The 144179-nt window shown below is 40.2% G+C and overlaps 1 protein-coding gene across 1 annotated transcript; it reads right to left on the reverse strand.

The window, feature by feature from the left end:
- Nucleotides 1-6157: 6157 nt before the first annotated feature.
- On the reverse strand, nt 6158-120345 carry Rasa2 (RAS p21 protein activator 2). The gene is made up of 24 exons (XM_036193338.1): nt 120130-120345; nt 95815-95932; nt 90109-90212; nt 83454-83548; nt 72240-72316; nt 61399-61482; nt 58955-59027; nt 55790-55866; nt 54605-54706; nt 49329-49485; nt 48889-49037; nt 47956-48070; nt 47310-47384; nt 44840-44963; nt 42368-42474; nt 36722-36805; nt 27716-27793; nt 24604-24677; nt 23791-23897; nt 12561-12643; nt 11314-11522; nt 9999-10102; nt 9501-9687; nt 6158-7659 (listed from the first exon to the last, which is right to left on the reverse strand). Exons 1-24 carry the CDS (start codon nt 120257-120259, stop codon nt 7629-7631), a joined length of 2544 nt encoding a protein of 847 aa, XP_036049231.1. The 5' UTR covers nt 120260-120345; the 3' UTR covers nt 6158-7628.
- Between the last annotated feature and the right edge of the window lie 23834 nt (nt 120346-144179).

The raw sequence follows: 144179 nt of genomic DNA on the forward strand, positions 1-144179 counted from the left end.
AAGGCTGACGAGGCTGGCTTCCCTCCTCAGTGGGTATCAAAGTAGAGGCCGGTTGCCCACGGTCTGCAACCCATGGCCACCTTTCCAGACCAGCTTAGCATGGCACATGCAGCCCCTGAACCCCTAGAGGGCACATTACAGAGGCTTGACCCAGGGTGCCTGGGTTGGCTTGAAGGGCTGCTCCTCTAGGAAGTACTCAGGTACTGCTGGGGCCTCACTTTGAGAACAACCAGCCTAATGTATCTTTCCAAAGCTTGCAAAATTTTAAGGCATGGCTGGGAAACTGGCTTGCAAAGGTCAGAGAAGGAACTTGTTTGCAGTTTAATAAGGCCACTCTAGGACAAGTGTGGTGGTGCATGCTTTTGATCCCAGTACTCAGGAGGCAGAGGCAGAGGCAGAGGCAGGATATCTGTTAATTTGAGACCAGCCTAGTTTACATGATGAGTTCTAGGCCAGCCAAGCCTATTTAGTGAGACCCTGTCTCAATAAATCAATAGACAACAAACACACACACACATAAACAAACAAACAAACAAACAAACAACCAACCCACCTTGGCTAGTTCCTAGGTGTTGGGCACAATGCCATACTCAGAAGATCCTCTGCCTGGTCCCACACTTCTTAGGTGAGACCCAGATGTGGGAGGTGTTTATGGAGATTCTGTGGCTGGCTGAACTTGTTAAACTTTGAGTGTTTAAGCCTGGTGCCTAAGACTGAGCTAGAGAGAGGAGGTGGCCTAGGAGGGTGTCCACAGCCTGGTGGATCCCCGGAGCTTGGGGGAAGGCTCTGTTAGTGAATGAAGTGTAACAAGAACATTCTGGCTGAGGGTCTGGGGACAAGTGCACATATTCAGCACGCACATTAAGGAGGGAGCTGAAGGGGCTGGAGGGATGGCTCAGAGGTTAAGAGCACTGGCTGTTCTTCCAGAGGTCCTGAGTTCAATTCCCAGCAACCACATGGTGGCTCACAACCATCTATAATGAGATCTGGTGTTCTCTTCTGGTGTGCAGGCACACCTGCAGGCAAAACACTGAATACATAATGAATAAATCTTTAAAAAAAAAGATATTCCTTAAAGAAAGAAACATACTGTTATAGCCATGAGTTTATGTTTGAGCCCTTCAGTCCTTTGGTCTCCATGGGTGTCCTGTGCCAGGCTCCAGTCTGGTTCAGTTACTATGGCAGTTGTAGAATGTGAAATGGAGCAATGTATCTGCAGCACTGCTTCTCTTGGCTATTTGGGAACTTCTGTTTACATTTGGGACCCCCCCCCCCCCAATCCTGGGAAGACTCTCACTGGAATTTTAATAGGGATTGTACTGAGTATGTAAATTACCTTAGTAATATGTTCATTTCTATAACAGAACTCTGATCCATGACTATTGAAGGGCTTCTTAAATTTTACCATTTTCTTATACTCCCTTCTTAATGCTCTGGCCGAGGTTTCAAGCATCATTTTGAAGCAAGAGTAATGAGAACGGACATGCTTATCTCACTCAGTTTTTCCCCATTTAGTACATGGTTAGCTATCAATTTGTTGCATACAGCCTTTATGTTCCTTCTTTACTTGGTTTAAAAACTTATCAACATGTGTAACTTTGTTAAAGGCTCTTCTGCACTGGCTGTTTCGTCTGTGCTATATTACACTGGCTGATCTGCACATGTTGAACCATCCTTAAGTTTTGAAATGAGACCAATTCAATTATGGTGTAATCACACACACACACACACACACACACACACACACACACACACACACACGACTAAATGTAGCTCTAGTTGGCCTTGAACTAAGGAGTTGAAGATGACCCTGAGCCTAAGTGTGGGACTATAGCCATGTGCCACAAGCCTGGCTATTTGCAGATGTTTTGTGTGCGTTTTCACATTGGTTTGTCAGCTACTTTCATCTCTAACTATGAAATTATAATGTTGACTATATGCCATTTCAATCCCCACCTTTCTTCTCTCAGTTCCATTTCCACTGGCAGCCTCTGGTCTGCCTCTCTTCGGCGGTGGACGCCATAATGCATTTGAGAATCCATCTTGAACTAGGGCTCCCTGACTTTGCAGGGAGTGTGGTTCAGAATAGAGTTGAGAAGAGTATTGGATTTGGAAGGCAATGTTGTTTCTGCTCCAAAGAACTCCTCCTTGTGTAAAATTTACACATCTAAGACTGAACTCCACCTCAAAAAATCAGAAAAAAGCAAAAAGATGCAAATAGTATGAAACAACAACATTCTTAAACAGAAGGCACAAAATATACTTAATAGAAGTTTAAACAAGTTCCACCTTCTCAATGTCAGTATGACATACTGGCTTCACAATGCAGTGCCAGATGCTGTCCCCAAAAATGTCACATGGCACAATGACACACTAAAGCATAAGCTTTTAGTTAATGTTAGGCTCAAAGCTGTCTGTGGTCCCCCGTGGGGGCCCCCCCCCATCATGTAGACTAGGGAAGGTGACAATATCCTAAATAGGACTTTAGCTGAGTAAATGAGGATTGTTATTAGGTAAACAGAGACCTAAAGGTGGGTCTCTATTAACCAGGAACCTCCTTAATCTCACCTCCAAAGGTCAACTACCTGGGGAAAGGGCATCTAGTTCCCTGTCAACATGAACAGCTTGTATCAGCTCAAAGACCTCAACCCTGTTATCATATAAAAATCTCTCTCCAGTCACTTTGCTCTTCTTTCTGCTCATCCCCCACCTCCCACATAGCCTTGGCAGTTTGATTCTCAATAACCCTTTCTTTCCACCCATGGAGTGGTCAAGTTCAGTGATTTCACTGCACCCTCACTTACATTTGGTGCTGAAACCCTGGACCTAACAGCTACTAAGGACCAAACTTCAAGTGAAGATGCAGATGGAGAATTAGGATCAAAGGATACTGGACAGTTTCTTTAAGAATATCCTATCATCCATTCATTGTGTTAAGACCTTGCAGGGGAGTGTAGCACTTGGCACTTACTTGGAGTAGAAAGGGACTCTACTTAGCTTTATGCTTTTTGTTGTTGTTGTTGTTGTTCTGGAGTCATGTACATTGGAAAGAGAAATCCAAAGTATGGCTCTCCTCCTTTAAAGAACAGCGTTTTTAACCAGAAAGAACAGCTAGAGGTGCATACTTTTAATGCCAGCACTGGGAGGGCAGGAGTGGACCAGGAGTTCAAGGCCAACATGGCTACATATGAATTAAGAAAACTGAAATCAACCAACCAACCAACCCCTGCCCTGAGAATAAACCATTAGAAAGAATACTGGGGCCAGGCCAAGATGGCACACGCCTTTAATCCCTTGGGAGGCAGAGGCAGGCAGATCACTGGGATAGAGGCCTACCTGATCTATAGAGTGAGTTCCAGGGCAGCCAGAGCTGTTACACAGAGAAACCCTGTCTTGAAAAAACTAAGTAACAAAAACCCTGGTTTTATTACAAGTTTTAGTCCACACATGGCTAACATGAGAGACTAAGACACCTCTCCCCCACCCCCCAGTCCTCTTTGTTAACCCTAAACTCCCATGGAGTCACAGGGGCTGTTGTGCTCATTTAGGGGGATTAAGGGATTCTGAGGCTCAAGGAAAAGATGTTAAGATCTGCTTCTCCTTTGGGGTGTAAGTCATTTCCAGCCTAGTCTTTGGTGCTGCAATATGTATTCTTGAGGTAACTTGTCAACACAGCACAACATGGCCAAATGCTGACATCCACACGGATGAGGTGCTGAGGATACACAGACCCACAGGGGTCAGTGTAGGATCTGAACCGTCAGAGACTTTACTGCTGTCTCTTTATTTTAAGAGCAGAAAGGCCTTCTTTAAGAAGTCGAACAGGCTCAGTCTTGAGTTGCTTGCCTAGACAGAGTGGAGTATATTCTCCCCTGCCCCTTCAGAGTGATGGGAGCTGCCCTGATGATGAACCCCGCAGGTCACAGAAGGCTGGTAAACAGACAGTGACAAGTGAGAATGTGGCCTGTTCAAGCCGCTGTTGCTGGAGTCTTCCGTTAGTACATCGCCCACAGACAAGCAAGGAGCAGGTATTTTAAGTATAAGTAAGGTCTCACAAAGAACAGACAGGCTTCTTGTACTTTATTTGAGTTATTTTCAAACAACAGTTACAAAAGGTTTTAATTTTTATAATACTCTTCATAAGAAAATAAAATTTAAATAAAAATACATTCTCAACAATACAACATGGTTACACAAATTCACTATATTATGTTTTGATAACTTACATTTTCAAACTAGACACTGTAAAAACCAATATTTACTAACAACATTAATTTCTGGGTTAAAAATGGAAGCAGATAATATCAATCAAGATCAGTAATTTCACTCTAGAATGAGTTTTGGTTTTTGTCACATATGTGAGGACTAGAAAGCTCTGCTGAGTCTGTCTTTATAGGTTATTCAACAGTACTTAAAGCAAATTAGAAGTGTTCACTTAAAAGAAATCTGTTTGTAAAACATGGCTTGAATGAGCTTTTCCAGTAAGACTGAAATCAGGACTTGGAAACACAAACAACAGCCACAACCGTCAGTCCTGTGATGTTCTCTGTTGGTAAAGTAAGAGCCCAGTTTTGACCCTTCACTATTACCCGTGAATTAAAAACATGTTTCTTTGGTAAACAAAATAGTTTGTGTTGATAAGTTATATTCCTGGGAGTAAAAACCTTTGCTATTGCCCACTGTCTTATCAGATGATTATTTAAAACAAAGCTAAAAAAAAATAAACAACATATCCCACACTCTGAGTGTTAGATGGACACAGAAGCTCAGAGCTAGTGAGCATCTCTGGTAAGTCTCTCCCTATCATCTTCTTCTGTCCTTTCTGGGGTCTCCAGGTTTTAGGGAGAGGCGAGCTGCCATATATATATATATTTTTTCCAAATGCTCTTTGTAAAAGGCAGAGAAAGAAGATCATGGAGTTAAGACTCAAAGTACTCAAGAGCACAGCCAAGGAGAAGGCCCCTATAAAGGCCTTGATTGTCGTAATGTCCTGTGGACATGATTTCTGACTGGAAAAGACTTAAGCTAAGGAAAATTAGTTGTATATTTCTCTTTTTACACTGTGCTAAGCTGTCCAATTAATTCCAGTCAATTTGGCTGTTTAAAGGGTCATGTCAATAACAGAACTAGAAGACTGAGCTCTCAAACAGAGTTATATATATACATAGCTTTAGCCTTTTTGATACTATGACCTTTAAAAATATTTATAATTGGAGTTTGATATTAGAAATGTTAGGGGTGTGGCATGTGCCTTTACTTCCAGGACATAGGAGGTGGAGGCAGAGGCAGGTGGATCTCTGTGAGTTCTAGGCCAGCCAGGGATACATAGTGAGACTTTGTCTCAAAACAACAAGAAATTATTAGGAAATAGTTCCTTTTGGGGGGAGAAAAATCAATAAAGAGTCTTGAACTCTTTTATCCAGACCACTCATGTCCTTTTAAGGTACATTTTGGAGAATCTAAGTGAGAATTTTAATATGAAGTTCTTGAGAAATGTATTAAATGGCTAATTTTTTTTAACATCTACAACACAGTGTAGTTAATGGAATCTCTAAGTTTGTCAGACTCTTCTAAATTTTATCATGGGCTAGGAGTCACAATCAAGCACAATTCAGGCCTGTGCTAACTCTTAAAAATCTGTTGTAGATTATTATTTTAAGATGTGTTACATTTGTTTATGCTGTGGAACATCTGTTTAATGAGATGCAAGGATGTGTTGCATTCTTTTATGCTGCATTTGTTTAACTCTGTAAAGCTGTGTTATTTTGCCTGTCTAAAACACCTGATTGGTCTAATAAAGAGCTGAATAGCCAATAGGTAGGCAGGAGAAAGGATAGGAGGGGCTGGCAGGCAGAGAGACTAAATAGGAGAAAAGAGGGATCAGGAAGCAAGAGAGATCAAGGAGCGAGAAAAGAAGCCACCCAGCCAGCCACTGAGTAAGAGTGAAATAAGATTACAGAAGAAAGAAAAGGAAAAAGCCCAGAGGCAAAAGGTAGACAGGATAATATAAGAAAAGCTAGCTAGAAATAAGCCAAGCTAAGGCCGGGCATTCATAAGTAATAAGTATCCATGTGATTAATGTGGGAGCTGGGTGGCAGGCCCCCCAAAAGAGCAAAGAGTAAAAATAACAACAAAAGTCATTTAGAAAAATACATTTTTCAGTCATGATTTTTTTATGGGACAACTGTGTTAAAAAATCTTTAAAATTACCTAATAACAATGTAAAAACAATTACCTAGCAACAACATAATTGGCAAATATATTCTGAAATACAGCTTAAGCTCAACGAAATAGAAAATCACAGCTAGTTAAACTTACACCAATAAGTCACAGTTTTCAACAGGAACATGTGTAAATACCCCAAGGTTCAAAGTACCACACTTAGAAAATGTTCTGAATTTAAAAAGACAAGTAAGTACCATGGTTTAATACTGATGAAGCCAAGTGCACCACTGCTCTCCAGGGTGGCACCTGCTTCAATTGCCTATTTACAGTCAGGGTTTTCAGGACCTACGGAGAGCAAGGAAAAACAGGATTTCAGCAGGTGCTGACCCCAATTCCGTTCGGCTAGCAGGCGATAAGGAAACAGCAATAAAATACAAACATTTTCAGGAAAGCACTGTTCTAGGCTTAAACACTGATCATTCAACTGATCATAAAAGATAGATACCATGGAGTATCTAAACTACAATCTGGAATGTGCCAGATTATTAAAGTGCGCCAAGTGACTGTTCTCGAGTTAGAGCAGGACCTAACACTATATGGAGGGCATCCTTACACACCCTTACTATGACATGAGACAGCAGGCAAGGTCAAGTGATTTTCTCACCACCTTCACTATTCTCTTCTGGTTTGGAAGAGATGCCTTCAGGAGTAATTTTAAACTGGTTCTCAAATTAAGAAAATGAGTACCTGATATTTAAAACAATAAAAAACATTTTAGTGGTCTCATTTTACTCATCTGCCATCACTCATTCCAAATGTAAACATGGTGCACACAGGAGCACATATTCCCTGATATCTATCTGCGTACTCTTATACCTGTGACAAGGCAAAACATCCACCAACTTTCAAGGGAGGCATGAGGTCTTCGTCTCTGTCTCTATAATCTGTAATGGCTAACACAACATAGGAAAAAAAGGTTCTTCTTTTTCTTTTTGGAGATGGAGGGTCCAGATGAACTCAATGAAGAGTTCTGAACTGACAATGGACTGGGATTTCCTAGTAAAACACAACGTTGGCAGTATAGAGCAGGCACTAATGGTAGTGAAAATGAGTCCACACAACAGGGTGCTACAAGCAGAGATGCCTTCTTACTCTGAAGTGCTCCCTTTATTACAAAGCTTCTTAGGAACCTTCCTTAGAAAGATTCTATCAATAAGAAGTTGCAATGATATGGATTTGGATGCATGAATTTGAAGGAAGCCCTGGGTTTCAAATTCTCTAGTAATAAACTCATGGATATCAGAATTCCCAAACAGTTAATTTTAACCATTAAATATTAACTACAACATGAAAGCAGGTATCATCAAAGCCAATGTCTGCTCTTACAGACTATGAACACAATTGGGTGAATTAAAAAACTCCGTGAAAAAGAGTATTTTCCAGTTCTCCATTAGCTGGTCGAACTATGATATTTTCCCAACAATTGGATTTTCCCTATAAAACAGTAAAAGACAAACTTTTTAAAAGAAATACACAAATCGAAGATGTGACATATACAGAACCCACCAAGCACTTCTAATTTCCCTTGCACTTTCACACACCAAGTCTTGCTTTATTAATGCAACAAGTATTACTTATCATTTACTATATTTCAGGCACTACTCTAGAAGCTGAGGGTACAGTACTTAACAGAACAGATACATAATTCATGGAACTCACCTGATGGTGTAGAAAAGAAAAAAGGCAAATATTTAGTTTAAGAGGGTTTGGTTGTTTGTTTTTGTCACACACACACACACACACACACACACACACACACACACACACACACCCACCCCCACCCCCCGCGCTATATGCTAGTCGACCACACTAGCACCAAGCTATTTCTTAGCCCAAGTCCCCCCTCCACCAATTAAAGAGAGAAAAAAGATGTGTGAAGTACACTGCCAGGGGCAGTAGGGTGGGCAGTAAGCAAGAGTACCGCCAGGAGCCGAGCTGGTGCTTTTTAATAGAGAAAAATAAAGCTGATCAGGGTATAGTATGCATAGAGGATGAGGTAATACACATATATGTATATATATGGGTGTTTTTCAAGACAGGGCTTCTCTGTGCAACAGCCTAGATATCCTGGAACTCGATTTGTAGACAGGGCTGGCCTTGAACTTGCAGAGATCTGTTTGCCTCTGCCTCCCTAGTGTTGGGATGAAAGGCATGTGCCACCATGCCTGGCAGTGAGGTACTATTTAAGGGTGGTCAAGCCTTGGCTAGGAACTTCAAAGGGCTCCAGGAAAATTAGATTAACCCTTGCTGGAAGAGATTCAATTATACTAATGAAGAAAATACAGAATTAGGATGTTACAATAAAACCTTTGTAATGTACTAAGCTTTCTGTTCAGGAAGAATGTACTTATACCAATAAAACCGCTTTTTCTTATTCAGAAATACAAAAATACTGTCATAATTTTCAGAGATTATTTAAAACACTGCAACAAGGATTCAAAGTCCTCCTACTAACGGTTCATCTTCCTTGGACTTCAAGTTTTCCACGTACAAAGTGGGAAGGAAACCATCCTAGGCTGACATGAGCTCAAGGACAGAGGCACACTCACTATGGGAAACACTGGTTTGCTGCTCTGAAGCAAACCTTCCTACCCATGGTGTTAGCAGCAGAGCCCTGGGGATGTGGGGACCTGGGAGACAGGGACGGCTGGCGGTTACTCCAGACAAGCGGCTTTTCTCTCCGTAGGGAAGGAATAGTCTTTTCTTTTTCTGCCTGTGGACATTATCTCTGAACGACTGTGGCTCATCTGATACCATAAGAGAAAAGCTTCAAGATTTAGACTACCTCAGTGCTATACAGCCCCATGACAATGCTCAGCTCCTGCATCAACTGTCTGTGTAGCCTGGTCTTCACTGGTGAGACTGAGAACTTCCCTCAGGAGTTTGTTATTTGCTGCTAAGAGTAATCAACTGACAGGTGCCCAGTGCTACAGAGTGTGGCATCCTGAGAGGAGCCAGCTCCCAGTGCACGTCAGCTGGCGCTGCCCATACCCATCTCATCTTCCGCATCTCAGATGAACGCTGGGAATCAACTATCAAGTGCTTCTACGCCCGCCGCAGCTTGTTTTGCTACTCATTATAAACATAAGGTGTTGTGAGAGACAGAGACAATACAAACAAAACGGAGAAAAGCTACTAATGGTTCAAGGAGTGAATTACAACCGACCATGACAGTCAACGCAGTGACAGTGTACAGCACCGGCATCCTGCAATGACAGCTAGTGACAGGCAGAGGAGCGATGGGGCACGCACAGGAGGAGGCAGCGGGTACTCACTTGCTTCCGTATTTCGCACTACTTGACCTTTTCTTTCTGTATCTCTCGTGAGGCTCATCTAGCTTCTCTATTATGCTTTTTATTTGCTGAATTGTCTTAAAGGTCGCAACAGAATCCTCAATTGTGAAGTTACAATAATCAGGCTCTTCCTGTGGCCCCTGATAGACTGCTATAGTTCCACAAGCCTCTGTAAAGAGCAGTGAAATATCATCAGAAAACTAAATTCTACAAACGTAATCTGTTGTATAATTAAAAATTTGTGAAGTTTTTAAGGGAGAGATTTTCTTTGACTATACAATAACAATTTTATTAAAGAGAACATCACATTTACATGACAATGGTAATTTTATTTCATGAATAACCAAGATGGTGCATGACCTTCATTATTAGTAACTTAGTAAATCCATAAATATTTTCAATAAAAAAAAGAGATCAAAGAAATAACTCAGAAATTAGTGATGAAGATCATGGTTTTATAAAAGTAGAGTGTGTGTTTACCTTCCATTTTCTGCAGCTTAAGTAAACTGAGGGTAAAAAGGGAATAAATTCTTTCTGTTTCTCTGTCTTCATCGATATCTATCTGGATGTCTGCAGGGATACCTCTATGATAAAAAGAAAATTAAAGACATTGGAAAAGTTTTCTTAGTTAACATGAGAAAGAGTTTTGATGAACTGAGACTAAACTAGATTTAGAATTTTGGAAAAAGGATCTCAGAAATTAGTTTCTGAGATAATTAAACAGGATCACAAGATTTGGTTGTTACGAATTCAAGTCTTGAAGACGATTTTGAAGTAGAATACTTTTTAAAAGTATTTTTAAATGTGTATGTGTGCATCTGTGCATGTGTGTGGGTATTTGCAGAGGCTGGAAGAGGGCATCAGATTTCCTGGAGCTAGAGTTACATAGGTTCTGGAACTGAACTGGGGTCCCTCTACAAGAGAAGCAAACATTCTTAACCACTCCCCAGTCCCAATAAAATCATTTTTATAATCTATGGTTCTTCACAAAAACAATGCATTAATAATAAAATCTACAGGGCAACAATGGGTACTCCATAATATCTAAAACAGAATGTTTAGTGGACTTCTTAGATACAATTTTAGATTTTATTTTTATTATTTTTTCTCAGAGCTGAGGACTGAACCCAGGGCCTTGCACTTGCTATGCAAGTGGCTCTACCACTGAGCTAAATCCCCAACCCCTATTTTTATTATTTTTAATTATATGTTTGGGTGTGTGCATGTGAGTACACTCTTCACTGCTGAGCCATCTCTCTAGCCCCTCTTTGCATCTTGCTCAGGCTTGAGATGCTTATTTTTCTTCTTTCAATGGTGTTGATGATACAGTGGAACATTGCTCATAGTTGGCAAATGTTCTACCATCAACCTTTAATCTGGCCCTCTAGACCTGTGCTACCATCTAAACTCCCACCCCCTGACCATATAACCATTATTAATTTCAGAGTATTTTCATCAGCCACAAAAGAAACTTTGTACTCATTATCAGTCTCCATTCTCCCATCCATCCAGTCCCTGGCCACCACTAATTTTCATTATGTGTCTATGAATTTACTTATTCTATATATTTTATTTTTTGTGGTACTAGGATCCAACCAAAGTTCTTGTGTGTATCATGTAAAACTCTACTACTAGGCAGCAACCCCAGCCCTTCTAGACACCTTTTACAGAAATATTTTCAAACAACACATGGCCTTTTTGTATAGTCACTTTTACTTAGCTTGTTTTCATACCCATACCCACTGTATGGACAGACATTCTCAGTCACCATTTCTTTCATTGGAAAGGAACTTACGCAGTACATGGCTTGCAGCCTGGTGTAGTTTCACTTGTCTCCTGGCAGCAGAGCCAGTTTCCATTGAGATATGCTGAAGGATGAAAAGAACTGAGTCTGTTGTGGTTGCATCTGCTCACCCTGCACAGCACATCTATCCACTCGTTAGCTTCCACACAGTTATTTGCTTGGACGTAGAGTGTTTTCTCTGTATGTATCACTTGGAACATCTTTATTGGTAATAAAGACAGAAAGTTAAAAAAAGTCTTAAAATCAACACACAGTACACAGAGTAAGTTCTTAGAGAGAGACCTGGCTGCCTGGCTAAGTGATGGCTGCTAATGTATCTTGAGAGTTGTTACTCTCTAAGCAAGTCAGTGCCGGTGCTGGTTTGAGGGAAAATGGCCCCCAAAGGGAATGGCACTATTAAAAAGTGTGGTGCACGCCTATAATCCTAGCACTCGGGAGGCAGAGGCAGGTGGATCTCTGTGAGTTCAAGGCCAGCCTGGTCTACAGAGCAAGTTCTAGGTCAGGCTCCAAAGCTACACAGGAGAAACCCTGTCTTGAAAAAATAAAAACAGGTTGGGGATTTAGCTCAGTGGTAGAGCACTGCCTAGCAAGCACAAGGCCCTGGGTTCGATCCTCAGCTCAAAAAAAAAAAAAAGAGAGAAAAAAGAAAAACAAACAAACAAACAAAGAGGTGTGGCCTTGTTGGAGGAAGTGTTTCACTGTGGGGGTAGGCGTTCTATGCTCAAGCTACACCCAGTGAGAGAGACTACTTCCTGTTGCCTGCAAGATGTAGGACACTCAGCTACTTTTCCAGCACATGTGCTTGCATTCTGCCATGTCCCACACCATGATGATAATGGACTCAATCTCTGAACTGCAAGCCACCCAATTAAGTGCTTTCCTTTATAAGAATTGCCGTGGTCGTGGTGTCTTTTCACAGCAATAGACATCCTAACTGACAGTCTTAGTTGATGGTACTAAGCAGGAGAACAATATAAATTGTGGGTGTCACACATATCCAAAGGCCACTGTCTGAGTAAGAACGAAGACAGGTAATTTTAAATGTAGGAGTGGAGTGTAAGGAAAGACAAAACAGTGGAGACAGTGAGGATCAGGGATGCCATCCTGGTGACTGGAGGGTCCTGCCTGAGTGGCAATAGTAGATGTAAGTTGGGACATTACTTAGAGATCTGAATGGCAAATATTAAAATAACTTACACACAACAATTTAAAATGCTTTCAATATTTATATAACTTACATTTTTCTTGTTGAAAGAACTTTCTTCCAGTTTTTCCACAGCAAGAATGTTTTTCACTGGAATAGTGTAAATTGCATCTTTGCCTAAATAAGAAAAGATGACAAAATTAAAAGAATTACTTACAAAGGTAAGATGTTAATTCTGTAAGGTTAATTCTGCTTGTTGGTAGAAGCATATGCATCTACAGTAGACTTCTGGATGGTCTGTATATAAAATATGGAACAGGAGTTTTGACTGCATTCTATAAAATGCCCTCTTTCCCCATATAGATGAAAATATTTTCAAAGAAAAGCATGTGGATAAATTTGATCTCTATGTAGAAAACTGTTTTATATGCTGTTGCAGATTGGTAACACTAACTATATGCAGGCTGAAAGAACTAATGTGCTAGTGATAAAGATATACCGAGAGGCCCATGCATGGGAATTGACCTAATCAATGATTACAACTACTAGATTCTTTTGTTTTGTCATCTTAACATTTAATTACAGGATTATTCCTCAAAACAAAAACATTTAGTATGTGTGCACATGTAGGGAAACAAATCCGAGACATGATGCAGAATAGGCAGGTGCCCTAGTACTGACCTACATCTCTACCCCTAAAACATGCTTAGTTTTATTATTTTATGTGTATGAGTGTTTTTCCTGCATGTAAGTGTACCACATATGTGCCCAGTACCCTCAAAGGTCAGAAAAAGGCTTTGGATCCCCTGGGACTGGGGTTACAGATGGTTGCAAGCCACCATGTGGGTGCTGGAAATTAAACTTAGGTCCTCTATAAAAACAAGTGCTCTTAACCACTGTGGTAGTTTGAATGAAATTGCCCCTATAAGTTCACAGGGAATGACACTATTAGGAGGTATGGCCTTGTTGGAGGAGGTGTGTCACTGTGGAGGTGGGCTTTGAGGTCTTATATATATGCTCAAACCATGCTCAGTGACTCAGTTTACTTCCTGTTGGCTGTGGGATCAAGATGTAGCTCTTTCTCCACCCTCAGCTCCTTCTTCAGTACGATGTCTGACTGCATGCCGTCATACTCCCAGCAGCCACAATAATGAACTAAACCTCTGAAACCATAAGTCACCCAACTAAATGTTTTCCTTTATAAGAGTCGTCTTGGTCATGGTGTCTTTTCACAGCAATAGAAACCCCAACTAAGACAACCACTAAGGTCTGAATTTTCTTTTTGTTATTTATTATATTTGTGTTTTAATTTTACACATCAGCCATGGGTTCCCCTGTCCTCCCTCCTCCCATCCCCACCCCCACCTTCCCCCCAGCCCCTCCCCTAAGGTCTGAATTTTTGAATTTTGTTTTATTTACTTATTTTGTTTTTTGAGACAAAGTCTCTCTATGTAGCCCTGGCTGTCCTGGAACTCAATATGTAGACCAGGCTGGCCACAGGTTTCTATCTCAGGCCTCATACTCATAGGGATCTACCTGCCTCTGATTCCCAAGTACTGGGATTAAAGGCATGTGTCACCATGCCCAGCCTTGTTTAAATTTTTTAAAATTACATTTTATTTTAGAGTTGTGTATGTGTAGGTGCACGTACGTCAACTACAGAACATGTGTAGAAGTCACAGGACAAATGGCAGAAGTTATTTCTCTCTTACCATGTGGTTCCCAGACACTGAACACAGCTTGTCGATCTTGGTAGCATGTACCTCTACCCACTGACCCACCTTGCCAGCCCTGAAACATGTTTTTAAACATATTGTTCAGCTGGCTAGCTAGTACTATAAAGTTTACTTTAAGAGATGCTGGAGATAAACATGAAAATGTTATCCAGAAGAGTGTATTCTTAACTGTTGAAGGGCTTTGAAATGTAGGCGAAGGAATTTGAGTTTGTTAAAGAGCCTCCTGCTAACATGGTATAAGGCGATGCATGGCATTGCAGGTTACCCATACCTCATCCAGTTGTAGAAGCTACTGACCAATACACTATTGCCTTCTGGTCATTTTGTGATGGTGTTTTCACAGCATCAAAGTTTTGCTTTTAAGGATGTGTGGGTTGAAATATAGAAAGCTAAAAACATTCTATTTTATATTGTTCAAAGGATTAATGCTGTGGCTTTTTTTTTTTTTTTTTTTTTTTTTGGCAAAGAGCAGTATTTGGTTAATTGTGTTCTTGTTGTTGCTGTGAATAAAGATGTTAACACAAAATAGTTGTTCAGTCAAGTCTCCTGGCACAAAACCTAAAATTTAAGGTAATTTAAACAGATGTGAGACATATTTTTAAAAGATATATACTTAATGTCTACTATATGCCAGGCACTGCCCTAATAAGTTAAGGCAGAGCAATAAATAGAAAACAGGTCCTTAGTAGAATCTGTACTGAGTTCTGAAAAGACTGGTAGAGAAATATTAACTAAAGATGAATGCTATGATAAAAAACAAATTGAAGTGATGTAATCAAATGTAACTGGAAAGTTACTTGAAATCGGGCAGTTAAGGAGAACTTCCCTGTGGAAATAACATTTACATTAAAAAATACCAATCATACACGGGGACAAAAGAAAAGATTATCAGCAGTCTTCTGGAAGCAGACAAAAGTTGTGAGGATACAAGGTAGGGCAGAAGAGAGTTAAGTGATGAAAGTCACAGGTAGGAGTAGGTAGGGAGAGCTTCAGGTCAGTGCCAGTGGACACAGGGCTGAACTGGAGAGGCATATCAGGATGATAAACAGATGAGTGACATCTGGAAGAGCTGGGCCAAACACTCACAGGCTAGTGAAGCAAGGCTGCAGAACAGTGCAATGCCATAACCCTGCCCCCTCTCATGATCACTGTGGGTATGTTACTGAACCCTGAGGTGGGTGAATGGATTGTAAAACACAAAGATGAGCAAACTGCCAAGGCAATTACCAAACAGATAAGGGAAATGAGCATTCTAAAGGAGAAACATGCATACAGGATAACATCTGAGGAAATCAGAAGTGCAAAGAATTGAGAGGCAGAGGAGACATATGTCTTTGGGTACCAATTAGAAGGTCTAGCCAGAGAGTTTAAAATATTCCTCCTTTAGATTTGTTAAAAATATAAAACATGTCCATACTCTTAACATTGCTTTGTTTATTCATTTTGGGACAAATTCTAATACTGCAAGTGTAGAGAAAGCATACTACTCTTAGGAACATCTATCTGTTCTTATACTGTGAGGGCTAATTTCAGCTAATCATGATAACAGGAGTAAAGTACAATGTGAGTTAGAAACAGATCTTCCCAAGAAGTTTCCAAAAATACAACACAAAAAGACACAGAAACAAAGCACAAGTTAGGCTCATAGGACTTAGTGTCGACATGTGACCAGAAGCCTCCTAAGAAAGCCATAAAATAGCAAAACTTAAAGACTAAAGAAATGATACAAGAGTTTTCAGAGAAGAATCAAAAGTCTGAGAATCAGATTGACATAAAAATTTTCACCAGCAATAATGGAAGCTAGTTAACAATGGGGTATTATACCTCTTCCTTCCTTCCTTTTCTTTTTTAAAAGCTTACCACACCCATTATGCCCAGGTGGTTTCCCATCCAAGTACTAACCAGGCTGGGGCCTTGCTTAGATTCCAAGATAAGATGAGAACAGAACATTCAAGGTGGTACAGCCACAGGCCAGAGTTTTATATCCTTAAAGTTCTGAGGAAAAATGAGGCTCGTGCAATCGCAAGGATAAAAATGTTTTGGTACATGTAAGGACTCAGACAAACAAACCCACTTATTTAAAAAATTCCTTGGGGAACTGTTCCTGTAATTGTAATGAATCTAAAAAAAAGGTCTTATAAAAATTATGTTGGGTAAAGAAATCTGGAAAATTGATACACCACTTAAAATCATCAAAACAATGTAAAAAACCAAAGCACTCTACTAAATGGATAGAACACATTCATCAGGTCCAAGTTTTTGGCTATTGTAAGTAATACTCACCTAAACACTCACTTTGGGCATGTGCTCTCATTTCTTTTGGGGTAGATAACCAAGAACCCAACTGCTATGGAACATTGGTTGATCTTTTTGTTTTTTCTTGCCCTCTCATTCAGTTAACTTTTTTTTTTTTTTTTTTTTTTTGAGGGGGTGGGGGTTCTAGAAAGGGTTTCTCTATGTAGCTTTGGAGCCTGTTTTGGAACTCTCTGTAGATTAGGCTGGCTTTCAACTCACAGAGATCTGCCTGCCTCTGCCTTCGGAGTGCTGGGATTAAAGGTGTGGGACACTACCACCCAGCCGGAGTTAACTTTTTTTGTGTTTTTTTTTTTTCTTTTCTCCTGGAGCTGAGGACCAAATCCAGGGCCTTGTGCTTGCTAGGCAAGCGCTCTCTCTATCACTGAGCTAAATCCCCAACCCCAAACATGTTTTTTGTTTGTTTGTTTGTTTTGTTTTTCGAGACAGGGTTTCTCTGTGTAGCTTTGTGCCTTTCCTGGATTTCGCTCTGTAGACCAGGCTGGCCTCGAACTCACAGAGATCTGCCTAGCTCTGTGCCACTACTGCCTGGCCGCAATTAATTTTTTAAGAACTTGTCAAACTGCTTTCCAAAGTGACTGTACTACTATTACATCCCCACTAGAAATGTGTGGAGGCTTCTATTCCCCCACAGTCTTACAAATACTTGGTCTTGTCTTACTTATTTAATTTTTGCAAGGATTTACCAACAGCCTTGAACATGATAGGCAAATGTTCTACCACTGAGCTACATCCCTAGTCCTATTATAAACATTCTTGGTGGTGTGAAGTAGTACCTCACTGTAGCTTTAATATTTTTTTCATGTGTTTATTAGCCACCTATATGTTTTGTGTTTATTTTTCTTTAATTAAAAAAATTCTGGTCATAAATTTTTATCAGATACATGTTTTGAAAGTATTTTCTTTTTAAAATTTTTCCAGTTTTATTTAGTGTGTCGGTATATTTTGCTTGAATGTATGTGTATGTATCTGCTGCCCACAAAGCTCAGAAGAGGGTGTTCAGTCCCTTGCAACTTGAGTTATGGAGGGTTATGAGCCATCAAGTGGGTGCTGGGAATTGAAACTGGGTCCTCTGAAAAAGCAGCAAGTGCTCTTAACCATCAAGTCATCTCTCTAGCCTCTGAAAGTACTTTCTAGTCTCCTGTTTTTATCTTTTCATTATCTCCACCCACCCACCCCTTTTTTTGAGACAGAGTTTCTCTGTGTAACCTTGGCTGTCCTGGAACTTGCTCTGTACACCAGGCTGGCCTCAAACTCACAGAGATCCATCAGATTCTGGCTCCCAAGTGCTGAGATTAAAAGCATGTGCCACCACTGCCTGGTATCCTCTCTTTTTCTTATTCTCCTGTGTATGTAGTGTTTTATGTGTGTATATAGTGTATTTCTGTGTAGGTAAATGTATAGGCTTGTACAGGTGAACACTTGAGGTGGACCTGAGGAAATATGGTGTATTTCCTCACCACTCTCCACTTTATTTACCCAGGCAGAGTTTCTCACCGGAGTCTGGAGCATACAGTTCCAGCTAGTCTATCTAGATGACTTGCCTCGTGGATCTCCTGTTTTGAATTGTGATGAAGTCAAATTTGTTAATATTTTTCTTTCAGGACTACAATTTTGATATATATGTGTAAGAAGTCTTGGCCTCACTCAGAGTCTTAAATACTTTCCTTGTTAGGTAGGGCTGGAGAGATTATGTCAGTGGTTAGGAACATAATATGGCAGCTCACATACTCACTCATGACTCTAGTTCCTGAGGACCTGGTGCCCTCTTCCAGCCTCCTTGGACATCACACACTAGACATATATGCATGCAAAATACTCCGCCATACACATGAAATATTAAAAAAAAAAAGACTTTCCTTGTTAGTAGAAATACTTAAAGCAATTTATTTTCATTAAGGACTGTTTTAGTCATATTTTACAAACTTTGTTGTTTGACATATTTTCATTATAATTTATATACCTTAAAAGTACTTCTGAATTTCTTTGATCTGTAGGTTACTTAGAAGCATATTAACTTCCAAATACTTTGTGTGTGTGTGTGTGTGTGTGTACATTTCTAGATATATTGTTTTAATTATGTTATCAGAGAACATTTTGTACAATGTTACCTTTCTGATATGTACTGAAACCTAATATTTGGTCTATTTAGTAAATGCTCCAATCAGATTGAAAAGATTGTATATTCTCTTTGTTTTGTGTAATGTGCGATACATGTGAATTATATCAAGGTGACTGAGTGTGGTGTTTCAAGTTTCTGTATTTTTACTGATTTTTGTTCTTGTCTATTTCTCTAATTAATTAGAGAAAAGTATTTAAATATTTAATTTATAATTGTGGATTTGTCTGTCTGAATTCTCTTTCCTGATACATGTTTAACAAGCTGTTAACAGGTGTGCACACACTTAGGACATTACCTTTCCCTGTGAAGGCCTTTTTATCATTCCAGATTATGTCTACATTTACTTGGGAATAGCTGTTCTGAAGTCTACTATGATTATTGCTCATCTTGACACCATTACCTTTTTCTTTACCCAATTACTTTCCAGTCATCTGGGCTTTTACATTTAAGATGCATATGTTATAGAAAGTATTTCTTAAGATCTTATTTGTTAGAACATCTAGTCTGGCAGTTTCCATTAAAATAGCCTCCTTATACTTACTGTAATTATTAATATGGTTGAGTATAACCACCATTTTGCTGTCTGTTCTGATTTCTGATGCTTTCCCCCTTGACATCTTTAGTTACTTTCTGAATGGGAAGAAGGGGACAGACTTAATACATCCATTTCTTTCTAAGCTTTGGTCATAATATGTAGTCTTGTTTTGAGACTGGGTCTCACTATGTAGCCCTGGCTGTCCTGGAACTATGTAGACCAAGCTGGCCTTGAACCCACAGAGATACGATTGCCTCTGTCTCCTGAGTGCTGGAGTTAAAGATGTATACCACCATACTTGGCATTATATAGTCTTAACTCATCACAGTCTACTTAAAATTATTCTTGTCTTTCTTCTTAAGATGGAAGATAACTTTCTCTATTCCCTTCTATTCTGACAATCTTGCCACATATTTCACATTTAGACATGCTATAAATCAGCAGTTACTTCTTGAAACTAATCATTCTACATTTATATACCTATCTACCACTTCCTGTGCTCTTCATTCTTCTTATATATCTCCATTTCCATTCGGTGTTCTTTCTCTTTACCTTGGAAGACTCTCCTTTAGAATCTCCTACTATGAGGACTGTTCACAATCAATCCCCATATTTTATTTATTGAAAGGATATTTTCATATTTGATGAAAAAATTTTACTAGGCTATTTCTAAGTTAATTTTTTTTTCTTTTCAGTACTTTAAAGATAACATTCCACTGACTTTTGGTTCTGATTGCTTTCTAGGAAAAGCTAATAGTCAAATGTACTGTTGCTCTTCTGTATTTATAGTAATGTATTCTTTGTTCCTGTTTACAAAGTTTTATCTTTGCCTACCATATGCCTATTTCTAAGCATGCAGACTAACTAGGACACACCCTACTGTATTTTTCTCTTGACTATGTTTGCTGTTTCAAGCTGTCAACATTTTACTGTATACTGAAAACAGATTTAATTACCATCCCTAAAACATTTGTATTGGTAACTGATCTCCTTGAGCTATAATTTGTTCATGCTATACATTGTTCTTTTACAAATTTTCAGTTTTTGCTCCCCATTAGCCTCTCTGAATTTTTCTTCTTACCTAAGCATCTACTCAGTTAAGGATTTCAGGGCAGTTCACACACAATCTGAAGGATCCCTTCTCTTGTTTCCTCAATTTCCAGGCTTTCTGGAAACCTTCAAACTTGATCCTTTGACACCTGAAGCCAAACAATATGTTTTTTGCATGAATTAAGCTATCTTTTTGTAGTGCTTTTCTAGGTGGTCATGACAGTAGAAATCTTAGCCAGAATGATTCTTTTCTTACAAGGGTCAAATTCTTCAGAGTTAGTTGTCTAACATTATGAGAGTGTTAGTTTATATCAAATTCTCCATTATTACAAGAATTCTATGTGTGTGTATTTAAAAGATAAGCTCTCGGGTTGGGGATTTAGCTCAGTGGTAGAGGGCCTGGGTTCAATCCTCAGCTCAAAAAAAAAAAAAAAAAAAAAAAAAAGATAAGCTCTCATACAACCCAGGTTGGCCTTGAACTCATCACATAGCCAAGTAATTACCTCAAATTTCTGATTCTCTTGCCTCTATTTCCCAAGTGCTGGGATTACAGATGTGGGCTGCTGCTGAAACCAGGGCTTTGTGCATGTCAGCTTGAGAAATCTACCAACTGAGCTACATCCTCAGTTCTCATGTGTCTATTTATAAAAAGGTAATACCATCCCTTCAGTTGCTTTTGCCCAAATCCTCAAAATGTTTCTATACTTGTCTTTTCGTCGCTCCTCATATGTAATTCCCAGGTTCTCTGAGTACTACCTCTGAAATAGACTCAGAATGTGACTGCTTTTACTATCCCGACTGCTATCAACTGGTCCAAGCCAGGATCTTCTGTGCCTTGGATTATTGTGATTACAAAAAAGTTGGCTTACTGTCTATCAGTGCTAACTGTACGCTGAATAAGAACTGGGGTTTAGTGTGTCTTCTTCACTACTGTTCTGTCCTGCACCTCTGGCATATATAAGGCACCCAGTAAAATACATTTAGCTGAAAATATTTGCGTAATTGGGTTAATGATTTATTTGGTTCTTCAGCTATTAAGAAACACACACACACCCTGGAGAGCCTCATATTGGAAAACATGAGCAGGCAAAAGTCCAGTCAACCTAAATGTACTGAGAGTGTATGCTTAAGGAAGCTGTATAAACGGCATGTACCTACAGATACTAGGTCTCAAGAACATACAATATCTCAGAAAATCCCACAGAAGTATTTCAAAGATGGGTTTACTCAAAATCTCACTAGTAAACTTGGTTAAAACTTCAGAATCCAAAGTAGTGGTTATGAAGTAACTCAGGCAGCAGCATATTTGAAGACCTGGTGTTCTTTGAAAAATATTTACTAACTGCTGTTATGTTAGAAACATAATTGTTACCACTAAAAATCCTAGAGAGCAGGGGAAGAGAGATGAAATGTAATGGCCAGTATACTAGATGTTCCTATTAAATAGGCAGCTAAGTGACAACCTTAAAGGATGTCAATGAAGAGTTGACACTTGATCTGAGTCTTACAGAAAGGACATCAGATCATAGACCTGAAGAAGGAAAGATTTCTATATACAGAACTATGGACATAAAAATTGTACATTAAAGAAACCATAAGAACTAGTCTGGTGAAGTCCCATAATGAATGCAAGATGAGGCTGTATGAGACATGAAGAAGCTGGAATATTAACAGTTCACTTGACTCCATCACATAACAGAAGGCAATGATGAGATTACAGTAATTTAAACTGTATAAAGCAAACACAAGAACACAAAAAGCACAGCAGTCTAAGATGTTTAGCTGGAAAAAATAGCAACACCCACTCTCAGTGACTCTGAAAATGCAGTAACTAGGGCACTATATATATAATTAACATTACCAATGATCATCCCAAGTCAACCAGAAAATGTTAACTTACGTTCAATGAATTCTTTGTTAGAAGGCAGGAAAGCATGTAATACATTTTGGAAAAATCCATCATGTATGCTTAGAACTGCATGCTTTGGTAAACAACCTCACAATCTCATTTGTGTATTTCCTCCAACACAACAACAACAAAGCTCCAATGTATCCATTCTCATGGTTTCAATAGTCTAATTCTATGAAGTCTATCCCTTTACCATTAGTGGATAGAAGAAAGGCCATATTTGACAACTGTAGGTGTACGCTGGGCTTACGAGGTCCATGGAATTCATATACATATTCCATATCTGTGTGTATATACGCGGGATTCTCAGAAGAGAGGCACCATGACATCATCTGACTTAAAGGATGTTATAACCAGCAGACTTTGGAATACTGGCTTGGACCAGACAGTGCTTTAACTGAGGAAGAAATAACTTGTTTATTCACAGAAAATGACTTATACCTCATATTTAATTGTACTATTATTATTACTCCTGGTTTTTTTTTGAGACAGAATCTCTCCATATGTAACCCTGACTGTCCTAGAGCTCACTATGCATAGACTAGGCTAGCTTCGAATTCTGCCTCTGCTAGGATTAAAGGAGCACCTCTATGCCTGGCTTACTAGTACTATTAATATAAACATATTAATGCTATCCATAGGTGAGAATATTTATTTATTTGGTTTTTCGAGACAGGGTTTCTCTATGTAATAGTCCTGGCTGTCCTGGAAATCAGTTTGTAGCCCAGGCTGGCCTCAAACTCAAAGAGATCCACTTGTCTCTGCCTCCTGAGTGCTGGGATTAAAACCCTATGTTACCACGCCCGGCAGGTGAGAATATTTATATAAAATTCAGTATAAGGCAGAATTCAGAAATAATTGATGTCAGCTTTAAAAACACTTTGGAAAGATAAGCCTACTGATCTTTAGCTACATATTTATATACTGTAACAAACTATCTATGTGCCTAAAATGCAATAGTCTAAAAAATTTCTTACTAATATACTTGGATATATAATATATGTGTGTGTGTATATATATACACACACACACACACACACACACATATATATATATATGCATATTCATTCATTCTGGTTAAGTTGCTCATGTGTGTGTATATACAAAAATAATTCTCTTAGCTGACACAGTAGTACATACCAGTAGTCCCCGCCATTTGGGAGGCTGGTGCAAAAGGATTGCTTAAGCCCAGAGTTCTGGGTCAAGACCCCACCTCTTTAAAAATCTCTCTCCCCCGTCATTCTACAACTCAATAATCGCCAGTGAAGCACTCTATACTCTCTTAAAGTATCCTATGTCGGGTGTTTATGTCACTGATGTGGAATTTATAGGAGAGGCTCTGTTAGTAAGTATTTACTGATCAGGTTTGATGGAACTTCAAAAACCCCTGAACACCCTGACATGCTGAATGTTTGTGGTTGTTAGCCACTCTGCTAAGCCTGCACCTTTCTGCTTTTATTGCTATGCTGTTTCCCTGGCCAAGTCCAGCTCTTTTATGTTATAGTTTTACTAAATAGCACACAACGTGATAAGATAAGCACTCCAGTTTAGTTGTTATGTCATGGAGAGAAACTCTGCACCATTCACTGTGCAATGATTTCCCGCAGCACTAAGCACTAGCAGAGTAAAAGCCACAATAAAGCACAAACGCGACTCTACCTGGCTGTTTGTGGTAAGTGAGCTCTCTGCTTGTCAAGCAGAACCACCGTTTCTTGAAATTCTTTTTTCCAATACGGGTTCTTCCTTGAGCTCTTTTATACATGTCACTGCCAACATAACAGACGTAAAATAAGCATTTAGTCTTAGAGGTTAGAACAAAGAACTGACCCTTACTGTTAGAGGACATTGGTAGTCATGTATGATTATTAGTGTACATCAGTGACTTCTACTAAGGACTCATGTATTTTACTTGGGTCACACCGAGGGAACAGTCTTTAATTAGTGTAAGGTTGTTTTAGTTTTACTTTTAGGTATGGTGTTTAGCCCGCATGATGTCTATGCACATGTGTGCTGTACTTGGGGAAGTCAGAAGAAGGCATCAGATCCCCTGGAACTGGAGTTACAGTTGTGAGCTATTGTGTGGGTGCTGGGAATTGAACCCAGGTCCTCTACAAAAGCAGCCAGTGTTCTTAATCACTGAGCCATCTCTCTAGCCCCTAAGTAATGTAGTTTTAAAACTGTGCTATACAGAATAAAAAGGGCCCAGGTAAGTCATTTTTATCCCATTAATACCTAGTAATAACCAGCTGACCAGAGCTATCTCTTAAGTGTAGAACCCTGGGACTGTGCAGTCAGTGAGTGCTGCCCTATGACATGGAGCTGACAGGTAGAGAGAGTGATTTACCCGACTGAAGCAGCTTAGGAAATTCTGGGACAGAATGAAAACTCAGGTTTCTTCACTCTCGGACCCATGTTCATTGTACTTACTGTCTACAGTGAAACATAACTTTCATGTCTCATTTAATGAATTACCCTTCTTTCAGATGCACAGGCTCACTCGTACCACTGGACTCTTTAGTTCCCGTAGATGAAATTTCATCTAAGAACTAAATGGGAAGATGGGAAAGTATTACAGTATGTGAATAAATAAGGTATATCATAAAAAATTGTTTCATCTTACATATCATTGATTATATATATTAGGAAATTCTTCATTATTAAAGAGTATATATAATGCAGGTTGAGAATCTCTTTTATACAAAATGCTCAGGACCAAAGTGCTTTAGATTTAGGGTTATGAAATATTTGCATATATGGTAAGATACCTTGGAGACTGGACTCATGTCTAAACAAAATTCATATACAGAACCTAAAGGTAGTTGTTTTTTTGTTTTTTGTTTTGGTTTTTTGAGACAGGGTTTCTCTGTGTAGCTTTGTGCCTTTCCTGGATCTCGCTCTGTAGCCCAGGCTGGCCTTGAAATCACCTGACTCTGCCTCCCGAGTGCTGGGATTAAAGACGTGTGCCACCACCGCCCAGCCTAAAGGTAGTTTGATACAGTATGTTTACTAAACCTGCACTTTGTGACCTATCACATGAGGTCATGTGGAATTTTCCATTGTGACATCATGTCCACTGAAAAAGTTTTAGATATCCTAGTATTTCAGTTTTTAGAGCATCTTGGATTAAAGAGGCTCATTCTACAGTTATCTATAAAATAATATAGAAAGTTCCTAACTTACAAATGAAAGGTATTCTAAAAAGTTTATTCTTAACTTATAATTCTGAATGGATTTCCCTATGGAAATAACTCTGGTCATTTTCTGTTTCTAGCCATGGAAATTACAAATTTTCTTGAGCCACATTCTTATATTCTGCATGGAAGTTTGTAAATACTCATTTGATTTTAGGTTTGTCAAGGTCATCAGGTATATATAATAGAAATCAGCAAGTTTCCTATGAATAGCTAGCAAATAGTAGGCTTTGTTGGTTATATAAGACCTCTACCATGTTTTATTTCATAACTCTGTTTCTTATAAAAACAGACTGCAGGTCAAATTTGGCTCATTCCATAGTTTGGTATTACCTGACCTATCAGAAAGGTTCATAGCCCTGCATGTAAAAATCTTTGGAACCAGCAATCTTCAGAATTCAGTTTTTCAGAACTTCAAATAGTAATGGGAGCAGACTATATGAACTAGCTCTTTGGTAATATGCAACAATCACACACATTAGTGTTCATTTGTCACAATGCAAAATACTCTGTGTATTTGTCCTGACTATGGGCCAGGCAGGACCAGGAAAACTCTAACAACAAATCTAGAGACAGAAAGACACACAGACATGGGGACAAAGACATGTGCGGGGACACACACACACACACACACACTTTAAGATCTTAGGGCAAGTTGCGCGGTGGTGGCACACACCTTTAATCCCAGCACTCGGGAGGCAGAGGCAGGCAGATCTCTGTGAGTTCAAGGCTAGCCTGGGCTACAGAGTTCCAGGAAAGGCGCAAAGCTACACAGAGAAACCCTGTCTCGAAAAACAAACAAACAAACAAACAAATAAACAAACAACCCACACACACACACACTAAAGTCCTTGCAATCTTAAATGAACTTCCCACTGGTATTATCAACTGATAACTGGTATTATCAAGTAGCACATTCTGATTATATAAGGGGTGGAGAGCAGATATCACCATAGCCTAGGTTATTAGATGTAGAAAAATAACTCTAACACTAAAGCTAGCATATCATAACCTTGTTAGTTTAAGTCTAACTCTACTGTTCCCCAAATGCTTCAACAATGTCCCCTAAATAAAAATGTTATTTTTAAAATTTCTCAAGAGCCTTCAATGATTGCTTAAAAAAGGTTTAGGTGAATTTACATTATTCTAGAGAAAAAAAGAAAAATCTAGACTCAGCACAGTGGTGCACAGCTTTAATCCCAGCACTTATGAGGTAGAGGCAGATAGCTATCTGAGAGTTTGAGGCCAGCCTGGTCTATATAGTAAGTTCCAGGACAGTCATACACACACACACACACACACACACACACACACACACACACACACACACACACACACACAGTGAGACTGTCTTAAAAAAAAACAAAAAACAAAAAAACAAAAACAAAAACCTATCTGGTACCAGAATTTTTTACTTCTGGAGTCCCTATGAAAGTATTTTAAAAGTCCAAACATATACTTTAGAAAAATATGTTCTTGGCCATCAACTACAAATAATAATATAAAAACTGAACAGGCTTTAAAGACTGTACTTGCTAATTTGGTTCACTGATTAGGATTGTGATAATGAAGACACTGTACTTTCTTCAAGTTTAGTTTAGATATATTAAATAATGTTTCTTTTTACATGTTGAAGGTCTTATGTTACCATGCTATATACTTCAGGCATTTGTAAATTTTCATTTTTAGTTGCTTTCCTCCAATTGCTAACATAAACATTCACTAATTAATTGGAAACACTACTTTATATTTTTATTATTTTGTGTGGATGTATGTGGGAATGTGTGTGTGTCACAACATGCGTGTGGCAGTGAGAGGACAAACTGTGGGAGTTGGGTCCCTCCTTCCAACCATGTGGACCCCAGAGATCAACCTGAGGTCATCAGGCTCCACAACAGGTGCCTTTGCCTGCTGAGGCAGCGTGCTGGCCCAATTTTGTCTCATTATGGCAACTGAGTAACCACTCCACAACAAGGACTGTCAGGCTTTACTCCTAGACCAAAGGTCTCAACAAGAGGTAATTCTGTCCTCTGGAGGACATCTAGCAATAGCTAAAAGCATTTCTGGTCTTCAAAACTGGGGATATGCTACTGGTATTTAATTCAGGGATGTTGCTAAATATCCTACAATGTAAAGGTTAGCTCTTAAAATCAAGAACTACCCAGCCCCAAATGTTAATAGTGTTGAGTTGAGAAACCTAACCCTAGAAATTTGTATTTGTATAGTTACGACAACAATGGCAACAGCAGTTATTGTTAAGACTTGCTTATCTCACAGCTTTAAAGATAGTAAACATATATATTTTAAATTGGAGACTGGAAGAATGAGATGTTAATTTCCTTATGCTAGATGACAAGAGAAAGTTTCCTATTTCCAAAATAAAACAACCATACCTTTTTCACGTCTGTAAAATATCTCTCCTCTTGAAACATTTTGAGAAATTCACACATGACTGATTTTTTGGAACGAGACTATGAAAACACAAACATAGGATTTGTATATGTTAAATATGTACAGCTTCTTAACTGTTAGTTGGGATTCCACAAGGAGTCCCGGAATGTGTCAACAGAGTTTCTGAAAGCACAGCAGTAAGAGCTGGTTTTGGCAGTGTCCCCTATGTTGCATGGTACCACGTCACTACAGCTTTACTTCTGCTCACATCATGGTCATGCTTTGCACCATGCACACTAACACATCACACCCACTACTAATCATTGCTGTCTGGAGACCTCAGCACACAGCTCTGGGCTACTGTATATTAGGAAATGAGCCATTTTTACTAGATATAAAGGCTTTTGCTCTAACAGAAATATAATGGTTTAATTACAGAAAACAAAGACTTAAAGTCTTTTCCCACTTCATCAGTCAGCCTGTATTAAATTACTAGTTTTGGATTTTATTATATTAGAATGTTTAACTGCTTAAGTTGCTGACTTAAGTTTCACTAAACAAACAACAAATAAATCCCAAACCCAAACAAAACTCCAAAAAACATTAAGTAAACTCTGGCTTGAAATAAGGGCAGAATTTCCAACAATTTTTAAAATGGTCTTAAATATACTTCTGCCAGTGTGTTTATGTAGCACGCTTTTTTTTTTTTTTAAATGTATGGAAGTTCTATCTGCATGTATGACTTTATGCCAGAAGAGGCAATCAGATCCTAATATAGATGGTTGGTTGTGAGCTACCATGTGGTTGCTGGGAATTGAACTCAGGACCTCTGGAAGAGCAGCCAGTGCTCTTAACCTCTGAGTCATCTTTTTAGCTTCCTATAATATACTTCTGTACTATATGTTTATGCAAACTGAACAATCATAAAATCAAAAGATGGTCAACTTTGAAAAACTATATCCTACAGTATCACATACTCAACTAATATTTATTTACAGGAAAATAAACAAGTATATTCATCTCATTAGCATGTAAATATGCCTTTTGTCTTTAATAAATGGTAAGATTACATATATGAAGAATTGGTCTAAAATATTTTTGACAAATATACAATATAAATACGAATCAAAACACATTGTATATATAAATTTGCATAACTATTATATGACAAAAAATGAAAATTTGAAACAGATTTTGAAAATGTATTTACAAGTGAGTGAATAGGGTTTAATTAGCATATAAAGTAAAAAGCCATCATTATTCAAAGGTTTAAAAGGACAAGTAAGAAATGGAAATCCACTTGACAAGAGCTACCTTTAGTGACAGAAGAGCCCACACATAGTGAGGTGGCATGACAGCCATCTCCTCTGGGCTGGGGGTAAGGCCGGGTGTAGGCTCCGGTGCAGACCCCTGCCCTCTCCCCAAGAGGGCCTGGGCTGCTGCAAGGAAGTGGCACTGGCCAAATTAAATTGTGCAGGGCAGGGAGGAGCTACAGCTTCGCCTGCCCTGAGCCAGCTCCATCTTAGGCCTCTCCAGCCTTGTGTTAGTGCCCCTGAGACAGCACCTGGCAGTAGGTCAAATAAATGTCAGCGAGGAAGCAGTGGGGAGCGAGCACCAGGCTGCAGTGATGCAGGGTAACCTGAGTGAGTGTGGCCAAGGGGGGCAGCTCCCAATTGCCACCATCCCCGCTCCCAGTTTGCTGCTTGGTCCTTCTCTAGCAGGCTTGGACCATGGCCTCCTCCCCTCACTGTCCTGGCTCTGGGATGGCTAAGAGGGGTGGGGGGTAGGGGGTAGGGGTAGTCCCACTCACAGTTTGACAGGACCATGATGGCTTCAGAGACACCACCCCTCTTAAGACATGCCTGGGCTTGTCCTAGCTTACCCTGACATAGCCAAAGATGCCACAGCCAATCAAATTTAACTGATGCTTGCTTAGCCAATCAGGTTCAGGATGACCTCATCTTGGCTGCCTAGTAAAGGAGCCTGTGAGCTCAGTTCATTGGCATGCTGGAATAAATAACACTCTTGCTGATTGCATATGTGAGTGGTGGTCTTTGTTTTGTGGGGTGTTCTGCTGACCCTAACAGTTCCTGGAGCCTGTTATGCCCTTGGTGGACAAATTTCTACATAGATCTCTTGGCTCTGGGTTCTCTACCTTGGGGTCTCTCTACCAAAGACACTTACCTGTTCCCCTTTACCCTCTCTCCTGGCTTTCAGTCCCACTGCACCATCTCTCAGCTTCCGCCTGTAGTCCTGCAGCCTCTGCTCCCTCAGCTCCCTTGTAGCGCTTACAGAAAGAAATTCCCTCCAGCGGAAATTCTTTTTGCAAATCTCTCTCCTCCTTGACACAGTTTGGCCTCAGTACAGATTAGTGGCCAAAAATTGGTGCATTTGATTTCCAAATTCTCACAAATCGTAACAACTGCTATTACACAAATGATCCCTAAATATCTTATATTTAAGCTTGCTCTACTCTATACTTTCTCTACTTTCCACTCTTAAAAATCTTTTATCTCTATGATTTCTCTGTGCTCTGCTCTCAAAACAATCTCTTAAGACCATGCTGTAAACTCTATCTCAGGATCTGTAAGTTCATTGGGTATAGTCTACTAAAATCTGTAACAAGATTTGGCTTTAAACTTTTAACTCTTTGCACAGGTAATCTTAACCACTGCAGCATATTTTATGTAATTTAACTCTTATTTAGGATATGTATATGTGTGTATGTAAACTGGATTCAACTCTATATGTGTATGTAACTCAGATTCAACTCCTATTTAAAAAGGAGAGTTTTCTATTAGGAAAACATGTTTTTAAATAGCAACCATGTTGCTCTTCTCCATCTTGGCCTATGACCTCATTAAGATGTAAGCAGCCACATGGCTGGCAGCCATCTTTACTAAGGTTAAAGAGTACATGCCATATGACTTAACTACCTGATCTTAAGATGACCACGTGCGGCCGGGCGGTGGTGGCGCACACCTGTAATCCCAGCACTTGAGAGGCAGAGGCAGGTGGATCTCTGTGAGTTCGAGGTCAGCCTGGTCTACAGAGCTAGTCCAGGACAGGCTCCAAAGCTACAGAGAAACCCTGTCTTGAAAAACAAAAGCAAAAACAAAAAAAAGAAAAGAAAAAAAAAAAGATGACCATGTGGAGCCAGGTGGTGGTGGTGCACATCTTTAATCCTAGCACTCGGTGTTGGGATTCCTGGCCAGTCCCCCAGCTGCATGACCGCATATGCACAGTTCATTAGCCAAGTAAGGGGCCTTATGTCCTATGTAATCCGTGCACTGTGTGATTGCATAACTGCACTCAGTGTGATCAAGTAATCTGCACATGCGTGGTGTAGCTCCATAAGCCTATATGTGCATGTGCAGGGGAATCCATAAGAAGCGGGACACAGACCCCTCCTCTCCCTCTTCATCTCCTCCTCCCCACACACTCTCTCTGCACGTGTACTCCACAGGCTGGGTCACGCTCTCTTCTGTTCCTCCCTTCTAATAAAACTCTCCTCTGATAATAGGTTTTGTTATGCCTTGTGACCTTTCCTTGCAGAGTAAAAGCGCTGCATTAAAATCAAATTTGGTGCCATGCAAAGCAGGCTCTCCCAGCGTTCTGCATCGGGGACCCTGTACCAAGGTTTCTTGATCTATGACTGCCCACTTTTTCATTGCCCACCTGCCGGGACTGCTACACACAACACCGGCTGCCCTGACTGGAGTTTTCCCTTTCCAATCCCTCACCATTTCCCACGACTGTAGTCTGAGATATATTCCCCATGTTAGATCCCTGGGCCGCATACACCACAACTCATTCTCTCTTAACGAAGCATTGAATGCTGTCAGAACCCCGGGGACGTATGCATCCCACCCCTTGTCCTTGCCCTCTCTTGATGAAGGGTGGGGTAACTAGTGCCAGTCTAGATATCCTTCCCTACTCTCAGGGACGCCTGAGATGGGAGTCTTGGATCCTGTTTGTTATTTTAATTTTTTATTTTTTTCTCTCAGCTGCAGTCATGGGACATAAAGGCTTCCTCCTCTTGGTCCCACTCCTCCTCTGAGAAATGCCTTAAATATCCCTAGATACCAGTAAATATGGCCTCATAATGGCTGCTTAGACCCTGATATTTCACAGGAATTATCTAACTTCTGCCAGCGAATGGGCAAATGAAGAGTTACCTTACCCCCACACTTTTACCTAAGCTCTGAACCCTCCCTTTCTGAGTCTTTCTCTCCTGCCCAGGTGCAAACTGAACCTGAGGAATCTCTGACTCCAAAGAATCTCCGCCTATCTTTCTTCTCTCTGCTCTGCTCTCCGTACTGGGCAGGCTGCTCCTGCCCACTCTGGCTCCGCTCAGTCTCAAGCTGCCTGAGAGGCACAGACAGGTCTGGAAGCAGGCTAGGATGCATGCAAATGAGTTTAGGATCAGGACTCACACTGGGATCATAATAATCTGGAAGGTTCTCTAGCAAGAGATCAGTTTATAGCCTGCCTCCTGGCGGGTCTTCCTAAAGCTGTCCTCAAACCAACAAACTAACAAAAAAAAAAAAAAAAAAAAGAATTCAAGACATGGAATAAAATCTGTCTCATGCCTCCCAGAGCATCCTGACATCAAGGCTAACTTAAGCATCTGGAGAAAAGGCCTCCTCGCCCCACAGGCAGAAGGTTCAGCTGTGGCATTTAAGGTACCATGGGAGAGATGAGAAAGCCCATGAACAGAATTGCCAAATGCTGGTACACGCTATCTGAGCGGCTGCATAAGCATCCAGGTCCCTGTTTTAAATGTGTGCTAGAAGAGGCCAGACGGGCTAGTGCGTGCCCTGCTCCACTCAAGGCCAACATTTGAGCCTTGTTCAAAGTGCCACCTAGAGGGATACTGGTCAGCTGACTGCCCTCATGTACCTCGTGGCATAGAAGACTTCTTGGAGACCTCCTAGGCTTGGCCATGGGTTCACAGGGAACCCAGGATGCAGCATGGGATGATCCATTTTTTTGTTGTTGGACACTGAGCCTCTTACTCAGTCCTGAGGGAGTTTTGGGGTCCCACCTCTCCTTGTTTCTCTATTGTCCAGGTAGGGGAACAGCCTTACCCACCTCACCAGACCCCACCACTTAATTGCACTTTTGGGGGTACCTAGTGGGAAAAGATTTCCAGCTAAGGTAGGAGCTTTCGTTTCATTGCTCCCTCCATGTGCCTCACTCCAGACTGGTCAGCAGTGCTTCTCCTCCTCATGCACAGGGACACGGACAGGGCCCTGCTCTCTCTCAAGTTCCAGAGGACACCAGGATCCACTGCCTTGTCACCAATTCCAGAAGAATGAGGTCTCACCCACAAGCTTTTCTCTTCCTGGTTCCCTCTTCTAATTAACTGCTCAGCTAATTGTTACAGGATCACCATGGAGCTGGAGTCCAAGGACCATCAAGTATATACCCAGGTGGTAAGGAATAGTCCAGAGGTATTTACACCCCCAGACCCAAAAGTGTATGGGCTCTTCAAAAAACAGACTTTAATAACTTCCCAGTTTTACTGAACTTTTTTGAGAGGTTCAAATTTCCCCCATTTTACAACCAGATCTAGGTTTCAGGTTTTGGTTTTTTGTTTTTTGTTTTTGTAGACCAGGCTGGCCTCGAACTCATAGAGGATCCACCTGCCTCTGCCTCCCAAGTGCTGGGATTACAGGCCTGCACCACCACCATCCACCACCACCACCACCACCACCACCACCCGGCTCAGTTTTTTTAAGAGCAAACATGTTTCAGTTTCATAAACAAAAGGCGATTAATCAAAGAACCCTGACAACAGGAATGAGAGAGAACATGTACAAGGCTTGTTCAGCCCTGCAGTATTACAAGACAGTGGCCAAAAATAGAACAGTTTCTATAATCCCTGAAATGAGCCCAGACAAGACCAACTATGTCCAAAGAGAAAAAACTAGAAACTCATACTATCAAAAATGTACTAATATAATTGTTGCCTGCCTAACCAATTATGTTTGAGATGACCTAACTGTTTCTAAAATCCCCCTAGCTGTGCTAAAAGGAGTCTGCACGCTCCTCTCAGGGTTGTCGCCATTTTGTGCAGGTGAACGACCCTGTATATGCTGGTAAATAAATGCTCTTTGCTCTTGTATACTATCTGAGTCTGACATCTTCCTTCAGCATTTTCTTGGACTCCTACACTGTTTCATTATATCTTCTTTTTAGACTAAGGAAGCAACAAGTCTCCAAAATGTTTTGGGACTGGTATGGATTTTTATATGATGGTCAAAAAAAATTTAAGGTTAGATTTGCTACAACATACCATATATGTGATTCAATTCTGGTTTAGAATATACTGCAATAAAATTTTAAAGTTATAAAGGTCTACTCAGATTAGCAAAAGCTGATTTAAGATGTATTCTAATTACTTTGCTAACTGTTCAATACTAAGCTTCTAGAAAATTTAGATAAGTAACATATATTTGATAAATAAGGTAAATTTGATTAATACAATTTATAAATTCTTATGATAATAGGTTTTCTATATACCTGGATAACAGGTTTCTCTGCTGACACAGTAAGCCAGATCAAGGCAAACTGATAAAGTAAAAGAATAGTTTTATCTGAGCACAGCAACTCCCTGGTGAGTCCTCCAGCTCCAGAAGTCACGCACCTGAACTAAAGCAGCGAGGTTGTTATATAGCCTGTAGGAGAGGGGTGATGACGTGTCTGCCACAAGTTGGATTTGTGCCCAAATATGGTCAAAAAACTGAATGCTTTAGGCAGGGACTTGAGCTGCTAACAACTCCAAGGGAGGAGCTGGAACAGCCACTAAGAATGTGGGCCTGGGCATGTGGAACACTTACAGTAGTAGTGGGCACTGAACCTAGGGTCTGATGTATAAGCGTTAAGGGTTCTACCACTGAGCTACAGCCAGCCCTTCAATTTCCAGTTCCATAGGAAAGGAAGAAAGCAGGTAGGGAAAGATAAAACTGAGGGACAGTAATAAGGAAGGCAATAATGTAAGGGTGAGGCCTCTAGGTCACAGGGGCTGCTCCCATGTCACTAGCAAACAGGAATGGGCCCAGATTACAAGTGTCCAAACATGTTTATTACAGATGAAAAATGGTATACATCTTTCTTCAGCAAGTTTCCCTACATAACCTAGAACTTACAACATACTGTACTGTGAGTAGATGAAGCTGCGTGAATGTCTGTCAAAGACCCTAGTGCCTCAGACCCATGAAAATGGCAAAACCTTTTGATTCAAATATTAATTTTTAGGAGTAATTGACATTTATCTAAAACCAGAAACTACCAAATACAACTTCCTCCTCCACAAGTTTACTGCCTGAGACAGCTCCCCTACAGACACCTCACATGGAGACTAGCTAACCTCTCCTCTTTCCTGCTTTACATAATAAAGGTTAGATTTAATTTACTGGTTAGTGAGTAGGTGTTCTACATCAGATCAAACACAGCTCACCCAATCTCAGCCTTTCTGTGTGTGTCTGTCAAGTCTTCATTCCTGCACTATCCCAGTTAGGTTTCCAGGAGCAAGCTGTGCAAGATCCATAAGGCTCTCAGCCTCCATGTTCCCTACCAACTCCCCTGTTTTCATTGAGGACCTTGACTCTACTCTCTTCTCTTCACAGAGTAGGTAAGAAGCTGGCCACTACATTGTTCCATGGCTGATATAGCCCATTCCCAGATAGCACAAGGACAATTCCTACACATTCTGCTGGTTCCCCAAACCTCTGATATCACAGATTTCATTTATGTCGATAGCAAGTATGGCAATGTTTTCTCCTTTTGGCTAATCAGTCTTAATTACTCACGGTAGTTCACCTGGATGCCTTCAGAGGTCCCAGTGCTATCTCACCTGTATTGTAGACTCAGATTTGGTATTGGCACATAAGCAACTATGAGACCAGACCATGGAGCTTCCTTAGCTTTTATCCATGTGGGGCAGCAGGAAGGCTAGAACCTTCACATTCACATCCATGATCTTGTTCCAGAGCACTCCCAGATTACTTTCCACCAAGGGACAACCTCTGTCACACACACCAGTAAGTCAATGAACCCAGAATGTTCTAGGGTCATGGCTAGCAGGCACTCGTGGTCAGTCTTTAGCCTTCCCCATGCAGCACGTGGTGCATCATGCTCAACCTGTCCCTGACCAGGCTTGGTTCAATTCTGTTGTTTCCAGCTGCAGATAGCCAAATGTATCACATGCTGGGCCTGCGGCTGAGTGCCAGCAAAGCCTATTCTTTTGTACAGCCATAGTTACTCTATCAATCAGAACACAGCTCTTCTCTCCTCTTTGCTGAACACTCTTGATGAGAGAGGGACTGAGGAGCAATGAAGGTCTCTCAAAGCCCGTGACACAGCTGTGGATATGGTAGTTACTCTTTGGCCTTTTTCTTCCTGGATCTCAAACTAAGTAAATATCAGGAGAGCAGCTACAGAAGCAAATGACAGGAAAATTCTCCTCAGCACTGGGTGCTGGGCATTTCAAATTGCTAAAATAAGATATTACCAGTAAATGTTTGATTTGTTGTACCGATTCTATATATCTGTATACCTAAGGTTACATAAACACTTCTTGGGTGAAAAGGCTTCATGAGTAGAGAAGTTTATGAAGCCCTGAAGTAGAGCACTAAGAAATGATAGGATTATATTTTGAAGCTAAGGATCAAGCTAGTCAGATATTACCATGAGTTATTCAGTTTGGAGCTGGAGACTTCTTTCAAAGCTATTAGGTGACTATGGCACAGACCATCAGATAACTCAACTGTGCCTGCGTCTTTTCCTCCTAATTATTCTCCTTACTCTGGGTATATCAAGTTAAGTACCGCCATCTCCTTCAATAGGTGACTAAATAGAGTACCTACTAACAAACAGTTACTGCATCTGAGTAAGTATTCTCTTCAGCTTTATTTGTAATATGGAAGGAGGTAAGTGAAGAAGGCATCTTGGTATAATAAAATTTATTAAGTATGAAAAGGAGAAAAAAATTATAGACTCACCTTTCTTCTGGACAGACTCTCCCAGTTTCCCAAAGTCTGTATGGTTTTTGAGATAAGAGTTAATGTCCTAATTGTCTGTGTATCCTAGAAAATGTAAAAATGACCAAAATTCTTGTTAATTAGTCAAGAAGTAGAATTTATATAAAAAGTGAAATGAAGTGAATGGACTATATGGCTCTAAAATAGTGGCTAAAAAATGTTCATTCAAACCAAGATAGTTAAAATGTAGCTAAGCCTAGAAAAACTTACAGAACTTAGGGGTTAAGAGACTAAAAAAGTTGGTGGTGTCGTTCTGTGATCCCAACTACTTGGGAGGCTCAGATAGGAAGACTGCAAATTCCAGGCCTGTTTAAGCTACAAAGCGAACTGAAGTCCAGTCTAGGTAACTTAAGGTGATTGCCTTGTCTCAAAACAAAGAGTAAAACGAGGGCTGGGGATACAGCTCGGTGGTAGAGGCCCTAAGATTCCATCCTCAGTACCATCCAAAAAAAAAAAAAAAAAAAAAAAAGACACATGACAGATTTAATGACCTGACTTGTTCCCTTTGAAAGACATAATTCAATCAATTGTATCTAATGGTTTTGTGTGGTCTATAAGACTGGATCACATTTTAAATTTTATTCACTTTTGGAAGATCAGAGCTATCTACTTTTTCTACCATATAACTTAAAATGGGTGTTTCCAACTTTCTGCTCTGTCTACTTCTAAGCACATTTGAAGAAGAAAGTGGCTTTTGCAATCAACTGTTTCCACCATGTGGGTGGAGGGAAAATCCAAATTCAGAGCAGGCAATGAAGTCACCCTGCTGACACAGGATCTTACCAGAGGGTAACTATTTGGGTCTGTTACCCAAGCTATCTTTCGGGTCTGTCCACCTGACAGACATAGTTATAAATAAAATGGACAGGAACAGAGTTCTCCCATGAGTCTTTCATCTTTTCCTTCCTTCCTCCTCCTCCTCCTCCTCCTCCTCCTCCTCCTCCTCCTCCTTTTCTTTCTTTCTTTCTTTCTTTCTTTCTTTCTTTCTTTCTTTCTTTCTTTCTTTCTTTCTTTCTTTCTTCTCCTCCTCCTCCTCCTCCTCCTCCTCCTCTTCTTCTTCTTCTTCTTCTTCTCTTTTTTTTTTCAAAGATAGGGTTTCTCTGTGTAACCCTGGCTATCCTAGAACTTCTTCTGTAGACCAGGCTAGCCTCAGAGGTCCGCTTGTCTCCCGAGTGCTAGGATTAAAGTGGTGTGTGTGCCACCAGCGCCCTGCAATCTTTTCCTTTTAAACTGAGGTATAATTTACATTTAATTTAGCGACTTGACCTGCTTCCCTGTGTACAGCCTGATAAACTCTTACCAATCTCCATTTTTATACAATCTACCTACCTATCCTACCACAGTAAACTGTATTATCAGAAGACATATCTAGGAAATTTAGTTAAGGAGACAGATTGTTTTAGATTCTAGTATCCCAACATTGAAAATAGGCTATCAATGTGGTGGGGATGAAACGACCAAGAAATGAAGAAATCTGAAGTAGTAATATCTGGTATATGATCAATATATCTGGAAAAAGTTATAAATTATAGTTATCCAAAAATATTTTAGATGGAGCATCTCAGATTCCATTCTATCTCTAAGAGGTCCCTACTACGTAACATTCTTTAAAGTTCTGGTAAAATTAAATTTGAATTAAATTTCACAAGAATTTTCTATTTAATTTTATTACTTTGTTTGGTTTAGTTTTTTGAAACAGGATTTTTTGAGTAGACCACACTGGCCTCTAACTCATAGATCCAACTACATCTGCCTTTTAAGTGCTGGGATTAAAGGCATGCACCACTACCACCTGGCTTAGATTTGGCTTTTATTTTTATTTTAATTTTAAGATTGATTCATTTATTATGTACACAGAAGAGGGCGCCAGATCTCATTACAGATGGTGGGGAGCCACCATGTGGGTGCTGGGAATTGAACTCAGTACCTCTGGGAAGAACAGTCAGTGCTCTTAACTTCTGAGCCATCTCTCCAGCCCCTTGACTTTTATTTTTAAATTCAATGTTTAGGTTACTTTTTTCTTGAACTAGCAAATGAGAACAATGCACATTTTATTCAATTCCAGACCACTTCAAGCTTGTTCAGACCCACATAACCACGGCTTCTTTTGTACAATCATGTCATTCAGCTGCTTTGATTCCCTGGTACCATTTACACAGAGATTATAATAAAAATTTCCTTCACCATATACTGTACCTAAGGCCTTCATCACCTGGCATCCAGTATACAACTTGGTACTGTCACTCAGCAAACGCTATGTAATATTTATTAAATTCAACTGAAATGTTGAACTTTTCAATTCAAAATAACTTAGCATACATTCTCCTTTTCCCCCTCTTACATCAACCATCTGACTGTTTTTGGTCTACAAAAAAATAACGTCACAGGTTTGCTATAATTTTTCAAAAGAGCAGTTATTCTGTGCTCATTACCTTTTCTAAAGATGTTGTTCTGAATCCTCTGGGAGTCTGACCTGGAGGCAGCAAAGCCTTCACCCTCTACCCTGTATTTAAATCATGAATCTGTTTCCCCACTAAGAAAAAGACTCAACTTTGAGCTCCTTCTCTGAACTACCATCTTTATTAATTAAACACTCTCTGAACATGTGACTGTCCTAGAAACTGTCATGAGCTTTGGGTACACATATTTGGAAAAGGTCCTGCCTTGCCCCTGAGGCACTGGCAGTTTATATTCAGAGTTTATACACAGATGTTACTAGAACAGAATATAAAAGTGTCATGACAGAGAGAGTGCACAGGGTCTTACATATATATATGAGAGACATAAAACAAAACTAACAGGTTAAAGAGGTCTGCCTTGGGAGGGTCTTAAAAGGAGTTATCAAGGAGAGAATGAGAGATATGCATAATGAAAATAGTCCAATTTTTCCTTTATGAAACTTTAGCACCAGTTTACCAAGTCAATGTTCCTAAAATCTGTATTTTAAAAAGAAAACAAAACAATTGCCAAAGCAATTCAAGTGAAGGTTTCCTTTGTTCCATTCTTCTGCCAGTGCTAGAAATTCAATGTGGAGTCTCACAGATGCTTGGTAAATGCCTTACCACTGAGCTACAGTCTCAGCCCTTAGTCCATCTCATTATTTGTATTTTTAAATTTTATTGTTTAAAGAGTGTGGTGGTTTGAAAGAAAATGGACCCCAAAGGGAGTGGCACTTGTTGGAGAAAGTCTGTCACTGTGGAGGTGGACTTTGAGGTCTCTCTTGCTCAAGCTTCCCTCAGTATGACAGTCAGTTGACTTCCTGTTGCCTCTGAGTCAAGATGTAGGACTCTCAGCTCTAGCACCACATCTGCATGCACACTGCCATGCTCCCCATCATGATGACAATGGACTGAACCTCTAAAACTCTAAGTGAGCCACTCCAATGAAATGTTTTACTTTTAAAGAGCTGCTGTGGTCATGGCATCTCTTCACAGCAATAAAAACCCTAAGACAAAAAAATTATTTATGTGCATATGTGTATGTGTGTGGGCATGTGCACACCAGGGTGCAGGTGCCTCAAATTAAGAAGAGGGGTTAGAGCTGGAGTTATGGGTGGCTGTTAACTGCCTGATATGGGTGCTGGGAACTGAATTTGGGTTCTCTTCAAGAGCAGTATGCTTTCTTAACTTCTGAGTCATCTCTCCAGCTCTTCCATATTTTAAAAGTAGTGTTTTCAAAAATAGTTATTTGTTTACGCATATATGTGCACACGCATACCTCCTTGAATCTCTTTCAGCAAGAACAGCTCATATCTAGTGTCCTTGCCATGATTATTTAGCTCCTTGTTCTTTAATCTACTACTGTTTACTCTAAAACTAGCTTCTATAATTAGTTTCTCAATATTCAAAATTTTTATGTGTAAGATTTAGTAACGTTTGATCCTGAATTACTATCACTATCAATACATTATCATCACCCCTAGTTCTCGGAGATCACTCTGCACTCTCAACTTGTACAGCAGCATCTACTCATACTTTTTATTTGGTTCTAATCAAGTGTTAGCTTTACATTCATGCAAGTAGTTCTAGATTAGCTGTGCTCATCCCTACATCACCAATGCTAAATAATGTTATGAGACCAGCTGGAGATACTGAGGTGGCGGGGGTAGGGACACACAACAAAAAGGGACCAAAAGAAAAGATGAAAAAACTGGAATAATAAAACTGCATGAGGAGTGACCTAAAGTGTTTGTGGTTAGAGGGATTTTATTTCAACATTTGATCTAGGAATTCCAAGTCTGAATACAAGGCAAAGACACAAGTTTAGAAATGGGAGTTCTGTTTACGTACAAAATATTGCTGGCAAGCTTCCACTGCCTCAGGTCTTTATAGCTTTAGTTAACACAGCCACAGAAAAGATTGCCCCGTGAACAAAAGGACAGGGGCTACATAGAACATACTATTTTTTGCCATTGCTACATGGCTCTCCTCAGCTAACACTGTGAGGTTATCTAGGGGAGGCATGGGCACTTAGAATCCAGTTCAGCTGAAAAGCCTACGTGTCTTCCCTACAGTGCAGTACTTGATGGACCATAAGTACATTAAGGTAGGAATGTCAAGATGCTCCAGCATCTCCAGCACTGAGCACTGTGACAGCGGCTGCTCTAAGTGTCTCAACACCAGTCTGCTTACAGGCTGTGGAGACTGAACCTAGTCCCATTTAAATCCAGTTCAAATTGGGTAGGATCCAATCATACTGCCTTAGTTATGTTAGCCTAGAAGTACTGCATGGTGATTTCCTTACCTGAACATGGGTTAATAAAATAATTTACTCCTACAGTGACTAGGATGACCTAAATGAGTTAAACATATAAAGTGATTAAAACAAAGCTTGGTACAAAGTAACCACTAAATGTTTCTTATTATCTGTTATACAAATTAGCAGCTAAAAGCATCAAGAATATAAAGTATTTAGAATAAAAAATAGCTAAGGCATGATTAAGATATGCTGTATGGAGAAGGATATAGAAATAAGTTAAAAAAAGAAATTTTAAAATATTAAAAGTATATATGCAAAGAAGATTTTAATTTAGGTAGCTGAGTAGAACTTCAGAAATAAACTACATGCTTTAAAGAATTTTAATCTTATATTTTGATATAACTTAAGTGAACAGAAAGCACAAATATGAAGATATCAAATTAGTTAGGTTCCTATACAGTTTGAAAATTAATTTCATTTTTCAAATTTCTGAGATTTAAAAATATTACCATGATTAAACTATCATAAATTGGGTGTAACAGATGTGCTTGTACTCTGAAGGCTAAAACAGGAATACTGTTGCAAGTTAAAGTCAATCTAGATTATGTAATAAGATTCTGTCTCAAAATATAAAAATAAAAAAATAAACTGTTATAATAAACCAGGAAAGGGTCTGTTAACAACCAGCCAAAACCACTACCACCGTCCTGTAACTAAGGACGAGCAGCACTTGTATTATGGAAAATCACATGTATAGAACAGCAGCGGAAACTCTGATATACCTCCCTCCTGCTCATCAGCATTTTATCACTTGTGAAAAGTCTTAGCACAGCAGTATAAGTGGTTTATTTTTTCTTCACTTTACTAGAAATAAAAATGGAATAAAGCTTGAGAGGAACAAACACTTACTGGATAATGAGGTCGCAAATGAAAAGTATGAGGTGATAGTATCGCTACAGCAAAGAAACGAAGAAACACAAAGCTGGTCACTGCAGAGTACTGCACATGAGGGTTATCTGCAGGGATAAAATGGTAAAAAGTCATGCAAAAACACTAATTAAAAACCAAAGAAGATAAAGTAAAAAAAAAAAAATTATGTAAACTATGTAGGAAAGAGGAAAATAACTTGTAAAGTAAAAACTGACTTGTGAAATGGTACTAATGATTGAGACTAAACTAAAAGAAAAAATGCTGTAACTTAAAATAACAAATAAAATGAAAGGCAAAGTTGCTATGCTTTTAAAGAAACAGTTTTAATTTGAAAAATAGCCTTTTCTTCATATAGTCTTGAAATTACAACAAAAATAAAAGCAGTATCTAGCTAGCACTACCCAGTGGCAACATTCAATACCAAAAAGTAGCCTTCAGTTCTTAATTTTGTCTCAGATTCACCCTAAAATTCTTGATGACATCAAAGGCCATGTGTATGGTTAATTTTGAATATCTAGTTTACTGGATGCAAAATGCCTAGGAGACCAGTAACCCACCTTTGCACGTCTTTGAAGGAGGTGTTTGGCCCTGCCTCGTTCCTGCCTCTCCCTCCCTGCTCACAGGCAGGAGGTGAGCAGCCTCCTCTGCTGCAGGACCCCAGTGTTGCCTTGTCTCAGGTCTGACTAAGGCAACGGATCCTGCCGTGCTGGACCGAAGCTCTGAAACTATTAACCCTTATCATCTTTTATATTGCTTCTCCCAGGTATTTATCACAAAAAGAAACAGCAATAACTTAAAAAGCTACCAATATTTCATGTAAAATTGCAGATGAACTGCAGGCTACTTGTAGCACTGATCACTCATCTTCAGTACTTGTTTCAGACTGGAATCAACAACTAACCCGACAACCAGATGCTAGAGAAGTGGGTGGTGAGTGAAGGGAGTTTTCGCTCTCAAGAATCACTCAGTAGGGAACACCACCAAGCTGTCCACTGTTGGACTGCTTGCCCCGCTATCTATACTCCAGGTAATAAGAACAAATGAGACCTCAGTTTCATCATCTCATCAATGGGTATGGCCTCAAACAGTGTTAGGAGTAAAAGACAAGACAGGCTAGCAAGCAGGTAATAAATATGGTTATGATCTAGCTCACTACTTGAAGATAGAATCCAATTAGCACTTCATCTTTTTTTTTTTTTTTAAGTTTTTTGAGACAGGGTTTCTCTGTGTAGCTTTGCGCCTTTCCTGGAACTCACTTGGTAGCCCAGGCTGGCCTCGGACTCACAGAGATCCGCCTGTCTCTGCCTCCCCAGTGCTGGGATTAAAGATGTGCACCACCACAGCCAGGCAGAGACTTGATCCTGCATACATAAAGATGAAGTGCTGATTGGCTGTGAGCCTAGCCTTTAAGGGCTGGAGGGATAGCTCAGCCGTTAAACACTAGGCTCACAACCAATCAGCACTTCATCTTTTTGTATGCAGGATCAAGTCTCTGTCTCTATTGATTATGAAGGTTAAAGATATTTAATTAAAGCTAAATGTTTTGTATTTTTATTATAACTAGCCAAGAGACCTAAACCTGAATTCATGTATAAGTTAGACAATTCAGCCATACTATTTTAGTATTGGGTAAATTAAATACAGGGACAGACACATGCAAACATAATAAAGTAACAAAATCTCTTTGGATGGCTAAAAAAGTTAATTTATAGTTTTATGCAGATAGATACACCTGATAATTAAGAAGTAGCTGCCCTATCTACGCCTCCCCCCCCTGTTATGGGCAGATCTGTAATGGGCTTTGGCAAATTTATTTAATGTAACAGAAATGAACTAAGTACAACAATAAGAGGTAGTAATTCATAACTTTATAAATTCTTTCCAAAAAGAATCTTAATATAGTTGATTTTGCAAAATTAAACACAATGATTTATTGATATATGTACCTAAAAATCTTATGTATGTTGGGACAAGTGTTTGTAAAGCCAAAGACTATTTTTGATAAAAACATCTCTCTAGCATTCCAAAGCTGTCAAATCTAGTCAACTGTGTGAAACTAATGATTATTACTGTTTGAATACAGGCAAATGGGAAAACAGCTGGTACAAGAAAGGTACTCCTGTGCTCCACAGGCTCTTAAATATATAGCACATAAAGGCTTACTTATATATTACAGAGAATCTTATAGATCCAAACTCTTCCTTCTTAAAACTAATGATTTTGATTTGCACTTTATATAAAGTTGCCATTATACTGAAATAAAATAGACTGCATGTTCTGAAATTATAGGAAAAATAAACCATAAAGTCTCACAAAGAAGCTAGCATCATTTTGAAAAACTTCTAGAAGACTGGACCTATGCACAAACATTTCATAGACGCCAAATGGACACCATGTAGGAAAAAATATAGAAAAAGAAATGGTATGAGTGAGTATTATCAAGGCACTTACTAGGAAATCTCTTAGTAGCCATTTGCCTCAGAGAATAAAAGATGTCACACATCACCGTGGGGCAGCTCACACTCGATCCTACAATTGTATTAAATACTTTGTCCACATAGTAGTGCAGATTCTCCTGCAGAATTTAACAAAGTAAACACTAAGATTCTGACTTTCACACATCTTCAATAGTCTTTTTATGAAAAAAAGTAATGGATATGAGATTTATCAGATGACGACTATCTAGCATTCTAAAGCCCTGCTTCCATTCTCCAAGCGGATTCAGTAAAAAGGCAATCAACATTCTGACTTAATTTAATAAATTCAGACTTTCTAGACAGGTGAGTATAGGAATAATTTCCACAAGAAGCACAGTTAACAAAACAATAAAGAGGGAAGCCAGAGAAAGAACTCATGATAGGCACCATTAGTACACTGCAACACAGTTATATACTACAGTATATAAAACCTGTGACCCCCAACACAATTACAGATTTCTCAGACTCAACTAGAATCATTGTCACTTAGTCCGAGGCTGTAACCAGCTGCAGCTTAAATCTATTATTATTAGAGGTTTCTGTCACTACTGTTGGTTGCTCACTAGAACTAGATGGTAAGACCCTACTGTTGAAGACATCATGTGCTCTGGTCTAGAAATTTTCTCCCTGCTAGTTAGCCTTCACAGTGTTAGAAGGTGTAATTAGGCTGCTAATGGAGAATTGTCATTAAGAATTTACCCAGAGACGTGTGGCGGTGGCATATGCCTTTAATCCCAGCACTCAGGAGGCAGAGCCAGGTGGATCTCTGTGAGTTCGAGGCCAGCCTGGTCTATAAAGCGAGATCCAGGACAGGAACCAAAACTACACAGAGAAACCTTGTCTCAAAAATAAAACAAAGCAAAAAGAAAAAAAAAAATGAGCTGCAACCCTTTGTAGTGTACTACTGACTTGTCAGGCAACAAGGGCATCACTGGGGGATAAACAAGCACTCTGTGATTTGGATCTGAGGCCTGCTTCACAGGAAGGGATTCTCATTTGACACTATAAACCTGGCCAAAAACCCATGGTTAGGATAAGGGTAGCAGTGTAGTGGGGGAAGTTACTGTTGCTGATTTGCTAAATGGCTATGCCTATCAAATGATCTTCTAAATATTTCTGTTCAAATCCAGAGACTGGTGAGGCTGCTGGCTTTGGTCAGAAAAAGCTTCTCTTTACAGTGGGCGGCAGCCACTGTAGAGGCTCACAATGCTGAGAACAAGTGAGTGCTGAATGCTTCACCTTAAATGGGCTATCTAGAATTCCTCCCTTGAGGAACATCACTCAAGAGTGGACAGAAAGAGTCCAGGAGGAAAGAGTGACTGTCTCATAACAGTATTTTAAGCACTACATGGCCACTGCACTCTTGAATTCTTAGTAGCTATGATCAACAGAACAAGATCTATATAAAATCAGGCCCATCGACTGACTGTCTGTTATGGGGGTAGGGAGAGGCTTATAAAAGTCCCTACCTATCCCTAAGGATCTACAGGCAATAAGTGGTTGCTGGGGAAAGGAGAAACATTCTATTTATTTTTTGGCAGCTAGAGAGGCTCTGGCAGCTAAGAACACACACTGTTCTCGCACAGAAGCCCTTCGGTTCTCAGCACCCATGTCACGCAGATCACTTCTGCCTACAACTAACTACAGCTCAGGGGGCTCAAAGCCTCTGATTCTATAGCACCTGTACTTCCACATGAATACACCCACAATTAAAAAGAAGAAAGAAAGAAAAGGTGAAGGGGAGGACTAGTTGGAAAGAGGAAATGGATCAGTAGGAGAGAGAACAAAAGAGGATAAAAGGGGATAACATGATCAAAATGCCTTCTATACATGTACGAAAATATAACACAACCTATTATGATCTATAACATATGCTGACCCAAGATCAGCTTCGAGAGAAGCCAAGCTCAGGTCCCAGCACCCACATCAGGCAGCCCAACTGCCTGTAGCTCTGCTCCAGAAGATCTGATGTCCTCTTTAGGCCTCTGCTTGCACCTGCATTCATGTGCACATCACCTCCAAACAAACATATATAATTAAAATGCTAAATTAAAAAATATAAGACTAAAATAAGGTAAGATCAACACTAGGAAATGTCCTGAAAAATAAAGGCTTATGTCAAGAATAAACAACACTGTTTCCAGACACATGGCATTATTTAATTTTAAGGGGGGAGATAAAGAAATGGCTAAGTGGTTAAGAATACTTAGGTTCTTGCAGAGGACCTGGGTTTGATTTTCAGCACTCACGTGATGGCTCACAACCATCTATAACTCTATTCTCAGATGATCCAGTGCCCTCTTCTGATCTCCCCAGGTACTAATCACACATGTGGTACACAGCATACACACAGGCAAAACACTCATAAAATAAACCATTTATAGGAGATAGGTAAAACATTAAAAAAAATTAATGTAGCTCTAAACTGCATTATATAAACTTACCTTATTATTTTCTACATTATCTCCCTCTTTCAACTTAACAGGATCTATTTCACAGGATTTCGAGGATTCACATATCTGGAAAATACATGTGTTTTTCAGTTTCTGTTTTTTCCTAGGTAATTTGACAACATGACTTTTTCTGATAATTTAAAAATTAATTCTAACGAAGTTTAAAGCCCATACCTAAAGATAGTATGTACAATGTAGACAATTTTCCAAAGAACTGTATCAAAATTGTTTCTTAAAGCCTTAGTAAAATAAAAATGTAACAAACAATAATGTAGATTGATGTGCCCTGAGAGTAAAAATTCACTGATGGCAAAGTAATTTACTTACAAAATGTCTATCCTTATTCCTTCAGTAGCCCACGAATGGACAGATTCTTCTAGTCAACATATTACTTCTTGAAAGAGAAACTATAGTGCAGTGGTCCTCAACCTTCCTATTGCTGTGACCCTTTAATACAGTTCCTCAAGTTGTGATGACCCCCAACCATAACATTATTTTCGTTGCTACTTTAAAACTGTAATGTTGTTACTATAATGAGTCCTAATATAAATATCTGATATGCAGATGGTCTTGAAGACCTCTGTGCAAGGGTAGTTCGAGATGGCCACAGACTTTGGCGATGAGGCCTATGCTGTACCTCGTCTAGAACGGGCTTTAATGTGACTTTCAAGTAGTGTCCCCCCACTATTTTCATCATCTCATCCAGACACCGGGTTGCCAGGGAATTCCCTCTAAACACTGTGCTTGCATCTCTGAAACAGAAATAGAAAGAGATAAAAATCAAGTACAGCAAAGAAGAAAAAGTTTTAAAACAGTAACATTTTTTACTTTGATTATATATACAATTTCAGCAATTTTACTACTAACAAGAAAGTCTGCTGCCATTAAAATTTTCTAAAACTATTCAAACTACTTTCTGAAAATGTTAACATCAGTTTAAAGAAGAAACCATGCTTATTAATTTAAACAAATACAGTGTGGGTATGTGTACATAAAATGATGGTGTTTTTTACTATGATGGGAATGGAAAGCCATTTGATTGCTCTTCATATTGTCCTATGTGTGCCTTATAAAGTGTTCTTACTATCTGACTTGTGAATCACTACATCCAGAAGCAAAGATCAATAATAGTAGCAAAGGAAACTGCACCACTGAATTAAACACATTTCCTTATTAACTGGTCATTACTGTTGTTAGATTCTGTTTGGTAACTTTTGTTTGTTTTTTTGAGAGAGGGTTTCTCTCTGTAGTTTTGGCGCCTGTCCTGGATCTCACTCTGTAGAGCAGGCTAGCCTTGAACTCACAGAGATCTGCCTGGCTCTGCCTCCCGAGTGCTGGGATTAAAGGCGTGCGCCACTGCCTGGTCCCCTGTTTGGTAACTTTAAGAACTGTCTTTTGTTACTGACTAGGGAGTTCTTTTTCACCTGCTGTACAGTAAACCTGGTCAATACAAACAAAACAAAACAAAACAAAAGCTCAAAAAAACAACTGAGACTATAAAAACAATCTGGCAAAGTAAAGTTCAATTTCAACAACGCAGAATTAGCATTTAATGAAATACAATGCTTACTGGGTATCCTTCAAGTCCAGTTCAGCCACCGCAGTGATAAAAGGAACAAGTTTATTGTGATGCAGCAATAGTCGTACAAGAGGCAAAACAGCATCCTTTTGATCTTGACATATTTCACCCAAAATATAAGCAGCTGAGGCAGATACTGGCTAGGATACAGAATGGCAGAAAACAAGCACAGAATCAAAGAAACATGGTTACATGTTCAATCTGTGGATGTAATGGAAATACATGCATTAATTACAACTGATGTATAAAGTATCATTTAGTTTCCTAATTCTAATCAGAGATAACATCTGAAGCACAATCAGCACTGTGGTTCAGAGAGATTAAGTACACAGAGCTCTTCAAGAGCTGACACTGTGAAATTTTTTCTTCATCATTTACAGAATTAGTTTAGCCTTTCACATTGAGTCATGCATGTAAGATTTTTAAAGTACCTGAACATCTGGTGATTTTAGCAGCAGAGTTTTCAACGGGTCATAGTACTCTGATGGAAGCACATAGTCTTCTGTATAGCATAGAGTTAATCGAAGAGATCCCAGGTCATCAGTTTTAGATGACTTGTTTCCATTGTCTCTTGGTTGTAGCAAGTACCTAAAGTAAAAAAAGTACTGTCACCTCCAAGTGATGGTCATGAGGAACAAGCAAGTGAGATAAACAAACAGGTAAGCTTCTGAAAATAAAGTAGGGGCTGGTGTAGCTAGAGTTTTCCTGCCTGGCCCACAGTCAGGACAAATCTCTCTCGCCCGCCAGGCCCATAGACGCTCAGACCCAACCAAGTAAACACACAGAGACTTAACTTATATTGTTTACAAACTGTATGGCCGTGGCAGGCTTCTTGCTATCTACTTCTTCTATCTTAAATTAACCCATTTCTGTTAGTCTATAAGTTGCTACATGGCTCGTGGCTTACTGGTACCTCACATCCCCCTTGTCATGGCAGCGGCTGGCGGTGTCTCTCCGCCTCCACCTTCCACTTCCCAGAATTCTCTTCTCTGCTTGTCCCACCTATACTTCCTGCCTGGCTACTGGTCAATCAGTGTTTTATTTTAACCAATCAGAGCAACACATTTGACATACTTGAACATCCCACAGCAGGCTGGGAGTGAAGCTCAGCAGTGAAAATGTTCTCATCATATTCAGTCTCCAGCATGTCAATGAAATAAGTATATACACGGAGGAAATCATTACTGGCAAAGATGAGATTTGAACTAAACAGTTTGATTCTAGAATACAAGTTCTTAACCACTATCAAGAGTATACATATTTATATGTTCTACTATATTATTACGTAAAAATAGAAGCATGGTACAGGTGGTATTGTGTGCACTTGGGAGGTGAAAGCAGGAAAATGCTGAGTCCCAGGCCAGTCTAGGCTACCTAATTTCAATAGAACAAATGCATGAATGAAAAATAGACACATGTATTCGCCTATATATACAAAAACTATTTCCCAGAAACTAGGGAACAGTGGCTGGCTCAAAAATAGGACATAGCCGAGAAGCTGGGGGGCGGGGAGGAGAGGTGGGAGCAGGAGGTGGATTCTCTTTTGAATCTTTTTATCTAGAAATGGTGTGAGTACATTACCTATTAAAAAAAAAAAAAAGAAAAGAAAAGAAAAAAAGTGGCCAGGCAGCAGCAGTGCACACCTTTAATCCCAGCACGAGGGAGGCAGAGACAGGCAATCTCTTTGAGTGTAAGGCCAGCCTGGGCTACAGAGTGAGTTCCAGGACAGCCAGGACTGTTAGCTACACAGAGAAATCCTGTCTCAAAAAACAAACAAACAAACAACAATAACCCTTAAACCAAATCAACTTCTATTATCTATACAGGGCAAAGTGAAAATTAGCTATTATCAACATAAACAAGATAATGCTAACATCTGACTTAACTATCACCATAAAACAAAACAAAAACCCACCAATGTTAAAGAGGTAAATCATTAAGAAAAAAAGGGGCTCGCAAGATGGCTCAGTAGAAAAGCACTTGCCGACTATCAGAACATGGTCTAAGATTGGAGTCATGCAAGGGGAATTCTGAGTGCTTGTGAGAAAAGGACAAGTCTTGTGACATTAGTTTCTTAAAATCACCACCACCACCACCACCACCACCACCACCACCACCATCATCACCACCATCACCACCACCACCACCACCACCATCACCACCATCACCACCACCACCACCACCACGACGCATGTGGAATGTGTTTTCATGCTCCTTCCAGGTGTAGTGGATAGGACTGGGTCGACTTCAATTACTCATTACAACTGGCTAATGTTATTTGTTTATATGCCTCTATGGAAAAACTTTTTTTTCTTTTGCCACATTCGACGTCTCCCTGTGATTGTACACTTTATTCATGTGATTCTTCTTTACCCTCAGGGTATAAATTGTCTAATGCTCTGATTGAAGTTGGTTACTGCTTGACACTTTAGTCGGCCTGATTTTTAGGTTCCATTCTCCCAGGTTCCACTACTAACAAGAGCCAACTAGAGTGATACACAGCTGACAACCTTATTCGGATACCCAGAAGCCAGACGGTGGAAATAGAACAACAACTCCTACAGGCATTCACATGCTACATACACGCACACACACATAGTAAGTAAATAGATAAATGTAACAAAGTTTTAAAAAGAAAAAGTGATGAATCATATTATAATCTGGAGAAATGGAACAGCAGTTAAGAACATTTGCTGCTTTTGCAGAGGACTTGGGTTTGACTCCCAGCACCCACATGGCGGCTCACAACGATCTGTAACTCCAGTGCCAGGGCATCTGACACCCTCTTCTGAGCTCCACAAGCACCAGGCACACATGTAGTACACACACATACATGCAGGAAAACACTCATACACATAAAACAAAAATCTTATTAAAACCATCAAAAACCACTTTTTAGGAGTCCAATGTGATAGACAAGTACTAAAGGAAATGATTAGAAATAAAGAAAACAGAAAAACTTCAAACAATCTTACTGCCTACTGATAAGATATTATGACCCTTTGCAAGACCAAAATTAAGAAATAATTATGGCATTTTCATGCAGTTACCATCAGCCCCACTAGAGAGGGCTACAGCATTACAAGCGAGGAAGGTGACAAAGCACCTTGAGTGAAAATAAAATGGCATTAGTATTTTTGCACTTCCCCACAACGTGCATTAATACACAGACGTGAGCAGATTCTTCTCTTTTATGAGCATAAGTTTTAGCATTTATGCTTCTGACAAGCTACTTTAAAAATTTCCTGTTATTGGGAGCTGGAGCTCAGTGGTTAAGATATATGGTGCTATTGCAAAGGATTTGAGTTCAGTCCCTGGGTAGCTACCTGTAACTCTAGCTTCAGAGGGTTCAACGACTTTGGCCTCAAAGACACCAGCACTAAAGTGCACATAAAATATTTATATTATTGACAGAAGAAGCTGAAATAAAAATCTTACTGTCTGCTAATATTCTGTAGTCTGCCAAGGTAGAAAGTTTTGTCAAATTTGGAAAGTATATTGAGAGACAGTGTCATTAAAAGTACATGACATGGGGCAGATTTCAAGTTCATTTTGGTGGGCTCTGAGAGATAAAACAACTCATTTTTCTCTTCTGTACTAAAAGGCATGGAGTATTATTTTAAAGGCTTAAAAATTTGAGTTCAGAAATTTTCATGGAGATGCAAGAAAGCATGGCATATGGGGGGGGCAAACATTGATATATTTTTCTTAATGATAAAGTTATCCCCCCCCCCCAATGCATTTAGAAAGGATACAAAATGTCATTAGAGAGACCAATACATCTTAGATTTATTTTAGAGGAGTTAATAATGTAAAAAGAAGTTAAGGGAGACTATGAGATGGCTGGATAGAAGAGACAGGCTCTTTTAAAGACCAAAAAGAAATACCAGAATACTCAGTATCAGCCATGGTGGCACACCTTTAATCTCAGCACTCAGAAGGCAGGGGCAGGCAGATCTCTGAGTTCAAGACCAGACTGGCTTACATAGCAAGTTCCAGGCCAGCCAACATTACACATTGAAACTCTGTCTTGGTAAACAAAGCAACAAAAACAATCCCTAAATATCCAAATGTCAACCCCTCTTCCAGGCAGCAGAAACTGAGTTCTAAAAAGTGTTTCTCATGGCTAACACTCCACAGTGTGTACACACCACATTATTTAAATCCACTCACTCATCAACAGACATTTTGCTATCAAAGGGTGAAATCCTAGCATTTGTGGTAATCTGTCTGGAACTGGAGGTCTATCATGTGAAACAGGCAGAGAAAGATAAAGGCCACAAGTTCTTACTCATTTGTGAAAGCTAAAGTTGATCCACGTAAGAAGAAAGGAGCATTGCTAGAAGGCAAGAGGGAGAAGGGATAGAGAAAAGCTGGGGAGTGGGCTCTAAATGCAGCTGTGGGAACAGCAGCTCTCATGTTACCAATAGGTTAGTAACTATGGTCTATAACAACTGGCGTTGCATAATTAGTTTCTCAACACACAGAAATGATATTTGTGGAGATGGACATGTTGACCATACTGATTTAATCATTATACACTGTATACATGTGATAGTACTTATTTTTTCTAAGTAAGCACAAATATTACATTTCATTTTTAAAAGTGATCTCTAAAGAGAAGTGGCAGAAGTTGGAGAGATGGCTCAGCTGATAAGGTTCGTGCTATGTAATCATGAGGACCTGAGTTTGGATTCCCAGCACCCACAAAAAAGCTGGGCTTAGTAGTATGCATATCTGTAATCCTTGCACAGGGGAGGTAAAGACAGGTGGATTCCCTGGAGCTCATTGACCAGCCAGCCAGCCCAGCTAATCAGTGTGCTCCAGGTTCAGAAGTCCTTTCTACAAAATATGAAGAGAGACACCCAGTGTCAAGCTCCATTCTTTACATGCACATTTTACATGTTTACATAGCCACAGGAACAAGCACCACTCCCAAACACACATATATATAATTAAGAAAGGCATATTTATACATACTCAGTTGAACACCAACCTAGGAACACTGGCAAAGATACACAAAAGGGACAGTTTTTTAAGGGCTATAGACAGACAAAACGTTTCACATTGAAATAAGTATGAATTTAACGTCTGAATGTTAAGTTTACTAACATCAAACTTAGTATCACCACTAGAGCCATGAAAAGGTCAAATAGCACTACAGTCAATACTGAGCTTCCAGAGCTCCTAAACAGTGAATCAGTTCAATGCCAACACTCTACTCTCAGAAAATACACCAAGGTTATCTGCATTTTTAACAGTGTGTGGTGAAGGAAAATCATACACCAATCCCCCAAAACAACTGCATCTTCTCAGTAAGCCTTTTGCTTCTCACCCACAGTTCTTGTGACCAAAAAGCCAAGTACCTGAACTGCATAGGATGACTTGTGATCAAACATCTTCTCATAAGTGGTTCATGAGATGTCTTACTGTCTTACTGGGATCTGAAATGCAGTCTAGATACAGCAGCGAGTTCATCCATCTCTACAGCCCCAAGATTTCATTTTTAAACAGAAAAATATTCCTAGACAACTAAGTGCTTTTTATCTCAGTATCACAGTATCATAACTATTAAAGTACTTATTTTTCTCTAATAACAAATTCACAACCAAATTATTATCAGTAACTTTGACTCCCAGTAAGCATGCATCTTTCTTAAAGAGCATTACTTGAGCATCTTTAGTTCACTAGAGCATTGTCTTCTTACCAGGCCTGATGAGAGGAATCATTTCTTAACACATTCACAGGGACCTTAATTTCACCCAGGAAAACATCTTGGACTAGGTTTTCATTATTCCACAAATCAATCCTGAAAATTGAAAACTTAGCTTTAGTCTTTGTGAACTATGCCAAATAGTTTCAAGTGATTTTGATGAGTATTGTAACATTAATTTTACATGCTTAAAATGAGATGTTAGCATCTTCATATACCTCATTATCCAGACTTTGAAAGCAAGTACTACAGTAACTTTTACTGAAAAGTCACAATTTAAATTCTACATTACATTTCTATTTATTAATTTGGTGGGGAGGGGCCCATGCCACTGTGCACATGTAGAGCTCAGGGGACAATTTACAGGAGTTGGTATTTTCCCTCCAACATGTGGGTCACAGGGACAGAACTCAGGTAGAATGACTGGGCAGCAAGTGCCTTTACCAGCGTAGCCATCTCCCTGGACAAATTCTAAATAGTCTAAAAGGGGAAACTTATGTTTTTAAATCTGAAAGTTCAGTGTTTGCTTTTAAATCTGTAGCAGTAAGGACAAAAAGGTTACTTAACTGAATTCAAAAATACAAACAATATAAGACTACAGTTTCTTTTTTGAAGATAATTAATATGTAAAGATTAGTGACTTAGAAAAACATTGCCTACCACTGTGAATACATGATTAATGTTCCTTTTGAATAACACACTGTTAACACCACACCTACACATGCATTTGCAAAAGTTTCCTTTCCAAAACAGCATAGATATTTAAGGCCTAGGAAATCTCACAAACTTCAAACACATGCACCTGTGGAGTTATCTCCTTACCTCACTGAAATTTCTGATAGTCAGCAGATATGTTAAGAAGAATAAAAAAATTATTTCTAAATTGGCTTAAATATAATTGCTTTTCCATTCATTATACTATAATACAGACAGTAAAGGAACAATTAAATTAAGGGAAAGTGAAAAACAGAATAGGTGAAATTAGGTTGTCTTTGCCTACACAAGAAATATACTTTGGTATTTCTGAAATGAAATCAAATATTGAAAAGATAATTTGGATTAAATTAGATGCATGTTCCTCTAGGTTTCATCTACCAACCTACGATAGAGAATTCTATCAAAGTTCTCACAGCGGGGGGGGGGGGGATCAATTCTCTAGGAAAACCACAAGGCACACACCTGATTTCCAATTTTTCAATATCCTCTTCTTCTACCTGGAACTGGGACTTCCTGGTATAACTACTGGATCTGGTTACCTATAAACAAAATATTTTAGTAAAAATATTTTAAAGTATCTTTTTCCACTGTGAGCTCAAAAATGACAATTCCCAAAATACTCAATTACAAATATAAAAAGAGTCAAGCGTGGCAGTTAATATTTTAAAACATAGAAAGTATACTAACGAGGCCCCAGAAAGCTAAGGAAAGGAGGAACGAAAATCAAAGGCATCGCTCCTCTGTACCATTTCTATCAACTGACTTGCAGCAACATCTGGTTCCTGGTTTACAGGTGTCTGCCAGTAACACAAAGAGGAAAAACACCATGTTCAAAGAGCTACACTTCTAAACCCACCTTAGTATTTCCCACCTTTCTCAGAGTACACCACCCTACTCTTTTTTCCTTCTCACATTTTTACTGAAAGTATCAAGGCCACCAGGCAGGAACTTCCTCAACTGCCGCCCAGCTGAAAATCCACCCTCTGGCCTCTCTCTACCTGAGTTTTTTTTTTCAGAGATGATTCTAAGCACCTACACAGGCCAGCCCCTTCCTCCAGTGTATTTCAGCACGTGCTGTAAACATCTGACCCATCTTAATTACGGCTTTCCTCACTAGTTGGATCACTCACTCCCTTATAGTCTAAGAAAAATCTTCCTCTTAAATCCTAGCCCTCCTGCCTCTCCTTTTCAGACAACTGCCTTCACACTAATCTACCCCAGAGCCAGTACTTCCTCACCACCACTTTATCACCAGCTTCCTTACAGATCACTCTTGTAAAATCTCTCTTCATCACCAAATCTGTAGTCAATCATACTCCTTATTGTCCTAGGCTTCTCCCTCTGACCTATTCCCAGACGAGCTCTTTGCTGTGGGATTACCTGAGGACTATTCTGCCACCTCTTGCTACTCTTTTCTTCCTTGGAATCTACACAGGTGGCATTCTGCTTTATTTTGTTCTAAAAACAACTTAAAGCCACACGGTGTTGCCCGGCTTACAAAGTGCTGTTGTGCCATCATCTTTTACTCATCAGAATGTTGCTTTGAGGCAGGCAGGGCTAGATGTATTATCCTGTCTTAAAAAATGAGGACGCTACATTATGAAAATTGAGCAGCACATCCGTAGTGCTGAATAGTCAGTGCAGAGCTTCTGTGGTTCTCTGTTGCATCTCTTCATGTCCTCGGCTTTCCTGACTGTGACAAACTTGTATTGTGATCTACAGTTATCACCTATCATATTTCAGTCATGAACTGTTCTGTTAGCAAATTTTATTTGTTTTCTGAGACAAGGTGGCCTAGTGCTCCCTAGGTAGTTGAGAACGGCCTTGAAATTCTGGTTTTCCTGCTTCCACCTGTCAAGGACTAGAATCACAGGCACGCATCACACCTGTTGCCTGGTGCAGGGTTTGTAAACAGATCCACGGGTAGTTCTGATTTTGTCTCCCTTTTCCTCCTATACTCAGTTATCTGGACCTGCAGTGTCTTTCTTCTTTGCCTCTCTCTCAGCTGTCAGAACACTGAAACCATAAGATTTTAGGCATCTGCTAAGAGACCACAGTTACTTTTTTCTAGGCTCAAGGATATTCAATGACTACAATTAAAGCTTCTCCAGCCGGGCACTGAACCCAGGTCCTCTAGAAAAGCAGTGAGTGCTCTTAACCACTGAGCCATCTTTTCTTCACCCCATCCTTCTATTCTTAATTCTGGTTATTTTCTTACCAAACTTGGTTAAGTCATTACTCAGATTTTTTTGGGGGCCTAACTTTCAGTTTTTCTGTCTCTGTGCCTAAAATGTTTTCTCTGTGATATTCTCTTGGTTCTCACTTAGGAAGATCTAGTCTTTCTTTGGACTGTTTTGACCCTGAGCTCAAGCATTATAGCTGTGTACATATGTGTGTGCTTTCTTATGTCCTGCTCTGGTTTGTAACCTATCTAACAAAGGGTTCAATGAATAAATGTTTTAAGGCCTCACAGGTAAATTGGTATGATGAGCAGTTAGTTCAGACTTTGACTTTCAAAAAGTTACCTACCTGAATTCCTAGTGAATTCCAGCCCAACTGAGGTGTGAACTACATGCAAGAGTGAGTGACTTTGGAAGCAGCTTTTTAAATGGCCGTCTTCTTCGTGTTCTCATGGTTAGACATAAGAGCCATTAATAAATGTGGACAACTGCACCAAGTCCTCCAGGAAAGGAAGCCTCTTGCATTTGTATGTTTTCCTGTTTCTTTGCTCCTTACCCCTACCCCCCAACCACCCTAGCTTCCTATTTCACTTTGGTATTTTCTTACAGTAATCAGGCATAAGAAGGGGTACTCTGGTGCTCTCTCCAGAACAGAAGAGAAATACAAAAGAAAAACTTTTCGACAACTACCTACAAATTGTTCTAGAATATTAATATCAATTGTAACTCACTCTGTTATCACATAATCTTTTAGAGATTTTGATTTTTAAATTTTCTATAGTCTTCAATTAATATGAAAGAGGATTTACTAAATATTTCAAAGATACCAAAGAACTGTATCTAGACAATCTCAAGGCAGCTGAAGATGTACCTTGGCGGTCTAGGGGTTAGGACTTGCTCAAGGCAACTGAAGAGCTTCATGAATAAAACATATCTACAGAGTAAAGTAGATTAAGGAGAACTTAATGATATAAAGGTTTAAGCTTGAAATGCTTCACACTCCCAAGGAGTGTTGTATTTGGCACATTTGCTAATTCCCTTAAAAAACTGCCCTTTCACAGGGTATAAAAGGCAAGCTTCATGTTTAGTTCATCATTAAAGTCAACTGGGAAAAGATTTCAGACCTTCTGAGTAGTAATGCTTGTCTTTCTAGAGGTTTTAATAAGAATGCTCACAAGAGTCGCTCTGCGTCAGGTGGACTGGAGAGTGTGGGAAGGGGTTGGAGATGCTGTAACCAGGAGGATGACTATGGGGGGGGGTGGCTCTAGCCCTCCCCACTTCCAAACCCCAGAGCTACATGTGTTACATCATGGTTCTACTGCTGCTGTCTGGGCAGAAATTACTAGTTAAGGTTACTGATAAAATAATTACTATGGCTGTGGTTTACAAAATTAAATCAACTAGAATTCTATATTAAATATTAATATTTATATAAACAAGAAATTACCTCAAAATAAAAGATTTCATTAAACTGCGGATTGCTTGTTTTCTTCTTTACTTTTGTCTTCTTTTGGTCATTCCTGTTCCAATGTGGTAGAGTTTTACCTTGTAGAACTTAATAGTACACAATTATAAAACAAGCTATTTCCAACCAGGAAGCCTGACCTTTGTCTAAATGTTAGGATGACTGAGGGAAGACAAGAATGTATACTGTGTAAGGGAGAAAAGCCAGTATGTCCTCACAATCTCAAATCGAACAGTATCCATACATAGGATACAAGCTTTAGGTATTTATACAAGCCAAGATTGGGTTACTGTCTCCATGGCTGTGAGAGGCTGACTGCCAAGTTCTCTTTGAAAGTATTCAACACATCCTACTACATAAGCAGGAAAAGTAGTGAGGAGAAAGGCAGTGAGCTCCAAGTGCCTTTCCTGATGTTGCAAACACCTGGGGAACATGATTGTCTCTTAACTTAGTTTACTTCTGGGGTGTGGCCCTGACAGTGATGTAAACAAACCAACTGCTAATACTCAAGTGAATATACAAATTCTGAGGCACTTACAAATAAATGTTCAGAGAGTCTTGTGTCTTTATTCAGACTTAACTAATGTCTTGTGCAATTATATAGCAAAATCAACTGTGATTAAAAAAGATTAGTTTCTACTAAATGTTAAAGTTCCATTAAAGAATGTTCTCATGAGAAGCTGGACAGTGGTGGCAGTAGAGTGTGCCTTTAATCCCAGGACTGGGAGGCAGATGCAGATATTTCTCTGTGACTTTGAGGCCAGCCTGGTCTACAGAGCAAGTTCCAAAACAGCCAGGGCTACACAAAGAAAGCCTGTCTTGGGGGAAGGAAAAAAAAAAAAAAAAGGATTTGTTCATGAGATAGAAACCATTAAACAGAAATCGAGAACAGCCTCTTGAGTTGTGGTGTATCTCATTAGTAGAGTAACTGCTTATCATCAATAGGCTGAGTTTGAATACAGAACTACCAAAAAAAATGTTTACTCCAAACAAGCAGCACCTCTAAGCTGACTTGTTCCTCCCTACCAATTCCCATTTCTCTGTGAGACAGGGGTTTAACTAGTAGTTTAGGCTGGCCAGAATTTGTGATACTCTGCCTCCCAGGTTCAGGATTATTGTTATGCTTCTAATACCTAGCAGGGTTGAATATTTTTAACACTGTATGTGTATGTGTGTGTGCAAACCCTCTGACAGCTTTTAATGCTGTATGAATTCTTGACTTTAAATTTAAAACTAATCTGTAATAACAGCATACCAATATTTCAGCTCCCATGGTTACCAGATACTTAACACTTACACACACACACACACACACACACACACACACACACACACACACAGAGTGGGAGTGGGCGGGGCGGGTTTTTTAAGACATTGTGACTTGCTAAGCGGTGGTGGCGCATGCCTTTAATCCCAGCACTTGGAAGGCAGAAGCAAGTGAATCTCTGTTGAGTTCGAGACCAGCCTGATCTACAAAGTGAGTTCTGGGGCAGGCTCCAAAGCTACACAGAGAAACCCTGACACCACCCCCACCACCCCCACAACAACAAAAAAACCCTTTGTGACTTAAAAAAAGAAAAATAGAGCTCTAGGTAATAAAACGGAAGTGTGTAAGAACAAGTTCCATGTTTTTATTCCCTAACTCTAACAGCCTCAAGTTGCAGATAAACTCCGGCCTAGTCAGTCACTTAAAGAAACCACACTATAGTTCTCTAATGTAGATATTGCAAAGTGCTATTGGGTTTTCATAAGTTGTAGACTATTTAAGCAATGTTACAGTGCACTTCACCACACCCTGGGACTTCAGTAGTTCTTCTAGCGCTTGGAACTCTTTCTGTAAAGCATTGATATCATGAATAGAAAAGGCAATTTTCAGTTCTGAGCTGCTTTCCAGATAACAGTATGAAAACTTCTTTGTTATATTGAGCTGACATTTATTAAAACTTGATTTTTTGCTTGTATGAAATTAAGATTATCTAAAAGTAAATGTTGTAAGTAAAGGCAGCCAGGTGTATATGATTTGGTGTTTTTGTTTTAGACCCTAGATGGCCTGTCATGTAGACCAGAGTGGCCTTGTATTCATAGAGAGCCACCTGCCTCTACCTCCCAAGTGCTGCGATGAAAGGCATACACTCTTCATTCCTGGTCCAAGTTATATATTTTAAAGTATATTGTACAAGTGTATAAGACTGAGGTTTTCCCCATGGTCTAGTAAATATGTAACATATCTGAAATGACACCACAATCTTTCTGTGAAAACATACTTAGTTGTTTACCAAGTGCACACTACAACTTACTAAAAATTCTTCTTTTAAAGCACTGTTTTATGTCATAGCTACTTAGCATTTGATCTAAGAACTTAACACTTCCAATTTCTAAATCCAACTTTAAACTTGAAAATCCAGTAACAATTCAATAAACATTACCTAGAAGGGCCAATTAGGGAAACTGTTGCATAAGGATCACAGCTTTGTCCATTTATGAGAGGCAATCCATGGCATGCCTTGATGCTAAGGAAAAAAGAGATTTTAAACTATTAGAGTCAAGTTAACATCATAACATATTAATCTCCCCGCCCCTCATCCCTTTGCCTTCTTATGGACTGGAAAAAGAATCCTGAATTCACATATACAGAGCAAGTACTCTGCAACTGAGCTGCACTCTCAACTCTAAACATTACCTTTAAATAGAAATCAACAGCCAGGCAGGGGTGGCGCACACCTTTAATCCCAGCACTCGGGAGGCAGAGCCAGATGGATCTCTGTGAGTTCGAGGCCAGCCTGGTCTACAGAGCAAGCTCCAGGACGGGCACCAAAACTACACAGAGAAAGCCCGTCTAGAAAAAAACAGAAAACAAAACAAAACAAAACAAAATTCAAAGGCCTTAAAATTATTTACCACTGTTGCAGTTCCAATACACCAACTCCTCCAAATGATGTTATTTGCTTATTTACATAATTATTTCCCAAAGAGAAGTAAACAGGAATGACGCAATCAGTACTCAGTCTACCATAACACATTTCTTCCTGGTAAAAACTCAAGGTACATTTTGTGGTTTGATAATACATCAAAATTGCTGTGGCTTCTAAAAAGGAAAAGAAAGTGGTGTAGCCTTACATGAGAAACTACAAACCAGGCCAGCACCATGGCACCATATCCTCTGCTAAAGCATGAATGACACACAAGGAAACGGTTGTGGTTTTACTTAAAATCTGATTCATAAATATAGGGCAAGCTTCACATAATTCTGTAGTCTTTCGTGAGGGTTCTCAGCAATAGTTCCTGCATTATTCTGTAGAAAATGTTCTAGACTATAAACACCAAGGCCATCCAATCCACTTTATGGATTATAGTTGTATTTATAGAAAGCATAGAATACAACTTAATGATCTGATTCTCAAAGTTTCTCATTAATTATTACTAAGTTAGTTAGTTTAAGGTCTAAGTCTTCATTTCCTGCTGCCTAACAGAAGCTCATGAATGCTAAGTGGTTGGTTGGTTTTTTTGTTTCTTTTTCTTTTTCTATTTCTAAGGACCAGGGCTACTGAGCAACATCCTCTATTTCTCTACAAAACTTACTCATTACATAGATGGGTGAACTGCAAATGGAGTACTGCCAAATAACGAGAAAATTAAAAATAAGACTTCTTTCTATTAAACTGGGCATCAAAAGTCAATTTTTAAAAATTCTGAAACTAGGGCTGGAGAGATGGCTCAGCGATTAAGAGCACTGGCTGCTCTTCCTGAGGACTACGGTTCAATTCCCAGCACCCACATGGCAGCTCACAACTGTCTGTAACTCTATCTCCAGGGGATCTAACCTTTACACAATACACATAAAATAAATTTAAATAAATTATTTTAAAAAATTCTGAAACTAACCAAAAAAGCATTGGCCAAGAAAATATTTTAGGGTTTTTATTTTCCCATCCATGAGGCATCATGAATCAACTACCAGTTTCTTCTGTGGCTAGCGGGCCTTTACTAGCTCTGTGATATATGGTGGTCTCATCTGCCTGACAAAGCATAGAAGCAACTTATAATCAGAACAAACTGCTTCCAAGGAACTTAGCTGATACCTACAGAACAACTCAAGCACATTCCAGGAATACAAAGTCTTTAGTGACTTCAGTTTCCAATGTAAATAATCAATAAATATGACCATTGTGAAAGAAAAAAAAAAGAAGCAAAAATGACAGAAAATAAAATTGTGGACAAGGACATTTAAAAATTTTATTTCACCGGGCAGTGGTGGGGCATGCCTGTAATCCCAGTACTTGGGAGGCAGAGGCAGGTGGATCTCTGTGAGTTTGAGGCCAGCCTGGTCTACAGAGCTAGTCCAGGACAGGCTCCAAAGCTACAGAGAAACCCTGTCTCGAAAAACCATAAACAAACAAACAAATAAATATATTTCATAGCATACAGAGACAAAGAAAACCTTAAAAAAAAAAAAAAAGAGGTCTAGAGATAGAAAATGTAAGGTCTGACATAAAAACATAGGTAAACTCAAGTATTTGCTAATGCTGTGGAGAGGAGCCAAACAAACATGAGAATAAAGAGAATTCAGCTTTAGATGTGAAAAGCTGCAATGGTACGTGACAGTACAGTAGATATGACACTAAGACTCAAAACAAACAGGATGAATGTACAAGGTACAGATAATAAAAAAAATGTTTTAATATAATCTCAGACTCTTAAACAGTTGCAAAGATAACATAGTTTCTGCAAACCCAGTACTCAGTGTTAACCAATGTGAAACTACTGTAATAGTGAAACTAATGTAATAAATAACATTAATGTTAATGTTGCTAACACTAATTAATCTATAGATGTCACTTATTTTGCCAAGATCCAGGATGCAATATGGGATCCTACACTACATTTGGGTGCCATGTCCCCTGGGATACTTGCTTCATATTACTTAATCTGAGTTTTTTGGTATTTGCTCATGACCAGATTGGGATTAGATATCTTGGTGTCCTTTACAATAGATAATATCGAGGTACTGGATGTCTCATTACTGTGAAGTGGTTATCTATGAGATAACCTTATGGGCAGATTCTTTGGACCATACAAATATGCAATCATACTTAGGCGGACATGCTTAGTATGAGATACTTTCTTATCCTATTATATTTTATCTAGCTATTTATTTCTATCTTTTATGTATGAGTGTTTACCTGCATGTATGTATACTACCTGCATGTCTGGTACCTGTGGAAGTCAGAAAAGGGTGTCAGATCCCCCTGGAAATGAAGTTGTGAGTTAACATGTGGGTTCTGGGAACGGAAACACAGGTCCTTTGAAAGAGCAGCAAGTGCTCTTAAGCACTGAACCACCTCTCTAAGTCCCTAGTTATATTTTTATTTTTAACTGACATAACTGTACATACCTATGAATACAGTGTGACAGATCAATGCATTTATATAATGTATAATGATCATATCAGGGAATTAGCCTATCTAACATCTAGACATAATTTCTTTGTTTTGGGAGTGTTCAAAATTCTCCCTACTAGCTGTGCTGAACTGTGCTATACACCATTAGAAATCATTTCTCCTGCTGGGTGGTAGTAGTACACACCTTTAATCCCAGCACCTGGGAGGCAGAGCCAGGCGGATCTTTGTGAGTTCGAGGCCAGCCTGGTAAACAGAGTAAGATCCAGGACAGGCACCAAAACTACACAGAGAAACCCTGTCTCAGGAACAAAAGAAATTATTCCTCCTATCCTGCAGCTCTGTACCTATTAACAATTCTCCTTCCACAATCCTTCTCCCGTGTCTTACTGAGGCTCTGGGAATTATTATTCTTTATGCACTTCCTTGATAGTAGCTTTCTAAATGTCCATGTATAATTGAGAGTATGCAGTGTTTATCTTTCTGTTGTACCCAGTTACTAGTGTGGTCTTTACCATGCTGATTTCAATCTCCATCACTCTTCCTGAGTTCATTCACTAGAATTCTACTATAAGGAAGGAATCCTTTCCTCCTATGCATTTATTCAACTCTTTACTTGTATCAGTAGTGATTCATGAATATTTATTTTACTCTGCAGATTTTAATCCATTATGATTACTAATTTTGAGGCTAAAACAATTGGCCATCTGGAGTTCATTCAGATTAGTTTCAATGTCGTTCATTCGTTCACGTCTATCTGTCCATTATCTTGAGAGTATTTTTTTACTTTTTAATTTCATAAGATATTCTAGCTTGCCGGGCGGTGGTGGCACACGCCTGTAATCCCAGCACTCGGGAGGCAGAGGCAGGCGGATCTTTGTGAGTTTGAGGCCAGCCTGGTCTCCAAAGCGAGTTCCAGGAAAGGCGCAAAGCTACACAGAGAAACCTTGTCTCAAAAAAAACAAAAACAAAACAAACAAAAAAAGATATTCTAGCTCATCATATATTTTCCTTATTCCAGCCCTGAAAACAGCCACCGCTAAAAAAGGACTCTAGGCTTCTGTTTGTTTTTTATTGGAGCTATACTAATATTGCAGTCATTAACCATATTTGGCTATTAAGTTTAAATTAAACAAAATTAAAAAGTATGTAATCATATAGGCCATATTTCAAGTCTTCAATAGCCACACATGTATGGTAGATATTAAACTGAAAACGAATATACAAAATGTTTTCTTTTTCATATAAGTATCTACTGGTCAGCACTCATTTTGTACACATTTGTGTAAAATCCTGTGCACACACCACTCCTCAAGCTCCTGCATCTTTAAATGAAATGTCTTTGAGAAGTCTGTCTTCAAAGGAGGAGCAGAAAGTTAGCTAGCAGTGAGGGGTAAATAAGTACAAGTATATCAGAGGCATGCATTTTAGGATGAGAGCTGTAACAAGGCCAGTGAGAATCAGGACATAATGAAGCAGGAGCAAAGCACAGCCAAAGAAAGAAAATCCTTGAAGAGGGGAAACAACTAACTGCAAACCCTGTAACCCACAACAGAGACTTGCTTGTAAGGGGAACTTGTAAGGTACAACAGTGGTACAAATGTTCACAAGAACAACCTCTGCTGTGACTTCAGGCCCACTCCAGGAGATGGAACCCAGTCCCGACACTGTAAAGTGGTCAGGAACCCGAGACGAGATAGGGCATGGGCCTAGGGGAAACCTACTACTATTATTCTGCTAAAGGAACATAGCAGTGACTCCTAATGACATAATGTTATACCCACAGGTAAGTGCATCACTCAACCCTCATCAGAGAAGCTTTCTATTGCGATGGAATTAACATAGAACCACAGCTGGACAATGTGCAGAGCGAGGGGCTTTGGAGCACTCAGTCCTAAATGGGATGTCTTCATCAAGTCATCCCTTCAAGGCTCATGGGTCTGTGTGGAAGAAGAATCAGGAAGATTCTAAGAGTTGGACGTAGTAGATGGCTCCAAGAAAACAACTGCTGGAGACAAAAGGACTGACACACATATGAGCCCACAGAGGCTGAGACAACAGCATAACACCTGCAGAGAAGCAGACAACATGAGATTCCAGCACTGGGAAGGAGAAGTGGATGCAAAGAAGCTATTTGCAATTGAAAACTGCTGGGAAAGAGAAAAATCAGTTTTCTCCAACAGTCTCGGAGTATATCATACATACTCCAAAGCAGGTCCTGTGTCCAGGAGCAGTAGGAGAATACAAACAGGACTCCATGTTGTGTTTTTGTTTGTTATTTTTTTGTCTTGTAGTGTTTTTTTTTTCTGATTTTCATTTTTTATTTTTAAAGTAAGAATGTGTGTATGTGTGTGCACGTGCATGCATGTGAGTGAGTGAGAGTTCATGGAGTACAAGCAAGTGTATGAAGTTGAGAAAGAAGGGAGATCAGGAGGATCTTCAAGGAGTTGGGGGAGGGAAATGATCAAAGTATACTGTATGAAATTTTAAATAAAAATAGCAAAAAGAAGATACTAACAACTACTTTGATACAAATTTACCACATAGGATCTCTCCAAACTAAAAGCTGAGTAGGCAGCACAAAGACAACTAGACATGAAAATACACTTTCAGGAACACCAAACAGAGACTGTCATGAACTAGAAAAGATCTATAAGGTTGAAACAACAATAAACTCCACAAAGTTCTCACTGGGTTTTTGTTGCTACAAGTTGAAAGGGTATATACAGTATAGGTTTAAAACATTCTGAAAAGAACAGACCAATATGTGTTCACATAAAAGACCTGTCCATGAACATTTATAGCATCTGCTCAAAGATTAGCAATTCAAATGTCTTCCAAGCAGTAAATGGATGATGGGCAGAGTCTATATAATGGAATGTTATTCATGAAGAAGAAAATGAAATGGCTGCCAATTTTAAAACAGGATGGAGCAAACACATGTTTTTATTTTTTAGTAAAGCACAGCACAAATCATGGATACTTTTTATAAAAACCATGAAAACTCCAAGTTGAAGAGAAGAAGTCCAACCAATTAGACATGAGGACCCAAAGAAAGGCATAGAATGACCAGATGAGGAAGTTAATTAACTTAGTTTTGTTCATCTCACACAGATGTAAAGACATTAGAAACCTGGAAACATCAGTGAGTAATCTAGACTTTAAAAATGTCCTTTGAAAGGACTCCATCCAATTCTCCCTAGCTCAATAATCAAGATACAGGGTACCCAGACAGGCAAACCTTTATAAGCTAATGTCCACTGGCTCCTCCACAAAAAGCGAAAACCAAATTCAAATAACAACTAAAGTTATTACTCTACACATACGCACATGCACACACAATGGCCAAAGCTTAGAGGGTGAGGAGAGAGCTAGTTTTACTTTGCATATGTATGTCAGTAGAGAAGATCAAAACATTCTGAGAAGGAAAATTAAGAGCATGTGTCACCCATAGATCTACCCTAGAAGAACGGCAAAAAAGGGAACTATTTAAACAAAGTGACAAAAGGAATGTCATTTCAGGAAGAATCATGAACAGAGCAAAGTGGGTAAATAATATGACACATGCCTTCTTTTCTGAAGTAAGTTGGATGGCTGAAGAAAAGAATTCTAGCACTGGCGTAGTTCGCAATGTTTAAGACAAAAGTATATTTAAAAGGGACAGAGGAAAGGTTTGAGAGGAAGCAAGCTGTCTGTAGCTGGTGAAGTGCTGGCAATAGGTTACCGTTTATGTATATAGTGTAGTATCTAAGTCAGCTACTAAAAGAACCCATGTAACAAGACATACTATAGATCAAAGTACTAAAGATAAAAATGTCATTTTAAATTATGTTCAAGTAAATCCAGGAAATAGAAGACAGTACACAGAAACGAGACAGATTTAAGCCTATCAACAATTACATTAAAAATAAATGGTAAAAATTCACAAAACAAAACATCACTTTAAAAATACATTTTATCTATTATTTATGTGTATTGGGGGAAATTTATGCATACATGAAAGTATAGGCATTTGATCTACTGGAGTAACAGAGTTCCAGACAGTTGTCAGCCATTTGGCATGGGTACCTGAACTTGGGTCCTCTGCAAGAGCAATATACATTTTTAATCACCGAGCCATCTTTTCAGCCCCAGAAAGGACTTTTAAGTTTTATTCTTACTTTATGTGTATGAATGTTTTGTCTTCATGTATGCCTGTGCATCACATGCCTGCTTGGTACATACAGAGGCCAGAAAAGGTTCTTAAGAGTCTCCTAACTAGAATTACAGATGGTTATAAGCCACCCTTTGGTTGCTGGGAACCCCACCCAGGTCCTATACAAGAGCAGCAAGTGCTCTTAAAGAATAGAGCCATCTCTCTAGCAACTCCCTTACCCAGAATGACTTTTAAAAGTAACATATCTGCTGGGCAGTGGTTGGCGCACGCCTTTAATCCCAGCACTCGGGAGGCAGAGCCAGGCTGATCTCTCTGAGTTCGAGGCCAGCCTCGTCTACAGAGCGAGATCCAGGACAGGCACCAAAACAACACAGAGAAACCCTATCTTGAACCCCCCCCCCAAAAAAAAGTGACATAATCTAAAAGTGATTACACATAATTTAGATTTGCACAAAAAAGTCAATCTCAAAAGCTATACACAATCATATTCTATTCCTATACCCTTCTTCCTCCTCCTACTTCTTTGTGTGCATATGTTTGTGTGTGTGTTACTCAAAACTGAACCTAGGACCTCACAGCATGCAAGGAAGCACTTCACCAGTAACTGACATTTCCAGCCCTCACACATTTTTGAAATGACAATATATGGACAAGGAGACAGAAAAGAGGTTTGAAAAGGGTTGGGATGGTGGTGCAGAGAGGAGCATGACTATCAGGGAGTGGCAGGAGCGACAGCTTTAAGAGGACATTAGTATGTTCTCTATGTGGATTGTAGTGTTGGTTCCACACATACATCTATGCTATAATAAAGTGGTATGTAACCATACAATAAAAATGTATCAATACAAATTTCTTTAGTCATGTAAGATGTAACTACTGGGAAAAACTGAGTAAAGAGCACAAAGACCTCTTTGCACTACCTTTACAACTTCTTGTAAATCTACAAACTTAAGTTAAAAATATTTTTTAAAATAAATGTCCAAAGTTGACATCTAGCCCCTAAAATTAAGAGTGTGAAGTTGGGCTTATTTAATCAGTACATGTACTGATTATCTGTCAAGCTACAGCAAAAAAAAACAAAGGGGGGGGGGCTGGAGTTTGGCTCAGTGGTAGAACTTACTTTACCCTGTGTGTGTGCCTAGCATCAGGAAACAGAACACTAGAAAGAAGATCCACTACCATTACATGCAACAATGTGAATGAATCTCAAAAGGAGTATATTAAGTTAAAAAAAAAAAGGCAAACACAAAAAAACTGTATGTATTATATGAGTCTATTCAAATGACATTTTGGAAAAAGCAAAAAACCACAGACACAGAAAACAGATTGTGGTTGCCTAGAGTTGAGTGTGAAGAAGAGGGGATTGAACTGCATCTATGAATGCCTTTTGATAGACTTTCTTCTTTTGAAATCATGCTAATAGTCTACATCCTCAAAAGTAAAACCAGGGAGCTACAGAGACAGCTCAGTAACTAAAGAGCCCTTGATGCTCTTTCTTTCAGAGGACCCCAGTGAAGTTCCAGGTACCCGTGTCAGGTGGCTCTCAACAGCCTACAACTCCAACTTCAGGAGATCAAACGCCTCTGATCTTTGCAAAAACCTATTCATATGTGGTATATACCTGAACAAACACACACAATACACATAAATAAAAACTAAATTTAAAAAAACCTAAACCAACAAGGACTAAATCAAGAAACCTAAATGGTATGTGACTAAAACAAACTAATCCGACTAAGAGCACTTCAAATGACTATAACAACCAAAGTTAAGCAGGGAAGGGAGTACTGGAAGAGGCCTTATTCAAGGAATTTCACTGTAGGCTCTCAGCCTAGGAGTGAAATCTGCAAACAAATGTCTCTTCTTTTTTTCTGTTGAGACAGGGTCTATATAGCCCTGTCTGTCCTAAGATCTCTATGTAGACCTGGTTGCCTCAAATACACAGAAATCCACCTACTCTATTCATTCATTCATTCATTCATTCATTCATTCATTCATTCATTTTGTGGTTTTTCAAGACAGGGTTTCTCTGTAGCTTTGGAGGCTGTCCTGGAACTCGCTTTGTAGACCAGGATGGCCTCAAACTCATGGAGATCCACTTGCCTCTGCCTCCTGAGTGCTGGGATTACAGGCGTGCACCACCAGACTTTTTTTTTTTTTTTTTTTTGGTTTCTCTGTGTAGCTTTGCACCTTTCCTGGAACTTGCTTTGGAGACCAGGCTGCCCTCGAACTCACAGAGATCCACCTGCCTCTGCCTCCTGAGTGCTGGGATTACAGGCATGCGCCACCGGTCTTTTTTTTCCTCTTCCCTCTGATTGTTGAATGCTAGGATTAATGGCATACACCATAACACCTGGCTTAGGACTTTTTTTTTAAGAGCTGAGGACCGAACCCAGAGCCTTGCACTTGCTAGGCAAGTGCTCTACCGCTGAGCTAAATCCCCAATCCAGGACTATTTTTAATTGGTAAACTGAAGCTGAAAATCAATAAAATGGAAACTATAAACAAATAACAAAACTTTATTATCTTTATTATATCTACTTAAAAGCTATCCACTATAAAACTCTTAGAAAAATGCTATAATAAGTGTAATGTTTTGGCAATTCATCCCCCCACAGCAATCATTTAGTCTCTTTTTATTGTTTATGCATCAAGACAGCTGATAAAAACAGGAAAAAAAAATGAACCTCTAAGATCATATATAGTATTAGAACAGACCAATATAGAAAGGCAATGCCTTCAGGAATGGGAGTTTTAATTATCAGGAGAGTGAATTATAGTCTGGAGCAGCAATAAGAAAGGAACAATGTTTCCTTGCCCTGAGGTATGTGGTTATTTACCTCCCAATTTCAGGGGATATTCAGATATCAACTGAAGCAAAGACACAGAAGGTCCCAGCATGAAGGAGTCTTGGTAGCTTCAGATCCATAGTGTAGGGTATGGATCTGAAGGGGAGGGAAGAAGTAGAAGACTAGGCTAGAAGAGGAATTTTACAGCATAGTCAGACCATTAGGAATGGATGATAAGGAATACCAAATCTACCAGGCTGTGTTGGCACACACCTTTAATCCCAGCACTTGCAAGGCAGAGCCAGGTGGATCTCTGTGAGTTCGAGGCCAGCCTGGTCTACAGAGTGAGCTTCAGGACAGGCACCAAAACTACACAGAGAAACCCCATCTCAAAAAACAAACAAACAAAAACCTCACAAACAAAAAAATAAACAAAATAATAATAATAATACCAAATCTGCAGGAAAAGTGCTGGCAACCTCAGGGTGTCCACTTAGTTTGAGTGTCGTGTGTGTGTGTGTGTGTGTGTGTGTGTGTGTGTGTGTGTGTGTGTGTCCATCCCTAAAAGCTCTGTGTAGTGTCATGAGTTCTTCGAAAAGACATCCTCTGGAAATACTTCCCAAGTATCCACTGCTAGGAAGTCAGAGGCTCTTAACCATGACCTTGCCATACCTTGATGCTTATAGAGATATGTCATTTAATACACATTCAATAAAAATTAGTTGAATATGTAACAATCTGCCATAACCTGAGTGGACTAGATGAAAAAATGGACTGGATTATCAGCTTTGTAAAGAAATAATATATGAGTTCCATTTTGAAGTTTCTGAAATATTTAAAATAAGAAGTTGGTCTAAGAACATAAAGTAGAGAATTATTTCAAGGTAATTTTGGTGAAAAATAAAAATAAAAAGAGATAGGCTTACTGTACAACAAGCTGCTGGCACACAGTTCCATTCTCTGTTATCAGTTCATTCAGTTTTAATTCAAGGTGAACTTTTCCCTGTGACCAAAAAAAAAAAAAAAATCATAAACCGAACAGTCTATTTTGCTAACTAAATATTACAATGTACTTTCGTCTAAATGGTACACATATTTAATAATTCATTAACCATTATCACATGGCTCTGCATACACTTAGTTGTTAAGTGCCTATTAACCAACAATGTATATATCAAAGTTCTGAAAGAAAACAGTCTAATACTTGCATTAAATACAATATGCAAAAAACTTAAGAACTTTATGCCCTGTTTAACATAAACGTAAGTGTTTATGTACCTTAGTTTTTCCTTAAAGATGGCACTTATGTTTTTGGAAAAATGAAGAAATTAATTTCTAAAGCTATAAAATTATGTTAAAGACAGTAAGAATCAATTTTTTAAAACTTACTTCTATCAACTACTAAAGATTGATTATATATATATATTTTTAGGAGGTACTATTGGAGCACAGGAACAAGCAGATGTCTAAGATGCAGGCACTACCTACCAGAAGTTCACAAACTAGCAGGGATACATAACTTAAAGAGTGACAATACATGGCCCAAATCGTTGATGGAAGGACTGGAATGAAACAGTTCTCTCTGACACACAGCTGTTAAGAGGTGGGTTTAAGACACAGTTTAGTAAGTTGAGAGCAAGTCAGGCCATCAACTTCCTTAAGAAAAGAGCTCAGGAACAACATAATCTAGAGCTTGGTTATCTTCTCCCTTCACTGGTGATGAGCAGTTCTAAACTGGTTAACAATTAGTGCTGCATTACCTCTACCCAACTGACAAGACAAATGCCCACAGTGCCAAGTGGAGATCCTGGGGTGTATCGTCTAGCGGCTGGTGAACTGAGAGATCTTACCAGAGGCCGGGGGATTTACTCTCTAGTTATGGCTTCTCTTCAGAGCTCTTTAGACATTCATTCAAAGACTCTAACCTGAATCAATTTTACTACTCTATGGGGACTTGTCTCACAAGAACACTTCTCAGCACTATGAACTATGATTTATGAAGTTCAAGGTTAGATGAATACCACGTGATAAACAACAAATAGTTATGAGTCATAATGCAAAGGTCTGCACAAGAGGATTAAGCAACAAAAGGCATCAATGTGTAAAATGAGCAGTTATATAGAGCTGGAATTAAACTGAGAAACAGCAGGAAAACTCTATGCACATACTGATATAAATCACACATCTCTTACATACTATGTCTTTCACCATTTCTGCATTTATAGCATTTACAACCTCTGTGATTCAAGACTGGCCTTGAAGGTCCATACTACACAGTAATTTCTAGTCTTCTCAACTGAACTTCAAGTCACCTTTTCGTCACGCCAGCATGTTTGTGTTGCTTATCCAGAAAGGCAGTTTGTACAGCTGAGCAAGCATTTGCATGTTAAAAGTTTCACTATTTTAAAACATACACATTTTGTAGTACTTCCATAGGTCTCTCAGGAAATGTCTAGGATCTATTCTATTTCTTAAACAATAAAAACCATTAAAATAGAGAAAGAAAACTATTCACAACTAAAAATCACAGTACATAATCCTAGAAATAAAATATTTAATGAAATTTTACCAGGAATTATTATCAGTGATTCAAGCCAAGCTAGTATGTTAATTACTCCTACTAAAGTTCAAGAGAGCATTCCTTTGGGATTAGTTAATAACACAACTGTATATTAACCTGGTCAAGAAAATACTTAATATAGAACAAATAGATACACATTATTAGGGAAGAACACTAAAATTGAAAGACAGTTTAAATTAAGGAATTATAATTTATAAACAATAAAACAGTAGCTAATTGTCTACTGAAAATTATTTATTATTAGTGTGAGTGTGTGGCCACTGGCACAGCATGGTGCTGCAGAGGTCAGAAGTTGTCCCCTACACCTTTACATGGATTCTGGAGATAAAGGTCAAGGTGTCAGGTTTGTGTCACAGAATGCTTTACCCACTGAAGCACCTTCCCAACCCTCACTGTCTACTTTCATAAAAAGATGGTAGTTGATTTATAAAAATAAAATAAAAACAGTTACAGCCGGGTGGTGGTGGTGCACACTTTTAATCCCAGCACTTGGGAGACAGAGGCAGGTGATCTCTGAATTCAAGGCCAGCCTAGTCTACAGAGCAAGTTCTAGGACAGCCAGGGGTCACAGGATTATCTCAACAACAAAAACAATTGAAAATATGGTATGTAATATTAACTTGGGAACATAAATAATACATGTGCAAATTTAGTACACCAGTATTCACCAAAATACTGAGTATTCCTGTATTGCCTTTAGTAAAGAAAGTGAATGTAAATTTTAAATTATACAAAGCTTCTTTTCAGTGTTAAAAAGCCAAATCTGCACTAAGCATAGTGATATGCACCTGTAATCCTGGGACCCAGGAGGCTGAGGCCGAAAGAATGGCAAGTTCGAGATCAGCATACACATAGCCAATCACTTTCTCCAAAAAAAAAAAAAGGCAAATACGTAAACATTTTAGAAAAATTAGTCTTCTCTGATTATTTCCACACAAAATTTCTTCCATCTTTCACCACTGTGTAGATGTGGATTACAGGAAAAAACAACTCTTTCTCTGTCTTTAGATAAAGTGAGCAAACCTGGGATCGCCAGCCTTATGGCCAGGGATAGTGGCTGTAAGGGCCACATGACACAGTTTTGGTTAATGAGATAGAAATAAAGAGGCTGGTGCAATTCCATAATTTTTTTTCTTAAAAAACAAACAAACAAACAAAATAAACCAAAAACACTTCCTCCCCCCAAAAGGAAAAAAAAACCCACAGCCCAAAATTATTTCCAGTATGTTTACATTTCAATGCCAGTAGTCTACCAAAAATTACTACACAGATGACAAGAATAAAATACACTCGTGTGTGTGTGTGTGTGTGTGTGTGTGTGTGTGTGTGTGTAACAAGAACAGCAGATTTTAAGGAGAGTGGGAGTTCAAAATAGCTGTCTTAAATTTTTTAAAAAAACATCACTATTTAGTTCAGGCCAGCCTCAAACTCACAATATGTAGCCCTAGGATATTTTTGTCAATACTTTTATTATTATTTTTTTTACAAGCCGACTGCAGTCTGTTTTTGTTTTTTATTATGTACACAGAAGAGGGCACCAGATCTCATTACAAATGGTCATTTAGCCACCATGTGGTTGCTGGGAATTGAACTCAGGACCTATGGAAGAACAGTCAGTGCTCTTAACCTCTGAGCCATCTCTTCAGCCCTGTTTTTGTTTTTTAAACAGAGAATAAAGTAAAAAATCTAGCAAATACCTGGGAACTATGATAAGAATTAAATAAAAAAATTTAGAATTAAATTAATAAGTAACTGAAATGAGATGTATTTAATATCAGATCAGCAATAGCTGAAGAGGAATAAAAAGGAGAGGCTAATCAGTACAAAATACTCATAAAGAAGCCCAGAGAAGGGAAAAACACAAGAGACATGTACATATACATATCAAATAAAAATGCATGAAAACTTATGCATATTCTGAAAAAACAGAGGTACTGAGGTTAAATGCAATGCATAAAGATAAAATCCTCTCATATCTAGACACTTGCTTCAAAATAAATAAATAAATAAAAATTTTTTTAAATTAAATTAAAAAAGATAGGATGGCTAATTTGGTTTTTCCCATGTACAAATTTGTGAATGAAATGAAGTTTTATAAATCAATCTATAATAATGAATTATGCCTTTATGTTCACTATGCCTTAATAGAGCCAGTTAACAACAGTCTTATGTAAAGCATGTTCTGTATCAGGCACCTAAAAAATAAGAATGAAACAACACTTGAAAGCTGTGGCTTCCAGCATCTTCACAGCTAAGAGGGTAGCTGTAGACACTAAAACCTAACAAAATTTACAGAAGGCACTGGCACAAGCTGTACTAACTTCACTTGTATGGAAGAAAATACAGAAAAAGCACACCATGTGCCACACGAGGACTACCAGAACCAGAACCAAAACCAGAACCAGGACTAGAACCTAAGGAGGAAAATGCTTTGGAAGAAGCAGTAAGCCAGTATGAAGACCTGATTAAAAGTCAAGGAAAGAAAGACTAGAAACGCCCACTGAACTTGGCGGCATAATGTCTTAAGTAGTGAGAGTCATTTGTGTGTTCTCTAAGACTCAGTGTAGTCTGAAAGCATATTTTAATGGTTTAAGAGAACAGTTCAACCCAGAGGGAAGAATGGCAAAAAAAAAAAAAAAAAAAAAGGAACCAAGAAAAAACTCCATTTCATTACAAAGGTAGAAAAGGGGCTGAAGAAATGTCTCAGTTAAGAGTGAGTGGTTAAGAGCATTCACTGATCTTGTAGAAGACCCAGGTTTGACTCCCAGAACCCACATGGTGCTCACAACCACTTGTAACTCCCGTTCCAGGGGATCTGATGCCCTCTTCTGACTTCCGTGGGCTTTGCACACATGTGATACACATACATATACTCAGACACAGATACACACACATAAAATAAACATTCTTTTAAAAAACGTTGTAAAGAGCTGCAGACATGGCTCAGCAGTTAAGAGCACTGCTGCTCCTGCAGAGGGCTTGGGTTTGAGTCCCAGCACCCACATGGCAGCTCACAACCATCTGTAACTCACCCTTTTGGCTTCCACAGGCACTAGGCACACATATTGTACAGACATACAAGCAGGCAAAACATCAACACACATAAAATGAAATTTTTAAATTAAAATTCTGTCCAAAAAGGAAAAAAAATGCACTCATTAAATACTGCTATCATGAACTCCTAAAAAGAAAATAATTAATAACTACAATAATAAAACAGTAAAGTAAAAGGCTAAAATTTTTCAACTGTTTTGATAAAAATGTAAACAGGGATCATCTCCTTTGAGAACTAAACTACATTTATGTGTATCACTTCCTGTGTCTTTACAAGCAAAGGCAACCCTTTACACTGAGATCCTCATTTCATAAATGATCCTTGGGGGGCAACTATCAGTAATGACTCGAGTTATAAATACTAATTAGTGTTAATGAGAGAAAACTAAACATCTCCCTCTCTGAGATAAAGATACTAATCATCCACACAACCCCCTAGACAAACAGGCCTAACCCAAACTCCAGAATGTATTGCCTTATACTTCCTCCAACATCAAATTAGACTTCAGTGGATAGTGACCCAAATTCAGCCAACTTCTCTCTGCAGATTGTGAGTCAGATCTTTAAGAATGAGGAAGCTGTATGGACACAGAAACTTAAAGATGAATATTGTGTTTTTTAGTCAACAGAGGAGTAAATTCACAGAATAAAACAAAGGAAGAGATATGTACTCTCATCAGACATACAAAAAGAATGGGTGAAATCTTATCTTTAAGAATCTTTAAATGTGGCAGAGGAGGTAGTGTGGCTGGCAGAGCGTCTGCCACATATGCATGAGGTTGGCATTTAATCCCTACCACCTACCCAGAAAAATGGGTGTGTAAAGAGATGATTGTCTAACTACATTGTAAATATTTGTCATGATACCCACAGATAAGTGAAGTCCTCATCTAAAATATCAAGGAAACTTCTCTTTACAACAGATCAAGACCGTTACAGAAAACCATAACCAACAAAATGCAGAGCTGTAGAGCCCAGTCCCAACAGATACATTTACAACACAATTCCTTTACCTGAGGCCTAGGGTCACCGTGAAAGGCAGGTGGAAAGATTGAGAGCCAGAGGATCAGGGAGTTTGTGTCTCCTAGTCATGTTAGAAAGTACACCCATAACCAGTTAGTGGTGGCGCAAGCCTTTAATCCTAGTTCCCAGGAGGCAGATGCAGGCAGATCTTTGTAAATTCAAGGCCAGCCTGGTCTACAGAGCGAGATCCAGGACAAACACCAAAACTACACAGAGAAACCCTGCCTCGAAAAACCAAAACCAAAACCAAAACAAACAAACAAACAACTCAGAAAGTTTCACCAACAGAAAGCCAATGGGGCTTGGGGTGAGAGTACCCTAGGAGGTGCCAACCCTAAACAAAGAACTACAGCCACCCAAGGAGTGCTGAGAGCAGGAGAAATAGTCCTCCCCAGCGACGAGCACACCAGTTGGTTATCTGATACCAAATGGCAGGCCCCAAAATATACATACAGGCAACATTATACAGATTGAGCAGGCTGTAGTTATGAACTTAAAAATATATATGTATATACATACATACATACATATGTACACACGTATGTAACAACAATTAATGAAAAAAGAAGACATGAACTTGAAAAATAACAAGGGAGGATATATGGGAGGGATAGGAGGGAGGAAAGAAGAAACAATGTAATTATATTATAATCTCAAAAAATTAAAGAAATAACTTGTTAAAAAGATGGACATGATATTGTGTACTTGTAATCCCAATGCCAGAGAGGCAGACAGGCAGATCCCTGGGACTCACTGACCAGCAAGCCTAGCAAATTAGTGAACTCCAGGTCCCAATGAGAGACCCTATCTCAAAAAGCAAGAGAGTATGTTGAGGAATGGCACCCGAGGTTATTCCCTGGCCTCTAAATGCACAAGCTCACATGCACATGGGCACCTGCACACACATACACCTATCACACACAATTCCCCTGTAACACCCCAAATATTTCTCTTTATTTTACAAGTTTAAAGTTGTTAAAATGAGAGTGAAAGAAGAAAACATTAACTATTTACTGCAAAATGAAAGGTCAAAGAACATAAACATGAAAAGAAAGACATCAATCAGCGGATCTCAGTCCCACCTGCCTTACAGTATGCAGTATGCAGTATACAGTTGCAGGGTTGGGGCCTACTGCTAAGGATGACAGGACACATAGCATTCACTCATCAAAGCCCCAAATAAAAACTTTCTCTGTGGCAGTCAACTATTTTATGAGAATTTATAGTCAATTGAAAGATCACTTTTAACTTACATGAACTTTTTTAAAATTTTATTTTTATTTCATATTCATTTACCTGCGTGTATGTAAGTCTGTGTAAAGGTGTTGCTCGTATCCCCTGGAACTGAAGTTACACACAGTTGTGAGCTGCCATGTGGGTGCTAGGACTTGAACCTGGGTCCTCTAGAAGAACAGCCATGACTCTTAGCCTCTAAGCCATCTCTCCAGCCCATGAATTTTTATCTTGTCTGCTATTGTTACAACCTAACAGCCAATTAACATGCAGCTTTTGTGCAAATGCCTGATGACTACCACTCACAGGGAAGTTCCTGCAATTCACTTCAAAAAGCCCCTAGGAACTTTCTAATGCATCCCCATTCCTGAAAAACAGTCATGGTTAGGATTCATACAGATCTCCAATGGAGTCACAGTTAACTCTGACTGGAGAAGTCAGTGCATCTTTCAATCCTATTAAAATAATCTGTAAAATGAGGTTGCTACTATCTACTTCCTGGATATGACATAATGTACATTAAGTGCTCACTGTTGCACCTGGTACATGCTTTTATAATTACTAAAGGTAATCATTAGATTGAGTCCTGGCTAAATTCACTCCCATCACTTTCTATATTGTCATCTATTTATTTTTTCATTTTTTAAAGTTATAAAACATACAGGGCAAACAAACATTAATAGATTAGGCTCTGTATCAATTGGACTGTTCTCCTATCTTTTATACTAACAAGGTTAATGTGGTATCCTCAGACTGGTTTGTGGCTAAATAATAATATTCCCAATGATCTCATACTATCTTGAGAAGCAGTATCCATCCCTCCCACCTCCTACAGCATTCTTCTTTTAAAATCTATTTTAAGTATCGGGTAAATCTTGCTAATTACCATTTAAGATAAAAGTTCTGGAAAGGTTAATGACTAATGGTCATGAAACAAAACAGTACTAAAATTTTAAATGCCGATAAACGCTACTTCAAGTATTTTCCTGTTTCAGAGGTGACAGTTTTATTTATCTACTGTCAAAAGCCTACACCACAGTATATGAGCTTCTAGTGCCATCTCCAACTACTACATAAAGAATACTCTATAGAGCCCTATATTTTCAGAACTAAACTCTTAAATCCTTCAGAAAAGTTATGCTGGTCATTAAGAATGCACTTAACAAATAAATTGTAATGAATCTTTAAATCCATTTCAGATCAAAATCTCAAAGCCTTTTCTTATCTTTCCTTTTGTTCAAATTATTAGATAGATTAGATGGGTGCAGGGATGCGTGCCTAATAACTCCAACACTAAGGGAGGTTTCTAAGGAGTGTAGATGCCAATCTCAGGCACACAGTGAACACCATCTCCAAAAAGGCTAACACCATACCCAATTTCTTATGGGGATTGTGTATGGAAAATGTATTAAATCGTGTCAAAAAAGAAAAAGTGGGGTTGGGGACTTAGCTCAGTGGTAGAGTGCTTGCCTAGCAAGCACAAGGCCCTGGGTTAGATCCTCAGCTCCCCGCCCCCCCCCCCCAAAAAAAAATGAAAGAAAAGAAAAGAAAAAATAAGTTGGTAATTTTGTAAGGCTACATTAGAAAGGTACCTGTGCTGGCTAGTTTTATGTAAACTTGACACAATCTAGAGTTATTTGAAAGGAGGGAACTTCAATTGAGGAAATGACCCTATAAGATCCAGTTATAGAGTATTTTCTTAATTAGTGATTGATGAGGGAGGGCCCAGCCCACTGTGAGTGGTGCTACCCCTGGTCAGGTGGTCCTGGGTTCTATAAGAAAGCAGGCTGTACATGCCATGAGGAGCAAGACAGTAAGCAGCATCCCTCCATGGCCTCTGCATCAGCTCTTTGCCTCGAGGCTCCTGTCCTGTCTGAGTTCTTGCCCTGACTTCTGTCGATGACAAATAGTGTCTTAGTTAGGGTTTTACTGCTGTGAAGAGACTCCACGACCATGGCAACCATAATAAAGAAAAACATTTAATTGGGGCTGGCTTATAATTCAGAGGCTTAGTCTATTATCGCAATGGCAAGAAGCATGGCAGCATGTATGTAGGCAGACATGATGATGGAGGAGGAGCTGAGAGTTCTACATCTTGATCTGCAAGCAGCAGCAAGAGAATGCCACAGTGGGCCTACCTTGAACATCAGAGACCTCAAAGCCCACTCCGAACAACCCACGTCCTCCAGCAAGGCCACATTTCCTAATAGTGCCACTTCCCATGAGCCTATGGGACCATTTTCATTCAAACTACTATACACAGCAAATGGAAGTATAAGCCAAATAAACTCTTTCCTCCTCAACTTGCTTTTTTGGTCACAGTGTTTCATCACAGCAATAGAAACCCTAACTAGGATACTACCAGACTGATAGGTGCTAAAAAAATTTCCATTTGTATAGAAATTAAAAGGTTGTTTGTTTATTTTAAAAACAAGAGTTTATGCGGCCTGGCTGGCCTTAAAATCCCGCCTTCACTTCCTAGGTTCTGGATTATAGGCTTACACCAATGTTCAGTTTCTGTGATACTGGGGATCACATCCAGGGCTTTGTGCATGTCAAACACTCTACCAAATTGAACTACAACACAGCTCAAAATTAGTAAATTTTAAAGTATCTTCTCATGCCATATGAGCCAAATATGGTGAGTTTTTTCTCATTTTACAGAAATTCAAGATCATTAAAATGACCATATAAAGACACCAAATAAAAGTTTTCTGACTTCTAACTCCAGCCCATTCTACTTCCTCACTTTGCTTCTCACCTGGGTCATTAACAACGCTGTACCCCTGGGATCTGAATAATACTTACAGTCAAATGAAAAGAATATTAAAATGGGGTGGAGTAGATTAAACAAAAAGTCTTGGCTGTCTTTTGTACTTAAAGGATTTCATCACACAATACTTATTTTTTTGAGAATTTAATCACAGAGATTACATGAAAGGTTATGAGAAAATGGAGACATACTTTATTTGCAAAGTATCTGTGGGTATGTTTTTTCCCCTTGTCTTAAACATCTGTTTGAGTCCTAGTGGTGAATTATAGCCTCCTTAAGAGAAGAAGAATCCTGACTGCAGTAATGCTCTTAAAAATGGTTTCAAAATCATTACTGTATTTAATAAATAGGGTTACAAAAAAAAGATTCTCTTAGAAATAATTTCTAAGTGATAGAAATTCAAGCTTTCTAGGAACTTCAACTACTTGGCTAAACATACATTTCTGTTCACATACAGAATCTATACGAGGAATTTTATTTTTGGCAAGAAAAAAGAAGAAACTAACAAAGCATAGTGATACCCTTTCAAACAAAGAGGTGAGCAGGGCAGGGAGGTGGGAATGAAGGCTGTGCACTGCAGACCGAGGTATGGTTTAAATAAGTAACATTTTTTCCAAGTCTAGTTTATTAGAAATGGAATAAAAGCATCCTAATGAGAATCAGACTTCCATGTATTCCCCTAAAGGTTAGAGTTAATAAAACATCTTTTCCTTTAAAACGTTTTCCTCTTTAAAAAAAAAAAAAAAAAAGCAGTAATTTGTGACTGGGACAGAAATAAAGGGAATGTCCTCTTGCTGAGTGCAGTAACACACACCTTTAATCTCAGTACCAGAAGGCAGAGGCAGGTGGACCTCTCTGAGATCCAGGCCAGCCTGGGCTACAGAGTGTGCTGCTACAGGACAGCCAGGGCTACATGGAGAGACTATCTCAAAAACAAACAAACAAAACTCCTAAACTCATAGGTATATACAGCCACACATTTTTTTTTAATCAATGCATATCAATTGCATTTACTGATGGATTTCATTGTGGCATTTCTATATATGTATATATTGTACTTTGCTCGTGAATACCTTCCTTAAATATGTCTGTTAGATTTATTTTGTGGTTAGTCCTCTATGAATACATCTATGTACATGTATGTGTATGTGTGTAGGTGCCATGAATGTGTATGGAGGTCAGAGGTAAGAGATGGTTCTCTGTTTACCTTTACAGAGGGCTCTGGGGATTGAACTCAGGTCATCAGGCTTACCAGCAAGCACCTTTACTCAGTGAGCCACCTCACCATTCATACCTTATTTCTCTATCTGCATGGAAAAGCTACTTCCTTCCAGCTCTCTATTACTTGAAGGTCTATAATGTGTGGCATTAGAACTTAAAATAAGGTATAACAAGTTCTAGCAGTATAAACTAGCATAATGAGTTAGTTTTCACTCATTTTCTGTATGTCACAATCTCTTGCAGTACTTAACTTACCTGAACTTCTGAATTCGAGTCAACAGGCTGCAGTGAAAACCAAGTTTCTTTACCACTGTGATTACACAAGTCTTCTTTTTTGATGGCTACTTTTCCTACAGAAAATAAAGAAGATGATGAGAAAATATATTTTATACAATCTTATGACTCATAAGCAGTGTTATATACTTTGTGGAAAACACTTTAGACTTGAATCTGTTGATATAAAAATCTACCACCACCCCTTTCTTTCAAATAGGATGCTGCTATGTAGCCCTAGCTGTCCTTGTACTTTCTATATAGCCCAAGATAGACTTGAACTCAGGTAATCCTCCTGCTTAAACCTTCTGAGTGAGTGCTGGAATTATATATATATATATTGTTTTTTGAGATAGGGTTTCTCTGTGTAACAGTCCTGGTGGTCCTCAAACTCCCTTTGTAGACCAGGCTGGTCTGGAACTCACAGAGATCCACCTGCCTCTGCCTCCTAAATGCTGGGATTAAAGGTGTGTGCCACCGTTGCCTGGCTGGGAGTACAGAATTTAAAAACATGTTTCTATAAATTTTTTTCCTTCTACCCTAAAGGAGAAATGTCTTATTTCTGTTCATCCATTGGTGGAACCTTTTGTGGGTCATTCTGAATCAGGGAATTAGAAAAACTCAGCCATAATCCCAGCACTCAGGAGGCAGAGGCAGGTGGATTTCTGTGAGTTAAAGGCCAGCCTGGTATATATAGTAAGTTCCAGGACAGATACAGAGAGAGACTTTGCCTCAAGAAAAAAAAAAAAAAAAAAAAGGAAAAAAAGAAAGGAAAAAAAAAGCTGCCAAGAACAGTGTACACAAAACTTCCTTTTTTGCACAGAATTTCCAAAATCTATTACATTAGTACATTTTTATCATGTTTTGCTCTCTTTCTGATGCATATTATCATTGTATTTTGCCTATATGTATGTCTATGTGAGGGTGTTGGATCCCCTGCAACTAGAGTTACAGTTGTAAGCTGCCATGTAGGTGCTGGGAATTGAACCTGGGTCCTCTGAAGAATAGCCAGTGATCTTAACTGTTGAGCCATCTCTCCAGCCCCCTACAATACACACTTCAAAACAAGAAATTTTATGGTATGTGACTTACACCTTAATAAAGTTATTACTTAAGTTATTTAACATATTAGTTCTATAAGCTTATTTCTGTATTTATAACTTAGAACCCCAATTACAGACATATATAATTTAAAGATAAGTTAAAATATACAATTAGATTTTTATTAGAATGGCAACTACTGTAATACCACTACTCAAAGGAGACCTACTGAAAATTCATTAATTTACTAACACAGAAAATTTAAAATACATAAAACTCTAAACCCATGAATCCTTTTTCTTTTAAATATTGAGTGAAATCTAATATAAAGATAGAATTGTACAAAGTGACACTAGGAAAATGTACTTCAGGGTTTTTTTTTGTGAATTTTAAGATGAGAAATGAAGGTAAAACTGAAATTATTCTGGTACTAAATGTGTACACTGATATCTAAGTACAGAATATGGGCATTAACTAAAAGAAGCAAATATTCCTTTATACTACTAAAGGAATTTAGACGAGGGTCAAATTATATAAACTTCTTGAAATGTTTCATCTATGGATTATACAAAATTCTTAAGAAATCAATATACCTGAAATGGCTCAGGATACAAAATAATGAAGTATTCAATTTAGTATAACCATCATAATTCCAATTATCATTGATTCTGTATCAGAAGTAAATCTTAAGGGAATGAATAATAGCTTGGTACTTAAAAAATACATGTATTCATACATATATATGTATGTATATATATGCACATACACACACACACGCATGCACACATATGCCCTACAGCTGAAGTTCTTATCTTTTACAGAATTTTGTAAGGGAATATCTTTGCTATCTTCTCCCCAGGAAAAAGCACAGAGAATGAATATCTAGCATACAACTTTTAACATCTTCAATTTATATAGAATTACTTTTTTTAGTTTTTCTTGTTATTAGGATCTGAGGCACACTACAAAAGTACTTTGCTAATGAGCTACAGACCCAGTCCTAGGATATAATTTTTACAAAGTTTCCTGAGCCGGATGTGGTGGGCACGTGCTTATAACCTTGGCACTTACAAAGCTGAAGCAGAAGAACTGTGATCTCAGGTCAGCAGGGGGAGGGGAAAGGAGACAATATATATATGAATGAATGTGAGTAAGAATGAGAGAAAACTTACTGTCCAGAAAAAGAACCTCTGCAGAACCTCTAGTTTACCATTTCCATAATTTTAAAGCTTTTAAGCAGACTTTGTAAATATTTATGCACATATGTGTACACACACACACACACACACACACACACACCACAGCAAGCACTCGACTTTAAAAGGGAGGGTTGAAAGTTTTTAATTGGAACTTTATTGCTTTGAACAATTTATGCCCTCATTCTATAAATCACACTGGTACTGTTACAGTGATTCAAGTTCCATGTTGCCTCAACTTAAGCCTATTTAACCAAATATGTGCTTAAAAGCTGCATAGAAATTCATCTTTTCTACTAAATCTTTCAGATCAAAGGAAATACACCTGATACGGGTGTCTTCCCAAAAGACAATCCAGCCCCACAAGCACAACATTTTAGAAGCAAATTACCTTCTTCTTATGCACCACCCCCCATTTTTGTTGTTGTATTTTGTTTTTTGAGACAGGGTTTCTGTGTAGCCTTGGCTGTCCTGGAATTTGCTATGTAGACCAGGCTGTCCTTGAACTCAGAGGTCTGTCTGCCTGTCTCCCAACTAATGGGGATTAAAGACATAAGCCACCACTGCCTTTTTAAAGAAATATTTGTTTGGTTTTCTAGATGGAAGTCTGACTCTGTAACCCAAGATAGCCTCAAACTCACAGCAATTCTCCTGCCTCAATCTCTTGGTATACAAGTATGAACTTCCATGCCTGGTGAATTTTACTTTAAAAATAAGCAAATAGCAAAGGCAACTTTGATAAATTATTATTATTTACTGAAATAAACATTAAAGGCCTTGTCAAGAAACACTAAATGAAGACTATAGGATATGTAAAGGGGCAATGAAAACACAGAGCATCTTAGCAACATGCAGTTAATTATCAGTTAGTTACTCTCGAATGCTGCTAATAACCAACAGCTTCTTTCAAATCCTTACTCCACCTCTCTGACATTGAAAGATCTTGCAGTATGTGATAGGCATTAATCTCTCCTATCCCTCTTCCTACCTTCTGATAATGTCTTATCAGTGTTCACTGGGGACTCTTGATACCTGAAACCCTCCTCATTTGCTCCCAGGTACTTTTGCTCAATCCAGAGCAGCTCCTATGTTCTCAGGTAATACAAATTTAATTTGTTTGAAACCAAAGTACTTTCTCCCCTTTTAACATGTCCGTCAAACTTGAACGTTCCTCCAGTGTTTCCTACTCAGCTAATAACAACCACAGAAATACCACCTCCCCTCACAGTGTTTTCACCCTTTGGCCCCTAAGTCCTCTCTGAACCCCCTAAAGCACTCCCTCTTAGGCATTTCTGGTGCCAATGCCCCATCCACCTCACATAACAGCATCTTCACTGTCTCCATGCCCCAGTCTCACCCCATTCTCAACCCTAACTACCTACTGTCTATGATTTCCAAGCTATAAAATCAACAAACAAGAGTACATAAAAATACGGGGATTCATTCATACAACTATACAGAAGCACTATATTCTTAAAAGGTTCAAAATCATTATCTACAGAATAAAGTTTAAATTTCATAGTTTTTGAAAGCTGAAATGCTTTGTATCACAGCTTGACTCCACCCCATTAACATCAACACCGACACAGAACTAACATCCCAGACAGCTCTCATCCCTCCTCCTCACCTGTCAGGTACTACAACCTGCTACTGCCCTTCCTTTTCCTACCTTGTTAAGAGTCTTGGTTAACTGTTTTAATTTTTTTTTTTTTATATTGGAGAGGGGGCACTGTGCACACACATGCATGCACACATGTGTGTTTTGGCATGTGCATGCTGTGGTTTGCATTAAACAAAACTGGTTTTTTTTTTTTCTCTTCTGTGATTCCTAAGTATACTGTTCACATCTACAGAACAAACTCTATTACAATATAGGTTGATAATCCAAAAACCCTGAAACCTAATAGGCTCTGAAATCTAAGACATTCTGAACATCAATGAAACATTTAAAAAAAAAATAGATTTGGGATTTTTTCTACTATGGATGAGCAATTGGAAAAAAATCTACAAAGTATGTCAAAACTCTAAAATCTCAAACACTTCTAGTCCTAGTATTTCCAGTAAAGCATACTTAAGCTGAATATTAGAAAACAAGGCTGTCTCTCAGATAAAATGGAAACAACGTGTCTTATATTATCTTCAGAACTCCACTTTTGTATGCTCCATGCAAGTATTTGGCAAATGTTTAATTTAACTAAGGATGCAGCCTAAGAGGGGATCTATAAATAAGAGGTTTCTAGGAAGAAGAAAAGGAGTGCATGAAAGTTAAGAAGCAGTCATAAGAAAAGTATTTAAGAAAACTCCGTGGTCACTGAGACAGTGTTGATCATAATCCCCAGGACCGACATGGCGAAGGAGGCCGCATTTGCTGTGGTGGTTTGAATGGAAATGGCTCCCATAGGCTCACAGGGTGGCCTTTAGGTGTTGCCTACTGGAGGAACTGTGTCACTGGGAGTGGGCTGTAAGGTTTCAAACGCTCACACCAGGCCCAGGGTTACTCTCTTCATCACCATATCCAGCACCATGTCTGCCTGCATCTGCCATGTTTCCCGCCATGCTGACAATGGACTAAACCTCTGAACTGGAAGCCAGCCCCAACTAAATGTGTTCCTTTATAAGAGTTGCCATGGTCACGGCGTCTCTTCACAGCAACAGAACACTGACTAAGAAGACAGATGCCTACAAGTTGTCCTCTGACCTAGACATGCAAACCATGTGTGCATGCACACGTGTGCATGGCTAGCTTTCTCTCTCTCATAAAAAACAAACAGAAGAAAAGAAAACACACTGCCATGAAAAATCTCTTTCTTGACTTTCAATAAGCTCTGAGGCAGAAAAGAATTTGAAAAAAGTAAGTATTCAGCAGTGGAAGTGACAACTCTGAAACCCTTCCCCACAGCTCATGTATTTTAAACACCTGGCCCTCAGCTAGTGCTGTCTGGCAACTGACAGAGACAAGTAACGAGAGCAGGCATCTGAGCCCTGGTTCTTGTCCCATTCTCCCTGCTCCCTGGTCAACCCACCAGGGTGAACCTGCCACTCTATGCTCCCAGCCACCCCACTGCTGTCTGTGCCTTTCTCTCCACGACAACTCCCATAAAACTTTAAGCCACAGTCTCTCCTTCCTCCTTCAAGTCTCTTCTGTCAGGAACTTGTCATGGTGATGTGTAGTTCAAAAGTTTTTCTCCAGTCCTGCCCGGCCCTCGGCCCCACAGCCGCTAATAAAATAATTACTCAGAGGCTTACATTAATTACCAATTGCATGGCTTCTTGCGAGCTAGCTCTTATATCCTAAATTAACCCATTTCCATTAGTCTATGGTTGGCTCACCAGTCTGCTGGCGTGTTGTTCCTTGGGCAGCAGGTTGGCGACTCTCTCTGCCCGTGCCTCTCCTTTTTTGTCTCTCTGCTTGAATTCCCTGCCTTTTAGATATTGTAATTCCTGCTTAATAACTGTTCTATTACATATAACTTTACTATGTTAAAATTAAAACCTTTCTTCTTGATTAGAAAGGAAAGGGTAAGTGCTATGGGATGTCTTTCTGTATGCTGTGAATATGTGTTGCTCTGAATGGTTGCTAAATAAAGCTATAATAAGGCAGCTTAGAGGCAGGCAGGAAATCCAGGAAAGAGTCAGGAAGAAGAAAGGCAGAGGTGGGGGAGACGCCATCCCACTGTCTGGGGAGCAGCATGTAATGGCACACAAGTAACGCCACAGAACACGAGGTGACATACAGATTAATAGAAATGGGCTAAGTTTAGTTATAAGAACTAGCTAGTAAGAAGCCTGAGCCATAGGCTATATAATTTACAACTGATATTAAGCCTCTGAATGATTATTTTATAAGCAGCTGCAGGAAAAGGGTGAGAGAGACTTGTCTGGACTACTCAGAGCCAGGCTGGACACAGGAAAACTTCTGACTATAGTGATGAAAAAGAATACAAGTCTATAGACATCTACAATACAAACGTGATAGATCAGGGCTGATGGGGCATGCTGTAATGCCATCTACTAAGGAGACTGGGATAGGATGATCCTTTGAGCCTACCAGTTCAAGACCAGTCTGGGAAATATAGTGAAATAATCTTCATGGGGGATAAAGGAGGGCGGGGAGCTGAAGAATTGGTTCAGCATTCAAGAGCAATGATCTATTTTTCAGAGGACTTGGGTTTGATACTAAGCACCCACATTTTACAAGTATTTTATCTTGATAATCCCAGCACTCAGGAGACAGAGGCAGGTGGAGCTCTGTGAATTCGAGGACAGCCTGGTCTACAAAGTGAGTTCCAGGACTACAAAGAGCTACACAGAGAAACTCTGTCTCAAAAACAAAACAAAACAAAACAAACAAAACAAAACAAATAAAACAAAAAAAAAAAATAGTTATGAATTGTACCTACCTATACGAAGATCTCTTTGTAAGACATTCTTATCATAAACATAAAACGACAAATACTGGAAAGTTCTTGGAATCTCAAAGTAAAATTCTTCACTGAAATATGGTCTAGAGAGAAAAGAGAAAGCTCATTATGCCAAATAATATATAATTTATTATTACTATTAAATAATTCATTATACCACTATTAAAATGGTCCTATTAAATAAAATCACATTCAAATGTCACTTTCTTTCTTTTTTTTCTTAAAGACTTATTTATTACATATACAGTATTCTGCCTGCATGTGTCCTTGCAAGCTAGAAGAGGGCACCAGATCTCATTACAGATGGTTGTGAGCCACCATATAGTTGCTGGGAATTGAACTCAGGACCTCTGGAAGAGCAGTCAGTGCTCTTAACCACTGAGCCATCTCTCCAGCCAAATGTCACTTTCAATAAACATCAATGAAATTATAAACTAAAATTCTTTAGAAAAGAACTTCAAAAACCCCAAAATTATTCTCAATATTGTTTTAGTACTGAGATCCTAAACAAATTAAGCTGAACTAAAAAGACCTCAGGTGTTAAAAGAATTCTAAGTACATAGTTTTTCAGAAGGTCCTGTGGACAGAAGATCTAGTAACTGCCTAGGTCATGCTCACCTAAAGTAGACCTAAATGAAAGTCAAGAACAAAGCCATTCACATTATCATCTTAGAAATATATAACTACATAAAGTTGTATTGATCACAATAATATCTAACACCTAAAATGGATAATGCTATATAAAATATTTTCAAATGTATTATAAATATTGAATATTAAATATTTTCATTATCTTTCCCAAATTATTTATAAACTATATATCATCAAATCTGATTTATGGAGGTTGGTGGCCTTTGATAAATTTACAAACCTGTGTAGCTTCCACACCAATCAAAATATAGAACACTGTTACCACCCTAGAAAGTTCCCTTATGCTCCCAATAGTACCATACACAAACAACTAGTTTTATGGGGTTGGGGGAGTCCAGGGCCTAGACTTGGGGCCTTGTATATGCTAGGCAAGTACTCTACCACTGAGCTATATTCTTAGTCCAGTGATAAGAATTCTTCCTATGTGTGTGTATGTGTGCACATATGTGTGCAGGTGTGAGTCTATCAATGTTGAGTGTCTTCTTCAATCTCTCTCTACCTTATTACCTTTTTAGACAGGGTCTTTCCCCGAGTCTGGTTTTTCCTGTTACTACAGGCTCAGCTCATTTTCATAACATGGCAAACAGCTTTTTACACAGGTGTTGAGGATCCAAACTCAGGTCCTCATGCTTGCATGACAAACACTTTACTGACGGAGCTATCTCCCCAGACTCAGTGATTTGATTTGTGTGTACATATGTGTGAATGTGTGCATCAGTATAGAGTTCAGAAGTTGAAATCAAACATCTTCCTCCATCTGTCTCTACCTTATTTTTGACACAGGGTTTCTAGCTGAACCTGCAGCCCACTGATTTGGCTATTCTGACTGGCCAGCAAGTCCCAGGGATCCTCTTGTCTCCACATCCTCAGTCTTGGGATTACACCACTAGCATTTGGCTTTTTACATAAGTTGCTAAGTATCTAAAATGAAGTTCTCAATGCTTTCAAGGAAGCACTTTATCAACTGACTCATCAGGGTTGGGGGAGGGCCTGGGAGGCCCCCTGGCAGTTAACGACTACTAGAAGAGGAAATCATTTTCTTCAGTGGTGCAGCCGTTGGTTAGTTGCTCGTGCTCCAGGAAATAATGTTCTTCCCATGCTTATGCAAGAGGCCTAATTAAACTCAGTGGGTCACATACATACATGAAAATAGGAGAACTTATTGGAAGGTGTTCAGAGGGTGTGCAAGGGGTATGAATTGTTGCAAGATATTTAAGCGAACTGTAAAGATGTGTTGCTGTTTTACCTTGCTTGTCTAAGGTACCTGATTGGTTTAATAAAAAAGCTGAATGGCCAATAAGTAGGCAGGAGAGGTTAGGCAGAACTTTCTCAGGCAGAGAATGAATCTAGGTGCATCAGAGTCACCAGCAAGACACGAAGGGAGTCAGACATGGAGGAAGTCAGACATACAGAATGAAAAAGAGGTAAAAAGCCACATGGCAGAATGTAGATTAATAGAAAAAGGTTAATTTAAGTTATAAGAGCTGGTTGGGAACAAGCCTAAGCTAAAGGCCAAGCTTTCACAATTAATATTAAATCTCTGTGTTGTTATTTGGGGGCTGGTGGTCCCAAAAGAAATTCCAATGACACAGAATTTTCAAAGATTGAATTAAAAATAAAACCTATCTCCCAGAAACTTCCCTTGTACACTCTGCAATTAACCCATTACACTGTAAGTCAACTGGTGAAAGCTCTATCATTACATTACCGATTAAATCCTAATATTGACAAAATGGTTTTAGTCTGTGTTTTCTTGATGATTAACAGTGCTTGACCTCTTTTCATGTGTCTTCAAGACATTTGTATATCATCTTTTACGAAATATCTGAGTCTTATCATATTTTAAATTTCTTACTTATTCAGGGTTTTGCTTGATTTAGAGATGTTTACAAGCAGACATATTACATAATTCTTTTGGGAATTCTACACTATTTTCTGTTTCATAATTCAAAGTTATGAAAACTAAAGATCAAGAACAAAAAGAAAAGATTTGGAGGGAGAAGAAGTTAGATCTACCATGTAGTTACTTTCAGCTGAATAGCTGATCTTAACTTATATAAATATTGAGAACATTATAATAAAATCAAGATGCGGAAAGGTTTTTAATACAGATTGTTTTGCCCCATTCTAAAAGGAAAAATTAGAGGACATTCAGAATCTAAGAATTAATGTGCTTGGGTTGGGGATTTAGCTCAGTGGTAGAGCGCATGCCTAGCAAGCGCAAGGCCCTGGGTTCAGCTAAAAAAAATAAAGAATCTAAGAATTATCTAATCTAACTATTTATACTCTTAGTAACACTGCTACCTTTAAATTATCTTCCAAAGTATCTTCTTATTTTTAAAAGTGGATAAAGAAATAAAGAAAACCTATTTCATCATTTTTTTGCTACACAAATATTCAGAAAGGTTAAAGGTTAAAAAATATAAGCTAATTCTGGTTTTCATATATATGTATGGCTACATATTACAAACTACAAGTACCCAACTTATGGACAATTACTATTTAATTTTATCACTGAATACCTTGTGATATAAAATTGTTGTAACAGACTGAAATTTAAATAATTTCAGGTCTCAAATCCCTGCTGTGCCTTTAATAATTTGTCATTATGTGACAAATTATTCAGACTTTTGGTGACATTATATCATTCATAAATGTAAATAAAAAAGATATGTATGAATTTGTATGCACAAGTGTGAAAAACATCAATATAGGTATATGACTTATGACAAAATCTGTGAAGTGTATTACTCCCAAGCTTTATGGGCTACTTTTTTTTTTTTTTTTTTTTTTTTGAGGGGGAACAATTGTGATGTCAGAGAACAACCAGTAGGAGTTGGTTCTTTCCTTTCACCATGTGGGCTCTGGGTACTTGCTATAGAACAATATTTGCACATTATAAATATGTATTTCTGTTAATAAAAAGCTGACTGACCAATAGTTAGGCAGGATTATGGGGGCAGAGAGAATGCTGGGAAGAAGAAAGGCAGAGTGAGAAGAGCCACCGGCCAGAAGGAAAGGAAGCAACACATGCAGGAGAGTAGCATATAGATTAATAGAAATGGGTTAATTTAACTTCTAAGAGCCAGTTAGTAATAAGCCTGAGCTATCGGCCGAGCATTCATAATTAATGATAAGTCTCTGAGTAGATGTTTGGGAGCAACTGCTGGGGCACATAAAAACTCCAATTACAGGTACTAAACTCAAGCTGTCAAGCTTGACAGCTGACACCTTTACAAACTACTGACTAATAACCCTCTACAGTGCCCTACTTTAGTTTTATATAATACTTTCTTTATGAAGAGTTCAGAACCAAAAGACATAAAAGGGCATGCAGGGGGGTATGCCTACAACACAGGCATTTCAGAGGCTGAAGTAGGAGGAGTAAGAGATCAAGGCCAACCTGGGCTACATAGCAAGACCCTGTGTGCCGAGGAAGAGTAGAGGAAGAAAGGGGAAGGTAAGGCGTAAAAAAGAGGAGAAGGAGAAAGGAAGAAAAGGAAAGGAGACACAGGCAAACTTCAGAGGGGAAGACAGGCAAGAATAAGAAGAAGGGGTAAACACAGTACCAAAACATATTCCAGAAATCCAATGGAATGAAATACAAGTTACAACAACTGTTTCATTCACAAGGCTTGTTTCAACAACTCCCAGAATCCTTGATTGCTTTGCCTCTGAAGACTATCTTTTCAGCAGTTTGGTGGTGGTGGGTTTTTTGTTTTGTTTTGTTTTGTTGTTTGTTTGTTTTTGAGACAGGCTCTCACTATGTACCCCTGATTGGCCTGGGACTTCCTATGTAGACCAGGCTGGCCTCAAATTCAACAGAGACCTGCTGGAATGAAAGCATGTGTCGGTTTGGGGATTTAGCTCAGTGGTAGAGTGCTTGCCTAGAAAGCGCAAAGCCCTGGGTTCGATCCTCAGCTAAAAAAAAAAAAAAAAAAAAAAAAAAAAAAGAAAGCATGTGTCATGACACCTGGCTTTAGCACAATCTTAAATCAGAATTACAACCACAAACACTGCAACAAGACAGAGGAGGCAAATTAAGAATTTGCTGTGATACTTTCAAAGTGTAATTAACTTCCAAAGATAAAAACAACCTATCAAGGGCTTATCCCCTGATAATATATTACTAAGTAAACTTCAAGTGTGAGTGTGTGTGAGTGTGTGAGTGTGTGTGTTCTTGTGTATATGCAGGTGCAGGGGTAAATGGTGTGTGTAGGCTAGAGGTTGACATCAAGTTTCTTTTTCAATCATTTTCCAACTTATTTTTTGAGACAAAGGCTCTTGTTGAACAATTTGGCTCTACTAGCTGGCCATGCAGTTCCTTGGATTCTCCCATCTGCATGTTCAAGAATTAATTTATTCTTTGGAGAAATAAAATGATGCACTTTGAGGAAGGCTCAAATAAATAGGCAAAATTTAGCCTAGAAAACAGACTAAAGTCTTACAATAGTTTTCAAACATTTAATAGTGTCATGTAAAAGATGGACTAAATTTGTTCCCCAGAAAATCTAAGGGACCTCCTAGGACAACTAAGAAAAACTATTTTCTAAGGCAATGAAAAGCCACATGAAAGCAAGCACTGCATTAATGTCATTCTCACAGACAGACAAGTAACCAGAACCCAGAACTGAGCAAGAGCTTGGTACCTGGTTGGATGTCATTTTAATAATGACAATTATTTAAACAATTAAACATAAGCACTTTCTGAGTCAGAACAGTTCAAAGACCAAGCAGACTGCTTAAGAAGCATCAACTTTTTGGTGACTGGAACATTATTAAGCAGATGCCACATGACCCCTAGCCAAAGCTACTATTAAGGAGCCGATGTTGTTAGCCTAGCCTTCTGAACATTCAAGGCCCTTTCAAATGCTTACATCCTGTAATTCTAAAAATAAATTCGTAATAGAAAAGAAAATCTTTAAATAAAAATAGTAGTTTAAATTCACGAACATCAACTTGATAAAAATCTGGAAAATACATAAAACTATGAATACATATCAAATGAATGGTAATTTGTTATTTTCTACCAACCTTAAAGACTTTTCAACAACCTGGGTGCGATAAACTTCTTCTTGGTCCAGATTTATAGTGCAGAAACAATCTCGCATTTTGTTGGGTCCAAGATATGGCAATAAATTTTTTGCTTCATCTGTTGGTACAAAAGTTTAAATTGATATTAAATATCCTTCCTTATACCACCCAAGGCTTATATATGTATATGAATTCAGTCTAAAAGAAGGCATAATATGGAGCAGAGAAAAAAGGAACTAGTGATCAGAGAGGTCAAGGTGGTCTAAAGGAGACTAGTAAGACTGGAGGATGTGTCTAAAAAGTGATGAACTTTTCCTGAGAACTCTATAGCAAAATTTTTTAATTAAAAGAAAAAAGCTAAATGTTTAAAAACAAAAAAGACTGAAGGGAGGAGCTGTGTCTAGACACATGAGGTCATAATACAACACTGCATCCTTCCCCATGAAAAGGCACTCGCTCTCCACTCTGTCCAACAAGTACCAGCTCAAGAATTCCCCTGCAATTAATCCCTTTCCTGAATTGGCATTAACTTTCCTTTCTACCAGATTTCTCTCATCAGCACATAAATAACATTTCCCCATTAAAACAAACAAAAGAAGGGGCTGGAGAGATGGCTCAGAGGTTAAGAGCACTGACTGCTCTTCCAGAGGTCCTGAGTTCAATTCCCAGCAACTACATGGTGGCTCACAACCATCTGTAATGAGATCTGGTGCCCTCTTCTGTATATATAATAAATAAATAAATCTTAAAAAAAAAAAAAAAGAAGCAGCAGCAGCAAATAATCATCCTTAATCCCACCTCTTCTCCCTTGCCAAACCTCCACTTCTAGGTTCCTTTCTCACTTTCCATCCCCTCTTTGGCCCTCTCTAATCAGCTCCGGATCCCAGTGTGACACTGAAACTACTTGAATCAAGGTCCCCAATGTCAATAAGCATTGGCTTACTATGTTCAATCTTGTTCTTACTATAACCACCCTCGCAGCGTCATTTAACAGTGTGAGCACTGAACAAGCTCCCTCCTCTTGGATTCTACAACATACGATTTCTGCTTTCCTCCTATGTCTTCCGCTCTGCTCACCCCCTTCTCACTACAATGCTGTAATTGCCTCAGGGCTCAGTTCTGGACTACCCCTTCTATCTATAAACTCCTGCAGCACAGAGTGTTAATGCTAGTGGCTTCCAGTTCTGTGTCTGCAGGCCTGACCTCCCCTCCTCCATGCTAAATGTAAATGTTCTCTGGATATCCAGTAGGTATCTCAAATTTTAAAAGTCAGAAATAAACAAAACAAAACTTATTTCCTTGGTCTACCATTATTTCTCTCTCCCTTACCATCTTTTTGCCACTTTCTTATACATCCAGTTCATTAGCAAATCCAGAAAATCTTTAAAAAGATAAAATCTAAAATTTAATTATTTCTTTACTTCACCAGTATCACTCAAATCCAAGCATTGTAATTGTTTTGTTCAGACAAGCATGGCAATATCTTAACTGGTGTCTTTGCTTCTATTACTCTCCTACAATCTATTCTTTACCAAAAGATGTGATCTTTTCTTTTCAACGCTGGGGATCAGACCCAAGCCTTATGCATGAATGCATGGTAGATAAGTGCTCTGCCACGGAGCCATAATTCAGACCAAGAGAGGTCTTTTCATCAGACTCAAGTCAGTCACCCCTCTGCTCCAAATCATACCCTTTGTCTGAGAATAAAAGCTCATCTCTAAACCAGAGCCCCGAGTACCCCTTCTGATTCTTTCTTCGTGTGTTCTCCCCAGTGTTCACTTTGCCTCCATCCCTCAGCCACGTCAAGTTTATTATGAGTTCTTCCTGGGTCTCTCTACTCTTCACACGGCTGATACACTCTTATCATTCACGTCTCAGCTCAAATGACACTTGTCAGAAACCCGTCCCCTGATTAGTCTGTCTAAAGCACATGATCCTGCTACCATACTCTTTCTGTTTGGTCTCCGTGAGAGCATTTGCAGCTGGCTGAACTTCTGTTAGGAGTTTATGCAGCTCCTATATGAAGTCTGAGAACTTGCTAATGCTCAATTGAGATCTAAAACAGTAAATATCTGGTGACCTATTTGTTGAAGGAATAAAAAACCCAGTAAGTCAAGCTTTGAAGTTCTTGTGAGCTATTCATGTACCAAAAGGACAAACACAAGTCTATGCACTGAAATACACACCATGTACAAATAAAAGAAAGTAAGGAAGAGACCACCAAGAAAATTCAGTGAGTGAAAACATTTGTGTGCAATCCTAAATAGCTGGATGGAAGGGTGCACATGAAATGTTCCCAGCATTTCTTTTTGTTTTTGTTTTGTTTTTTGAGACAGGGTTTCTCTGTGTAGTTTTGGTGCCTGTTCTGGATCTCACTCTGTAGCCCAGGCTGGCCTGGAACTCACAGAGATCCGCCTGGCTCTGCCTCCTGAGTGCTGGGATTAAAGGCATGCACCACTACTGCCCGGCTGTTCCCAGCATTTCTACAGTAAGATGGGAGGAGGGCACAGGAGAACCACCCAGCAGCTCTTGAGCCAGACAAAAGAGACTCTGCTTCAAAAGCAAAGTGTATTGACTCCTAAAAGTTGTCCTCTGACCTCTACATACATGCCATAGTATGTACACATATCCCACCCCTACCCCAACACATGTAATAAATAAATAGACAAATAAGCTTTTAAAAGAAAAGAGGGTAGCTTCCTAAAGGAAAGAACATTAATTACTCTAAGAATCATGAGATCAATGTCTCTCTTTCTCTCCTACTAAGCATTACATAACTTCAGAAAATCACTGTAGAACAGTTTTTCTAATGAAGGTTTGGGTTCGTTCTGCTTAACTAACAGCTATTAAAGTGAATATGTTACAAAGTCTACCAGAAACTTAAGAAGCATTTATAAGAAAAATTCAGTAAACAAATAATTTTTAAAACTTAAAATAAAATCAAAGAGCCAGGTGTGGTGGTGTATGTCTTTAATTCCAGCACTCAGTAAGCAGAAGCAAGAGGATCTGAGTTTGAAACCAGCCTGGTCTACATAGCAAATTCCATCCCAACCAGGACACTGCATCATGAGACCCTGTTTAAAACGAAAAGGAAAGGAAAGAAGGAAAAAAAGAGTCTATGTAAAAGCAACAATCAAATATTCATCATTACTAAATTTATTATTGGAGACTAGAAAAAAATGAAATTACCACTCAGCCATTATAAACAAAGTTATGCTCATCCCAAGCAAATCAGAATCAGGGAATCTCACTGTGTAAATGATTCCCAAACTAACTAAAATGAGATGGTATTTATAAGTGAAATAGTTCCCTACAGGAAAAACAAGTAAGAAATCAGAATCCTCTCTTCATCTAGAGCCAGCCCTTCCACCAGGGTTCTCTCCCACTCAGGACCTTGTTTAGCAATTCTATTTTCACTCCTCAGACTCTCCTCCTTTGCATAACACAATGGATTTGTCTTAAAACCAAAGTTCATACAGAACATCACACAAAATATACAAAAACTAGAATTAGACTACAATAAATATGCTCCAAATCTAATGTGAGAGTTTAGAACATTAAATCACTGCCCCTGGGCGTGAACCTGTTTTAGTCATGTTAAGAACTGTTTAGAAAATAATGCTGCATGATGTGTACATAATCTACCAATACCACCCCCAAGAGGGAAGCAAGAGTTATTCTGTCTGCAGAATCTAATGAAATTGACATAGCCAGAAATTTACTTAGAATAATTAAAGGCCTAGATCTTTTATAATATAAAGAAATGCACCCAACATCACTTTCTATAAAAGCAGTTCTCCTAACTTGCTTTTTTAAAATATCTACCACTGACTGAAGTTCAAATAAGCCATGCTAAAAATTAATTCATCCGATCAATGCCCAGACCTCCAAAATAATCACACTAACATGTTTAATCAGTCATCAGGAATTTGAACTGTAATTCCCAACTACAACAGTGATTACTGTCTGTTTATAAAGTGCAGTAGCCAATGGTCAGGACATTAGAGCACTGCTGCACCTGTCACATCTCTAAGCAGAAGGAAAAGGTGTTAACAGCACACACATCATCAAGCTACAAAAAAAAAAAAAAAAAAAAAAGCTAAAGTGAAGCACTTTGAAGCTGTACTTCCTCACAGATGGTCCTACTACCTCCATGCAATTTTAGAATATAAATCACATGCACGGGGCCAAAATAACCTATCTTCTAGCTCTAACTTTCTCTTCTACTTGTACTTTCTACAATTAGCTTCGGAACCTCCTTTGTCTAGACCTTCAAGAACACTAATAATATTAATAATATTAAGCACCACCAAATCCAATTATTGCCTTTCAATGTCCACTTTATCTGTCCACTCTCTAGTATCTGGTAACACTGCCCTGTCTCAGCTGAGGAGGCTCATTTTCAGTCATCTTTGTTTTACTCCCTCATTCAGGCCCTTATCCATACAACAAACTTAAATGTGAAGAAATTTGGGACAGACTATTTTATTCATCAAGGTAGAAGACCAATTATAGGTATTTTAAAAATATGTCATTATAAAATAAAAGACTTTGCAGGCATGGTGGCACCCACCTTTAATCCCAGCACTCAAGAAGCTGAGGCAGGTGGATGGATCTCTGAGTTCAAGGCTAGTCTGATCTACACAGTGAGTCCTAGGCCAACCAAAGCTAAGTGAGACCTTCTTTTGGAAGGGAGGGAGGACTTTGCAGGGCATCTATTCTGTGGGAGGTCTGGGTTGGATCTAGAATCAGCAACAGTGATGATGAAGGTGAGTATTTCTTAATACTAGAACATTCCTAACCATGGCAGAGTTAGCAAGGTTCTAAGCAGTAATAATTACAAGTTAAAGCTTTTTACCAACTCTGCAGGGCTCTTTAGATCTTAAAAGAGTAACTTTTTGATGGCCTGAGATGTGATTTTGCCTGTTTTTGTGGGGACTGAACTCAGGGCCTCACACTCATGCTAGACAACACTACAGCCTTGCAATGTGATTTCGAAGTTAGCCATGAGAATTCCACTCAGTCTGTTTTGGGAGCCTGGAGGGAGGAGACAGCTCGTGCACATTAAGTGTGTAGTCAGTATGGAATCCAGAGGACAATGTCTGCCGCCATTCCTTAAGAGTTGCCCACCTTTTTTTTTTCTTTTTCTTTTTTTTTTCACACAGGAAGCCTCACTGGCCTGGAACTCACTAAAAGATCTTGGGTCTGACAACATGGCTCAGTGGGTAAAAGCACTTGCCATGAAAGTTTGATGACCTGAATTAGATCCTCAGAACCCATGTAAAGATGGTAGGAGAGAACTGACTCCACAAAATTGCCCTCTGACCTCCATATCATGTGCATGTGTACACACACACACACACACACACACACACACACACACACACAGTTTCTTAAATTATAAAAAAAAAAAAGTCAAGCATGGTAGCACATGCCTTTGAACCCAGCATGCAGGAGGCAGAGATAGGCCAGCCTGGTCTACAGAATGAGTTCCAGGACAGTCAGACATACATAGTAAGACCCTGTCTCAAAAAAAACAAACAAACAAAAAACAAAAAACAAAAAACAAAAAAACCAAAAAAAAACCAAAGGGGGGGTGGCTGGAGATCTGGTACAGTAGTTAAGACAGCTTTTCCAAAGAACTGGAGTTCTATTCCCAATTGGCTCACAACTAACTGCTTCTAACTTCAGCTCCATGGGATCCAACACCCTCTCCTGGTTTCCAATGGTACTACTGGCACACATATGCCACACACCTATATGGACACACATATAAATAAAACCAAAATCTTTAAAATAAAGTGATATATATATTTTTTTTTCTTTTTAATTCAATGTATGGGTGTATCTGTCTCTGGAAAATTTCTTACAGCGTTTCACTGTAGTTTCAGATATGATACTTGGGCAAGCCAATTGAAAAAATGATTTTCACTTCCATTATAATAAAAGGAAATCTGTATGTGGTTATTCAGGTAGTGGCGGGCAGAGAGGCTTCTCCCAGCCATTGCCTGTGGGCTTGAAAGCACAGTTGTGAACACAGCTCCACTATACTTAACACTAATTCCCAGAATTGGGAAAGTAAGTGTGACTTGTTGGTACCTGTACCATGTTGAAAAGCCAAGTGGGGTGAAGCCAGAGGCCAGGGCTGCTTTGGTCCTAGCCATGCTGCAGTTTAAATTAATGGTCAGAAAATGATTACAGATACACAATAAAACAGATTGAGATGGAACAAACCTCTAAATGGGTTATAGTGTGTTTAAAAATATACATAGGCTTGAGAGAGAGAAGAAAGAGGATAAAGAAAGTCCTTATAAAGAAACAGAGGTCACCTTCACACAAATCCATAAATAAGAACCACTTTTCTGCTCACCACTATACTCTGTACATCTCCTTAACTGGCTCAAGGAAATACTAATCACAAGGAAATTAGCAACAAACACACTAGAGGCAGCAATGGGAAAGTCAGAAAAGAAATAACAAAGGGAAGCCAGGCAGCGGTGGCACACTTGGGAGGCAGGCGGATCTCGGTGAGTTTGAGGCCAATGTGGTCTACAAATGGAGTTCCAGGACAGCTGAGAGCTGTTACACAGAGAAACTGTCTTAAAAACTCAACAAACAAACAAAAAACCCGAACGAACAAAAAGCAAATATAACAAGATGATCCATTTACTAATGATTTATGAAATAAAGTTTTTTTAAAAATTCAAAAAAAAGAGATAAAAAATAAAAGTTACATAAAGATGGAATATACACAGAGAGTCTGGATACTGTATATTATTGTTGTCTTTGGGATTTTTTTTCTTTTAACTACAGAGAGACATTTGTATAGGGCCTGCTAAGTTAAACCAACATATACATTTTAAAGGTAATTTTGACTTCAAAATTTAGGTCTAAGGATATGTTGCTGTGGAAAAGAGGTTTTGCTTTTGTTTCCATGGAAAATAAGAAGCTGTGAATTCCTTCTAGGTTAATATGTTCCATCAAGGAAGACCCCCTAAAAAAAATCTCCAATAGGAACAGATGGCCCAGATGATCCAACATCCAGAACAGCTTCAAAAGCAAATGGCTGAGGCAATGCAGCCCCACAGACTACTACAGCCAAGATTTAATCATAATTCTAAAATTTCTCAGGATCCCCATAAGATTGCCAGCATCCTCAATCAGCAGGAAGTAGTATGGGACACTATGCCCAAATTCCCAAAATATTGTTTATAAATGTTTGCTTTTATTTAAAGAGGGTTGATTATAAATATAATCTCTTTATAAATAAAAGGGAGATATGATACAGAAATGATAAAAGATAGATTATTGTATCTACTTTGATCCAAAAAAACCTGTTAATTTCAAAATACTTTACAATGATATGGATTTGGCTTATTGATACAAATTTAAAGTTAATTTTGTTATACTCAATGTATATTTCTGCTCTTGTTTGGGGTATTATGCTTATACAGCTCACTTAAAATTGTAACATATAATTAAAAAATACAAATTAATAGTCATCTATAACAATCAAACTTCTAGTAATTAGGTTTTCTATACAAAGATGTATTTCGGATAGATACGTAATCTTCAAACACTTCAAAGATCTACAGAATATGGCATTTAGAATGTTTTAAGAACTTAAGACTTTTCTGGAGAGGGTGACACATCTGCTCCCAGCAGCACCAATTACTTCAAAGAAGATGATTGGCATTGAAGAAACTCCATATGGAGTTTACTTTTCTGTGGCAAAAATTAGCCACTGGGCAAAAAAGTGCCCTTGCCTTGACTGCCTGACAGTATGCTGTATAAACTGGACATGCATGACCCATAGGAAAGTGACCACTGAACTTTGCAAAAACAAGGTGAGATGGTCCTTCTAGCTCCTGCTTCAAAAGAAACTAAACTGTCAGACGTTCTGCAGGACACAGAGGAGTGACTGACAAACTTTGCCAAAATAGATGGGACAGTTCTTCAAATTTCTGGCTTCACTAAAAGTCTGCCAGATACTCTAGACCTATAGACTGAACATGGATGCCCTAACATTGTCATTTCTAGAGTTTTGGAGTTGCTTATAATGCACTTCCTTCTGGGGTCTTTGATAGAGTTGAAGACTAGACAGTTATAGTTTTTCTTGGTTATGATAAAAGGTAAATCAGACATGAAACTTTTGACTCACACATATAGGATGACTGAATATTTTCTTTAATTTTGCCAACTACAAATAGACTAGAAATTGCAACTGTAATTCTTGCTTGATAACTGTTTTGTTATATGTAATTTTACTATGTTAAAGTTAAAACCTTCCTTTTTGATTAGACTGAAAAGGGGAAGTGCTGTGGGATATCTTTCTGTATGCCATGAGCGTGTTGCTTCCACTGGCTAATAAATAAAGCTGCTTTGGCCTATGGTAAGGCAGGATAAGAGCCATTTGGGAAATTCAAACAGTGATACAGAGAGAAGAAGGGCAGAGCCAGAGCAGACACCAGCCCGCCATTCAAGAAGCAACAGGCCAACAGACTGGTAATGCCATGGCCATGTGGCAATACATAGATTAATAGAAATGGGTTCAATTAAGATCAAAGAGCTAGCTTGCAAGAAGCCTAAGCCACAGACCAAACAGTTTGTAGTTAATATTAAGCCTCTGAGTAACTAATTTATTAAAGTGACTGTAGGACTGGGGCGGGACAAAGCCAAGTGTCCATCTACAGTACATGTTTATGTATCCAAGTTCAGTAGGTACATTGTGCATATGGAAGCCAGAGTTTGACACTGGTTGTCTTTCTCAATCATTTTCCCCTAATTTTTTAGACAAGGTCTCTCACTGAACCTGAGGCTCCCTTACTCAGCCAGACTAACTGGCAGCAAGCCTCAGGGGTCTGCCTCCCCAGACTATGATTACAGCAATGCATACCTGGCATTTTTTCTCTGGGTGCTAGTGATCAAACTTGGGTCCTCACATTCACAAAACATGCCAAGGTACTGTAATATACAAAGGTCCTATAACAAAAAGTATATACTTGGTTGTATTTACAACTGTCACTATTTCCATCAACAATAAATCAACATCAGGAGGCATATCATTCACAATCAACTGCTCCTCACTGAAAAGATGAGGGACAGCACTCCACCATAACTTCTATTACTCCATAATAACTGTTTTTCTTCAATTCTTAACCAAGAGTACTTAAGCACTTTAGATTACATTATGGCTTAATGCATAACTGTTGACTAAATTTCTTTTAAAGCATCTCCTTAAGTTTCTTTTAAAATGTCTCTTTAAAATGTTCAAAGATGAGCAAAATAAACCCTTCAGTAGTGTGGTAGTTTGAAAGAAAATGGCCCCAAAGGGAGTGGCACTATTAGGAGGTATGGCCTTCTGGGAGGAAGTGTGTCACTGCAGGGACAGGTTTTGAGGTTTCCTATGCTCAGTGCCTCAGATGACTTCTTGTTGCCTGCAAGATGTAGGACTCTCAGCTACCTCTCCAGCACCATTTCCACCTGCATGCCACTATATCCTGCCATGATGATAATAGACTGAACCTCTGAACTGTAAGCCACCACAATTAAATGTTGTCCTTTATAAGAGTTGCCATGGTCATGGTGTCTCTTCACAGCAACAGAAACCCTAGGACAATTAGACATTTCTTGTTTCACAGATGTACTGCACACTGCCCAAAATACCTTTACACTATATGCCAGTGGCTTTGTCCAATGAATAAAATGTAACTTTTCCCTCATAAAACACACACACACACACACACACACACTCACTCACACACACTTCTACTTCCCAAGTGCTAGGATTAGGCCTGTACCACCACACTTAGCTATTATCATTTTTAAATCTTAATTTAAAATTCTGCCGGGCGGTGGTGGCGCATGCCTGTAATCCCAGCACTCAGGAGGCAGAGGCAGGTGGATCTCTGTGAGTTCAAAGCCAGCCTGGTCTACAGAGCTAGTCCAGGACAGGCTCCAAAGCCACAGAGAAACCCTGCCTCAATAAATAAATAAATAAATAAATAAATAAATTCTAATGACCTTTATCTGAATGACATTTATGTGGAAGATTTTCCATTTCTGTTATCAGTTACTATTTCCATTGGTATTTATTATCTTGCTTTTAACAGTTTACTTTTTGACAATGGCAAAAGTGACTGACTCCTATAAAATTAAATGTTTCTCCCATCTCCTTAGGTATTTATGCAGAAAGTACCTGGTCAATGAAGTCCTCCTTGACTACTCTCATTCTGTCATTATATGTGGTACCCACTCCTGTTTGCATTTATTAATGTGCCATATACTGTATACAGTAGACCTATTAAGAGTGCTGACACAGATAAACTTATATCACAGGATAAATTCACATGTAACTTTCTTTAAATTTATCTATCTATCTATCTATCTATCTATTTATTTGGGAGACATTCTCAGTAAGTAGCCTTGGCTGGCCTAAAACTAATAATTTTAATTTTTAAATGCTCTCGCGCTCGCTCGTGCGCTCTCTCTCTCTCTGTGTCTCCCTCCCTTCCCCCCCCCCTCTCTCTCTTTCTCTCGTGCGCGCGCGCCTGTATTTAAGCACCTGAGTGCAGTGTGTATGGAAGCCATTAAGAGGGTGACAGATACCCCTAGAGCTGAAATTACAGGATGCTGAGCGCCATCCAATCTGGGTGCTGAGAACCAAACTCAGATGCTTTGGAAGAGTAGTATATGCTATTAATTGCTTAGCCACCACTCCAGCCCCAGTGTTATATGCTGAGGATGTCTTTCTGTGTGTTGTGAATGTGTTGCTTTGATTGACTGATTGATTGATAAATAAAACACTGATTGGCCAGTAGCTAGGCAGGAAGTATAGCATAGGCGGGATAAGCAGAGAGGAGAATTCTGGGAGGTGGAAGGCTGAGTCAGGAGACACTGTCAGCTGCCATGAGAAGCAAGATGTAAAGTACTGGTAAGCCACAGCCATGTGGCAACTTATAGATTAATAGAAATGGGTTAATTTAAGATATAAGAACTACATAGCAAGAAACCTGCCATGGCCATACAGTTTATAAGTAATATAAGTCTGTGTGTGTTTACTTGGGTCTGAGTGGCTGCAGGAGCTGGATGGACACAGGAATACATCAGCTACAGTTATTTATTTCAATGTTGCCCTCCCTGTGCAGATTGTACAATAATTCCAAGTGGGCAGGGAGACTTGTTTGTACCTAGATCCTACTATGTAATTTTTTTATTTTGGGAACAAAGCCTCTCACTGAACTTGGAGCTAACAAGTTTGACTAGACCTGGCTAGCCCCCAAGACCCAGAGATCTTCCTGGTCCACGTCCCCCACAAGCTGGAATTATAAGCATGTACTACCACATCCGTGCTTGTTTACTTGTTTTTTTATGTGAGTCATGGAGATCAGAGATTCTCATGATTTTGCACATTTTATCAACTGAGCCATCTTCCTAGCCTACTGCATAAATTGTATCTAGAACTGGAATACTATACATCAAACTGCTCAACAGACTTTGGTATGTATGTTTATGTACCTGTAAATGTGTATGTGTCTATGTGCATGTTTGGAGAACATTCTAACTATGTATTTCTATCAGTAGGTTGTATTGTATACTTATACATGTCCTAGGAGAACACACTACTGAGATAAGCTATCTCTTAAATATTTGGATGCCCTACAACTAAGAATTTTCTCAAATGCCTCATTTGATTTGTTTAACAACTCTATGAGGTCAACAATACAGTTCCTTTTTATAAAGTAAATCAGCAGCAGCAACAGGATCAATGAATAAATCACAGTCAAAAGCTATAGTATGACTGTCTTTCCACTCTCTTCTTAAAGTCTTTCTAAAATAGTAGTTCTGAGACTCTACCCTGTCTGAAAGAGATTTGGTAAATCCAGACTGACTTCAAAGCATACCTTCAATACAAAGAAGAGTAGGAGCCAAGATGGATCCTAAAGGGATTAACTTTCAAAGGAAATCATAATAGGTCAGGGTCCTGAACAAAATAATACTAAGAAAAAGACTACTTGGAGTGGGAAAAAGCCAAGCTAAACCATAATAAAAGCTACCATTTACTTAACAGATTAATATTAATTAGATTTTTTAAAGAATGCCATGTTATTTTACTTAATTTTCACAATAAATCTTCCAACTGATGTATTTTTTTTCCAAAATACAGAAATTAATACTGGAAGGACAATGTTCTAGCAGGAAGACAGTTCTGGAAGTGGCAACTAGAGGCAGTGAATAATAACCAAATTAAGGAAGTAGATGAAAGGGGAACCAGGGGGATACAGGAGAGAGTCCAACAGAGAACCTAAAGTGGAAAGCTATAGTGTTTTTACTTAGTAGACAAGGGTTATTACTAAGTTTTTGGGGTTTTGGTTTGTTTGTTTTTGTTTTTGTTGAGACAGAGTTTCTCTGTGTAGCCCTGGCTGTCCTGGAAGTCTCTCTATAAATCAGGCTGGCCTCCAACTCAGAGATCCACCTGCCTCTGCCTCCCGAGTGCTGGGATTAAAGGCATGAGCTACCACTTCCAGGCAAGAGTTACTAAAAGTTTTTATGTGGTCTACTTCAGGAAAATATGCAAGGGTCTTGACTGAGGTAACAAAAAGGAAAGAGAGGAAAGAAAAAAATGGAAGCAATACTATAGAGAGAATTCAGAGAATTTGGTGTCAACTGGCCTGAGTGACATAAGGTATTTTATCTTCTTAAAAGAAATGTCAACCTAAACATACAGCTTTACACAGGTATATGTAACACTATGTAAAAGTCACCATATCTTTAACATAAAAAAAGAATAGATCTAACATACTTAAAAATGGAGCTGGAGAGATGGCTCATCAGTTAAAAGCACTTGCTGATCTTTCAGAGGACCGGAGTTTGGTTCCTAACACCCACATGATGGTTCACAAGCATCCATAACTCCAGTTCAATGGATCTGGTACCCTCTGAGGGCATGAGGTATACGTATAATGCAAATAGATGCATTCAGGCAAAACATTCATATACTTGAGGTGAGAATAAATAAGTCTTGAAAAGGTTAAAAAAATTAAATGTATAAAAATATGGACCCATGTTGATAAGCTTAGATAAGCTTAAAATGTCATCTAAATTTATACAACACACAGTCCTAGCTATGATATGGTAATATATAATGAAGTCTTTGAAATTTTCTTTGAATTTTAATTTCAATTTTTGCAACAGGGCAATTCTAAAACCACAAGTGGCAATGACCATACAGCAAGTTAAATGAATGCATTTTAAGGTAGACATCTGAGTTTCAATACAAGCTTTTGTACTTAACAAGGTTATGTCCTTAGCTTCAATTTCCTGCGTAAAAAGAGGTAATACCTAGGACTATTGTGAACATTAAGTATGGAAAAGCATTTGGCACAATACCTAAAACAAAGTAAGTACTTAGTAAATAGTAACTATCAGTATTCTCACTTGGCTAGAGGGTCTTAAAAATTAACATCTACAGACAATTCCCTTATCCAAGCCCCTAGGTCCTGATTAAAGATAACGTATAATACCTGTTGCAGTTATCTGTATTGTGATCATATTAATCACCTCTGACTGAAGCTTAGTCTATAACAAGAAGTTAGGAAACTACTGTACATGAAAAGGCAAGTTTCACAAGGTATTGGCAGGAAGTGTCCATGGCTTATAGAAGTATGTTACCAAGTGTAAGAATGATCTTCCTGTGGTTTGCTTTGCCCACTTATGGGGTCAGTTTTGAATGTGTGAATGTATGCTGGTAGGTGAGAAAGCAAAAGAGATTATGGTGTAATCTCTGCTGAGCTAGGCCATTGGTCCCTGCAGCTACATGATGCTTACTTAGCAAGGCTCGTAAGGCAACCTAGAGATCCTGGAATGGCAGGCAAAAGGCATAAAGACAGATGCTGGAAGAGCCTGGGGCCACAGGACAGGCTTTCTGTGGGGTGTGACTGTTATCTTTGGTAAAGGAATTCTTATCAGCCACATTTCAAAAGCAAAAGGCAGCACCTGATAACAAAGAAGATACAACACATACCCCTATGTGTAATAAAAGGTGTATATTTACTAGGAGAAGCACTCAAAAGCAAGAAACTGCATTAAACAGCAAAGAAATCAGTGGGTGTGGCAGAACAGGCCTGCAATTCCAGCACTCCAGCTAGACTGAGTTTGAGGCTAGCCAAAACTACGTAGTGAGATTTCATGTCAAAAAAACAAGGAAGTAGGGGGGAAAAGAGGAAAAGGAAGGGAGGAAGGGAGGGAGGGAGGGAGGGAGAGCAAGAGAGGGGGAAAGGGGGAGAGGGAGGGGAAGAGAGGGGAAAAGGGAGAGAGGGGGGGAAGAGGGGGAGGGAGAGAGGGAGGGAGGGAGGGAAGGAGAGAGAGGAAAAAACCCCAAGAGCAGAGTTAGGAAAACGAAAAGACTATTTTATGCCTCTCCAGACTCATTTCTACTGCATTTGACAACATGCTAACTTGACTATCCATTTCATTAGACCATTGTTAACTTGGAGGTAATCGCCATGTCTTGTCAAGAGAAATGAATTCATTCCAATACACTAGAAGATTGGCAGCCTGGTAGGGAGAAGACACGGGCCTGGTCAACAAACCTGCTGAGACCTGGTTCTGCCCTTATACACTGCTAAAGAGCCTCTCTGTTGCTGTTTCTCTAAAGTAAGAACAACAATCCTCTACATGAAATGAAATAATACGTAAACTATCCTAGCACCATACCTAGAAACCAGTGACTATTCAATAAACATGGATTCACTTCCCCACATGTATTGAGGAAATTTTATATAAGAATGCCCAATATACAGAGTCAAAACTATCCAGGACCTTCACATATAACATCCCTCTGAAAGTTGCTAATTTTTTGAAAAGTTAATATTTTTAGCATAAGCATCTGATCAAATAGGCAAACTATATAGAAATGCATTGTATCTTTCTAAGTTTCACTTTCTTTAAACTTAAAATTATGGGATTGGCACATGCTTCTTTTGAAGACCTGGGTTCAGTTCCAGCATCCACATAGGGTGGCTCACAGCTGCCTCTAATTCCTCTGGCTCCTACAGGGACCTGCACTCATGTATACATAATTAAAAATAAATCTTTAAAATTGCCACACACACACAAAAAAAAAAAAAAAAACAACAACAACAACAACAAAACAAACCCAAGGGGGTGGTACTTGCTGCTAATCCTGACAACCTGAGTTCAATACGCAAGACCCACGTGGTGGAAGTAGTGAACCAACTCCTGTAAGTTATCTCACACACACACACACACACACACACACACACACACACACACACACAGGTCCTTCCCCACATAATCACACACATTCATGCATACACACACTAATAAGTAAAATTTATACATATACACACACTAATAAGTAAATTTGAAAATGGAAAAGTTGATATTATTCATTTCAATGTGTACTTAAAATCTTACCAAGTCTGATTTTATATACAGAATTCAAGTTAAATTGAGACTCACAATTTCATTTGTACAAATAGAAATTTTTAATAATATCTTCAATACATTTATACTGTCTATTAAAAATCAAGTCATTACAGGGATGACTAATTCCTGTTGCCCATCATTAAAAAAAAAAATCAAAACCAAACAACTTCTCAGACATCTTTCTTATAAAACATATCTATTAATTTGTAGAGAAAAGTCCATTGTCCCAAGAGTTTAAAAGCACACATGAAGGGGCTGGACTGTAGCTCAGTGATAGAAAACTTAATTAGCATTTGTGATGTCCTAGGTATGATCCTCAGACACCACAAAACAGATTAGAGGAAGGGATGGGTAGATGGATGGACAGACAAATGGACATATGATAATTAAATACAAATTACTCTAATAATTTGCTTTTTTCCACCCAATAATACATCTTGGGGTCATTCTAATATAGATAGATGTACTTCATTCTTTTTAACTGTTATAGTATACATGTGTGAACAAACTTCACTTTCCTGTTAATTAACACTTTAATTATGTCTTTTATTTTAAACAAACAAGACCAACACAAAACCCCTTTGTATGTGACTGTAGGGCAATAGGCTAAAAGTAAAAACACACAAGAAAAATACATTTAAATTTTAACAGGTACTAACAAAATGCTCTAACATGGTTTTATAAATTTAAAATCATAATAAAAGTACAAAAAGTATCTGTTTCCCTAAGCACTCATTAAATACTGAGTAAGCAAGGTTTCCATTTTTTGTAGGTGGTGATGTATTCACATTATTTCTCTGATTCATTCCTGCTCAAGTTCACCAGCATTTTCATATATTTGCTAGATAATTTATTTTCTTCTGTGGAATACCTTTGCATATATTTTTCTAGTGGCCTCTTTAATTTAAAAATCTCTATGAAGCCCAGATACAGTGATGCAAACCAGAAATCCCAGCACACTCAGCGATTAGAGTCAAGAGGATCATCATACATTCAAGGTCAGCCTGGGAAACACAGTGTGAGCTCACATTTAAAATAACATACAGCAGCCATCGGTGGTGGTGCACACCTTTAATCTCAGCACTCGGGAGACAGGCAGGCGGATCTCTGTGAGTTCAAGGCCAGCCTGGCGTACAGAGCAAGTTCTAGGATAGCCAGGACTACATAGAGAAACCCTATCTTCAAAAAATAACATAGAGCGGGATGGTGGTGGTGCACGCCTTTAATCTCAGCACTCAGGAGGCAGAGCCAGGCAGATCTCTCTGAGTTCCAGGACAGCCTGGTCTAAAGAGTGAGATCCAGGACAGGCACCAAAACACTCTGTCTCAAAAAACAAAAACAATAACATAGAGCAGGGCTGTAGAAACAGCTTGGTGGTAGGGTGCAAAGAAGATCCTGAATTCTCTCCCTAGTAACTAACACACACACACACACACACACACACACACACACACACACACACGCAACATTTGTTATTGCAAAAACAAGAAACAACTTAAGTGTCAATCTATAGGTGATTGGTTAAATAAAATACAATACATCCAGATGATGAGAGATTATGCATATTATAAATATATTAAATGAGGATATGAAAAATCTTCAAGTTATATTGAAAAAGAAAGATGCAGAACACTGCATAATTTGCTTCTATTTCTCTGTGGTGGAAAAGCTACAATACATAATTGTTTGTAAGTACTTAAATAATTTCTAAAGGGATACAATCTAAACTGGTAGACCCTCAAAATGATGATTCTAGAATCTGGGTATCAGAACATTTTCAAGTACACTAGTAACACTGTTGGACAGTCAAGAATTCGAAGAGTTGAGATAAAGTCTGGCCCACACAAGCAAACATCCAGGTTCATTCTCCACACAGCTCACAACCTTGGTTGCATTGCTAGTCCTATCACTACACAAAGTTCTTTAGCAGGAACAGATGAGCATATGTATAAAACTCAATGAAACTCTATTACCACTCTAAAAACCACCAGAGCGATAAAGCAGTCTTCACATCTTAAATGTAGCGTATTTTCAACATTCATAGTAATAAATCAACTGAATTCTTGAGTCCACTATTGTCCAACAAGTCATTAACTGTGTGACACTTGGGTCACTGAACATCAGTCTTCATGGACACAAGGACAGGACACACATTATGCTCTTTCTCTTCCAGTTCTAAAACTTCATAATCCTCTAGGCAGAGAACGAATACAGCTTCTGTTTAGTATAAAGGTTAGAATAAACCAGTGAGTAAAGACTTTCTCATCCCACTCACAACTTAGGACTTACTTGACCGTCCAAGAGACTGATATGCCCTAACAGATTCTCAAATATATATTACATACTATTACTAAATTAACTACTGGCCTTAGAAAAAATGTTTAGGATTCAAACAATCCCAGTAAGTCTTAGGCAAATTTCTTAAAAGTACTGTATTAAATGTAAACCTGTATATTAAGCAAATTCAAGTATGTCTCTGGTGTACTATCTTAAAGCAAATGGTTTACTTCGTAAAGCAACTATGAGAGAACTAGAAGGGGTGTTGGAAGACACATCCAAACACTCTTGAAGTAAAGAAGCAGGGTCTCCTCAATCTGCCTAGTTAGTCTATCATTAACAGCACTATTAGGATATTAGGAACCACACTCAAAGGACTAAGATTTCCAACTACAGCTCACTAGTTGTTCTTTTTGTTGCTGTTTGTTTTGGTTTCTTTGTTTTTTTCAAGAAGGGGTTTCTCTGTGTAATCCTGGCTGTCCTAGAACTCGCTCTGTAGACCAGGCTGGCCTCAAACTTGGAGATCCACCTGCCTCTGCCTCCTGAGTGCTGGGATTAAATGCCATTTGGGGGGTTAGAAGGAGAGATCAGTCAGTAAAGTATCTGCCTCAAATAGGAGGACCTGAGTTCAATTCCCAGATCAGAACCCAGGCAAAAATGCTGTGGTGGTGGTGGTGGGGGGGGGGTCATGCGTGTAATCCCAGCATAAGATGATAGAGGCAGAGGGATCCATGGAGCTTGCTGGCCAGCTAATCTACACTAATTACTGGGCACCAGGCCAAAAGAGAGGTGGGAAGTGTTCCTAAGGACAACGGCTGAGATTGTCCTCTGGTTTTCACATGCACATGTACACATATGCATGTGTACCTGCGCCCGTATGCATACACACATACTTAAAAATAAAGCCAATTCAACTAGAGATTTTTGAGAATTAAAATATTACACATAACTAGATGTCATAAAAATTTAATTTACATAAAATATTCCTTAATTTAATGATAATACATGACTATACAACAAAACTTTATTACCAGTTTTTAGAAGAGTATAGAAATGTATCAGTAGGCAAAACACATAATCTGCTATTATCAAATAATTTCATAAAGCACATTCTCAAGGAAATAGGATTAGAGTCTATAATTAAAGGATAAAAGATGATGGTTTTATTCTAGCTACATTAGTTCCACAGTCACTTATGGGACTATTCAAAGAGTTCTCAGTTACAAAAAACCCTCTATGAACTCACTGAGGGTTACTCCTGTCCTCTACAGAGCAAAGGCTTAGCTGAATGCTCAGTGAACTTACAAAGATCCCTTTCTCCTCAGTTTATATCCATCTCAAAGATGGATTCTTCTTCCGTCCTAAAGAACTCTCATCTCATTTCCAATTTCAGACAATAATGAATTATTATCGTGAGTAAACCCTTTAAACCCCGCTATTAAGTTCTCATCATCTCATTTAAAAATTCTGATAATAATCATCAGCATGAATAATCCCTTTCAAATTTCTTCTTCTCCACTCTTGGGAAGTCAATAAAAATGTCTTGATTTATATCTTATTACCAAAACATTTAAACCTGCCATGCCAAATAAAAACACTTCCTGGGTAAAGTATGATTTTAAGATTTTCTTTCCCAAGCTTCAGGACCAACTAGTATCAAAATTCATGAATATAGTCAAATAACAATTAGTACTCTAGGGGGCTGGGGAGATGGCTCAGCGGTTAAGAGCACTGACTGCTCTTCCAGAGGACCTGGGTTCAATTCCCAGCACCCACATGGCAGCTAACAACTGTAACTCCAGTTCCAGGGGACCCAACACTTATGGTAAAACACCAATGCACATAAAATAAAAATAAATAAATTTAAAAAACAATTAGTGCTCTAATAAATAAGCCAGTATTTAGAAAAATGTAACCCCTTTCCTAAGGAGACAACTTTGACCTCAATTCAAACCTAAGATAAGTGGACATTCCAATTTTCAAAGGGAAAGGAAAAAAACTTCCTGAGAGATCCATGAAGTTTTCCCTTTCTTTTTTTTTTTGGTTTTTCGAGACAGGGTTTCTCTGTGTAGCTTTGCGCCTTTCCTGGATCTCACTTGGTAGCCCAGGCTGGCCTCGAACTCACAGAGATCCGCCTGCCTCTGCCTCCTGAGTGCTGGGATTAAAGGCGTGCGCCACCACCGCCCGGCATGAAGTTTTCTTTTAATAAAACACTTGCTAGTTTGTTCAGCAATGTGAAAATTCTTTCACAACCAGTACTCTGGAACTATCCTCAGGATGACAATAAGGTATTTTCTAAAGGCCTGCCCTATTCTACAAGACTGTTAAAAACAAAACAAAAATAAAAAACAAACAAGAATGTACACTAAGCTGAAAGAGTTCGTAGTGTAACAGGAACTTACACAAATGATGTCTGTAACAAGAAAACGGTCATGAATTGCAGTTGTTGTTTTTAGCATCAAAGCCCTATGGCTAGAAATGAGGGTAAGTTTGGCTCAAAGACTTAGACCACATGGAGCAAGCTTTTGAAGGATATGTAGGGTTTCTCTGACATAAATTTGGGGGGAATTTCAGGCCGAGGAAACAGCCTAAGCAAGACGGCTGGTGATAAAACACTAGTCCCACTCTAGAGAGGACAAAGACAAGCTCAAGGAAAAGGAGCTGCCTAAAGTCACAGGAACATGACCTAACGAAGGATAAAGCAGAACGAAGCTTTCTACTTCCAGTCCACTTTGTACACCAGGAAATGTTAGTGCGTGTTGGACACGAGCATCAGATAAGGCTTTATCTCCTGCTTCACTCCTTCCTAAGAGAGCATGGCCCATGGCTGACCCTGCTTTTTTTTTTTTTTTTTTTGGTTGTGGGTTGAGGGTATCATCATAGCGATCCCGTGAGACAGATATTTTTACTATTCTCAATGTACACATGAGACTACAGAGGAACACGAAGGTGTGAACAAAAGCAGGGAATTAAGTGTACACTCAATCCCAGTTGACTAATTACACCAGGCCCCTAAGCTTAAGCACTGCTGAGTGCACTCTGCTTTGTCAAACAGCCGTAAGTCATTCTTGGTCTGAAATACCAAAATCCTCAGTGAGTTCTTGGGTCACCATCACTGTCTTGCTAATCTCAAACACTTCACACAAATCTTCACAATTGGTACCTTCATGAACCAGGCATCCCAAGTGTTTTAAAAAGCCTGTGCATAAAGTAGTGTGGAGTCTTTTCAAAACTTTCACAATTGACTTCATTGAACACAGGCAGACTGAACAAAATGTGGTAACCAAAAAGGAGGTCACATTAAGCTTGACAATATAAAGGAGAAAGTCTAAAGCCCTTCTTGCACCTGAAAATAGGGTGTAATGGGGAGAGGGGGCATACAAACTAGCTTGAGGTATGCCACTTCCATCAAAGTAGTTCAGACCAAAAACACTTCCGACTTTGGTTACAATTCGAAGATATCCAACAACTTTGCCTCTTGAATACAGTTAAAGAAGCTGACCATTCAAAATGTTCAGGATTTTTAAGACACTAAAAGTACTTGAATAATTGGGCATCAGTCTCTAACCCAAAATACTGTCTCCAATAATAGAGTTCCTTAAACCAATTGTGTAAAGGCAGCTATAAAATGGTTCCTGTGTATGCGTACAGACCTGTTAGTGTGGCTATGTGCAGATGTGCAGGCAGGTGCCCATGTATGTGGGTGCCTGAGACTCTCCACCTTTATTATTTGAGACAAGGATTCTCAATGAGCCAGAAGCTCTACTCAGTCACACTGGCCAGGTCCTTGAGTTTCAGGCATCTGCCTGTGGCCATACTCTCCCAGTGCTGGGGTTAAAGGAATGAGCTGCAATCCTTCCTCCCCAACTCACTCCTTTGATATGGGCTCTAGTGACCCGAAGGCAGGTCCTCATGTTTGCACAGCAGGCACTTTACCCACCCTATAGCTTTTTTGATCCATCAACGTGATACTATATACCTTGTGAAATCTATATGACACAAACAAATTAGGAACGAGACACCTGAAGAAGGGGGTGGACTATTATTTTTTTCTAGAACTTCAACAATGTATCCATCAATCCATCCTCACTGTTCACTAGGACGATTCAGAGCTGAAATGCCAGGATTATGAATAAGACTGTTTCCTCTCAGGTAGATTTTTCAGCTGTCTAGATCTCTAACCCTACAGATCAGAGATCCCCAAAGAGTTCTGAATCTGACAGTATATCTCCAGGCCAACAGGCAACTATCAGGTCCTCCCCAAGGTTTCTCGGGGTGGTGAAAAGGAGTGGTATCACAGGTAGGCCGCCATCCGAAGACGCTGAGTATCTTCACTGCCAGACCACCATCGTCCCATGTCTGTGACTTCAGCACCTGCTGAAATTTCACCACTTGTCAGGCCTCAGCTTACAAAACCCACATGTCAGTTTCAGAAACAGAGAACGGCATCACCTTGCAAGGTTCCCAGGCTCAACCAACTCTACATTATACCAGCTAAAAGGAGGGCAGAGAAATGGGAGGGGTATTCTTTACTTAAACATACTTCTTTGTGAAAGTCACACCATTACCTGAGCTATAAGATGAACAATTAAAAAATAAACTGTCTAGGATGAAAGCAAGTGTAATACTTCAGCACTAGTTAAACTAAAAATAACATTCCCAGGAACTTCATGGTCAATTTCTGGGCAATGAGACTGCCTAAACCACAGGAACTAAGTTGTGCTTTTAAGGTGCACCCTAATTTCTCTTGGAGTGATATTTTTGCCAAAATGTTCACAGAACTTTTGCTATGGAGCAAGTCAAAGCAGACAGTGACTAAATCCTTCTAGAAACAGTCCAATCCAGCTGGGTGGTGGCGGAGCACGCCTTTAATCCCAGCACTTGGGAGGCAGAGACAGGCGGATCTCCATGAGTTTGAGGCCAGCCTGGGCTACCAAGTGAGTTCCAGGAAAGGCGCAAAGCTACACAGGGAAACCCTGTCTCGAAAAACAAAAAACAAAAAAAAAAAAAAGAAGAAGAAGAAACAGTCCAATCCTATGTCATCCCACAACACAACCTGCTCTTATAGATCAGTGAGGGTTCTACAGACAGTGTCTAGTATCAAATCACAGAAAAATATAAAGTAGTAAAAATCTGGAAAACCAGATCAATGCGGGGGTGGGGGGATTCTAGTTCATTTGGCTATCCCCAAGGACTACATATATGCAAATATTAAATGTAAGAAATATAAATTGAGAAAGTAACTTAAAATAATGGTTACTTAGACTCACAAAACATCCACTGCTCTGGTGTAATTTTCCAAGTTTTAACACCTAAAATGTCTTAATTAAGAGTCCCAGGACCACCTCAGGGAATAAAAAGTGGCAGTTAACATGTGTGTTCCTGGGGTTTTAATAAAAATTCCAAATCCTTGAAAGGGGAGTAACCTCAAAAAAAAAAAAAAAAAAGTGGGAGGATCCAAAACAAGTTATAGCATCAATACTTAAGAAGAAAAATGTATATTCTGAAGAAAAAGCAGTTGGAATTAGCCATTCTAACACAAAATATAAAGTATCTTTCACAGTCTCGGACTTAGGAGACATCAGGGAGCACGGGTCCAACCAACCTGAGGCTCCTGAATAAAAAACAAGTTTTTCAACAAGAAGTAACAGTAAGTTGTATTATTTGTCTTTCAATGAAGAGGGGTCGTCTAAATAAGCGGGGGGGGGGGTAGGAAGGGGCGTCACTGTAATATCACAGGGACATTTTAAGGACTAGGGATCGATCGCAATGGCAATCGCCTGTCTCTGAGTAAGACCCGATGCTCGTCAGCGCGGCTCTCTCAAAAGTTCACCCAGGCACGGGAAAGAGCGAAGTGGGTTAAGTGCGGACTGGATGGCTGTGTTGTGAGACCTGCTCACAGGAAGCCACTACATCCTGCCCAAAGTCCCTGTCAGTCACGCCGTCTCTCGATTCAAGTCCCCGCCGCAGCGAGGTGGGGCGGGCACAGGTGTCCGGCCCGTGCTCCTCCGGCGTCCCGCCCGCCTGCACGCCTCGCCGCGCCGCGCCCAGCCGCCCCGGGGCCGCCGGCTTCCGCAGCCCCCGGCCCCCCGGCTCAACCTCGCAGGAGCCCCGGGGAGCCCGCACCCCCCTCCCCAGCCCGCCGCCCGGCCCCGCCCGCCCTCCCTCCTCCAGCCGCGCCTCCCCGGTAATTACCACGGGGCTCCCACCTCGGGCCGCTCCCGTCCTCCGCCGCCGCCCGCAGGCCTGCGTCTGAGGGAGGCCGGAAACTCCGCGCGCCCCCGGCCGCGCCCCGGGCTCCCGCGTCCAGGCCGCGCTTCAGGCGGCGCCCCTCACGCCGGCTCGCTCGCTCGCCCGCCCGCTCACCCGCCCGCGCCCGCAGGTCCCCGCCCCGCTGGCTCCGAGGGGAGCCCCGACCCGCGCCGTCCCGTCGACGCGGCGCCTCCCCGAACACACCCCCGTCCAGGCTCACCAGTCCCCGGGCGGCCGCCACCCCCGCGCGCGCCCGTCCGCCTGCCCGCCGCCCACCGTCCGCCGCGCCGCCCCGGGGTCCCCTCAGCCCACCTCCCCGGCCCCGGCCCCGCTTACAGATCCTGCCGCGCAGGCTCTGCAGCACTCGGACCTCACGACTGTCCTCGTCTCCCGTCTCCGGGTCTGCCGTGCCGGGGACGGCCGGCGCCTCAGGAGAAGCCGCCGCAGCAGGCGCTGCCGCCGCCATGGTGCCGCCCGGCCCCTACCGCAGCCCTACCGCCTGCGTAGCCGGGCAAGGCGGAGCCCGGCGAGGCCTAGGCTGGATCGAGCCGCGCTCTGGCCCCGCCCCGGCCTCTGGCTGGCTCGCCCCGCCCCCTCGCGCCGTGCCCGCCGGTCCTGCGCCCTTGCAGGGACCGGGTTCCAGCTCTCCGCCTTGGGCAAGTCTGGGGGGTGGGGGCTGGGGGAGCCCAAGGGGAACCCTGGCTCTGCTGTGATCCCCAGAACCCTGGGAGTCGGGCGTCCCTCAGGAACGGACCTCCAGGCCCCCTAACGCTCAAGGAAAATAGAAGTCCTCAGTCAGTGCGCCTCCAGGTTCAAAGAAAAAGTTTGGCATGTTGACGATCGTTCAACATCTAAGAGATGTGTTAGAGACTCTTCCAGCCGCGTCCAGGATGCTCCCGAACGCGGAGACAAACCACTCACACAACCTTTGTTCTAAGTACACTGCTCCGCAAAAATCGGTTCAAGAAAAGGACCACACACTCCTCCTATCCAGCCCGAGACCCAGAGAAATTCTGAATTTATCGCCACTTGGGTGTTTCAGAATCAGAAAGGTGACCTGTTTCCCACTCCCGTAAACAGGCTTTTCAGAAGGTAGATTGGCCCTGGGAAGTTTGTAAATCTTCAACTAGTTGTTGCCACTGTCTTAAGGGAACTATTTACAGTGAGTAAACTGCGTGAATAATACCCTGGTATGTGATGAGGGGGATGATTTCCTGGTCCTGAGGTCGTTAACTGCGCTGCCCTAGAAGGAAGAAAATGACTTAATGGAGAAAGGCTGTTCTTTGCCAGTCAGTCAAGAGGTTTTTCTTTTTTAAGGGTCAGACATATAGACATGGCCTTAGGTCCAGAGATAGAGAGCCCCAGCCCTTGAGCACCTCAATCTGAAAGGGAACACACAAGAAGGCAGGGGGGCCGATAGAAGAGAGAAGTCAGATGAGGAAACTAAGGGAGACCCTTCCCGGGAAAGAACACTTCCTGGGAAGGGTGAACCGAAGACAAGCAGGAGCGGAAGTGTTTCCAAGAGCAGAAGCCGCTTGTGCAAAGGCCAGTTAGTCCGACAGTGACCTTAACTTGCTAAGTGTCTTAGGCTGCTGAGCAATGCTTCTAATTGGGCTTGGGATGCGTGAAACCTCTTTTCCTGTACGCTGCAGTCTTAGAGAAAGTGAGCTTACATACCTCCTCTTACGGGCATTTTGTTGTCCTCACAAGCAGTAAATCCAAACTTTATTCCCCTTCCTTTCCAAATCAGAGTTCAGGCTCACGTGCTGGAGACTGGCGTTTTTCTATTTTAAAACTTGTAATGCTTTATTAGTATGTATTAATTATGCATAATAATGGGTTTCATGAAAACATTTTCATACATGTGTATGATGTAGTTATCATATTCACCCTGCTATTACCCTTTTTTGTCACCCTCCACTTCCTCTGAATCCCTTCCTCTTCCCAGCTAGCCCTCTTGTACACTGATCCAACGGGAGGTCAGTGGACAACATTTGGGAGTTGGTTCTCCTGCCTCCCTGTGGATTCTAGGGATTAGCTCAGGTCATTTGGTTTCGTCTCAAGAGCCTTTACTCACTGAGCCACAGGCCTGCATGCCAATGAGTTTTTGAGAATTGTTTCCAGGATCATTAGGTGAGAGGTTAATTACAGGAGCATGGGGAACTCACCAGCGGCTACACTACTGGAGAAAATGTTTCTCCTCCAGCAACCATCAAAGGCTTAGAAATCCTGGTCAGTCCCTCCGGACTCCACACCCCAGTCTTGTGGAGCGGTGGCTCAATGGTTAAGAACACTTACAGCTCTTGCAGGGGAGTTCCTAGCACCAATATGGTGGATCTGTAACTCTAGTTCCAGGGGATCCTACTCCTTCTGACCTCCAGGAACTACCAGGTACTCGTGAGGGATACATACATATACGTGTGCAAACACTCACACACCTAAAAATAGAAATATCTCTTTAAAAAGAATGTAATGGAACATATCATGTCATGCCCAGAAAATTCCACAGCACTCTACTCTATCCTCTTTCTCTTCCTTTCTCTCTGCCATCTTTTCCTCAACATGACCTGAGCCTCAGAGGAGGTGAGAAAGACGTCCTATTTGAGGCCAAGCCCTCAGCAGTCTTCTATTCTCCAGTTAGGAGTCTCTGCATTTACCACTGCCCATTGCAGAGAGAGAGAGGGGAAAAAAAAAGCCTCTCTAGCCAAACAACTTAGTGCACACATCACATTCATTTAACAAAACAAAATCCGTAGCCTCCCTATTAAGGCCCATGACCTCCCCAGCCATGTGCTTTTAATCAGATTGATAGTACTAGATGTGACTTCCCTCTTGGTTTTGTTTGTTTGTTTGTTTTGTTTTGTTTTGTTTTTCTTGTTTGTTTGGAGCTGAGGACCGAACCCAGGGACTTGTGCTTGCTAGGCAAGCGCTCTACCACTGAGCTAAATCCCCAACCCCATGACTTCCCTCTTATGGAGCAGACCTCAGTTGCAGTCAGGAAGGGGTTGGTAACCCCCGAGCGGACATACCACTAGTGCTGCAGTAGGTACACTTTGCCTGGGAGGTCAGTAATGCAGCAAGTAGGTACCGCAGCTCTGAAAGACTTGATGACAGTTCTCCACCAAGTCTGCATCGCATCTTCTGGCACTACGAGGGCTCGCTAGCTGGAAGAAGCTTACAGCTGTCTCACTTTGATTTCTGTATGTCCTGTGGTCTCTTCTCTGAAAACTTCACACACACACACACACACACACACACACACACACACTGTATTCTGATCATATCACCCCCATTACCCTCCATTATCACTCTCCCACTCCTACCTTTTCCCCAAAAGTCCCAGTTCGTGTGTGTGTGTGTGTGTGTGTTTGTGTGTGTGTGTGATAGTTTAATTAGGACTGTGAGTCGGGATTTATTTACTGGAGTGAATTAACAGTGGCTGCACCACTAAAGGAAATGATTCCCTTCCCCCAGCAGCCATTCACTAACTGCCTATAGCTCCTCAGAGAGGGGAGGGTTCTCATGAGCCTGTCCCAATCCATGATCGCATGTCAGTAACCACAGCTGCTGTGAGTTCATGAGCACAAAGGCCGGGTCAAGTCCCGAAGACAGCATTTCCCAGCATGCTTCCCATCCTCAGGCTCTTACACTCTTCCTGCCCTATCTGCCTTAGAGTTCTCCGAACCTCAGAGGTAGTGGTGTGGGTGTCTCCTTTAGGGCCGAGCACTTCTCCGACCCAGCTCCTATGGATCGCCACATCAACCTCTGTCCGCCGAAAAATGAGGCTCCTGGCTGAGGCTGCGAGCAGCACTATCCTGCGTGTGTTTCTCTAGTGCAGAATGGAAATGCTGCACTGACTCCTTCCCTCTGCCATTGGTCCTAAACAGTCATTGAGAGCGTGTCTGTGAGGCATCTAGTAGGATTAGTTCAGTAAATGCCGCTTCATGCTCTTGACGGGAATTCTTGGAATAGGTCTACCCGTCTTGTTCCCGTTCAACACCATTTAGTCTTGATCTAAAGGAAAAACTGAAGTTTGGTACTTCTTGTGGAAAACAAAACAACAACAACCCAAACCCTGTCGATGGCTTCATTCATCTTACCAAGCAAGTGTACAGTGCAGGTCATGAAGAGTGTTCAAGATGACTAGTGAATGAGGTCCAAATTCCGAAGCCAAGTGTTCAGCGTTGAGACTGGACCCAGCCTACCTCAGTCCTCTTACTTCAGTCACTTTGAGCCACTTTCCCCAACGACCTGGGGTTGAGCACCTTCCTAAACCAGGAACAGGGACACATACCTTAATCCCAACACTTGGGAGGCAGTTGCAGGCCAATTTCTGGGAGCCTGGTCTACATATCAAGTTCCAGTCCAGCCAGGGCTACCCTGTCTCAAAACAAACAAACAAACAAACAAACACAGCCTGCTGGAGGGCTGCCTCATTGCCTCCTCATTCTCCTGTCAGTTTCTTCATGGACAGTAATTCTCAGGTGACATGGTACTAATTACCTTCTACCAGGTGTTATAAGAAACCCTCCTTGCAGCTGGGCAGTGGTGGCGCATGCCTTTAATCCCAGCACTCGGGAGGCAGAGGCAGGCGGATCTCTGTGAGTTCAAGGCTAGCCTGGTCTACAGATCGAGTTCCAGGAAAGGCTCAAAGCTACACAGAGAAACCCTGTCTCCAAAAACCAAAAACCAAAAACCAAACAACAACAACAAAAAGCCCTCCTTGCACAATGGGAGAATAATGGAGGGGTGGTTGCTTAGGTGTTTCACCTCTTAACATTCAATGTTCTAATGATTTCAGTATGTTCGCTGCATGAATGAGTGATGTATTAACTCACTTCCTCTGCTCTGCAGACTTGGTGCTTCCCTAATTTGAAGTTTCTCACTTGTAATTTGTGATCATAGCTGTCCAAATGGCAGGCGTCAGAATTGAAAACTTTTATAACATCCTCTAATTAGACGTCTGAAGCTAGCTTTTTCTTTGAAAAATATTGGTGCTTATACGAGTCTTCTAGTTTCCCTGCACTCTGATACTAAATTGTTACCAAAGTTATAAAAACAATGTCACTTGAAGTAACATCAGTTTTTTCTCCTAGGACATCTTCCTGTTGCAGAGTTCAAAATTAGCACACTGTACCACTAAAGACTCTCGAGTTTCCTTTCTTTTTTTCACCTGAAGTCGCTTCTAATTACTCCATTTCTGAATGATCATTTAAGGATGTGAATGTTTCCAGCTGAAGAAATCTTTACTGGTCATTGTTTCCTTAATGTAAGGCGTCTGGGCAATCAAGTTTTACAGACTGCTACGATTGACATAGGAACTACAAGGCTGTTTTTTTTTTTCATCTCATTTCCTCTCCGGCTCTTGCTCTGGGTTTTGAATTCATCTAGAGTTCCTCTCCTTTCTTCACGGTGTTTGGTAACTGCAACAATGTTGCACCAGACAAGATCTTGCAGTCCACTTCCTTCCCTATATTATTAATGAATGCATTTAAAGGCTATCCGCCTATCTCCACTCTTCTCTATTCTGATGAGCAATCATTCACTACTTTGTCTTTTCTGATCCCTTTACTAGATTTAAATCCATTCATTCATTTAACCCTACAATTCAGCTTATTCATGGTGGGTTGTGTAGCAACATCACCTTATCTCTTAATGAGATAAATACATCCTGACGCTAGAAACTATTTCTGTAGCCTGTTAGTTCCAGCCTATTTCTGAATCACCCACTAGCCTGGACCTATGAGAGGTATCTCCTGGCTCTAAGTTGTAATTTTTTTTTATATTTAATTTTTTAAATTGTATGTTTTAATGGGTGTTTTGCCTGCATGTATGACTGTGCACTGTGTGAGTGCCTGGCACCCCTGTAGGTCAGAAGAGGGCCTTGGATCCCCTTGGGACTAAAGTTATAGATGATTGTTAGCTAGCCTCCACATGGGTGCTGGTAATCTAATTCAGGTCCTTTGCAGGAACAAGTGCTCTTAACCACTTAGCCATCTTTCCAGCCTCTATTTTAGTTAATTTTTGAGACAGGGTTCATTATGTAGGCCTGGTTGGCCTGGAACTCTCAGAGAAGCACAGACTTCTACCTCCTGGGTGCTAGGGTCAAATGTGCTGGCCACCACACACGGCCCCCTGAGTTACTGGCATTTTCTGATAATTTAGGAGAAGGGGTGTGTGCTTGCGTTTTAGTATTTACATGTAGGTCATTTTCATAGATCTGTGCACTAATGAGGAAGAATTATTTCCCCTAGACTGGTTGGGAAGCAAGTTCCTTTTTATCAATGATGATCTGGTTTCCCCGTTTTCCTCATCTGAGTACTTTTGTGGCCTCAAGTTATTCACTCAACCTCCAAATCCAGGCAGCATTTTTCTTTTTGGCAAAGCTGAAATTGTGGAAGGTGATGAAAGACCTTAAATACTCAGAGAACGCTTAAGATTTTACTTCAGAACTGAACAAGGCCATGATAAAACTGGTCAAAAAATGTGGACAAACTTTCATCCTGAAGGCTCCAGCTCGCCTATTTAAAATGCTTTTGAATACGTTTAGCTCCTGGAGGAGGCTGTTAAAGGCCTGGATGTCGGAGCATGAGGTCGCATACGCCCTTTGGCCAGAGTGACTTCAGGTGTCCTCCGGCTTCCTTCCTTTTGGCTTACGATAGCATGCCCCCCTCCTCCAGTGTGCTCTTCTGGTCCCTTTTTAACTTTAAACAACAGCTATGAAAAGAAAACTGGAAATGCTGAGCAACTGTGCACTTGTTTCATCTGTTCTGTGCCAGGAAATGTCTTTGTTTGGGCAGATCCAGCTGTTCATCAAAAATCCTGGAGACACACACCAGTCATTCAGTTGTAAGCGTACCTCAGGCTGCCGGGCTCAGTGGCACACACCTTTAATCCCAGCACTCGGGAGGCAGAGGCAGGCAGATCTCTGTGAGTTCAAGACCAGCCTGGGCTACAAACTGAGTTCCAGGAAAGGCGCAAAGCTACACAGAAAAACCCTGTCTTGAAAAAAAAAAGACACCCCCCCCCCAAAAAAAAAGGAGTACCTCAGGTCATACAGCCACTACAAACCCAGCAGCTTCCTGAATTTCATTCAGGTCATGGTCCAGCTGAGTCCCACCCTCTTAAGATATAGGTAGAGTCTCCCAATATCCCTGTCATTAACTTGGCTGGCACACATCTGTGTGGGCACCTTCAGGGAATGCAGGATGGAGACCCACTAGTTATGCTCATGGAAAGTTCCAGGTCCCTAAACCCCTCCTCGATGCCTTGGGGAAATAATGAAGTGGTAGTTGGTTAAATGGTACCTTCAAATGCTTCTAAAGTCTCAGCAGAAAGAAAGTGGAGCCAATGAAGGGCTGGCTAACAGGACTGGAGAGATGGCTCAGTGGTGAAGAGCAGTGGCTGCTCCTCCAGAGGATCCGGGTTCAATTTCCAGCACTCAGATGACAGCTCACAACTGTCTGTAACTCCAATTCCAGGCATCCAACATCTTTTTCTGGCCTCTTAGGGCTCCAGGCATGCACATGGTGCATAGACATAAATGCAAGCAAAACACCCGTACAATAAAACTTCATTAAAAAAAAAAAAAAAAAAAAAAAAAAAAGAGCTAGTTAGAGAGCTGACCCAAATTCCCTCTTGCAACAAAGCCTGGAGTGGAGGAACTATCTATCAATCAGCAGTGAGGACGGAGAGTCAAGAATGCAGGCACAAGGAGAATTCTTTGCAGAATCTCTCTTCCCTCTACAAAACACAGGAAATGGTGCTGGGTGTAAATAGTGAACCAGGCACTTCAAGCAGGCCCATGCAGGTCGACGGTACCTGCCGTACTAGACTGTTCGACATTTTATGGCGTCTGTTCCTGTTATCCTCATGCTACTGTGCTGCCTGGGAGCAGAGCTGATCCACAGACTCTCTAGGATTGGAGCCGATGCACCCTGACTGCCAAGCATAATCCTAGTCAGTCCTCTTTGTTGTCCTCTTCAGAAGCTCCGTTGCCCACTGGGCGGTTTTCCAGTGGTGAGGACTGGGGGAGGTCAGCTCTGGGAAACAGTCATGTCTGATGGCCAGGGCAACTTCTGAGCCGCTTCCGTGGTATTTTTGATGTGGAAAGGCTGAATGGGGCTTCAGCCCCGGAGAAGCAGAAGAAGAGAAGTATTTGGGAAGCAGACAAGCTGCACCTGAGAACAGGCCTCCAGGAAAGAGGACCCTGCTCGAGGGGCGGGCAGATCCTTGCGGGGAGAGCCGGCAAGTGTAGTGTAAGCAGGGCTCTGTAGAGGCAGCAAAGCCATTTTATTTTCCCTGACCTCTTCTCCCTAACGCTACTTCCTTCCTAGCTCTAAGTGAAGTCTGGTACCATCCCCATCACCCTTTTAAGCATCTAGTTGAGGATAACAGTCAAAGCTACAGCTGCCCCTCTCCTTTGAATCAGGCCTGTCACCGGCTGGGAGGCTAACTGCAGAGCTGAGGTAGGGCTTTGCTCACGTCTTGCCCTTCTTGTGGTTTCTCTTTGTACTCGCTGAGGTTGCCATCTTCTCTGGGGGAGGCAGGGTCGAGAAGAAGAGGGATGGAAGAATGGCCCAGGCACAGATGGCATGTCCTAGCATGACCTGGCATTACTACTGAGACTGTAGCAGTGCTCTGAGGAGCCTCCCTTCTCTCTCTCTCTCTGTATTTTTGTTTTTGTTTTTGTTTTTTTTTTTTTGATTTTTCGAGACAGGGTTTCTCTGTGTAGCTTTGCGCCTTTCCTGGATCTCACTTGGTAGACCAGGCTGGCCTCAAACTCACAGAGATCCGCCTGCCTCTGCCTTCCAAGTGCTGGGATTACAGGCGTGTGCCACCACCGCCCCATAGCCTCCCTTCTCATGGACCAATGATGGAGGTTACCTGGACATTGTTCGGAACTGCAGTTCTAGCCCTGTCTGCTCCATCTACCAGCTGACAATTGCCAACACACGTCTCCCACATTTCCTCAGCCTACCCTTCAGCTCCTGTACTTTCTCAGCCCGCCAGCTCAGGCCTTGGAGGAAGCTCTCCCCAGGACGTTTCCTCTTCTCTGCACCCTTGTCTACCTTTTCTGTCATCTAGAGGAGGAGCTTCTGCTTCTTGCCCTGGGATTCCACCAGTCTTTCATACTCCAGCGTTCGTGTTTGCAAGAGACTAGCATGTCTAAAGCTAGAGGCAGAGTAGGTAGGCCTCAGACTCTTGCAAATCGTGAACAGGGGTCCTCCACACAACTGGGAAATAAGGAGACACCTAATGCACTGTTCTGTTGCAGGCAAATGAAGCGGGGAGGTTCGCCTTGCCACTTATCACCCAGACATCAGAAGAAAACACTGTACCACCAAAGGAGGTTCTTTGGGAGATATGGTGGTGCCATGGTAGGTGGTCCAGAGACCCTGTCTGATTTCTTTCTAAGAGAAAAGTCTAAGAAAGTTGAGGCATGAGAAATTGATTGGGGTGGGACCCAGAGATTCAGGAAGGTAAAGTATCTTATACATCAACTCCAAGGCCATTTCTGAATACCTATAGATTGCACAGAGGGACACTCCCTCCAGAAGGATCTAGGTCCAGAGAACTCTCATTCCTAGGGCCCATTAAAGCCTGGAATCTGAATAACTCTCTCTCTGTTACTGGGGAAGACAGATGAATGGTCCAGCTTTCAGGGGTATCTCTCTAGGCCTGCTGTCATTCCACTGAGAAAGGTGGTTGTTAGATGCCCCAGATGGTGAGTTTACCAGCTCAGAGGAGAAATCTTGATCCCAAGGCAGTAGGAAGCATCGCTGAGTCTTCACATCCACAGGTGCCTGCACCTAATTTGTCAGATCCACAAGTGTATCGTTTTAGGTGTGTGCATTTGTGTGGAGGTTGGAAGTTGACAGGTATCTTTGTCCATGGCTCGCCACTTAAGTCACTGAGGCAAGGTCTTGTTGAATCCAGAGCTTGCCGATTTGGCTAATCTAGTGAGCAGGCTTGTCTCAGGGATCCCCTGTCTGGGCCTCCAAAGAGCTGGGATTACAGGTGTGCTTCTATACCTACCTGGCCTTTATGTGGGTGCTCCGGGTCTGAACTCCAGACCTCATGCCTGATTCAGTAGCACTTACTAAGACTTTCTCTTGCTTTGCCAAGTCACCTCTCCTGTGTTCCAGAACCATTTAGAAGTAGGTGGCTCTCTACCCTAAATAGTCCAATGTATGTTTCTTTTTCTTTCTTTCTTTCTTTTTTTTTTTTTTTTTTTTTTTTTTTTTTTTTTTTTGGTTTTTTGAGACAAGGTTTCTCTGTGTAGCTTTGCGCCTTTCCTGGAACTTGCTTTGTAGACCGTGCTGGCCTTGAACTCACAGAGATCCACCTCTCAAGTGCTGGGATTAAAGGTGTGCGCCACCACTGCCCAGCCTCAGCATATGTTTCTTAAACTGAAGAGTTCTTTTCCCTCACCTGGTATACTTACAGAGTCAGGAGGTCAATATTACTAAGACACTAGTTAATCTACAGGCTTTATTAACTTTTCTGTTAACTCAATAATCATCTTTACAGAAAAAGAAAGTCCTGCTTCTGAATGACATCCACTAGTTATCTTTGTTTTCTTCTAAGCTGGGGCAGTTCCTCAATTTTTCCTTGTCTTTCTCAAGCATGATATTTTTTAATTGAAAAAAAAAATTAGTTTACACACAATATATTCTGATTACACTTTCCCAATCCCTTCAAGATTCCCCAACTCTGACCCACCCAACTCCTTGCCTTTTCTCTCTCTAAAAAACAAAACAAAAAAACCAAAACCACAAGAAACACACACACACACACACACACAGACAAAAACAAAAACCCACAAGAACAAAAATGGGAACCAAAATATACAAACAAAAGACCATTAAGACAAAAAATGTCCAAGTCACATGATGCCTACACTGGAGTGTGGTTTCTATACCCAATGACTAACTATTTTTTCCTTTGCAAGCAGGTATTAATTGTTGACAGCTTGCCCATGTCCACTTCCATTTCTCAGTTCTGGGATCTCATCTGGCTTGAACCTGTGCATCCCTGTGCATGCTTCCACAGACACTGTGCATTCATATGTGCATCAGTCCTGTTGTGTCTTACAGTCTTTCCACCTCTTCTTCTGAGTAGATCCTGAGCCCTGGGGTGGGGATGGGGTTGATCAAGACATCCCATTTTGGACCGAAGGTTCTAAAGTTTCTCACTCACTGCACACTGTCTGGTTATGAGTCTGTGTCAGCTCCCCTGTCCTGCAAGAAGCCTTTCTGATGATGGTGGAGTGAGACAGTGATCTATGGATATAGCAGAATATTATTATGAGTCATTTTATTGCTGTGTTCCTTTAGCAAAGCAATAGCATTTGATTTTCTCCTAGGCCCATGGCCATCTAGTATCAGCCTCTTGGCCATCCAAGCAGTGTCCGACATGGGTTCCATCTCATGGAGTAGGCCGTACATGCCATCAGAGAGTGGTTGGTTACTCCCACAACATTTGAGCCACTATTGCACCAGCATATCTCCTAGGCAGGTCACCATTGTAGGTCACAGGATTTGTAGCTGGGTTGATGACTACCCTTCAATGGTAGCATGCAGAGTACCTTCCAGTACCATGAATACTAGATGGCGGGGCAGAGGTGGGGGGATGCAACAAGTTTGACAAGGCTTGATACTCTTAGTGTATTTATGCCAGTTATTTTATAAAATGTCCCTGAATTTCAGTCACACGTTTTTGGCCTGAGAGAAGCCTTGCTCACAACTGGGATGCATATGCATAACTCAGTTTCCCATAGAGTATTATAGCCATATGAAACTCTGATTCACGGAAAGATGAGGCAGGGCTGGAGAAGGCTACATTGAAGGTGGAGTTGGTCTGATATCTGAGAGAGACTTCAGGTAAGGCCGCCAAACCCTGGGCGACTCTTCCTGCACAGACCACAGTGTCTGTGCACACTGGCCGTGTGACTGGGTATTATTCGTGACTGGTAAGTTTTGCAGTTTGGTCCTTTGACTCTCCAAGGGGTCCTTGGTTACCTAACACATTTAGAGCTGTCATTTCTTAGTAAGCAGGGGTTTTCAGTTGCTCCAAGTAAAGTGAGATACATCCCTGCACTGTGTGTGCTCATGTGCAAAGCTGTCTGTAACCTCCTACATGAGCACTCCTGTACACCACGTCCTCTGGACAGTGTTCCGAGTCCCATCCTTCCTGGGCACAGTTAGGAGCGCTTAGGCTGTAACTAACAGAAAAATGTTCAGAAATGGCTTAAACAATTATACTTTGGGTTTTTTTTTTCATAGAGTTGAAATGTTTACTGTTACAAAAAATTAGAAAAAGAACTGCCAGGCTGGAAAGATGGCTCAATGGTTAGGAGCATTGACTACTCTTCCAGAGGTCCTGAGTTCAATTCCCAGCAACCACATAGTGGCTTACAATCACTTGTAATGAGCTCTGGTGCCCTCTTCTGGCCTGCAGGTACACATGCAGGCAGAATACTGTATACACAATAGATAAATCTTAAAAAAAAAAAAAAAAAGAAAGAAAGAAAGAAAGAAAGAAAGAAAGAAAGAAAGAAAGAAAAGAAAAAAGAAAAAGAACTACCATACAATTCTACACTTCTGGGTAAAAGAATTGAAAGCAGGGTCTTGAAGAGACATTTGTTCATTAATCTCCACAACAGCATCATTCACAGTAGCCAAAAAGCAGAAGCAACTAAGCACCCACTAAAAGATGAATGGAAAAACAAGGTGTAGTGTAGACATACTACTCAACTGTAAAGAAGAAGGAAGTTTTGACACATGCTATAATATGGATGAACTTCAAGGACATTGTGGTAAGTGAAACAAGCTAGTTACAAAACACATTAAGTTTCTACTTATATGTGGTACCCAAGGGGTTCAAGTTCACACAGACAGAGGTAGGAGGGGATTTTCGGGGACCAGGAGAAGGGAGTAATAGGGAGTCACCGTCTGATGGGTAGAGTTTGAGTTTTTTACATGGAAAGAACTCTAGAGTGGATGGTGGCAAAAGTCGCATGACAGTGTGAATGAACTTAGCTACTGAACTATACGTTTACCCATGCTATAAGATGATGATCTTGAAAACAATTTTATTTGATTATATTTTACAAGTGTGGATGTTTTGCCTGCATGTATATATGTGCATACAGTGTGTGCAAGGCCTGAGGAGGATGTTAGATCCCCTGGAATTGGAGCTACAGGTGGTTGTGAACCACCATATGGTTGCTGAGAACCAAATCTGGGTCCTCTGAAAGAGCAGCATGAGCCATCTCTCCAGCCCTGAGATAACACATCTTACGATATATGTAAAGAAATCATTGTGGTTGCGGGTCCCCCTGGGGAGTTAGCATCTTTGTGATAGTCTTGCCTTTTGTTTTATAGTCACAAGACGGCTGTGGTAGCTGAAAACACCTACCGCTGATCGTGGAGTACACGGACCAGGACTTTCTCCTGAAGACTCACAGTCGTTCTGGATGTATGAACTGTCTTAGTCTAATCATTGTTAATGAGCCTGAAGACAGGCCCTTCATCATCAGGGAGCCTGCATTGCTGTTACCAGGCAGTCTGGACAAATCCATGCTTCACTGGGAGAACGGGGGATCAGTATCAATGAAGTCGGAGAGCTCTGTCCACCACAGCATGTCTTCCATCCATATTGCCTGTGTTCAACTGAAAATACTTTGGAACATTTACTGCCCACAAACCCACCTCTTCTTCCTTTGGGCTAGCATAATACCGTGTGCACACAGACACTGCCTGCAGTGCTCATAGCAAACTAAGTCCTCTTTGTTCAGCTGTGTGAGCAGCTCTCAAAAACTGGACAGTACTGTGCCTTTGACTCAGAAGTACTTGGAAAACAAAACAGACAGAGGAGGGATCAACTGAGTGTTTAAGAATGAGTGGATGGACAAAGACACGAGATGGGATGCTCGGAGAAGCTGCCAACGAGTGTGCCAGACTCTGAACTTGAAGCTGGTAAGGGAGAGCAGAGCTCATCATGGAGCCAGAGGGGCCAAGCAAGAGCTTTGCAGAAAGTGTAGGGGCAGAGGGAAGGCAAAGTAGCAGAAGTCAGGTGAGGAAGAAGAAAGGGAAAGAGTCAAGCTCTGCGGTTTGTAGTCCTCACCCTGGGCTGGGCTGTGTGTCACAAGCAACTCAGATTTGGCAGAGAGGGCAGAGGAAGACAGAACCTCACTGGCCACACACTGTTGTCAGCAGTGGCTTAGAGCTAAACATCTTCCGTTTTTGTGGGTTGTTGCAGAAAGTAGGGAAAGTAAATACAAAGTTGTAAGCTAAAAAAACAAAACAAACAGAGTTGTAAGCTACTTTCAGAATGATAAAGAAATCTCCAGGTAGCCTTATCAATCCAAAGTTTTTCCATCTTGCCACTCCCTGCCCAAATAATTCATTCTCTCCTCAGTTATTGACTTCCAGGAGGACCATGGGGTTGCCATTGGCATCTTGGGGGCAGGTTGTATGGCAGGAGGGGGATGGCGTGGTTATGTTCTTCCTTCCCGGCTCTGGCTTCTTGTGTCACATAATGGGACTCTCACTGTTTTGTGATGTCTGCTATGAGAAGGTCAAGACCCAAGCCAAGAGCACCATGTTTTGGAACCCATGGGGCATCCAGGTGTCAGCAAAACTGGCAGGAGTGGCCACTCTTCAATTTCCAGGGCCAAGGTAGCACCTTGAAGGCTTGTCAAGCAGTTCCCAGCTCTGAGTTCTCCCCTCTTTCACAACCAGGACTACACAAGTCTAAGATGCCAGGCAACAGGTGTGATTTCTGTGTCATGGTCAAAGCCACCAATAGTCCCCAACTTCTCCCTTGTGTGTTCCGGTCTCCTTGGCAGCTACAGCTGGTTATATGACTCAGTGAGACTTGAGAGAGGGTCTTGATCTTCCAAAAGGCTTTGTTTGCTCACTAGGAAGGATACATAGACAGTCACCATGTCTCCTAAGGCCCGGCCATCTTCCTTTGTTGAATAAGGACAAATGCCTGGGAATCCCACAGCTATCCTGTGACCACGACAAAAAGCTCTTGAGAGCCCTGACTCTGAAATCTATACTGGCTCTGGACTCATTCCTCCAGTCTTTGTGGAGAATGAGAGAGAGAGAGAGAGAGAGAGAGAGAGAGAGAGAGAGACAGACAGACAGACAGTCAGACAGACTGCCTCTCTGTCTGAGTCACCATCTGTCAGTTATTGAAGCCTGAGGCATGCTCCTCTTGGTTATACCTTTAACTTTGGCACATTTTGTGCTGATGCTATGACCCCATTTCATAGAGGCCAAGTTGTTCATTCACAAATCACCTGATGGACAATGGTCTGGAGTCACCAAGGGTAGCCCTGCCTGCTGTTTGTTGCTACTGAAGGAGAAAGGTAGTAGAGGCAATAATGTAGCTGCTTTTGATGGCGTTGGTGCCAGACCAAGCTGGCAATTGCCCTCTGGCCACATGCTCTGCCTCTGGGCCCTTGACTTGATATATTCCTATACAGGAATGTAGGGGCTTGGAGCAAGCCAGCCCAATATCTTGGCCCTCATTGATGAGATGTTGATATTTATTTCCTAAACATAGGATGTCATTTCAGAGAAAAGACAAGGGTATATAGGCAGAAAAGAAATAGGGTTTGGATAAATTTGTAGCCTATTGAAATAATTGAATCAGTGACCACCAAAAATGTGAGCATTCTAGTTTGTTTTGTTTTTAAAGCTTTATAGTGTAGATTCCTAGGACTGAAGCCTAAGGCTGTCAGAGTAGAGAGGGCTGATGAAAACCCAGCCAGGGAGATTCGAATACAAATGTGAAATTAAATATGCCAGCGTTTCCTAACCCCTTACCCCAGTAATCCTTCTTAATGAATATATTACCTACAGCAAAGCAAAACAAAGTGCTTGGTCCCTGTGGGGAAGTGTGTGGGAGGGACCGGGCAAAGAGTTGGATTCTGGGAATTCTCTTTAGAGAGCAGAGGATGCGGGGAAGCCATAATTGTCCATTGTGATCATGTCTTAGTCACGACAGCTGTTCCATCTGTGTGCTTGTTTTATACTGGTAACAGCCAGGGAGATGGCTCAGCAGTGTTCCGATCCCCAGAGCCCACAAAAATGCTGGGCAGCCATGGCAGCCTGCCTGTAATTCCAGCTCTAGGAAGGTGGAAGGCTGAGGTAGGGTATCCCTGAAGCAAGCTAGACCAGTGGAATAGTGTGGAGAGCTGTAAAGGCCTCTCCATGTACACACACACACACACACACACACACACACACACACACACATGTAAACACATGCAGCATATGTATAGACATTCAAAAAGATTTTCTATAACTTTCTTTTTTCAAATCTATTTTTCCCCTACAGGGTCTGGAATTAAACAGGAGTTCTTTCACATGAATGGTTGTTATGAACCCAGTTTCTATCTAGATTACCGGATAAGGGCTGATATGAAGTACCAATGAGATGGCCCAGAAGGTAAAGACACCTGACACCAAGAATGACAATTTGAGTTTCATTTCCAGGACCCACCTAGGAGACCACTCCCCCAAGTACGTCATGGGGGGGGGGGATTTTTGTCTCCTAGAGGACATTTGAGACATGCTGTGTACCTGTGACTGTGTGCTGCCCCTCCTCATCTCTTGTGCGCTCTCTCTCTCTCTCTCTCTCTCTCTCTCTCTCTCTCTCACACACACACACACACACACACACACACACACACACACACACACAGATACAAACACCAAATAATAAATACCATAAACATTTTTTAAAAAAATATCACAAATGTTAAAGAATGTTTAAAACAAGAAAAACTATCTTTATTTTTGTTACTAGAAAGGGATGTAAGGAAGCAAGCATTTCTTGGTCATGTTTCTTTCCACCTGGGACACTTTGCTGCGGAGAGCCGTCCTGTGTAGTGCAAGATGCTTGGTGGTGCCTTCAGCCTCTATCCATACGCTGCTAGCATATTTCAGTTGTGACAACTGAAAATGTCTTCAGGTGCTGGAGATGTAGATCACTTGTCACAGTGCTTGCCTGGCACACACAAGACCCTGGGTTCAGTGCCCAGAGCTGCATAAATCCAGGAGAAGTGGCAAATTCCCATAATCTCAGCACTCAGCCCCAGAGGCAGAACAAAACTAAGTTCAAGGTCATTGTCAGCTAAATAATGAGTTTGAAGCGCGCCTGGGATACAACAGAGCATGTCTCAAATGTCCTCTAGGAGACAAAAATCCCGCCCCCCCCCCCCCAGGTGAGAGTCTTGGATCTTCTTAGTCATCTCTTACATAGCATCAGGGCACTGTGGTGGTCAACCTGTCAAGGCTGAGATCTCTGTACATTGGTGACTAAATGAGGTTCAAAGAAACCGTCTTGATAGAAACTCCCTTAAGTCTCAAGGAATGGCAAAAAAATAAGAATGGAGTCTTGCCTCAATCAGCTTGGTGGGGAGAAGGTAGAGGGCTCCTGAAGACCCCATCTTTGGGGCTCTGGGAGGGCCTACCTGCCAAGTTAGTGGTCCCTAAGAATGACTACAAGGTTATTTAGGGAGAACGCCTACCCAAATACGTCTTGTGTCTTCTCTAAAGTGCAATAGTAACTGGCCCCTTGCTGTCTTTCCCCAGAGTACATGCCGGGGCATCTCTATGTGCCTGTCTTCCTCTCCAACACCTTTGGACACATTTCATGGCCTCTGTCCTCTAGAGGCCCTTTCAAGACAAACTTGTTCTTTCTTTGTTTCTCTTTAGAACGCACTCCTGTGGCGTATCCATTTCCAGCCTCCTTCCCATCAGCTTCGTTTTGCACCCAAAAGCCCAAAGAGCTGGTCTGGACCCTCTGAGCTCTTCTGCACAGTTGCATGTGGGTGGATGGGAGGGACTGAGCAGCCCAGGAAGCACCCAATTTAGCAGCGGGAGGAGGATGGAAGGGCTGGCAGTGCTCATGTGTGAGGAAGGTTGCAGATTTTTGTCACCCCACTCACAGATGTGCAGAGACGACGTACTATCTTTGTTTCTCTAAAATTATTTTCTCTGTTCTGAATCTCCAGCCACAGAATAGAGGGGGGCATTTGAATGAGAGAACTTAAATAGACCCGTCAAGTGAACGGTCCATCCTGCCAGGTAAAAAAACACACAACATTCTTAGTTTTTGGATATCTGATCTGGGTTGGAGGTTATGGCTAACAGATTCTTTGGGGACACAGAGAGGATGGGCTTCCCGGGTCCACTCCTAGCTCCTCCATCTTCGCTGAATTTTGCTAGGTGGGTGGTCTGGATAGTCCGGTGTTTCACCTGTGAGGGCGAGACTGACTGGCTCTGTTCCTAGGCTGTTCGTACGCACCTGCTGCTGAAGCAGTGTCTCCAATGCCTGTGGTCTGGTCTTTCCTGGCTTGGAAGGACCTGCGTGTGTTCCCTGATGACTCAGTGCTGCTCTGGCTGGGACTCTGACCCCACATCCTCCATCTGGCTCTTCCCCAGAGTGTCCACCCCCACCTTGCTAGTGACTCACCTTTCTCTCGTGATGCTTGGCACATGGAGGCCTGTTGGCTCTCAGCTCAGTCAGCTCAGCTACTTCTCATCTGTGGTCCTGGGGGCAGTCTGTGGTCCTGGGGGCAGTCCAGGGCATTGCACTCAACCCTTCTCCCCAAATGACCTTGTAGTCGTTCTTAGGGACCATGTAACATGGCAGGTAGGCCCTCCTAGAGTCCCAAAAATGGGGTCTTCAGGAGCCCTCCACCTTCTCCCCACCAAGCTGATTGAGGCAGGGTCAGGAGAAGGGAGACAATACTTTGATTAGCCTGTGACTTCCCTCATCTTTCCCGTGTTTTTCCAAGGAGTGTACTAGGATTAGCAGGGTGGGTTTTCCTCTGTCTGCCTGCTCCAGAACTTCTGACATAAAACTCTGAGGTTAGCTGATTCTGTTGCCAACAAACAAGGACAAGGAATCTGTGACTGTGTAGCATACTTTCTCTCTTACGAAGTTCAGCTGTTTAAACTACTATTTGGCTAAAATGTCTGAAAATTCTATTTAGTAGCTGATTTTAACTTTCCCTTCTCCTGTTTCCTCTTTCTTTGCGTTTCTTGGCATAACAACTCTAAGCCTCACTAAGGCAACTGGAAAACCTCTAGAAGTGTAAGGGAGGGTGGTATATGGTAAACGAGAGAGGAGGCCACATGTTCTGATATTCCAGAACTGTTTTGCTACTATGCACACCTTTATAGTTTACCTACCACACATCGTGTTTTAATGGAGATGTTCCATTGAGGCCTTTGGGCTGAAACCACAGCCCCGTGGGTAGACCACATCTGTCTAGGCAAAGGCTGGAAGAAGTACAGATTCCCACACAGGAAACTGGAACACTCAGACTAACTGCTGACAGGCAGGAGAAGGGCTGCTTTGCCATCCGCCAGTCTGGAACCTCAAGACGAACAATCTCCCAGTGTGGGAAATTTCCTCACAGACCCAGTGAGGCCAGGTTCTTTGAAAACATTAGCGAAACAAAGTCTTTATATGGAAGGAATAACAGAGAGATAACACTCTTTCATTTTGCAGATAAGTTTGTTTAAAAAGAATCACTATTTGTGTTTTTATAGCCTCAGTGTTTCTATCTTTTTTTTTTGAACTGAGGACCGAACCCAGGGCCTTGTGCTTGCTAGGCAAGCGCTCTACCACTGAGATAAATCCCCAACCCCGTTTCTATCATTTTTAAAAAGACCTTTTTGGGGCTGGAGAGATGGCTCAAAGGTTAAGAGCACTGGCTGCTCTTTCAGGGACCCAGGTTCAATTCCCAGCACCCACATGGCAGCTTACAGCTGTCTGTAACTCCAGTTCCAGGGAATCTGGCACCCTCACACAGATGTACATGCAGGCAAACATCAATGCACATGAAATAGAATTAGAAAAGGACCTTGAGGGTTGTGGAGATGGTTTGGCAGTTACAGCTCTTGACGTGCAAGCAAGAGTTTGAATCATCAGCACCCATGTAAATGCCAGGAGGGTGAGGGGACCACCTGTAAGTCCAGCCTGGGAAGGTGAAGACAGGATCCCTGGAGCAAGGCAAGACTAGCCTTATCATCCTGGGTTTGACTGAGAGACCCTACCTCAAAGAATAAGGTGGAAGAATGAGGAAGATTCCCGTTATCAACCTTGTGCAGACACACACACACACACACACACACACACACACACACATGCACGCACACGCACACACGCACTTATGTATTTGAATATGTATATATACATGCATACTACGTGCACATGAAAAGAAGAAAAAGAATAATTTTTAAAAGACTTTTAACATCTTTTTAAGAAAGGTGACTATTAGAGAGGATATTGCTAACGGACAAGTGCAAAGTGCAAAATCCACTTCGGACAGCTGTAACGCATGGAGCAAAGGCCAGGAAGGGGGATGGCTGATGTCTCCAGTGGTGGCAGGTGTCCGTCTCTGTCCACAGGGCATGTGAGAGACAGGACTGGAAGGCAGTTGGAGCAGGCTCTGGAGATCTGAGTGACAGGGTAAGAGAACAGCAGGTCAACTTTGAGACAGTCTGAGTTTCTGGCTATTTCATAAGAAGGGACTCAGCAAGGGGAAAAGCATGTTCCAGAGCTTTAAAGATGCAGGCTACTGGTGGAATTCCTGCATTGTGAGGAAGAAAGGCTAGAGAGGAAGGAAAGCCATTTGAGAGAAAGCTGGAATCCATCCTAGACTTAGATGAAGTATAATGCTGTGTCTACTAGCAACCATGAAGAGATGGGTGATTTTTCAGAGGGTCACAGACATGTCCTAATAAACAGGCTTTTATTTATTTGTTTGTTTGTTTGTTTGTTTGTTTTGGTTTTTCGAGACAGGGTTTCTCTGTGTAGTTTTGGTGCCTGTCCTGGATCTCACTCTGTAGACCAGGCTGGCCTCCAACTCATGGAGATCTGCCTGGCTTTTAAACCTTTTCAACAATTTCTCACTCGCCTGCATGGAACTTGGGCTGTCTTTGCACAGCTCTTCTGCCTTGATTTACCTTGTCTTGATAGCTGTACTGTACCTTGGCTTGTACTTTCCATTTGAATCACTCACCACAAATTGTGATTACTCTGTTAGCTCATGTCCCCCCCCCCCAAAAAAAAAACCCCAAAAAACAAAACCAAAAAACAATGTGTGTAAGAGCAGGGCCATCATCATTTTGCTCACTGTTGTCACAGTGCCACACCTGGGTCTGACACGTTAGTCCTCAATAAACTTGACAGAGCAATAAGGGAATGAATGAGTGTGCTTCTCGGAGGAGTGGTTGACATGCCCCTCATCGAGTACACTTTATTAAGTACCTTGTGAGAGGTGCTGTGGGGTGGTTTTGGTTTTTGTCTTTTAAGTAAATAGAGTGAGCTTACAAATCGATGTCTCATCCTGGCCTGAAAGGACTGCTCCTGGCAGCCATCTAGTGTTCCTTACCCTGAGGCCTGGTGACAGCATAGTGCCACCTGTTGGATCAAACAGAAAACCCAGCCTTTACAAAGAAACATGTAATTGCACTGGAAAATTTCATCTAGAATCTTCTTTGGCTTTTAAAATTTTTCACACCTGCGGCTTTGCTTTCTCTGTTTAACTTACTGTTTTCCTTGAAATACTAGCTTTGCTTAACTTCATGGTCCACTTTTCCAATACATCATATTCAATTGTGAAACACCTCCTCTCATACAAAAGTAGTTAGGGAGTGGAGTATTGTTAAGATTACCTTGTGTGCCACACGTGGATCACTTGATATTTGTGGTAGAAACACATGCTACGGCAAAAGAAGTATTGATATAAGACTGCTGAGCTGCCACCCCAGAGGCATGCAGTGGCTACTGTCAACATTTGTTACACTTCAAAACTGTGAAAACAATAGTTGATAGAGCCATGGCTAAAGACATTAGGGATTGTACTTTACAGCTGACCCATTTCTAAAATTACGAGAGAAAACATACTTCTATCTCAGCCATCTTGTCTACCTTAGGAGAAATGCTTATTGACTCGAGTGATGCTATTGCTGACTCATGCTGTGACTTTTACCATGTGACATTAAAAATGGAGTTGTTGGTTTGTTTGTCTTTATTTCTGGACTGACTGTCCTAGAACTTGCTCTATAGACCAGGCTGTTCTTGAACTCAGAGATCTGCCTGCTTCTGCCTCCCAAATGCTGGGATTAAAAGCGTGGCATGTACCACCATACTCAGCTGGTCCTTTGTGATAATTTCTGTATTCTTTCCTGTCTAGATATCAGGTGCATATGTGCTTGGTTTTGTGATTTAACTTTGCCAAATGATTTAATTCATTTGAAATATACTTATGTATATTACTGAAGCAAGCATCATATATTTCCTCCAAGTACAACCCCAGTACCTTTTGTTTAATGGACTATTTGCTTTTCCATGGTCTAGATATTTTCAGCTGTCAACATGACTCAGCCCAGAGTTATCTGAGGAAGTCTCAATTGGGGGATTGCCTGAATCAGATTGGCCTGCAGGCAAGCCTGTGGGAATATCTTCTTAACTACTAATTATGTAGGAGGGCACAGTCTACTGTGGGTGGTACTCTCCTTAGGCAGGGAGGCCTGGGCTGTATAAGAAAGCTAGCTGAGCACAAGCTAGAAAGCAAGCCAGTAAACGGCTTTGCTCTGTGGTACTTGCCTCTACTCTTACAATTCCTGCCCGGCTTCCTTCAATGGTGGACTGTAACAACAAACTCTTACTTCCCATTTTAGTCATGGTGTTTAATACATGACAGAAATCAAACTAGAACACATGGGTTGTGTTCTTTCCTTTATTATTATCTAGTCTGATGCATGAATACAAATTTATGGCTTTTGCTTTGTTCCCTGAAGCATCCTACTAATTATTGTTCTGGTACCATACAGTTTTGACCATGATAACTATCCCATATTGTTTGTTTGTTTTTAGGTTTTTCTGAGACAGGATTTCTCTACATAGCTCTGGCTGTCCTGGAACTCACTACATAGACCAGGCTGACCTTGAACTTACAGAGATCTGCCTGCCTCTGCCTCACCACATGCACCATCACACCCGGTTTATCCAATGCTTTTTAATATACAAGTCTTCCTCATTACTATTTCCTTTAGAATTTTTTATACCTTTTCTTTCCTAGTCTTTCTTCCAGATGAACTATGAGGATCACTTTGTCATTTCCTAAAGCAGAACTATTGGGATTTCAATTCACTGCCTATACATCTTTTACTCAGCAAGTTTTTCTTTCTTTCTTTTTTAAGCACTGGTAAAAAGAAGCTACAGGGGGCTGGAGAGATGGCTCAGAGGTTAAGAGCACTGGCTGTGCTTCCAGAGGTCCTGAGTTCAATTCCCAGCAACCACATGGTGGCTCACAACCACCTGTAATGAGATCTAGTGCCCTCTTCTGGCCTGCAGTCATACATGCTGTATACATAATAAATAAATAAATCTTAAAAAAAAAAAAAGGGGAAAGAGTAAAAATACATTAAAAAAAAGAAGCTACAAAGTGTTGACATAAATAATGGCCACTACACTTATAAACATATCCTTCCTTTTATTGACAAAGCACTTCTTATTGAAAGGCTCAGTTTGAATCATTCATGCCCATCAAGTATTTTCTAACTGCTTGAACATAAGACAATTAAAGTTGGTTCAAATAGGGGAAATCTCTTCAAAATACACCAGGAAAGAATCAGGTTGAGTGAGCACAGTTAGAATTCAAAGACTCGTTAATTCAAGTCAGAAAATTAGCTACTATATAAAATGCAAAGGCAGAAATTGGGAATAACAACACATGGGTAAAAAAAAAGGCCCATATTCTGCAATGGACTGTAGTATCTTGACCATCATCAGAGATGTGTATCTCAGTCCATGTTCCATGGGCTGAGAAAGTGGGTCCAGGTTGGATACTAACTGTATATACAGCTGTGAGAAAGTCAAGAAAAAATGTTGGGCATTATGAGGTGTGGTGGCACACTCCCAGCACTCAGGAGTCAGAGGCAGGTGGATCTGTGGGAGCATCTTCTTTATTACCAATTATGCAAAAGTGTCCAGCCCACTGTAGTCTTGGTTCCAGGACAGTCAGAACTACACAATGAAAACCTGCCTCTAAAACAACAAACAAACAAACAAATGAATAAATAAATAAATAGAAAAAGAAAAAAGGGTAGAGTAAAAATAAATCAACCCTTATTATTAAAAATGGAGTTAAACGTAAATTCTATAATTATCACAATAGTCTGTAAATGTTATTTTTGTGTTGAAGAAATTTAGTAATTTTAATGAAAAGCTGTTATGAAATATTCCTTTACACTATACGAAGATGTGTCACTGTGATTGGTTTAATAAAGAGCTGTATGGTCAATAGTTAGGGTCCTGTATGGTCAATAGTATAGGCAAGACTT

Source organism: Onychomys torridus, chromosome 7 (genome assembly GCF_903995425.1).
Source record: "Onychomys torridus chromosome 7, mOncTor1.1, whole genome shotgun sequence".
Lineage (NCBI taxonomy): Eukaryota > Metazoa > Chordata > Mammalia > Rodentia > Cricetidae > Onychomys > Onychomys torridus.

What these genes read in the sequence shown, in the direction of transcription:
- Rasa2 (XM_036193338.1), bottom strand. Translation starts at nt 120,259, where the DNA reads ATGGCGGCGGCAGCGCCTGCTGCGGCGGCTTCTCCTGAGGCGCCGGCC. An exon ending in ATAATGTAGAAAATAATAAG is followed by an intron (nt 44,964 to 47,309) that starts GTAAGTTTATAT and finishes TAAATTCTGCAG; the next exon opens with GAGAATCTGCACTACTATGT. An exon ending in GTTCTTTCAACAAGAAAAAT is followed by an intron (nt 11,523 to 12,560) that starts GTAAGTTATATA and finishes TTACCAATAAAG; the next exon opens with ATGTTCCAAGTGATACATAC.